Source organism: Perca flavescens, chromosome 15 (assembly GCF_004354835.1).
Source record: "Perca flavescens isolate YP-PL-M2 chromosome 15, PFLA_1.0, whole genome shotgun sequence".
NCBI classification, from domain to species: Eukaryota; Metazoa; Chordata; class Actinopteri; order Perciformes; family Percidae; genus Perca; species Perca flavescens.
The window spans coordinates 15,915,542-16,037,481 of NC_041345.1; the positions used below are offsets into that span (position 1 = coordinate 15,915,542).

The 121,940-nt window shown below is 39.3% G+C and overlaps 3 protein-coding genes across 4 annotated transcripts; 2 read left to right on the forward strand and 1 right to left on the reverse strand.

The window, feature by feature from the left end:
* Positions 1–26,166: 26,166 nt before the first annotated feature.
* baiap3 (BAI1 associated protein 3) lies at positions 26,167–61,678 on the reverse strand. Of its 2 annotated transcripts, XM_028598769.1 has the most exons (34): positions 61,359–61,678; positions 52,092–52,234; positions 44,684–44,771; positions 43,546–43,629; positions 43,265–43,372; positions 43,013–43,072; positions 41,900–41,966; positions 40,850–41,063; positions 40,575–40,619; positions 39,770–39,847; positions 39,040–39,145; positions 38,798–38,905; positions 38,617–38,709; positions 38,060–38,163; positions 37,851–37,968; positions 37,553–37,677; positions 36,361–36,451; positions 35,616–35,672; positions 35,414–35,511; positions 35,235–35,286; positions 34,948–35,099; positions 34,669–34,792; positions 33,744–33,884; positions 33,482–33,577; positions 32,994–33,209; positions 31,191–31,259; positions 31,011–31,090; positions 30,272–30,380; positions 29,679–29,750; positions 29,504–29,587; positions 29,058–29,178; positions 28,843–28,966; positions 28,563–28,768; positions 26,167–28,374 (listed from the first exon to the last, which is right to left on the reverse strand). In XM_028598769.1, the coding sequence occupies exons 2-34, from the start codon at positions 52,223–52,225 to the stop codon at positions 28,271–28,273; spliced, it is 3,528 nt and encodes a 1,175-aa protein (XP_028454570.1). In that variant the 5' UTR covers positions 52,226–52,234; positions 61,359–61,678; the 3' UTR covers positions 26,167–28,270. The 2 variants fall into 2 exon arrangements, with proteins under 2 accessions (XP_028454570.1, XP_028454571.1); XM_028598770.1 differs by lacking the exon at positions 32,994–33,209.
* Positions 61,679–70,314: 8,636 nt separating this feature from the next.
* On the forward strand, positions 70,315–89,160 carry usp31 (ubiquitin specific peptidase 31). The gene is made up of 16 exons (XM_028598771.1): positions 70,315–70,438; positions 71,003–71,138; positions 72,047–72,141; positions 72,231–72,323; positions 72,897–73,032; positions 73,592–73,739; positions 73,834–74,014; positions 74,243–74,354; positions 74,581–74,675; positions 75,642–75,719; positions 76,513–76,642; positions 77,050–77,169; positions 77,714–77,939; positions 78,052–78,210; positions 79,425–79,577; positions 82,044–89,160. Exons 1-16 carry the CDS (start codon positions 70,317–70,319, stop codon positions 83,525–83,527), a joined length of 3,468 nt encoding a protein of 1,155 aa, XP_028454572.1. The 5' UTR covers positions 70,315–70,316; the 3' UTR covers positions 83,528–89,160.
* Positions 89,161–95,597: 6,437 nt separating this feature from the next.
* LOC114569450 (forkhead box protein N5-like) lies at positions 95,598–108,599 on the forward strand. The gene is made up of 4 exons (XM_028599265.1): positions 95,598–95,625; positions 105,631–105,888; positions 106,120–106,161; positions 108,535–108,599. The coding sequence occupies exons 1-4, from the start codon at positions 95,598–95,600 to the stop codon at positions 108,597–108,599; spliced, it is 393 nt and encodes a 130-aa protein (XP_028455066.1).
* Positions 108,600–121,940: the final 13,341 nt, after the last annotated feature.

Sequence of the window (121,940 nt, forward strand, 5' to 3'; positions counted from 1 at the left end):
GTGTTTTTTGGATCATCTAGAGGGACTTACATTATCCTCATCATTATTTGGAGTGTTGTACTAATCTAAGGATTTCTTTTCACAGTTCTCAGCGGTGATCCAGAGTGAAAATTGAATGAAGAATTTAGCTGAATGTGTTTTGCTTGGGGTAGAGGTGTGTTAACATTCTGAGTTTCATCAGATATATTTTTTATTTGTTCAAAATCTGCAGAAAATCTGCAGAGGTGTCAACGGAATTCCATGTGGGCCTGCTTTTACGCTATTGGTTAGTGGTAACAAAACATCTCTCTGTTGGTGGTTTTTGGTGTCTGTGTGAAAGGCGCATATCAGGAATTGTTTTGCTATTACATATCTGTTTAACTTGCAGAAAGATCATACTGACAAAAAAACCTGTGTCCTACAGACACTGTTTATATATTCTTAAAGAAAACTTAAAGATCCTATTGGTTAGGAACATTTTTAAAACCTTTATGATAACTTGTCAGTAGTCAAATGTGATTTTATAATATGAAGTAATTCCTATTATAGGGGAAAAGAGAATAATTTTATTATTGTGTGCAGATAAAGACAATCCTCAATCTTCAAATTCAGCTATTTGCTTTTAGTTTTTGGAGCTGCCGAGTCTGGGGCAGTCATGCAAATCCTCTTACACCTAATCTAGTTAAGAATGTATTGGTTTTATTGCATAAGAGTCTGGTTGCTTTGTGTTGCCCTTTATTGTTTTCTACTTTTTATAAAAAAATATATACAGTACAGGCCAAAAGTTTGGACACACCTTCTCATTCAATGCGTTTCCTTTTTATTTTCATGACTATTTACATTGTAGATTCTCACTGAAGGCATCAAAACTATGAATGAACACATATAGAATTATGTGCTTAACAAAAAAGTGTAAAATAACTGAAAAAATGTCTTATATTTTAGTTTCTTCAAAGTAGCCACCCTTTGCTTTTTTATTAATAAGGAAAAAAATTCCACTAATTAACCCTGACAAGGCACCTGTGAAGTGAAAACCATTTCAGGTGACTACCTCATAAAGCTCATTGAGAGAACACCAAGGGTTTGCAGAGTTATCAAAAAAAGCAAAGGGTGGCTACTTTGAGGAATCTAAAATATAAGACATGTTTTCAGTTATTTCACACTTTTTTGTTAAATACATAATTCCATATGTGTTCATTCATAGTTTTGATGCCTTCAGTGAGAATCTACAATGTAAATAGTCATGAAAATAAAGAAACACATTGAATGAGAAGGTGTGTCCAAACTTTTGGCCTGTACTGTAAACAAATATAACTTGGACACACAATTATATTAAGGCATCAGTTGACCTCGATGGATATTTCTAATTTGAACATTATCCTCACTTGAATGAAAAAAACAACTTATACACATGTGGTTGAGGTCCATATGTCCTCACAACATTTTCTTCTTTCATATTTTTTTCTCTCTCAGTGGGACAGAGAGGAATGGTAGGGGATCCGGTGAGGGCCCTCAGGACTCCCACCTCATGGGCCCCCTGCTCCATTCTGCTGCGGCTGTAAGGCAAGATTATTCCGCTGTTTAGTTCCACCAGATGCGGCAGCGCCACTGGATGGGCACTGTCTGGCCCTGATGAGCAGATCTAAGAGGGATTAGTGGGCTGTTGTGGTGGATCGACAAGAACAGTGGGAGGCTGTCCACACACAGCTGTGTGTTTGTGTGTTTCATAATGCTCTGGCCTCTGGCCTGTATCTGGCTTTGGCTCCAACCCTGAACCACCTTTCCCTCCCACTGACCTCACAGTTCAGGGAGCTCTCGGACTACAGACAGCAGGAACTCCGAACTTTCTGGAACAGCATGAAAGCTTTTAGAGAAACACGATTCTCCCTCAAGGATTGTGGGAGAGATGTGCTCAGACAGACACACCGTATCATCTGAAAGTGTTTTTTTTTTTTTTTTTTATCATTGGCTGCAATTGTTTGGGATTTCTACAGCTTTACAAACATGTAAAGCATTCATCAACAAATCATTTTAGAAAGTATTTTTTGCCGAAGAAAGACATTTTTGTATCCATACTATATTAAAGGTATATTTCCTGAACAATGAGTCAGTGTAATTCTTGTCTACAAACTAAATAATCCTCTCATATAGAAATATATCCTTGTTTGGACCTGAGAAACTGTGTTTATGTCCTTTCAGTGACATTAGTCAAATTTCAAGTCCCCATAGCAGCCACTGTTAGCTGATGACAGGTTTATTGACGGACAACAATCCCCATAGTCGTAGACAAAGATTTGGTGGAAAATGTCAGGTGATAAATGTCTCATGGAAAGAAAAATCTCAACATTCCAGCATTAAAAAGGCCTGGAGAAGTAGGATAAATATAAAAAACACTGCAACGTTTATAGGCTTTGCAAGTGTTGGAAACCAGCATAATTTAAATAAGTTACATCATCACAGAAAAGTGTTAAAAAACATTATTTTATTTAAATATTTTTGTGGATTTTATAGAGCTTTTGGAAAACCTGACCTAACTTAGACAGCTTTTAAACCTGACCAAACAAGGTTACTTAATAAATGTGAGTATGAATTAAGGCCCTCTGTGGCTCTAATCAGAGAACTACACAAAGCTAATGACCTCCTGCTCTCAGTATGTTTGATTTTACTGAACTATTTCCTATTATGAGACTCACACTAAAATAGGAGCACAAGTACAAAATCCAGGAGCAACATCAGTTCCCTGACTGATCTCATCTCTTTGTTGACCTAGAGTTTTGTTTTTGGCGTGGGCCACATTGTTTTTCTCCTCTCTTTTTCTCAAAACACTTTTCCTCAAAGACTTTCCCAATGAATCGGAAAGTGGAGCGGTCAAGAGAAATTGCTGTCCTTCCAAACTTTGAAGCCCTTTTAGTCTGCACACAACATCGCTAACAACTGTTTGGATTCAGTGTCTCTTTCCTCTCACTAGCTCTCCGTGTGTGTCTGTGTGTTTGATGTAGTGGTTTGGCTGTCCTCTAAAGCGTTCATTTCAGAGTGGTTACTTTGGGCCTCATTTTGACTCTCTGGCTGTCCGCCTACACCCTGTGGGCTACCATCCACTACAGCAACTGCTTGTATGTGCTTGTGTGTGTGTGTGTGTGTGTGTGTGTGTGTGTGTGTGTGTGTGTGTGTGTGTGTGTGTGTGTGTGTGTGTGTGTGTGTGTGTGTGTGTGTGTGTGTGTGTGTGTGTGTGTGTGTGTGTGTGTGTGTGTGTGTGTGTGTGTGTGTGTGTATGTGTGTGTGATTTTTCATTTTGTGCACAAGTCTGCCACAATAAACTGTCTCTGCTATACACTGTATGTTGTTCTCTCTGGAATATAGGCTTGTTTAGTCTGGAATCGGTGGTGAACCATAAAGAAGAGCCCCTGGCTGTCAGTGTAACAACCAACCTCCAGTCAGCTGATGTTTTTCAGCTCCACTCATCATGGAGAAGCATGCAGTATATTGCTGTCAGCTCATAAGCCTATTAATGTAAGGATGAGGAGCGTACATGGAACATGCTCATTATTTTTTAATGATATCCGTCATCTTTAATCACAGTCAGAGCCGCACTCTATGCTGACTGCTCATATACTGTAAGTGCAGAGCTTATCTTGTTAAAAGTGTTCCCCTTTCCCTTTGTCAGATAAAGTAACTTCTGCTACACTTCCCCCGATGCCTTCCAGACACAGAAAAGCCAGAAGCCTCTTTTAAATTCATTGTGCAACAGGAATATGCTACTGTATGAGAAATGACGGCTTTATGTTTCTGGACAGCCATGAGATCACTACTAAATCAGAACTTTGCAGCTTGGGAGATAATTGTGGAAAAGTTAAAATATTACCTACGAATCCTGTTTGTAGGCAGAAGTAGACAGACAGACTGTCCTAAATCTCCATAATTATTAAATCCTCATGTTTTGAGCAGCATTTCTAGCAGCTTGCAGACCTTGCAGGTCTGAGCAATATACCTACATAAGGCAGATCGTGAGCCACTACCCTGCATATCTCTTGCTAGCTGGGTACAAGTACTTCCACTTTTACAGCATCATGTATTAATCAAGTAATTCCTATATGTTAGCTACTCCACGCAAGCTTTTTCACATCCATCTTTCACTATCAGTGTTCAACTCTGCTCTGTTACTGCAGTTATAGTCTCGCTTTGCCAGACCATCCACACGCTGGGGAGCGGAGGAGGGTCTGGCTAGTCCACACAGCATTCCGGGATGGGAGAAAAACGTGCTCTGGTTTAATGGCATTTTTTTAAACCAATCACAATTGTCAAGATCCCCACGGAGCAGCTGTAAAATAGTCATGCGAGAGAAAACTCAGATTTGACAGATATTCTAGCTAGCTGTCTCAATTTAGCATGCCGAGATCTGAGGAGCAGTCAACCATAGTCCTCATAAATCCACCAGAGTTTAAAATTCCAACACAAAGAAAACAGAAGGAAACGGACATCGGCAAAAATACATGCATCTGGCGGAATTTCCTGCGACACCGGAGCAATCCCGGAAGTGGAACGTCAAGGATATAGACTACTGCAGCAATGGAAGTGTAACGTAAATGAGCCTCCAGATTTGTCTATATCAGAATCAGAATCACCTTTATTGGCCAAATAACATACAAGGAAGTTGACCCTGGTTCATATGTTACATGTCATATTTCAAATAGTATTCAACCATACCTTTCCACAGGATTAGCTGAACACTGAACGCGTCATCAACATGACATTATGCCTGATAATGTGTTACATGAACATGCGACAATGAAAAAGCTAGAACACATTTTTGGTTACAAATGTTGTAGTTATTGAAAATGCATACTTTTTCTTCTTCTTTTTTTGTGTTTTTTACTAGAATCCTCTTTGACAGAGACACATTTTGAAAAACAAAACAATGGCGTCTTTTTCTTTTCATGTGTGATGCCTGAAGGAAGTTCAGGCCTATTGCCTCTGAAAACATTTTTAAAATAACTGAACCAGACTGACAGGAACTGCGCGGGGACTGACTGGAAGAGAGAAAGGAAGTGAATCGAGAACAAAGAGCCCATGGACCTCGGCGTTTATGACTCTCGATCTGCGCATGGACTTTGTCTCTGCTGCATGGCTGTTTGAGCTACTCACTGTGAATCAGGCCAGGCTCTCTGAGTGTGGAGAATTGAATTGGTGTGGATGTTTGTACAACTGAACAGAAGACAGCAGGGGAGGAAATGCTAATGATCTTCATGGGCAATAAACAGAACATATATCTTAAGGTTGATAGATGCACATGACCTTTGGGGTGATTTAGTTACACTTAGGAATCTGAGTGAGTGTCTGGGGAAGCCTGACGTCAAAAGGTCTTTTGGAGTTCTAGTGAAGAAGAGTTGACAAAACACAGAAGTGGAGAAGCCCTTGCCTCAGAAAAAAAGATCTAGTCTCGATCTCTTTTCTTCCAGGAACCAGAATGTTTTTTGCTTCACCTCAGTCCAAAAACTACAAAATAGTGTCCCAACTCCCACCTTTATTCAGACTCCCATTTGGAACACATTTGTGGCATTTTGCTGTGTCATAACATTATTTATCAATCTTTCTGCTATTTCCTAGTCTTTGACCTGTGTGTATTTGTGTATGTTTAAACATTTAAAGCTGTCTTTGTTGTACTTTGTGATCAAAGCTGAGGAGTTTTACAGGCAAAAGACTGTTGGAGGCAGCCTTCACGGTGGATATATATACCTCCCTCTGCAGCTCTTAATGGAGCAGAACAACCCCACCTTTCTCGTTTTTCTCCTCCTTAGTTTTGCCTCCTCTGCCACTACCAACTTTGGGGCCCCTTCATCAGATAACACTGCAACTGATAAGGCTCATCTGCTGCCTATAGACTACTCTGCGAGGGGGCCTGCTTGTAATGGCCAACAAATATTTATGTACGAACAACTGCGTAGTAAACTAGTATTTTAAACTAGAAGGGCATTCTAAGAGCATAGACCTCAGCCAAGGCATGCAGTGAGAATTTTCCCAGGCAGGACCTAATTTTTCAGATTATTCTGAAACCACATGAATGCAGCACAAATGCCCTATCTCGCAATGTTAAAGAAAGGAAAACTACATTTCCGCCCCGTGACTTGGATCTGCTCCAAAATCTAAATGGTTCTTGCTTGGCCCATGCTACACCCTAACACCAAGTTTTAGATAGGGCCAGTAGTTTTTTCCGTAATCCTGCTGACAGACAAACAAACTTGCAAAAACAAAAAGCTTTCTTGCTGAGAGTTACATGAGAAGATACCATTCTCATATCTGTATAGTAAATATGATGCTACTGCCAGCTAACCTGGCTCTGTCCAAAGGTAAAAAAGTCTGCCTACCAGCATCTCTAAAGCTCACTTATTAACACATTCGCCTTCAATGGTACAGATTAAACAAAGAGATATAACATGTTAATTTGTGAACTTTAGAGGTGCTGGTAGACAGTGCCAGACTAGATGTTTCCCCCTTTCCAGTTTTTATGCTAAACTTAAGGCCCTGACACACCAAGCCAATGGCCAGGAACTGATGGCGACGAACGCCGACCGTGGCGTTGGCCCACGCCGGCCCACGTTGGCCCACGTCGGCCCACGTCGGCCCACGTCGGCCCACGTTGTCCTTGTCTTGGTCAAAAGTTAGCACTGGAACACACCACACAGACTATGTACCACGTATCATGTATCACTCTCGTTTTCAAGATGAACAGCCAATCAGATGAATTGGCTGTTCGGCTGACAGCAGCCGACAGCAGCCGACGAAGGCCGACGCGTGGCGACGGTGCATCTTCTTATCTAACTCTTGGTAAGTAATTAATAAGTGTATGTCCCACAATGTCAAAATATTTCTTTATCACTGTATGGTAACAGATATGTCGACACTTACACTCTTTGAAAAATGTATGTTTAAAACAACTTCCCCATTTAACTTATTTCATCAAACTGCCAGACAAAATTGTCCATACATGTATTTTCGGTGTTGGAGAATAAATAATATGTCAATTCTAGCCAAGAAAGCTAAGGGATTTAGCTCTTCGTTCTTTTTAACTGCTGCGACAAAAATGTTTCTGACACCTGCTGATGTCAGTTTTTGATAGAGTAGTGGTCTCCTTCCTTTTAATCACTGATGGTGGATTTTTGCAAAAATGTTGTACTGTTGTACTAAATGACATCCAAATGTATTCTAATCAAAATGCTCTATACCTTCTTGTTGTGGTTATGGCTCATGTTGTAGCTTCACCACCAGATCAGGCAAGAACCACAATTTCTAAGAGATTTATCTTTCTCCACCCTTGTGGTGTACCAAATGGCCGCCAGCGGGGGATCTAAATTCAACCAGCCATTTGTAGAAAAAAAAGCCGCAGAATAGGACCACATGTTTCACAGTCACATGAGGTACACGTTGGCTTGAAGTGTTTGTACAGCAACGGCTCAAGTTATAATTTCTAGATGGGCAAAATATACTGTATAATATAAAATACACCAAACAGACCTCATGTGTTAGCAAATGTATGCAAACATGGCCCAAAATTACATATTTATGTCACCTCTTTTGCCTTATCAACCCCTGCCAGCACTGGGACGGATTCAATTTTTTTTAAATGGCCAACCTTTTAGGCATTACTTTTTTTTTCTTGTTGTATGTTGCTATGCTATAAAAGCCACTCTCTCATGTGTGGCAATGTAGAAAGCAATCTTTGCTTCTATCTTGTCTCTTATTGTCCTATATCAGGACACCTATTTTTGCCTACCCATACTTGTATGTGTACTATCTTGTTTATTGGTTTTGGTTTGGTTTTATTGGTTTGCACACATTCATAGAAAACAATACAACATAAATCACAACATATGTCTTTCACATGGAAAGAGAAAGACTGACGGTCAGAAACCTGTGGGCAGCTAATAGTGAAACCTCACCCTGGTCACTAAAAGTTACTTTACAAAAACAAATACATAACATAACTACAATTAAAACTCAATATGGGGAAAATAGAATAACTTTTTTTTACAGTTTACATAGAATACAGGCAATACAACAACTCCAGATATCACAATATACCTGTTAGTGTGTGAGGAGAGAGATGCTTTTGATTGTGAATTAATTTCCTTGAACTCGCTTTCAAATGGTACCAAGCTTTCTTAAGTCAGAAAACATACTGTGGGCTGCATTTTTTGTATAACCAGCTTCAAACACCAATAATCCACATTCCTGCACTAATGTTCCTCCAAAGTTCAAAGAGTACCATTCTCCCTCTGGGGTTATTCTATGTAGTACTGCAGATCTCAGAATATGAAACTACACTCTCATGAAGTCCATTGATCTCGCTCTGATTCAAATGATATGGTTGACTGGCCACCTGAAATCTCTCAGTACAGTGGGAAGGGCTGTGTTAGTACACAAAAAAGTCTGTTGTGTGCGTGATGTACTTCAGCTTGTGAACTTTCATACAGAATTGTTAGTGTTCAAAAATGTATTTAATATTTTTTTTTCTGTGTTTTTCTCAACTTAGTCTTTTTCAAACAGGGGATTGCTGCTTAAAATATCACTTAAAGTAGAGGTAGGAAGACAAATAGATGTGAAAATATGAACAATAACAGTCATAGTGTATTAGGTGGGATTCTGTCTAAATGGTTACAAAAAAGAGCCTCTTTACAAAGTACACAATGCTGCTCTGACTCACATGATGATTAAAAAAGGAGGAAAAACAATATCAGCCTTTCTAGCATAGTTATATGTGCTATTAAATCATCATCTTGGCTGCAGGGATAATCTTTTGTTGCGCACCACCAGCCACAGTGATGGAGGTCTGCACAAAGCAAAAAAAACAGGAAAAGGGCACTGATGCTGTGGGCTTTTGTCATTATTCAAACCTGTCACATGTCTCTATTGTGCAGTAACAAGTTTTTTTATTGTGAAACAAAACTGATTGTCAATGTGCAAACAATAATAGATGACAAATGTGTTAACCAACAGTTTGGTGCATATGTTAGAATCCTTTCTAAAACACACTGCAGCTGTAACACTTTGGCCATTTTGACTTGATGTTGTGCTGGTATTCTGTTAGATAGTTCTCTATAATTTTCTAGACAGTTTTTTTGCTTGTTCCTCCCTTCATATATCACCATTACTGTCATTTCTGATCCCACAGACAAACTTGTGATACAACTTGAGGGAATCATGCACCTCATCACGTTGTTACACGGATCAGCCCAGGAGAATACTGAATTATTTGTTTGTTTGTTTTAATGGGTCACGTGCAATAATAAAGACGTCAGCTGCCGTCAGCTTACGTTGTACGCTTTGACAGTCAGGCTGTCCTATTTCAAAGACTGGATCCTCCGAAGAACGCAGGCAATGAAGGTAGATCATTCAGAACCATTGAACCTGTACACCCTCCACAAATGAGACAGCGTAGCCCCCAAAACTGACAGTCCATTAGGTTGGTCAACTTGTAAAGTAAAAAAACGTTTATCACTAAAAAGATCCTCAAAAGGCTGACAAAGTATAGCAGTGGGGTTAGCTTAAACGAGGGCATTTGCTTTATGATGACCCATGATGGTGGTAGCCTGTGTAGCCTCCATCCAAATGCAGGCCCACCATCCAAAGGTACATGGTATTGAATTTACTGTATGAATTATTTCATGGAAGGTGTTGGAGTTTTTGTGTCAGATAGCGCTAACATATTTGAAATCTGATTTCATTCATTGTTCAAAAAGCATTGCCCCTCCAAGAATTTGATGGTACAATTTCTAGATTTTATCTGAATAACAAAACGTAGCAGCTGATCTTTGAACTGGTGAAAGATGATGGCAAAACACATTTGCTGTGCTATTTTCAGAGTGGTGCTGTCAGCATGGCGCTGGCTGCCTCCCTCTCTCTCTATCCTGTTACACTGTGGGCCTTTCAGCCGCCCCTCTCTGGGGCCCCATCCCTTCCAAAGCCCTGCTACTCTCTATTGTTCTTGTGTTTGGTGCTTTGTTTGAGGCCTTCCCTTATCAGATGTGCAGGCTCCAGCTCTCCTATTTATAAACATCTCAAATATCTCCCCCTTCTGACTTTCTCCTCCCTGGTCCCTAAAAAAAAGCAATATTGAATATAACATTAAACAGAGCTAATTGTCTGACAAATCTACGGGCTGTGTCTGTCTGCTTCCATCACATATCACCATCCTCTCTCTACTCCCTGGACATTCCCCACTCTTTGCCTGCCAGCAGCCCTGTTTATTGGCCTTTTTAATGCATTGTGGGAGGTTTGTGTGGAGGTAGAGCTGAGGTGGCCACCCTTGTCTGGAAGCCTTGTTTTATGGGAGGTCTACATTCACCACACAAGATTTTTAAGAGACATGCAGACTTTAGCAGACGGCAGAGCATTGGGACATACCCACCTCCTTTTCCCACACAGAGCTAGAATCAAGACATTGTTAGAGCATAATCCATTGTCCTTATGTTCCTCATGTGTACAATATTTATGTATTCAAGGTGGTAGAAGGATGAGTTGTGTGAGCATAGTGAGGTCATGTGAGGGACTCTATGGTTATAGCCAACACATGGAGGACCTTGGGTAGGATCAGTGAACCACAAGGGTGTCATTACACAGTTTTTCTTACATCAGCCACATTTCCTTCACACCCAAAAATACACATGACTGTAGTGAAAACAAAGCGCATGCCTCTGCTCTGTCCAGAAACACAAAGACATATGGACTGCTAGAAAACCGTCACCACAAAGTTTTCCTGGGTTTGTCCGGGTGATATCTTGAACTTGAGTCACTCTGCTGCAGCTGTGTAGGAGATTTAACCTCAGGCTTAACCAGCTTGTATTAGAAAGCCTAAATAAACGCATGGGCCTCTGTGTGCTTTCAATCAGATAAAAGTATGTCCATGGAGCAGGCATGGAGCATTCCTCTGCTCCTACACACTAGGTAGTGTTTGTCTGGCCTCCATATCTGTGGCCACTATTCCAATGACAATGCAGGATGTATGCTGCTTATTAGATGTAGAAGCCTTTAGTCACTTGCACCGAACTAGATCCCACAGAAAGATGTTGTGATCAGAGCCTAAATCTACTGTACCTGATGGGCCAGCCAGCCAGCCAGTATGTGGAATTACATGAAATGGAGATAGCAGAGAGTCAATCACTGCCTCTACATACAGTACAGGCCAAAGGTTTGGACACACCTTCTCATTCAATGCGTTTCTTTTTTATTTTCATGACTATTTACATTGTAGATTCTCACTGAAGGCATCAAAACTATTTGGAATTATGTACTTAACAAAAAAGTGTGAAATAACTGAAAACATGTCTTATATTATAGATTTTTCAAAGTAGCCACCCTTTGCTTTTTTATTAATAAGGGAAAAAATTTCACTAATTAACCCTGACAAAGCACACCTGTGAAGTGAAAACCATTTCAGGTGACTACCTCATGAAGCTCATTGAGAGAACACCAAGGTTATCAAATAAAGCAAAGCGTGGCTACTTTGAAGAATCTAAAATATAAGACATGTTTTCAGTTATTTCACACTCTTTTTGTTAAGTACATAATTCCACATGTGTTCATTCATAGTTTTGATGCCTTCAGTGAGAATCTACAATGTAAATAGTCATGAAAATAAAGAAACACATTGAATGAGAAGGTGTGTCCAAAATTTTGGCCTGTACTGTATTATGTTATTATTATGTAGCCTACGCTTTGTTTACACCATTGCATTTATTAAGTTTTTGGTGTTTACTTTGCTGCACTTACTGCTTGCAGTACAACTGACCCCTATTTTCGACCAGGTGCGTCGGCGCTACGTTCCAGAGGCGTCGCGATCCGGAGGCGCCGCGATCCCTGTGAGCAATTGCGGCCATTCAAGTCAATGCTTGATATTCCACCATATTCCATATTCGCGCCGCGGAGCGTGCATGAATCGGCTATCCGCTCCTCTCCGCTAAAGATACGTGCCAGCCAGGTTTATTTTCACGCGAGCCGTGGGCTGTTCAGACAGCCGAAACAGTGAGAGCATCCTGCCAATTTACCAAAATACACCCCCCAATATTGTATATGTCTCCTTTCCAACACCGTGGACAACAACAGATTCATCTTGGAGACGGAAAAACATAATAAACTCCACAGGACAACGCCAGAAAAGAGAAGGCATGGAGTTTAATTGCAGGAGTGCTTGGAGTGGAAGGTAGATACTATCTTAATAAACACGTGATGGTTCTGTAAAGTATATGTAGAGACAATGTATTCTGTGAGTCGGGCAACAAGATGCTCCGCTTCTGAGACGCTCCAGGTGTGGAATGGCGCGTGGCGGGGGACGGAACAAAACCACGGCGCAGCCGGAACGCAGCACAGACGCGTTTAGTGGAAAATAGGAGTGAGAAGGTCCATCTGTCTGTATGTTACACCACAATAAATCTTGAGGTGCTGATGTATTGCAACATATGATTTAACTGAAGTTGTATGAGGTTAATGGTCTCTACTGGGACACACAGGGAGAAAAGGTATCATTATATTTGGAATGCTCTGAGGCATGTCTGACTTTCTACACCTGGATGCATTAAATTCAAAGCAAGTATGCTGCAGAAGTAAAACACTGACAGAAAAAAAGATGATTTACATTGTGGTGGTGAATAGAGTGTCATCTAAACTGCCTGCAACAGCTATTTATGACTTATATGTCTCTTAAGCACAAACAAAAGGGCAAAATATGAGCTGGGTCACATTGAAGTTAATGTGTCACATTTTTAATAAAGATTTTAATATGAATACAAAATATGACTTTACCATGAAAATTAAACAATGCGTTTTGTGCTTTGAACATTGAACGGCAATTTAATCAATTAACAATCTGTATAGATGACCTGAAAATATCTCCAATAATCCATTGCTTTATTCTCAAGTGATGTTGGAATAACACTGCTTGCAGAAACAAAATACTTTCAGCTTCTTAATTTGACTTGAAGACGCTAATTTCCATATGTTTAAATATATAGAAATCTTTACGCTGCTTAAAAACTGACAGTCACAAGTTTGTTGTTGCGTTGCATTCATCACAAATTGTCCCAAACTTTTTTTTTTTCACGTTGTTGCACTTCTGAGGTTTGGCTGATGGATTAAATTGTCATGAAGTATTTCCATACCAAATTTAATTAATATCTGATGTCATTATGTTGACATTTCTCCTTTTCAGAATTAGACCAACCATAAATAATACCTCATTATGTCTAATGGCTTGTTTACTGGTTTTGGCTTGGTTCAGAGTTTGATGTATGGTTCTTTAAACTGTGTACACTACACTGTAATTCAGCCACTGCGCCACATGGCCAGAGATTTATGACACCAATTATTTTATAAATAGCCGGTGATGCAAAAAGGCTGGTGTACTTTTGTAAACTGCTGTCTCTTTATATTGTAACTAAGAGTAAGTGATACATTTGTTATCTGCTTGCTCCTGCTAAAACCACATATAAATGATGGAGGAGAGAAGTTTGGGATAGATAGAAAGATAAACAGATGGACAGAAAAACAGATAGCATGGTTTTACAGCATGAGTTCTTTACCGAGATGAACCCATCATTCCTCACTTCAAAGAGAGCAGTGCACTCTGGGGCAAACTGCAGGATTTTGCTGTTGTGTAACAACCAAGGGGTGTTTCTAGGATCTGAGTGAAAGGGAGGCTGTGTGTGTGTGTGTGTGTGTGTGCGTGTGTGTGTGTGTGTGTCTGTGTGTGTGTGTGGGCTGGTATATGTGAGTGTGTGTGGCTCAGTGAATGCATTTGATCTTATAAAGTATAGTCTGCTCATGCACTGATTATATGCGTGGTATTTTCCATAGAAGGTTTGATATGCATGCACATGCAATTGGTTAATCTCATACTACATTATATTGTGTGTAAAAGGGGCCGTTCCTGTATTCAGAACATTAATATAGCAGGAAACAACTATTGTCTATGTAAAGATATGGTGGAGTAATGGCGTCCTGAGCAGAGAATAAGGTCACAATCCCTCAGTGTGTTGTAATCCAAGCTTCTTTGTTCTTTGTTTTGATAGTCGGTCCGACTACGCATGTATGTGAGTGCCTTGTGCGTTGTATCAGACACCGATGGGAGGGCCGTGACAAAGCATCGGTATTTCACGAGTTGGGAAACTGTCTGTGAGAGCTGTATGGAGGCAATCCCATTTTCAGAATTTCAAGTACAGCCTTTAACTTTGGAGCAAGAGAAGCGACAGAAGGGATCTTTATCCTAAGTTTAAGTGGAATCTAAAAGTTGTGAATGTTTACCTTTAAATTAATCCAACCTTCACCATGGAAAAAACCTCTCCACACTGCATTTACGCAACACATTCTTGAGAGTTCCCTTTAGACCATGAGCCAGATTTCTCACAGCTCTCTCTATTTCTGGACCCATGCTGCGACTTTTTGTTAGATTCTTTTCAAATTTCAAAAAGACCATCTGATCATTTCAATAAACTTCCACCAAAGTCAAGACGTGTACATGACGGAGTGCTCTACTGCCATTGGGGGCGTCCACCATGTTGTTGATGGAAGCCAGTGAGGAGTATAGGATGAGACAGTGCTGGTGTTGCCAAATAGCAGGCATCTGGATTGAGTTTCACCCCGTTTGGGGTACAGATGGTGCTCACCAAAAACAAGCAACACAACTCTGATTAGAACCAGAGGGGCGGTTCTTGCACTTACGTGCACTCATTTTACTGCATGCTAGTCAAAAGGCCAATTTTAATAACATGTAGAAGAGTGCTTCCACACTGTTCTGTGGTAGGGCCAGGGAAAGCTTCATCCAATGTAAAAGCTAGTGCCGATAGATCAGCATGTGTTTCTTTCTGCTTCTGTTAACCTCAAGGAGAACCTTCAAGTGCTTAGTCTGAATATGTAATTTAGGTTCAAATTAATTTCATCGTGGGCAGCATTTTTGCTCAGACTAGAGGAAACCAATTTGTTTGCATGTAAGCAAAAGGAATTTGGGACAGATGGTGTTGTGTAAACAGTTCAATTGAAGCAGCTCTGCAGTAAAACATCTTCATCAAGCTTGCCAGTGAAAACAAACAAGCACAAGGCGACATAAGAGTGAGATGTCACCTCGCTGCAAGCCGGCACACAGACTCACAATGTTCCCTTCTTTTCATCCAGACTGAGTGTACCCTCGAATTACCAAGCATTAGCTCCTGGATGAAAGGTGTGGGGGGGGCATTGAGCTACTGTTCTGCTGGAATCCAGGATGGCAGGTTCTTTTGAAAAGCTCACCACATGATGTCCACATGCTACAAAAACGCACTGCAGCGCTAACCCACAATGGCCACAGAGTTTACTAGCTGTGTGGGAGCTGAGGAGAGCAGACTGTTGGCAGCTGCCATGGTGGTCCCAGCGACTCAACGACGACATCCATCAGGCTTTGAGCAGACTAAAGAGGCTGATGTGAGATTTTGGCTAAAGAAAGCCTACGTGTAGAGGATTTTGTCATTTTTGGCATTTTGAAGGCCATATGGTTTGCCTTGCGGTAAACTGTCACCTTCAATTTGTTTGCACCTCCCTGCAGTGATGTCTTTGGTCTTCTGACACACTTGGGTACAACAGTGTTAAAGACAAGATCCACCACTACAGAGACTGTAGTGACTGAAGAGGGAGTTTACTTTTTATTTTTAAGTTGCTACTATATTCAGGTGTCTAAGTGGTCATATATGTTTAGGCGAGAATGTGCATTTAGAGAGAGAAGGAATGTGCTGGAAACAACAGGACTATTTAAAGGAATACTTTTGATGGCCCTCAATTTGCTTTTGGCTGATCTGGAATAATTGTTTATTTCAAAACAAGTAAGGAAAGTTAGAGCTAGTGGCCAATACAAAGCAAAATGTACAAGAAATGTGTTGGTTTATATGCCAGAATACACTGTATAACCTATACTAGAATATATTCATATACAATAGTCTACAGTCGTTTTGTATCCCACAATCAGCAACATTTAAATAGGTTGTCAAGGGGGAGGAAAATTTCTTTGCAGAGACTCAGTTATCACCTACTCTAATGATGTGTCATGTTCATTTCTGAAAGCGTAAATGGGCTCTCAAAGTTAAAGTCAAGATTACAGGTGACAGTGAAACAAAACATGGGACAGCTGAGCCAGTTGTGAAACATCATGTGTTTGGACAGAATGGTAGGATAACATTTTAACAGCTGCTCCTGTCCTGAAAAAAACACAACTTGAAAGTGCCAACACCCCATCACTGATCCCCCCCCTACTACCAGTGTTTGCTGTGCACAGCACTGCTGATGTACTGCAAGAGGGAGGAGTGGTGGTGTTTTGGCCGGACGGAGGCTTTGTCGGGGAAAGCTGATGTGACTTATGTGAAGGTCTGGGGGCATGAAAGCAAGGACGAGAATCATACACTGTTCCTTTGACTCACATACTGTACCCACAGGCCCCGTGACCACAGAGGCTCTGTTTAGATTTGTGTTTCTCACCCTTATTCCCTTTGGGAAGGATTCCATCGGTCCTTTCCCACAGCCTTCATGTGAGGGTCTAGTTAGGAGAAAGACAGAGAGCGCTACATACAGTTGTACCTCCCAGCCAGTGAACTTTGACTGTGGAGACTTTTAATAAACCACCACAAAAAAATAATGATATTTACATCCTTTGTACAATGCCTCACATTCAATGAATGCATGGAATGAAATGTGGCAGGATATCTTTCAGTAGAGTGAAAATATTCCAAGGAAACTGAATAGTTGGCACTGGAAGACTCTGTACAACACTGCAATACATTTTATGAAATATTTGAAGCCAATACAAAAGCATGGAAAGAGCAAGCGAGGAAGCACATTGTGTCTAAGTTGGCTTCAGGCCCAAGTGTGAATCATAACATCGGTTTCCAAAGGTGCTGCAGTGTTCTGGTACAAAATGTGTTTCTTGTCCAACAAAGTTTGGGAAGTGTGAAAAGTCTGCTGACCTTGAAATGAACCGGGAGATTTTATCTGTGGCAACTGGTTACATTCTCCCCCTTTCACCACTGGTGGCCATGGATACAGTCGCCTTTGTTGGTTAGTGGCCATCAAAGACTTCAAAGACAAAGCAGTGGACACTTTGGCTTTGCGACTGACCACTTGACCCTCGGACGCCCTGCTTGTGGAGAGCTGTAATAGGAAATGAACTAAAGATTACTCCGAACACAGTCAGTCAGGGGATGAAAAAGGGCTTTGCACCAGGGGATATTAGCCTTTGCAGCACAAAAAGAGAAGAATACACAGGCCATTCAGAGATAAATGCTAAGGTGGTGGTCCTTCAGATTCAATTAATACTGACTTTGGGTGGCATGGCTGCTACTTTGAAAAGTTCAGACTTTGGCTCTGTTATTTTGTGCCTTTGAAAAAGACAACAGTGAAGGAATAAATGACCATAGGATTAAACAGCTCTGGTTCTAAATGTCATCTTTACTGTCACCATTGACGCAATGGTGAACGTGCTTTGATCAGCAGTGGATACAAGTCTTTTCCCTCCTCTAAATGTTCAACTTTTGTGACCTTTATGCCCTCTCTGTGTAATTAAAGTGGATACAGTTTGTGTATTTCTCTTACAACGAGAAGAAAGTTTTATTATATCCATCACTGCAGTCAACATTTGTTCGAAACAGAAAAGGTTTACATTTGCTTGTGAATTGGTAGTAAAAGTAAAACTGTGTCACACTGTATAACTAATGTGATGAAAAGTACTGTGAGGAAAATGATTCTGTTTGAACTGTTTCATCAAGGCCAGATTACTGGCATGATCCCTAAATACAGTTTTCCTTAAAGTCTGCCATTGTGCTCTCACAGTGCCAAAGCAAACTGTTGGAGTGCATAAAAGCACAGCACATTTAGTAATACACAAAAATGTCCTCATGAAGAGAGACAGAATTATATCTATTTACAACCTTAAAGGTCCAGTGTGTAACGGTATCGTAGCTTCCCGGCCCCGGCAAGTTTGGAGAAGGAAACATATTCAAAATCCAAATTTCAGGATCAGGAGTCTTCTTCTTCGCCCAGAAAAAGAAAAATGATATTGAAAAGAGCAAGAGACCGGCTTTTTGAAGGCTATCGTAGCTGTAATAAGTACTTTTGAACTGCGTGGTGCGAGAGAGTTGATTGCGATATATGATCTCAACGCTAGATGGGAGAAATTCCTACACATTGGACCTTTAAATCATCCTTCCTGAATGTTATTGTGATATTATGAAATTGAAACAGTAGCTTTGTTTCTTCCAGTATCATATTCAACATTGAGATTCGCATCAGTATACAGTTATGCACATTCTCACGCTAAATTTTTTTTTAATCTCAAACTTTCTCGGAAAGTTATCAACAATTGTACAGCTCATATTTGGACCAAGTGTTGTCTGCTGCACATTAAACGTTAATGACAATTTCCTGTTTAATTAAGGAAATCGTGCATGTGAAGAAGGATCTCACCATATGGCAACAAGTGTGTAGGCCGATGTTTCTAGGCAAGGTATCATTTTCACACCAGTTAACAGTTAGTCTCCCCTTACCCACATAAAACAAACTGCCAAGAGTGCATAAATGCATACACACTTTCCATAGACAAAGGAGAATACCAGGAGAGCTGATGAAGGCCGTCTAATGCCCTCTTCCAATCCTGTAATCACTGTAAACAAAGGCATACAATGAAAAATGTCCAATGAAGGCACCCTGCAGTCATCAGAACCAAACAAAGCAAACATGAACTCGAGCCAAAATTCTAGTACTCAAATTTTTCCACCATTGTGATTTGTTTATGAGTTTTGAGGGAGTACACACTGCTAAGAAATAAGTCTTTGGTGCTGTTGCAGAAATAGCCAGGGATGGATGTGCGTGCTTGGGACCAACCGAGGGAACCACAGTTAGTGTGCTTGCCGAACTGAGTGGATAAACAGAGGATTCATGACGACATGCCCTGCCACAATAATGACTTCTTCACAGAGCCCTCTGTAAAGAAAGAAAACAGTTCTGTTTTCATTTAAATCCCAAAATGAACATTCTTCTCAGAGATCAAAATATGATGTTGGCCAGCTTCCAATGTATGCTCTTCTCTCTACTTGTCACGCTGTTTTTTGTAGAACCTCCTTCTCTGCAATGACTCAGCCATTCATCATCCACCAGCAAGAGAGCTACAAATGTAGCTTTTAAAGTGCTTTTAAAGGAATCAAAGACTCTGGGGGCTATATCAAAGGCCGTAAGGAAATCAGATGCTGTTCATGTGATAACCACTTGGGCTACAGCATATACTTCTTATTTATGTACTGAGCCTTTGCATATGTTTGCAAAGGCTCAGTACAAATCTACTTTGTGCAGCTGTCATAACTAATTATATTGAGCTCTTCACAGTTTACAGCACAATTAACTGTGTGGACGCTGGACTCCCTGAATATTTTTGACCAAGAGTATACATAGAAAGTTGGGGTTAAGGCTGGAAGCCAAACTTTGCAGGTGCACCAGCAGGGGAGGAGCTAAACAGTGGGGTATCTACTTGATTAGTTTGTTCATGAAACAAACTGTCACCCTCTCCAGGAAAGAATGGGGAAGAAGTTAGTTATTACTGCAGTTTCCAGGGGCTATTTTATATGATGTAATAGTGGACAAAGACTGAGAACACATAAAAAGAACAAAAGAGAAGAATTGTGTTGTAGCACTGAACCCTCATAGATTTTAACTAACGTCAGCTCAAAGTCATTTCTGTGGTGGCTCATAGTTTTTCATGCAGTTAAATATGAGTTTGTTACTCAATCTAAGTGTATTAGCAAAATCATATTGTTGTTGGCTCAAATCATGAAAACATTTGAAAATTGTTATTATTGGAAGCACAACTCACAATGATTGCTCCTGAGCTATGTACATGTCGGTCTGAACTTGTTCTTGGCAACGTTTTTTTCAACAGAGGTCTGGATTTTCCCTTATTTAAAATGCAACTATGCTATGAATTGTGGGTAATTCTGTTAAGCGAGGTTGGCTGAATTGTAGGAAGGAGCCCTCAAGCACTTACTGGTTTTACAGTGGGGTAAACCTAATCAGAGCGCGTCAAAGCCTGTGTGTGTATGGCGTGGGATTGGACCACTCACTGTATTGACATCAGTTGACTGTGCTCTCTGTGAAGCTGAAAGGATGATTCTGTGATGGGTTCTGTTAAAAGGCTCAGTGGAGTCTCTGTCTTTGGCCCAGGCACTGTCCCAATTGCATTCCTCAGGGGCAAGCTGTCCAATATTATTTCTGCTCACTCCGACAGCGGCCCCTGAAGCCACAAAGGACTTGCTGTGTTGGCCTCTCCTCACCCAGGGCTCATCACATTTGGTTAGGAGGAAAGTCAACATTAAGTGCCTAATTATGTGGCTGCCAGCAAAGAATACACCTGCAGACAACAGGTGTTTATGTCCTTTAAATCTGCTGAAACCTTCCAATATTCTAAAGGAAACCTATCATGCCTTGGTAGTAGCAGACATTTATTATTTGGCACATCTGATGTAATCTCATTTCACTTCAACTTCCAAAGGAGGGAATTTTTGTTAGTGCATCAGTATTCCTTCCTTCCATTCTTTGAAGACACTTAAAATAACGTAATGCATGCAAGCAAGCACATGCAGATATGCAGGCATACTGTACACACTATAGCTTGGATAGGTTAAATTAATGATCTTCCTTGGCAGATGTAAATTCATCAGGGGGAGTGTCATGACTAAACCTGTGCTGTCAGTCTTCAAAGGAAAGGCACACAGTGCCACGTCAGGGAATCTGCAGGTGTGTGATCTAAATTCTTTAATAGAAAAAAAAGTGGAAGGAGTGTCTGTGTGGGGGCTCCAGGTCGAACTGTTCCAGTGGAAGGGGACAGGCTCTGCAGTGTAACATTTCTGTGGAGGATTAGGGTTGTTTGAGGGTAGATAAGACACCGCAGGATCACAGCGCTGCTAAATGTATCTGCCAGAGCCAGCAGAGGAGCAGCAGCAACGCAGAGTCTCTGCCAACATTCCTGGGGATCAACACTAGCTGAAGGCTCCGAACCTCTCTCCCCTGTGGCCAAAACTTAGAAAACACCTGACAAGGGAGGCTCACTGCAGCCTCCCACATCACAAGTACTTTTGAGTACTTTTTTAAATTTATTTTTGTAGCAGTTAGATAAGGACCTCAAAAGTGCATTAATGCAGTTTGTCCATATGACAAGATTAGTCATAGTTGCCCTTCTATTTTCAACTATATAAGCTGTAGTATGGTGCCACAATATGTTGGATATAGTATGTGAGGCATGCTGATTCATTTTCATGTAGCTTAAATAATTAAACTAGCAGCAGTTACTTGGAAAACCCCCAGTGTAAAGAGTTAAGGTTCTGCAATCAAAAGTAAAAGCACAAAAGTTTTAGCATCAAAATATACTTAAAGGGGCTATACTCGATATTTAGAACATTAATATAGCAGCAAACAGATATTTGCTTTGTAAACATATAGTGGAGTAATGGCTTATCTTAACCTATAAAATACATTAATTTATTGATAATTGGCTGTATTTTATATTAAATACTCAAGTACAATATAAGTACCTTCAGAGAATGTCTAATAAGGGGAGAACTTCCACTCTCGGGAAAACTTCCGGCTTCTGAACTGTTTGCAGTTCCACTCTGGTTCCATATGAGTGCGCTCACGGGCGAGTGCAGAATGAATGGAGGTCTATGGAGCTATACCCCTCAAAATCCATTTGATCCATCCAATTTTTTGTCTAGTAATTTGAATGTTGCATTCAAAAGGGAGGCAAAGAAAATACACACTGCTGGTCGCTTTTTTGTTCTAAAAAGCCTTTAAATTGCCACTTCTGTTTTTCTCTCGAGGCATCGACAACACAGCTAACAGGTTAGGCTCTCCCTGTCAATACACGTGCTAGAAAGAGTTTTGGTTTGCTAATGTTTTATAGATCACACCCATAGATGGGCTCTGACATTCTAGTTCCGCTTTGGATGCCATCAAGTGGGATCTCAGGTCGTAATCAGTCCTTCACTGACCAATCAGCATTCATTAGCAGAATGCTAGCGGGTTATGGGCAACGACTCAACCTGTAAGAAATTGAAAGGACATAAATACTTGTTCATTCAACTTTCGACCTATAATCCATGTTGAACTTTCAAAAACTACAATCAAATCTGAGATTTCTCAACGACAATCAGGCGAAAGAGACAAATTTAACCGTCTAGCTCCATAGACTCCCATTCATTTTTCACTCGCCCGCAATCACTCCTAGTGGAACTCTGGTGGAACTGCAACCAAATTCGGTACAATCGGACTTAAAGCAACACTAGGTAACTTTTCCTGCTTCGGTCCCCCTACAGGTTGGAAGCGGAATTGTCCATTGCATTACATTGTCCAGTTTATTCGAACTACAGATCTGCTACCCGATCTGGCAAACTTGCATAATGTAGTGTAATGGACAATTCCGCTTCCAACCTGTAGGGGGACCGAAGCGAGACAAGTTACCTAGTGTTGCTTTAATACAGAGTGAACAGGCTCTCCGTAGACAGGCTCTGGTACCTCAAAAGTGTACTTAAGTACAGTACTTGAGTGAATGTTCTTAGTCTCTTTCTACCACTGCAAACATTTAAAATCAGAGACGTCATCCCCTTGATGGATGAGGATGATGACCATGAGCCTTAAGAGGCTATCTGGGGATAGAGTCTTTTTTTACTGCTCTGTGCTGCCATGACTGATGGCAATGTCGTAAGGAATCAGAGAACTATCAGCATGACTCACTCTCAAGAAAGTATTTGTAAAATTATGAGGACATCTAGTGGTTAAACTCAGATGTCCCTAATGAAAATGTCTGTCTCTTGATCCTCTCACTCACATCGCATTTTATCTGACGCACTAATGTGCAGCTGGTATTTTACGATCCAGAATGGATGAGAGGGAACCAGTGAGAGCATTATTAACCTATATGAAGCTCCCAGCTGCACAGAGACATTTAAGCAGCAGAGAGCTGTCAGGTGCACCGATGGATGTAGTGTGTGCAGGCGCTGACCAGAGGGCACGATGTCTGGACTAGATGAAAAGGTCCTCTCCACACCTGAGCCAGCACACCAGTCAAAACCCTTTTGAATTAAAATGTATCGACCAGCATTCAGAGTACCAGCGCTCATAGACACTCATGTCCTCCAGCTATGAGAAACCCTTGTCTAATCTACTATGATAGGAGCTCTTTGAGAAATGTGGACAGTAAAATGGTTGTGTCAGGGTGAGTCCTCTGGCCCTATGATCTCTGGACATAATAACACTCCTGTTTCTCACTATTTGTATGTGTGTGGTCTTTCTCTATGGTTGCTTTGGTGTGACAGGATGTTTGATCTGCAGGTATATCTGCTGCAGAGGGGAGGTAATTTTAAAGGTCGAGGAGAGACGGAGAGACAGAAGGAAGGAACATGGGAGATTGAACGGGCAGATGATGACATTGTAGGAAAGATGAAGTGTTGAGAAACAGGTCAGTGTCAGACAGTGACATGTCTTTACACTGAAGCCTATAGAAACAACAGGTGCATGAATTACTCCACTTGTTCATTTAGATATATTAAAACTATTATTCATATATCCATGCTACTATTCAAATGCTTTATGCTCATGTCAGTGAAGGCAGGAAGTTCAAATTTAAATACAATCTTTATTTAAGGTGATAGACATCTCCCAAAGGTATAATCCAGTAAACAGCAACACAGGCATTTACAATTCAAGGACAAATAATTCACTTTTACGGTAACAAATTGAAGGTGTTTTGCTTCTCATAGATACATTTCAACAGCTGTTGCCTTTAAATTTGGACAGCAGGCGACAAAACCAAATACTCAATTCAATAAATATTTCTATATTATTACCTTAAATAAAATATGTCCATGTCAGTGCTGACGTTCATGACGTTACATTGTGATGATATTCTGTTAATTCACAGTCTGATATCCTTTGCCTTTTTTAAATTATAGCCAGAAAAACTAGTCTTTTAAGAAATCCACTTATTAGGAAATGAATATGATAATACGACTGACTTCACTGAACATTTAAAGACTAGAATACTTTCTTTGAATTTTTTAAAATCACTTTACTCAAGTAATACTGACCATATTGCCTGTTTAAAGGCAGCAAGGACATCTACAACACTGTGACTGAACATAGACAAGTGTATTTAATAGGAAAAGACTCTTGCTTTCCTCACAAAGACTCTGGAAAACGATTTTCCATTTAAAACTGTCCCTGTTAGAAATGTGTAAATTACCTCTGAAAGTTTTCTTGTGACCCTAGTATAAATTTTGGTATACAATATTAGCTAAATTTTTTATTATATAATGGTTTAGATTCAGAGTGAGGTTGAATTTATTTTTGTAAACATCTGGCCAGAATATCTGGTTTTAAAGTAATTTAGAGAAAATATCACTGCCACTCCATTAACCATTCAAATATACTGATGTACTTCTGTTCTTGTTTAGGACAGAATTGTTAACAACAAAGATGGCAGCGGATATTAATATACTAACAATGAAAGAGTTCAGTAACAATTGTTAAGACAAATTCTGCCTGCGATATCTTAAAAACAAAACGTAAAAGCAAGTGCTGTTCAGATGGACTGAAAGGATTCCTCGCTCCTGTTAAGTAAGGCAAGCTTCTTGATCAACTGAACAGTCCCTGCAATGCAGCACACTCTTCAGGCATAGATATGTTTTTTTGCGTACTTCATCCTCACAACTTCACAGAGTAACAACAAAGCACTACACAAGCAGCTACTGTTAAGTTACATCACTGACAAAATGTTGTCGGTGTAAAATCTCAGGTGCTAAGCTCTTGGTACTTGCTACAGTGTTTTTCCAGTGTTTCTTTACTACACATCTGTTGCTATTTGTCTACTTGTCATTAAGGTACAATAAAAGTGCCACATTTAAACTGGCAACATTCATTAACAACTCCTAAAGGCCTGATTTGGGTATATTACTAAAATCTTTTTAAGGTGCAAACAGAAACTCAACATCATGATACCCGTTTTTTCTTATTGTTGGGTGGTTTTAAGTAATAATAATAATAAATAGAATTTATATAGCGCTTTTCACAAACTCAAAGTCGCTTGTAAGTAGGGTAGAGGAGTGTTCCTCTTCTGCATTTTTCCAGATGCATATAACTGCCTTGTCTTTTACCAGTTGTAAACTTTAAGCTACATTTGTGACAGTAAGGGCCAGTTTCCAGGACAGCGATTAATCTTAAATATACTAGAGATTAATTGAAAATAGTCCTACATTTAAGTCAGTTTTGCACTGGAACGATTTCCTGAAAGGAAGATTAAAGTTTCTCTAGGACTACAGGGGCTTAAATTAAACCTCTAGTTTGGAAGGTCCAATACATTTTCAGTCTGTCGAGACTTTTATTGTTTTGTCTGTTTTTTGTTTGTTTTCGATACCACTTTATTATGGGGTTTTTGGAACCAGTTTCAGCTCTCATGAGCAGCTTCAGCCCAACGACACAGGTGATTGATATTAACCTCGTTAGTGAGAGCTGAGTACACGCTCGCGCTAGAAGACGAACACAGCTGTCTGAAATTAAGCTCGTTAGTCCAGGACTTTGTATGAAGAAAAATTGTTTTTTCTTTTTTAAACATGATTAGCTATTTTAGATGTAAACCTAATTCTGCTATAATTAAAAGCCTCTACAGGAAACTTGGCCTTTAAACTTGCTACGATAGAATTATTTATTATTTTTGTGCAAAAATATGAATCCTTACCCTTTAGTCACAGACGAGACACACAGCTTTGGAGGACTGGTGAGAGCATGGTGTTGAATTATACCTGGCAGGCCAATGAGAGCTGGTGCAGGCAGCAAGGTCTTACCTTACACCTTAAGTATAATTATGCCACTGCAAAGGTTCATTATGCTTTTCCTTTCTCTTTACCTCAAGAGATTGATGCTGTGTTCCAGGCAACCCGTAACCCGTGTTTTCACAACCTTCTACCTATCAAAGTGCCCTGGAATGGCAGTCAAAACCGTAACTTACTACCCGTGAACTCGTACTACATCGTTGTACTCCCAGTTACAGTTTTTGACGTCACACACACATAAACAAAAATGGCGACCCCTATTGATGCTGTACAGACGCCGGTGAGAAATAGAAATGAATAGACATAAATAGGCAACGTAAAGTAATTCCGCACATTGTAATCAAAACAATACACATACGATTGTGTACTACTACAGGTTATTTTTATTAAATGAAGACCAAAATATGTCGCCGACTAGAAATTGCTACTATGAGCTAGCGCTAGCTAACGTCAACGTTAGGTAGCCGCAGAAGGGTTTGTCGTGACTTTGCCTGGAACGCTACCAAGTCGTGAGTCGTGACTCGAAGTCGTAACTTACGGGCAAAGAATTGTGTCTGGAACGGAGCATAAGCCCCACACAGAGACTGAAACTCAAATTTAAGGCCTATGATGGGCCTGCACTGATTTAAAGTTGGGATAAAAAATGGGTTTGCCATGTTTCCAGAACTTTCTGAACGCTACATGAGCTCATTAGCGGCAATTATCTACCATCTGGCCACACACTGTGCAACACACTGTGTAATCTTTGGGGACGCCAGGATGTATTTTCTCCCTTTCAATTATCAGGAACAGGGTGTATCCCCATAACCATGAAAGTATGAATGGTTCTGAATAAAGCTTCTGCTCCCCAAGGAGGAGAAGCAAGGTGCCAAAATGATGAATTATTTCACAAATGAATTACTTGTTTAGTTGGACTGTGTTCTTGTTTACACAATAGTTAAAGTTGACAAAATAGTATTTTTTCAAAATTAAGCAACTAAAACTTGAAATAGTATGTAAATATATTGTTATATAAATATAACATTAAAAAGCAAAATAACCTTGTTGGTAATGACGTTAATGCTGGTTGGCAACATTTTTGGAAATACACTTCTTGCCGAGAGTTTAAGCTTAAGTTTCCCATCTGGGATAATAAAGTGACTGAACTGAACTGAGAGTTTGAGCTGTACAGAAGCTGAAGTGTAAAAACAACACATTGTTCTTTTACGGGGGTTATGTGCAGGACTGGATGCAGTCACTTCTAGTTCGTTGGCTAGCTATCGACATTTCACTTTTCGGTACCACTCAGGGTGGCAAAATCTAGTTAACATTTTTGAATATTTGTATTGAATATTTGTCTATGTGTTATAATTGAATAATTCAGGGGTCTTGTCATGACCAGATTCAGATCAAATGAAGCTGTAGAAAAGTCAGTTCTCTAAATTAACCTGTTCATTATTCAATACATTCTTAGCATATGACAGATGGATTTGTTTCTGTCAATGCGTTGATTTTGTAGAACTTATTTGCGCACTGCTGCCAAAAAAAAAAAAAATAAGTGTGAAAACTGTCACATACATTTCTGCACAGATGTTGGCTCACTGGTGTCAGACAGCAAGAAGCAACGGAGTTAAAATAATTGGTCCTCCCTCCACAAGGTTTTGGGCCTTTTCAATAACCCATCATGAGCTTTGTGAAGAGCAATCTGAAAAGTCAAATGAAGCAGAGCTGTGGCGTGTGCCTCAGGGGAGTATTAGGCCTCCCTGCTGCTGAACTGTCTGACTGGCCTTAAAACACTAAGTCTCAGAAAGTGCAATCCCCCAAAGCTGTATGTGTCTTCATGATTTCCTTCATGACAGGTATTTTTACAGATAGCTGTTTGTTCATAAGCCACTGTATGATCAGGAAATGCAATGTGGGTTCAAGCTTTCACATCTTAAATAGGCTTTCATGCAATGTATCTCCACAATGTCCATGGAGAAGGAAAAGTCTCGATGCCTATTACACTCCCCTGCAACTAATGAGCATATCTGAGGTATAGATTTAGACTTTGACTGAATACTTTTGAATACATAAGCTACTTCCACAAAATAGTTCTGAAATGTTAAATATATCATATCAAAGATCATACAACAAAGATAACAATTACCTCATTACAAAAAAATATAGACTAGTAACATTTAGGATCAACTATCCATTAAATTCTAAAATATAGTTTAACTGAGACAGCATAAGGTTGCACAGTGACAGGATGTTCATTTCCCAGATAGAAAACAGTGATAAGCTTTGCTGTTTTCCTTTTTTCTCTTTTCATTTTGGTATAATTACTGAACAAACAATAACATTGGAAAAAATTCAAATATTGTAAACATGATACCAGTACAAAAGCACATATGTCGCAAGACGTGGTCAGATAACACCAACACAGGCAGCGCTGACAGCTTTTACTCCTCCTCCATTGATTTCTCAATCTCCTTCAGCCTGCGGACAAACTCCTGAGCCTCCCTGTCACCGATGCGAGCATCCAGCATCCTCATGATTGGCTTTTCTGGAGGGAAGAACAAACAGATGAGAGTGGTTACGACACCTGACACAAATATCTCTAGATTGAATGGCTTTTCATGTTGTATTGGAGAAGTAATTGGAAACTCAGTCCAACACCCTCTGGTCTCCCAAGAAGCCAAAATTATGTTTGTGTGAAACAAAGAAGTTGATACAGCCTAGAGCTATATGTACCGCTGGGTTTACTGCGAGACAGGTGGAGGATGAAAGGCTGGACGCTCTTTCCGGCGGCTGAGGCGTTCGGTCTCCCTGGCCAGCAGAAGTCGCTGAGAGGAGCCACGGCTTCACCAGCGAAGTCGTTGGTGGAAAGCCAGTCATAGTCCATCACAGTGAATGTCAAACAGGCAAACCTGTGTCTGTACTGTTCGGGACTGACGTGGCTGGAAGACACAACAACAAATTAGGCTCAGGGTATGCACAAACAGGAATAGGAAGAGAGGAAAACAGTACTCACAAGTAAAAGAGTTCATCAAATACTGGGTGCAGGGTCTTAAGTTTTACTTGCGTGCGTTGACTCTTGGCCATAGGGAACAGGTGGTGAGGACAGAGCTCCACTATGACAAATGGGTCACTCAGACCTGAAGAGGACCAGAAACAGTGAATAAAAAATAAAAAAAAATCAACTTTAAAACAACAACCTGCATTTTATTTTGCCTGTTACAGTTTTACCATTAGCATCCAGTGCAAGGATATCTGCAGCATGCAGAATCTCCACCGTCAGTCTTTGCTCCGGAGCCTCATAGTAGCACTTCACACTGATCCGACCATAACAGGTATGTTTGAGTGTTTTCTGAAACAAGTTTTTATCACAGAGGATTATTATAATCAGGATGCAAAAGAGAAGTAACATTGAAATGATGTTAAAATATGATGTGAAAGTACAACTCATTTTGAGTTTCCCCCAGCAGAAAAAAGGTGAAGGAGTTATTCAAAGCATATATCAGTCTGCATGTTGCTTCACCTGGCAGAATCATGTTTTTCAAGAGTCCAGAAGAAGGCAGACTTTCAATCAGAGGAAAAACAACAGAAGACAGGGTGTTGTGCTGTCCAATCAATACACCTCTGTGCACCTTAGGGCTAATATGAAAGTGTCAGCCTGGTAAGTGGAAACACACCTGTTGGGAAATCTTCTCCAGATAGTACTGTTCAATCAGCTCAAAGGAGGAACATTTATTCAGCCTAAGCTCTTCATCCAGAACCTAAAGCAGCACGGTCAGAAAGGGAAAAAGATAAACAACACCTTAGTAAGGAGGATTTTAAATCCTGAAAACAAATTGCAAGAAGTCCCACCTTGTAGTCTCCACTCTTCATGTCTTCCAAGGAAAGGCCCTCTCCCTTGACATGCAAGAACTGCAACAGGGTCTAAAGCAAGCCAGTAAAAAAAAAAACAAAAAAAAACTTGTGAGCTAGGACTCATCACATTCATCCCTCTAATTCTGATAGAATGAAGTCTCAGCATAGTAGTGAGACATGTTGTTCACACAAACAGCATGAAACCTCTGCCAGGCAAACACCAGATCTGACTGCCAAACTCCAAACTCAGCCCTCTTGTGTAGCATGACTTGACATGCAAATCTGTCATTTCCACTGCCAGTTGGCTAAATTGGCATTAGAATATATACAATAGCTCCCACATTTAATCTGAGAGAACTCACTTTGGTGCTGAACTGCTACTGAACGACTTCATAAATATCTAATATATGTTAATGATTGCACAAGAGCAAGCATAGAGAGCTAATTAAAGGCTGATGGTAACAGTAGCGATGATTATCTGTACAGAGTTGACACATCTTTTAAAGCAGACTATTCCTCTTAGTCAAACTATGCCAGACTGGAAATAGCTATAAAACTGTATTGTGTGATAAAATGCAGTTCCCACTGACCTCCACTGTGTACTGGAAGCGGTTGTAGAACTCCACCTGAACACCCCTGTTTTCTGCAACCGCATCTAGGATCATCCGCAGGAGCAGCTCCCACATGCTTTGGAGAACTCTACAAGGCAGCAGACACAATGAGACACCCACACGTTTGTGTTTACTGGCTCTTCTAATAACACCCCAGTACCCTCACTTAGCCTCGTATATGTTTTCACAGATGGTAGTTTGATAATGGTAAGTTGTCTGAGGGGTATTATTATTATAGCAAAGATTACACAATTACAGAATCTTATTTGCTGAGCTGTCACAGTTTTCACCTGGTACTATCACAAAATGTAATCTTATTTAGAGAAAAGGAAACAGTGAGTATGGTTATGTAACTTGACATAAGGATATGTCTGTTATAAAGTTCCACAACAATCAATTTCTGGTGTGCTGGCATTCTTCCTGGTTTACAAGTCAAATGTATGCTGATGATGCAGTGTTATATTTGTCTGCTAAAAATAGGCAAACGACTTGACAGGAGTCTTATTCTCTTGTTTGTGTTTCATAATTTTGTACTAAATGTTTTATTTAAACTTTTATCATCAGCTGCACAGGCACACTAAATGAAAAGGAGCAATTAGGCAGAATGTGGAATTTATAATTTAGACAAGTTATTCAAATTAATTTGCACTGTCCCTGTCAAACAGAAAATAAATAAATGCATATTTATAGTGAGGAGAGAGGAGGAGAAAGTAATTACCTAGTCAGATTCTCCTTCACAAGGTTTTCACTGATGATGACCATAGTATCTTGTAAGTATTTCATAAGAGGCGACACAGCCTGGAAGAATGTCAGATTAACATACATTACATACGTACTGGGGCTGCAAACACCACCGATACAGGAATGAATGCTGTAGAGAACCACTACAAGGCCTTACTTCATCATTGTTAATGGAGTCTGGGGACAAGCTGATGTGCTGGATGTACCTCCGCAGCTCAGGCAGCATCTGCAAAGAAATATCCTCTCATACATGTGCATGCAGGTGCATATGCATACAACTATGTACATAATGGATATACATGAATTCATTAATGAAACCTTTATTGCTCCTAGGGGAATTTGCTTTGCACAAAGAGCATATATACATGACAGCACATGACAGTACAACATAAAAACATAAAAAACAGGAACATCGTAAGAACATTCACTAAAAAGCATAAATCGGGAAATCGAGACATCACCATTTCAGACCATGTGGTCATAACGTCTTAAGGCCCTGACACATCAACCCGATTATCAGCCGTCGGACAGCCTGGCGAGGTCAGTGACTTGAGTCTGTTCGGTGTGTTCTGTGCCGTCGTCAGTCGGAGGAGCCGTCGGCCTTCATTTGGGCCACATTGACATGTTGAATCGGAAAGTCGGGCAGTCGGACTCAATGGCCAATCTGATCGGTGGAGCGCTAACCCGGAAATGACGAGCGGGACGAGCGGGACTAATGCCTCTCAAAATCTGACAAAAATCTTTTAAATTGACCTTTGTCGATCTGAAATGAAGACAGATTCAGCAACTGCATGGCCTATTTCTCGCTTAAAACTATCTTCATAAAATATGAGATCGTATTCCGAACGAAGCCGCCATTATGCTCGGTCGTAAAATCCGGGAGCAGTCAGACCCACGTGACGCGTCCGTCCAATCAGCTGCCGGTTTTCATTTTTTGGGCGACAATACAGATTAGCGCTGCTTGCTGTTATGGAGAGGCATTAAGTCTCGCGCACGCGCTGAACATACGCTAAGGTCGGCGTCGCTTCGGTGTGTTCCGAGGCACTTTTTTGACCAACTCGGGGAGGCAGTCAGTCCGACTGCCTTTTCTGCCGAAGGTCAGCCGTCTGCTTGGTGTGTCAGAGCCTTTAAGCAGCTGAATGCTGCGTGGTTCAAAGGATGTGATGCCTCTTTAAGTCTGCATCATGGGCATGCTATACCTTCACCCTGAGGGTAAATGTGCATATTCAGGCCTTAGAAGATGCAGTGGATCTGCTATGATCTTGTGTGCTAACTTCATGGTGTACCGGTCTATCATGTAAGTAATACTGCACATTTGTTCCCCAGCTATCTTGCTATCCAGCATAACAACCCTGTCCTGTTTGTTTTTGTTTTGTACAGACAATGTTCCTCCCAACACTGAATACAAAAGGTCGATATACTCTGAATGAAGGTCTTGCAAAACAATGTCAACATTGTTCTGTCCTCTTCTAAGTTTCCTTAAAAAGTAGAGACATACAGACACAAAAAGCTTACATATACAAAATGGTACAGTGTATTATCCCCCATGCAAAACACCCAAGCACATAGTATGTCCTCTGCACTCCACAACAGCAGCAATGGATCACCGAAAGAGACGACTAAAATTACTGGAAGCTTGACTCCCATCATGGCCAAATTAGATGCAAACTTCATAAAAAAAAAAAAAAAAAAAAAAAAAAAACATTTTCATAATGTAAATTCTTCAAAACTAAAAAAGAAAAAAAACCGTATGGCATTCAGAGACTGAAATGCATTTTTTGTCCAATTTTTACAGTGTTTTTTGAACATATTTCATTAAGTCACTGATTGTAGAAACCTCACATTGTCGAGTGGAGTACCGAGGTTTTCACTGGCCGTGAGAAATTGCTATATATGTGTACCATGTATAATGCTATCAAGAACAATTGATCTGCAGGTATTCATGCTTTGAGCACCGCACCTTGTCGGTGAGCAGTGTGATGAGACGTTTGGCTTCTCTCTGCAGGTCCAGGTCCATGTTGAACAGCTGCCCATTGAGAGCCTTGTAAACCTGCTCCTTCCCCTCCACCCCACAGGACTCCTCCATGGCCCGCTCCACACCTTGCCAGTCCAGGTCACAGGGCAGGTGACCCAGGAAAACGCGCACAAGCTCTGTGTTGTTCAGGGCGATGCAGAGCTAGCAGAAAGCGAGGAGGAGCAGAAGAGGAGAAACAGAGGGTGGAGGTGGAGAAACAAAGAAGGAAAAGAAGCAGGGCTACAAAGAAGTGGAAGGACGGGGTAGCGAGTGTAAATGATTGAGGACGACAAGAGGCGACTGCTTTTTTTTGTTGTGTGAACATATCTGATCGCCTGCTGAGCCCTTTGTGTTGCCAGGGAGAACACTTGCTGACATTTACTTCCCAGGTCATTGCGTACCCTCCCCCACTTCTGTCTTGCTACAGGCGTTACCTGCACTGTGAAGCTCTTTTGGTCTCGGCCCAGCTGGTTCCTCTCAATCTTGCGTGTTATCATCTCAGAGTAGCACACAGCCTCGCTGCAGAAATTCTGTGAAAGATTAAAATAGCAGCCATTTTATTACAGTGAAATTCTTGGTTTCCGATAACATCTTTTTTTAACCCTGCGTGTATGTATGTGCGTCTGTTCAGAGTCATGTTTTGATGTGTCCAGGATGTGCGTACTTGAGTTTGGCAACACTAGAAGCAGCACTCACGTCTGTCAAACGAGTGACAAAGATGAAGGCCCCCGCAGAGTCTGGCCAGGCCAACTGGAGCCAGATCTCGCGTACCTGGCTGAAGCATGTTGTCACCTCCACTGCTGAGGAGCTGTGTTTGGCCTGCTGCACAGGCTCGAGCTGCTCACAAAACACATGCACTTGTGAATAAAACAGGGGACATGTTTTTCAGGACTATACTATTTTTTTTTTTTTTAAAGTTCAACAATACTTTATTTCAACCCCCTATTTAGCATTTCTAAGGATTATGTAAACAGTTAATACATGATTAATAACTAATTATAACGCACTAATATGTAGCTGTGTCCAGCTATAAAGAAATTCTTTTGAGTGTTTATAAATGTATTTGCCAACAACTCTAACTACTTCTACCGTATGACGCATCTATAACTGATGTACTGTATAAAGAGTTAATGAAAGCTTAATAACACAGTTTAACACAGTTCTAATTACATATATATTTCTTTGGTAGTTTTTAACCCATTTACAGTACATAATAGTTTAAACCTGCTTGAGGATGATTTGCACATATGTATAAACTGTTAATACGTACTTTATAACATGCTGAGGAGTTGTTATGAATCATTTATTACCAAATAAATACTTTCCAACCCACTAGTAGTTATAAGCTAATCAATAAACATCTTTATAACAGGTTATCTAAAAATGTCTTAAAAAAAACAAACATTGGGATATTACAAAGAATTTTACATTCTACCTACAATGTGTAGGTATGGGAGTTAATGAATGTATTAATAAATGCTTTATAACACTATAACTGTAGTAATATAACTTTATATTAGATATATTAAAAAAAAAAAAAATTAAATACAAAGTTTAAAAAGTGCCCTCCTATCTGCTAACAACTACATTATAGTACATTTGAATAGCAGAAGACTCTCACATTGTCTGTTTCCACTGCTTTACGAATTCTGTCACAGGATCTGTCATGAACGATCTGCAGCCACTTATGAATCGAGGACTTGAACCAGTTATGAAAGCTTGTCAGGGCCAAGATTTTAGCATCCCTGTTAGAGAAGAACACACATCATTTTTAATAAATGTAAAGAAGACGAAAAGGTTGAATTTTCATCTCCTGGCTGACATTTCAAACAAATAACCACCAGTCAGAGCCTTTTACGCTGCTATATAAATTGTCATGAGAGTCAAACTGATAACCAACTTGAGAGGAAGAAACTCCCGAAAGCCTTTGAGGATTTTCAAGGACATGAAGAGCTCAAAGATGGTTTCTCCCATTGTCTGACTCAGTCTGGAGCTCTCCTGCTCCAGAGTCCCACAAACCCGCTCCATTGCGACGTTTACATCATCGGCTACCTTAAGGATCAAATAAAGTGTGTGTGAGTTCACGTACCTGTGTCAGGTTAGCAACAACAAGACTGTATGACTCACAAAAGGCTTTATTAGACTTGTTTTACGAGGAATTTTTTCATATCATTTTCAATGACATACCTGTTTCTCCAACTGCCTGTAAGATATGCTGAAGAAATCTACTTTCACTGCACTGTGAGGTCAAACAAACAAAGGATGAAATATCATCAGTCCAACAACAGCCAAATCAATGTTTCTGTGTTATAGCACAACATTTCCACAGTCTTTTTCTTGATGAGATATATAGCGTTGATGTTCACCTGTAGAAGAGTTTGTTGTAGATGTTCTGGGCTCTCTGTACGTCTGCACACGTGGCATCAACCACCTGAACCAGCTTCTTCAGCTGCTCCTCCAGAGTCTATGTTGCCAATACAAAATGAACAACATTCTGGATAAACATTCTGGTCGGTAAAATTTTGAAAACTGGATGATTATTTACATAGGACTTATATTAATCAGTACCCCGTCCTGTGGTTTATATCTTGCAATTAGGCTCTCGTACCACTCCACAGTCCCTTTCTGTTGAAATAATTACACAAATTAAATCTGTCCTGTAGTTGATATACATGTGTTTCCTTCATGTTGCTTTCATACAATACAGGCATATACATGGACCTGCTAATCAAGCCATTCATCTACAGCAGAGGTCTTCAACATCTTTTAAGCCAAGGACCGCTTAACTGAGAAAGACAAATTAGGGATCCCCTACTACATATATTGTATAAAAGTTTGTTGCATATTAAAGTGGGCCTACAATAAAGTGTGGGCTGCCTAAAGCCTTTATACATACCGTTTTAGTGTATAGAATTATAAGCTATTAAAATAATAATTGTTGGCATGATTTTATAAATCATGTTTTAATGTTAATGTTTAGGATTAACTGTATCTGTGACTACCTTACTTATAGGCAAGCAAGCCAATCATCAATGTTTTTTTCACAACATTTTTTTTTTATATTTGCTAATAATTTGTTGAATTTATGTTAAGACATTTCAAATTTTGAAAAAAAAAACGGTCAAAAGATTTACAATAATTTGCTGGTACCCCCTGCAGTAACTCTGAGGGTCCCGGACCCCCCTGTTGAAGATCTCTGATCTACAGCACACAATACCTCTAGTGGTCAAAAACTCCACTGGTGTACCCTTATGTGAAACAACTGTAAAACAAATGTTTGGTTTTTAATTGTTGTTTTAATTGTCATGGTTACCTTGACAGCAGTAGTGATGTCCAAATGCAGTTCATTTCGAAGAGGACACACAGACTTAAATGCTCGCATGTTCTGCATGTAGCCAATCCCCCTGGCATTCACAGACAATACAAAACTAGTTTCAGGTCACATTTCACATCATATTGTTCTTAGAATATAAAATATTAAATAAGCACAAAAGCTTCAATCTCACTAATTTTTTTTCCACTTCAATTGTATGCAGGCTTCTGCACTGTCTCTGCAGTAGAGGAGAGATGCAATTTCAACTGTTAGGTGAGTCACTGCGTGTGAGTGTGTTTCTGAGAAGTGTAGAAAAGATCTCCCATGAGGTGTTGATCACTGGGCAGAACTGGACTTTTTGGTCATCAATGAACTTCAATAATAAGCTGATTTTACTCGCTGGCATTTATAGAATCTTTAATTTGGGGCATTTCCCTGCTCCAACTTCCTTATTTTGTGCGATGGTAAGTCAAAGCTAAGTTGGTCTGTCCAAGACTTCTGAATATCGCCGCAGTACGGACCAGATTGCCAAGTACATACAGTATAGCCATGGTTGTTATGGACACCTGGTCACAATTTCTCGATAGTCAACACATTGGATGGTACAATGTGTCTAAAAATGTATGCCTGGAATTCCATAAACCTCACCGTGGATAAGCATTCATCAAAGAATGAATGCTTATGATTTGGGGATTTTCTCAAGCTAAAAGTTCCACAAGCACTATCAAAAAATATATCTAAATATACTTATAATCTGCTGAGCACATTAATGCTTTAAAATGGTAATCCTTTCAGATTTTCATGACTTTATGGCCCTCATACCAGTGTGTATGACAGGATTTGGTCACTGATTTTACCAGTGGAATGGAAGCATAAGATCATATAGGAAATAATACATGTTACGTCAGGTAAAACTATCTAAGTTGTTGCTTGAGACCACAATATGTTGCAGCAATAACAATAATAATTTTTAAGGTTTTATTATACAAAATATGTGGTCAGGAACAAATGTTTAACATTTTGAAATGAGTAATGAGCAATGATCAGGATATTTGCGTTTGAGTTGGGAGCTCAGAACTGCTTCCTCCACACAGTATGACTGATTGAAGTCTCTCTGTGTCTGTTGGGGTGAGAGGTTGAGCCTGTACCCGGTATGGCTGTTTGATGTGATGTGATGGCAGTGTGACTTTACCTTAGCATGAGCTCGTAGCGTGTAATGGCAGCGACACTGGTGCAGGGGAAAACCTGACGCATGTTCTTCATCAGGCACAGGCAGTGCTCTGTGTACAGCCTGAAGCTGTCTGAAAGCTGCCTCTCCTGGACACAGGAAGGGCCCTCAGTTATAGCTTCAAGTACACTGGCTGTGAGACATTTTTGGCTGGACCAAAAACCTTGATGCATGTCAGTGAAGAGCTGAGCTAATGAGGTGACTGTTTCCAGATAATGAAAGGTTTTTGTTCCTACTGAGAGGCTGATGGCTGACAACCTACCAGGTCTCCCCTCACAGCGACGGGGTCCCACTCTGCATCGATGGTCCTCAGGAGGCGCAGCAGCAGGGAGTAGCACACCCTCTGGGTCCGATGGTGGCTGCTGTAGCACTGCCAGCGACTGCGTTTAAAAACAAAACATGCACCTTTTGACTTGATGCTTAAGTTTTCATATTTGATTTAATCAATTTTATTCCTCCATTAACACTCACATAATGGCCTGTTGGAGAGGTGAGAGATCAGTTTGCACAGCATGGTGAGTCAGTACAGTCCATGCTGGAGGACACACTTGCCCATTCCAGTTGTACGGCTCTCTCTAGAATTATATGTGGTAGATAACCACGTCAGTTCAAGAAGAATCTGCTTGTACTCATCAAAACTTTTAGTTTGTTTAACAAAATGGCATATATCCATAAACGAATAATGCAAATTATAAACATAACTATATATATATATATATATATATATATATATATATATATATATATATATATATATATATATATATATATATATACACACACACACACACACACACACACACAAATAAATATATATATATACACACATATATATGTATAGTTCATCAGTTTATAGTTATGTTTATAATTTGCATTATTCGTTTATGGATATATGCCATTTTGTAAAACAAACTAAAAGTTTTGAGATATATATATATATATATATATATATATACACATATTTGAGATATATATACTGTATATACACATATACATATATAAACTACAAATATCTGCATGAAACTCACTTTAACATGAGCGTGCTCATACTCCACAATCTGACTCAGCAGTTTCTTGTGAATGGAGACATTTGAGTCTTTCTTAGACAAAGCTGTGTCCCTCTGAAAGAAGAAATCAAGTATTAAATCGTAATTCTTTGTATCCTATACATGCAAAAAGAAGAGGATACTGTAATCTGACTACACTAACCTGGCTGGTGAAGAGCTTCAGTATCAGGTGACATTCTCCCTGAACTTTGGACGTACTCGATCGAGGCTCCAGCTTAAACCAGGTGTCATAGCCGACAACTGGGATCTCCTGCGAAAAGGAAACCAACCAGATTAACAACACTGACATACTTCCAGGGAAACCCTACACATTGTGTCCTTCAAAGAATCTATTTGTGGGCCTGTTTAATTTGTCGCTGTAGCTCTGACTAGTGAAACGCTCACATTCAAAGGGATGTTGATGCATCCGAGGAAGTCATCAGCGTTCTCCTCGGAGCCGGATGATGCAGATCCATTGGAACGCACTGACTTTGCTATTTGCTTAAAATACCTGACAAGAAAGGGCAGCGTGCAAGGAAAAAAGGAATCTCGTTTGTCACAGGTTGAATTCACATGATGTAAATGTACTGTAAGAGCTATAATCTAACAATTAAGATGTATTTATTAGGCATTTACAGTAGCTTATGCTTTCATCCACCTAACTATTAGAGCATCAGCAGAATGAGTTTCATTTGCTAATGGAAGTTGGCTATTTCTCAGATTTTTTGTTCAAATAGAAATTTCACATTTCCCACCATTAGGTTTATGATCCTTTTGTCCTTGGTTATTATTGACATTCTCAGGTTTAAATTATACACTGCTATATATTAGTCTCTCTATGGCCCCGGCTGAACTCTTTGTGTTCTTTATTGGCACTGGGCTTTCCTGTATTTTCTTGTTTAAGGTTAAATGTAAAATACCAAATGATCCCCTAAAATTAATAAGCACGTTGGGGTCAGTATTTTTCAACACATGTAGTTAACAACTTCATTCTTTAACTGCAACTTTTGGCTTGATTCAAATGGAAATGACCCTTTGATTGACAAGATTGAATAAGATGCGTCTAAGACAGTTGCATCATTGCACTTGATTACATTCATGGTAATACAGAATTACACAACATTGTTTCTTCTACCTGCCCATTCCTCGAAGTCCACTGACTTCATTGAGCTTTTTGCAGGCCTCGGCAACAGACACGTCATCGTCATGATCCCTTAAGAAAAGAGGAGGATTCAAAGATTACAACCTCTCGTTTCCTGCAAGGACATGCTTCAATAACTTTGCACAACAATGGACGGAACTGAGAAGTGAAGGAGATCTACAGTCTAGCCCCATTCAAGAAAAACATTAGCCTACTCAACTTTTATTGGCGTCAGGAGTGAGCTCTTGATCTCTTTTACCGGAGCTGAGAAAAGCCTCTATAACAGCTAAATAATGACTGTTCATTTTGTAAAGCAACATGGCTCCCAGTACAATTTTACAGTTTAGAGCCGAGGTACAGTAAAAAGGCAACGTCATTGTCACAGTAGAAACAAAATCAGTCTTTTTTTTTTTTCATCCTACTTTTGGATGAATGGACCTTTTCTGTTTGCTAGGCAATTGAAAAAGTGTGACTGCAAAGTGAGTGTGTTCAAAAAATTTTATTAAGATTTGGGGGAAATAAATTATTGATTTCAAATGATTTTGCCAGGTGATTGTAAAATAAGTATCACGGCTAAAAACATTTGTTGGACTAGTTTTTCTATTTGCGTATACAGTATTCTGTATGATTTTCTTTTGTCATCTGTGATGCAAGAAAAATAAATAATAATCTGATATTAAAGCAAATTAAACCTAATCTAATATACAGTGCTATAAAGAAAATAATTAAAAATCCTTCTTTGTCCCTCTGGCATGGTGACATTCAAGCGATTCAAGGTGTTGCTGCGTACTAATCTTACCATATGTCAAGATGTAAGAGGTCATTGTGGACATCATCTATGTCACTGGGGAAGAAAACAATAAAAAAACAGGAAAATCATTAATTTAATTATCATTATAAACACTGATAATAAACACATCAATCATTTAGTTATCCTTCCACAGAGATGACACTATGCTGCACTGGTCACATAACCTAACAACTTTGGTGTGAAACAAATGGAACTGTGAATCCTGCATGTCACACATATCACAATGTTCAGCACTGTGCTAAAGGTTAAACTGCTGTACTCACAACACAAAGTGCTCGTCCCACACTGGGTTGAGAGTCTCTGGTTTGACCTCAGTCACCTGGATACACCTGGCAGGTAACACCTCCTTGATGCTGGAGCGTTTCTCCAGCTTCTCCTTTCTCTTCCTGAAGCTGAACTTCCTCTCCTTCTTCTCCTCCATCTCCCGCGGGCTCTGGCCCAGCAGGATTCCCAGCATGCAGTAGGGATCGCTGTACCCTGGCAGGCCGCGGGTTGACACATTGAAAGGGTTATCACACACACACACACACACACACACACACACACACACACACACACACACACACACACACACACACACACACACACACACACACACACAAAACTGTTTATATCACCCTAATGATGCTGTTACAGCGGTGAGAAGAGTGAAGCCTTTGGGCGCATTTGTGATTTCAACAAGTCTTGAGTTTTGGTGCTCATCAGCAAAAGGGGTGTGACTGGTTGACAATGGGCTGAAATGAATATCACCTTGAATGGACGTGACAAAAACTTGCAGCCATTTTGGACAGACGGAAATAATACAGGAAGTTCAATACTTGCGAGGCCTTTTTAATCAGTCTTTTATATATTTAATCAGGTACAAGTTATTCAAATGTCATTGACTTGGTTGATGTGATTATGTATGTCTGGCTTTTTGACGCGCTGGGATTGAGAATGTGTTAATAGGACACATACATACCTGTGTATTGTGTATTATATACTGTACATAGTGGATATGCATGTAATTGTTTTTATAGAAAGGTCATGTAAGTATCATGGCCACCCAAACCTTATTGCCGTCTGACATTAAAATACTATTCAAATACCACCCCCCATTATGCAGTTGTCAAATAATTACATGCATACTGTACATACATTGAGAGATGAAATTAAGAAGGTATGCAAGATATTCACACCAATGATGTTGGATGTTAGACTCAATTAGAATTTGGGACTCAACATTTATACAGATTTTATTTTATCTGTATCTGAAATGTTACGCTGTAGAGAAAGCATACATGTAGAGGTATCTAATGCTTGAGATGTCTCACCATTTGCATCCTTGGCCATGAGACTCTTTGCTTTCATGACAGAAACTCTCAAGGAAAAACTGGCCCGCTGTGAAAAAAAGGAAATTTACTGCCTGTAAGAAACTGTAAATGTGACAAATGCAGGGCATGCATTGAATAAGTTACAATGCTCCTGTATCTCCATTTAAATAAATGTCAGCATGCAATGTAGAGTAAGAACATGAAAAATGAATTCCTGATTGCTTAATGAGGTATTTTATATACTAGCTGTGTGAGTCACAACCTAGAACAACTCAATGTTCCACCAGAGGCAAAATAACTGTCGTGAATATTTAAATGAAAAATATTTTCACTTTGGTCACAACATTTCCAGCAGTCTATCATAATGGCAAACACTTCTTAACAGACATATTTGAAAGGTATCTTGTAGTCAAGTAAACAACATGCAATCATACAGAATGGGACTTTCAGGTGTTACAATTCTTACATCTCTCTACTCTCCAGGGACATATCAGTGGGCTCCAACTGTTTCTCTCCCAGCCATGCTTTAAGCTCATTACTTTCGAACTGTGCAAACTATGAGTATGAGAAAATACCAGGAAATACACTAAAATACCAACTGTGACTGCACAACTGAGGAGTTAGTGATGCCTTTAAATCTGCCACTGATTTCACATAAGTGCATTCTATTATCTATTTTATTAACTTAACAAGGTAATGACTTAAATAACTGTAACAGAGGTTTTACATGTTTTAGCACATTTACCACACATCAAATACTGATACTGTTGCAAACCATGTTGTATGTTACATTTTTTTTCTATGTCCCAATTGGTTTCAATTTACTTCTGTATTACACAATATGACAATATATTAGGATATTCTTTACGTTTTTAGATTTTCATCCCAAAATCACTGTAATGGAACCAAAGTCTGCCTGGAACATGACAGGAAAAATAGATAAAACTCTAAAATTGTACAGCATTCATTAAATAATTAAATTAAATAGAAACTACTGCAGTGTAAACTCTTCCCTAAGACAACTGATGTCAGCTGTCACTGCTACAGTGTGTCTGAATAATATTGTTATGGCAACATTTGAATGGACTGTGGCTCATGAACAAATGGTCTCACCTTGGATTCTTGAACTTTTTGGAGAATTATGTCATGTTCCTCTTCGCCCATATCAAATGCCTTGGATGGTCAGAGAGTAAGAAATAAAGATGAATAAATATTCTAGAAACACTTGATTTCTTGTATATAGGATAGATAGATAAATACAAGAATAGATAGATAGATAGATAGATGGATAGATATATGGATAAATAGATAGATACTGTAGATAGATAGATAGATAGGTCGATAGATAGATAGATTAATAAACACCTTTAGCAGGTAAGCAAACAGCTCTTCGTCACTTGTCACATGTTCAGATGAAGGCACTCCCACCCGGTTGACCACCGTGTACACAGCTTCCTCATAAAGCAGGTCCAGCTACATAAAAACACACTCCACTTAATAACAACCCTTCCAAAATAAAAGCTCATGTTCCTTTGCTTTCATGCTTTCTGCTCTGCTGCACATCGAAACCAGGGAGAGTTCTGTTATTGTGACTTTTAAAATGTAATCCCTGCTGAAATACGATGAAAACAGAGAAGCTGACGCACCTCTGTCCTTCTGCGTCTGTCAGGGATAAAGGCCTGGTCCACATGCTCTTGGGGCGGCGGCACTGTGCAGGCCCCTCTTTGGCACTGTTAGGGGTCAGAAACAGTTCAGCCAAAACAAAACCTGCCTTTCTAATGAGAACTGGAGAGAGGGGAAGCTGAGGTCGCAGTTAAGATATTATTGACAGTAGACTCTCAATCATCTCTTGGAAGTGTGGTAGTTTAGTCCAGCGGTTCCTTATTTAAGGTCGGGCCCCCTCCAAAGAGCCACAAGCTAAATCTGGGTGGTCGTGAGATGATTAATGGGGTAGGAAAGAATAATAAATAACAAATGTGTATTCATTTTTTGGAGAAAAGAAATTCTAATCTTTGCTTTTGTGAAATATTGGAATTCTTTCTTTACCACATTGGGTCTCAAATACGTATTTGGTTTTAAGCTTTTGCAATATATTGTATTGTATAAGCTTACATTTTATTTTTTTGTGGCATTTAATGCCTTTATTTCATAATGATAGTGGAGGGAGACAGGAAATGTGAGGAAATAAACTAATGGAATGCATCCTAACCTTTTGGCTATTAGGTTGCCCTATCATGTGGTTATTATGTGAAATATTAATCTGAAAATTAATTGGTCACTGTAGCTGTCAAATAAATGTAGTGGAGTAAAAACTTCAGGAAATATTTTTCCTGAATGAACCATGTAGAGTATCTTTCCACCACTACTGCACCAAACAAAATCAGAAGACTGACTTCAAATTTACACATCCACAAAAATTATATTATGTTTTACCAATTCTAACATGTATAGTGGATGTTCCTTATCTTTTGATGATGACTATTCATGTGTTGCCTCTTTTTTTTAACTCTTGTGTAACAGAAATTTGGAAATGAAGACATCAATTGTTCTCAGCAAAGATCTTAATACAGCATCATTGCCTTATTAGCATTGGCAGCAGGAGGAGCTGGACATAGCCATCGACAGCAGCTTGTCATGGCTGAGCTTCCAGTCTTCCGAGCACCCAACTCAACCCGGCCCTTCTGTCTATACAAGTCATACTGGTGCTGAGGCTTACTCGCTACAGTACATGAACGCGTTTCAAGGATGTAACAGATGGAAAGGTGAAAGTTGGGTGGGGGTTACCTCAGCCTGGGCAGCCCGCAGCATGTTCTCCTGCTTCTGAAGGATGGCATTCACACGCTCAAAGAACTCCAAGCTCTCCTCGGAAATCCTGCCAAGAAGAGGAAGCAGATTGACAAATCATCTCTAAAAAAAAAAAAAAAAAAAAAAAGATGAAATACTTGGAAAATATACTTTCATTTATGAGAAAAAAAATACGTGACATGCATGTTGTGTCATGGTAAACAGATGCATCATCTCATCAGTCTAATAGAATATTTCTGGATCGCAATTAAAAAACAAAGTGGGGTTCAGTGACACTGATGGGATTGCACTGCATCCTGTTTACAGACACTTTGGAGAAATGTCTGTCAATAATGATCTGTTTCCTTTTATATGTCGAACTACTGGACTCCAATGCCCGCAGTTCAGCTCCTTATTAGCTATCAAGCACCTTCTTATCTCGTGCACTGAAAAAAGCAAAGCAGGTCTAGACCAAAGCTCTCAGCAATCCCACATGCCTGCACTCTGTGTGAACCTTGTTAATCTACTATGATGAGCAGGGTTGTGCGCAAAATGCAAATGATGTTTTCTGTTTGCTCCAGGTGTGAGTGAATCCCCGGACTCTCTCCGGCCCCAGTTGTCATGGTGATACAGGCAAATTCAGGGAGGGAGTAGCTGGCTGAACACATTGGGAATCCCCCCCACCACCTTCACCACCACCACCACCACCACCTCTCATCCCTCCCAAATCTCACACTGGGTGTCTTCATCCTGGCCTGTATGGAGATCACCTGGGCAGGCAGCAGCTCGGATGTGAGCTGTAGCACAACCGTCTGGATCAGCCATGCCGTCTGCCTAGAACTCCTCACCCCCACAGCTCCCACACCTCCCAGCTTCTGTCTCCTTCCTCATCTCTTAGCCAACGCCGTCACATTATACAGAGGAGCCGTCCACAGAGGCCCTGTCATGCTCCTTTATTAGCGTCATCACAGCAGGCGTGTGGCAGCCCATCCCAGCCCCCACTGGCTCTTGCCAGGGTGGGGGAGCGGATGGCAAACCCCTGAGGTAATTGATGAGAACTAATGGCAGTCATGCTGACAGAGTTGGTCAGGTTTCCACTGGCATCAAACGCAGCAAAACTTGAAAGGTGGATGTTTTCTGTTAAAGGATGGAGTTTAATGTTTTAATTTGTTAGCATTAAAACTATTTTGCAACAAAGGCATGCATTTATATTTTTGCCTCACTGCTGCGTTTGTTGATTTTTCCAAATACTGATCAAAATCTGAGTTGCTATTCTGATCTGAAACCCCTCAGTCAGTGTTTGAAAGCTTGAAGCCACAAGTTGAGTCTACATCTGTCATATCTGTGAATGCCTCCACAAACAAAGCCTGTTCCGCTTACAAGAGAAGGGAGGCTTTGTTTTTTGGAGCTTACAGTTTTCATTTGCACATATAGTAGAAATAAGCTTCATTTGATTGTAATACTTGTGTTACGAGCCACACAATTCTCTCCACATCAGTTGTCAATCGTCCAGAGCATCCTTCTTATCCAGAAATCTGTCCCATCTTTTATCAGTCAGATTGAGGATTTGTCCAGACAGTCTGGTAGCTTTTGTTTCAAGCTTTGAGACGATGTGCTCATGAGCAGAAATAATGCCCAAATGATGAAAATCCAGTCAATCCTGATTTGATACATGTAAAAAAATATGATGCCGATCTCTTTTAACCTTTACCTCTCATGCACTCATGCACACACACACACACACAAAATAACAAACTGAGTTGATGTTGCTAGGAAACAGGTCCTTTTATTGTCATTTTATGTCATTTGTTTTCAGAATTCATTTAATTATGTTTTCATGATTGGAGAGTAAATCAGAAGGAAAACATGAATACAAACATGAAACTTCTATCTGCGAGAATATGTGTTTAAACGTGACTAATTGTGAGTGTGAAGGTGACAGCAACCCTTCACTTCAAACTTCAGTTGAATATGGCAGTGTACGTAGTAATTCACAGTGCAGACATGTCTGCAGCATGAAAGGCAATGTGACGTCTGTATGCATTCTAATCAAATAAGCAATTATTTAATGTGATTGATCACGGTTGTCGGTGCATAATGTCAGCCTGCAGCTCCTATCATTACATAGGATCTCCATGACAAGGATCCCCTCCTCAATACTATACATTAGACGGTTTGTTTTACTCTAATTACACATTTGTTTAAGCAACAAAACATTACAGGTGAAAAGAACCTAATGTGGAGATACGATTGCAGAATTTCTTCATTCAACAACTTGTGAAACAAACAGCAGTATAGAACTACTGACAGACATAACAGAAGCTTAGTGGGAAAATATTTTCAACATGGGTCTTCTTGGGTTCTTCACAATGGTGATTAATAGTTTTCACTTCCTCAACGTGCAGGAACACGACACATTTATAAACAGGCAAAGGGCAACTCCAACAGGAAGCTCTTACATGATCCCTGACTACAAGAATGGCTGAACAGTGGACTTCTAATATATGTTCCTTGTGTTTTATTTATTAGACAATATTAGGGGTGGGGGAAAAACAATCGATATTTTCCGTGGCAATACTGTATCGATACACAGGTGCCAAGTATCGATCTATTATTATATATGTGTTGGTCAGTTTGTCTGCTTGACCACCCCATTTTGCAGCAATAAAATTGAAGTGAGATGAACAAACAGAGATATGTGCAATATGTTTAAAATTGTAATAATATCAAATCGTGACATAAGTATCGTTATGATATTGTGTCGCGAGGCCTCTGGTGATTCCCACCCCTAGACAATACAGTTCTGTACAGTATAGTTATGCTATAACTTAAAGGGGTGATATAATGATTATATAGAGTATTTCACACTGTTCCTTAAGGTCTCCTAATGGGGTATGTAACATTGGTTGGGCTGAAAATGGCCTGGTTGATATTTTATTGGCCCTTATGAATCCCTGTATTTTGGCCCTATTTGTAACAAGAGCTTTTCTTCTAAATATGGTATGCTCATGAATATTTAGATGAGCTGCGAGGTGATTGGTTGAGCGAAACAGGTCTCATATAGAGCTCAACAGGCCAGCCCACAGCGGGTTCCGGAAGTAAAAATACAATGCAATATCTCCATTGACAAATTGGAGTATAAGCCATAAAATGAACAAGATGAGTGATTATTGTAAATTATGGATAGGCCATTATTTGGCAGGAAGAGGGGAGGGAGAACAGCGAGCTGCAGGCCCTGGAGCTCTGTCAGGGCAGCGGCGTTTGTTAGTCCAGTCACCCAGAAAAGGGTGAGTTTGCGTGGGTATTGAGCACCGTGGGCTGCCCTCCGTGACGGAGCTCAATCAAGCTCACAGCAGGCCGGAGTCTGTGAAGGAGGACAGGCCGGGCGGCGATGTAGCAACCCAGGCAGCAACGGCTGCTGAACTCCGACACACAGTCGGACAAAATTTGCAATTAGCCATCAATTTTCGTAAAACGGCCCATATTTGAGCTTTACATGGTTGATTTCTTGCATAAAAAAGTTTCAGAAGTGAATTTTGTAATGCAATAGCAGAGATCTGCGCAACCTAGATTCAGAAGACTACCTGATATCAGGTCAGTTGTGTAGCCTATGTAAATGTTGGGGCGTGACAAAAAGAGAGACTAGAGCCAAATGAGGAGGTGCTGCCGAGTTGACGTCAACTCGGCGGCTTGTTGAGATTTGCCCGTTTTCAGAGGCAGTTTCAAATTGTGAGATTTGCAGAGGAAAGATTGGGATTTTGAGGTTCTACGTATGTCCTATTTACCCATCGAACTGTCATTTTTCAACTATGACAAGGTAAAATCGGTTTTGCATTCTATCACCCCTTTAAGTATTGCTGAGCTAAAGGAAAATGACTCCTGGATACATCTGACAGTATTAGGTCATATCATAAAAATAGTAGTATTGTATTATTTGAAAAGACCAAAACCAACAATGAACTGATCCCGCTAACAAGTATTGCCTGCGTAGCCTCAGATTTCTTATTCTTCTGTGCCACTGAGCTCCCATTGTTGTCCAAAAACTATTAAAAACACTTCAATGAGCCACACTGTTGAATGTCCCTTCAATACAATGAACACATGCACTATAGTTTATTTAAAGTGAATCACACATACACCATTATTGTGCCTTAAATTCACACTTATAGGCAATGGGTCACTAGATAAATCCAAGGAGGCGAGAGAGGATTAATTGGAAAGGGAAAAACAGAGCAATCTTTTCTTGAACTTTTTTGTGATCGGTGTGTTTTTTGTAAAATATGTTTTACCTCTTCAAGCCTCTAACAATTGTTTAAATGACAGAATCTGAGATATTTATAGGGGAAAAAAAAAAATCACACTTTGGTGGAACCCCTCAAAAGGCATAGACATCTGAAACCTGTGATGATGGGTGTAGTAGACTGCTTCATTTGAAGGGGTCAAATGCCAAAAAAGGTTTGGAGCCTCTGCACAAGAGCACCAAAGGCCTATTAATCCTCGGCTAAAAATAGTCCCTAACAAATACACTGTTTACTCCGGTTTGATTAACTACAGTGCACAGCAGTTTTAGGATATCGCTGAGCCTTTAGAAAATTTAAATTATAGTATTGGTTTTAAAGATTTGTATATATAGAAACAAATGGGTTTGGGGCTGATTGCCACACACAAGCTGGGGAGGATCAGGAAAATATTGAGTTGGTCTTGGTGTTTTAATGAGATTAAGGGACAATAAAAACACAGACTAACACCAGCCTTATCCTTTAAATTTATAATATATCTGTCATTAATAATTACTGTAATTGCCTGCACATTAGGGTTTTCTGTTTAATGTCATTCTAAATTGATTGTGTTATTCTGCATCAATTAAAAAATGAGAATGACACTGTAGCAAGCTCACAATTCAAAACAGAGTGAAGGCAAGTGTGAAATATGAAGTCCACCGCTGTTGACAGATGGAAAAGAACAGTGAAATACTCAAACAATAATAAACCAAAATATACATTTTAAATATAAATCCCTGTGTGCTATAGAACGCCTGGTGATCTCCGACAGTGTCTCATGCATTTCCACAGACTGAACAACTGGCTCTCATAGAGGCAAAAAAATAATTTGCTCAACTGAATTAAAAAGTTCAACTCCAACGTGCGGGTCTCTGCTATGAGAGCTCAGCTCTGACAGCAGACTGTACTACTGGGTCAACAACTGTGGACCTTGCCGCACAAAACTACCCAGCCTCATTTGCAAATTCTCAATCAATGTGAGAGAGCAGGCAGGCCAGCAGCAGTCTGAATGGATAACAAAGATCAACAGCCTGCCTCTAATGACGAGCGCTCAGGGTATGTGCACAGCTGAGACTCAGTGGGAAGGATGTAGCACCAGGGAGCTGGCATGGGAAATGAGAAAAAAGGTGAGATACTGACAGTTCGAAGTCTTTAATGAAGAACACAAATAGGGTCCTATTGGAGCAGATTTAGATTAAATTGCATTAAGAATATAATTAAAAATTCTAAAAATCAATAAAACTACTATACTGGGACAGGACCAAGAATGTGCATTACGTAACCAACATTCATGAAAAATGGTCAATCATTAGTCCTTCAAATTCAAGATTGATCATAGAAATCCAACAAAGCATCTGAGGTTATCTTCCATGTTAAAAATAGACATCGTCGTCAGTACAAGTATTAAGTTCACACAGCAGCAGCCTGTTTTTTGGTTGCTATAGAAACCTCATGTTACTTTTGGCTTCAGATTAAGCTTCAAAACAAGACTGAAAAAAACCAGATGAATGATATTAACTGTGCTACTTTATTTGTTGCTACGAGGCGGACAACTCCACAAGAAAACCTTTAAAAAAAAAAAAAAAAAAACTAATAAACCTTGACAGAGATCAAATCCACTAATCCTGTTTATTCTCCCCCAAGATCTCAGCTCTGTCAAGCTAATGGTAACACATGACATTAATCAATACATTACAAGGGAAACCTAAAAAGCCTACAGACAATAACAAAAGAATAAAAAAAAAAAAAATACATATAAATATACAAATAACATATCCACATATACATACACACATATAGTACATGCATACAGTATTTACATAAAAACACATAATAAATAATAAAAACACATAAATCATGGGCCGTGGTCAAACAGTGAGCAGATCCTGAAGAAGTGGTGTTGAATTTTACATTAATGACAAAAAACAAAACCTACAATGAAATAAGAGAAGTGACGTCTGCTAAGAGTAACATCTGGACTAAATCAAACGCTGTACATTTATTATAATAAAATACTAATATAGTAGTAATAATTGTGTTTTATACAGTTTATCTAACATCTTTATATTCCTGAGATCTATTTTAATATCTGGATGGCATGTTTGAAAGATGAAAAGTACATTTGTCTAGTGTTTCTTGGTTAACTGATTAATAGTTACGTCTTTCAAATAAATAGCCATTTTCCAATGCCTAATGATTCTTTTGTCCAACCAACAGTGCAAAACCCAAAAAATATTTAATTTACTAGAACTTAGGACAAGGATAGACACAGATATCTTTATGACCCAAGCAAAAGCAGTGGTGTGCCGTACTATGGCGCACTCACATGTTGAAGGAGACTAATGGACATCAGAACCATGTGGTGTAAACTGATACACAATAAAACAGTAGCATTTGTGATGCCCTCCGAGCCTGACTGTGCATGTAATAGTGTGGTTGATGTGTCCTTGGGGGAGAGACAGCTTGTGCGTTTCCTGCTCACAGCGAGTTACAACTCTGGAATAAATGTCAAATGCATTAAAACATTCTGTTGACAAGAAATAATGACCTGTGGCTTCAGCTGGACAGCCAGGCAAAAAAAAAAATAGAATGACAATGAGCTTGTGCCGCCGTCTTTGAAAGGCTGTCATCTTCCTGAGCTACACTGAATGCAATTTAATTTTCTCTTATAGACTCTTATTTTGGGAGCTTTTATTTGTCCTAAGCGCCACCAATCAAGAAAATAATAACTTTAGCTAGAAACAGTAATATATTCACAAGCAGCCTGGCTCCTGCTGCTTAAAATCAAGCGGATGCTTAATTTGTGTCTGACAGCAATGCAAAGAAAAGCAGAGAGTGCATCACAACTTTACTTTTAATATCATAAGTTCAGGCAGAGCTTCAGCCACTCAACATGCCTGGAAGGATTTCATTACATCTCTACATTTTCATTAGTTAAACTCTGAATGACAAGTAAAAAAAAAAATCATGAAAATGAATTCTGAAATCCCAGTAAAATTATTAGTAACATGTTAAAGAAAACACCAACAAAATTCTACCAAAGCCATATCCATGACAAACAATCATAATAACCGGAATCCAGCTACACTGCTTGCAGTAGCGTGTGTGTTTGCACACCAGGGACTCACCTGCGAGGTAAGGGCTCAGGACTGTGCGTGAGGGGGCTGCTGGCGGTGGGTGGCGGCTCCCTTCGGCTCCTCAGCGACTGGCTCCTCTGCACCTGCCTCAGCATACTACTCTTCAGGTCCAGCAGCGTCGTCATGATCTTTCACTGCCAGAGCACACACAAAGAGCAAACATCAAGACGCTGTCACTCTGGCAAAACCCATGATTGGCAGCATTTGTGTAATGCAGAAGTGAGTCAAAATACATTTAATTTCAGCTGTGGGATCATATTTATCAAACCGGTTGTTTCTGGAAATACAGTTGGCCCAGGGGATTCTTTTAGTCTAATCAGCTGCATAATCACCCCCCTTTTGCTCTTTTAACATAATTACACTCTTCCTCAGTAGAAGGTGTGTTCTATTTCTGTCTGAGCCTGACTGATGCTGCGGGTGTGCAATTTATCTTCCACCTTTTGGTCTGGTCAGTTCAGAGTCAATCAACCTTTATTTTTGGGATCACACTTTGTGCAAGATATGCAAATCAAGAAGCCTCGCAGAGCTGAGAGCCACAGGAACCCCATCACAGCAATGTCATAAAAGCTGTCGTATCACTCAAATTAAAAAGGCTACAGAAATAGAGCTAAGTAAAGGCTATGTTTAGAAATTATTCCCTTGAATGTCTTAATCATAGACCTGTAGCATCTGCATGGCAAAACCTAAGAGGATCTAATAACTAGACCTAGAATATGTTGCAAAAACAGCTCAGTCAAAGCCAGATGATGTGAAAACAGAGAATATTAAGATTGTACTGAGGGTCAACAAAATAGGAGCTTGTAGGGTGTGAACTGTGTGCTCGATGGTGTTTTAAGCCCCCACCGTTGACGTCAAGGCAGCGCTGCGACGTCAACTTCAAGGCACCTAACCCTAACCTTAACCCTAACCCTAAGGCCGGCTACACACTGGTTGCGTGGCGTGAGCGTGGCGTTTCTGTTGCGTGTCAGCTGCGTGGCGTCTGTGTGGATTTTTCTATGTCTTTACACACCAGAAACGTGTCTGACGTGGCGCTCCTGCTGCTAGCCTTGTCTGTACACATGTATGTTTCCCATTGATAAAATGAAATACCATGTTAAACATAAATATATACTGATTTGATTACAGCAAAGACAATGTCGGCAGTATCGACGGCAAAATAGGCTACAGAATATTTCGTCTGTAGCGACGGGTGCAATATTAGAAAATCTATTTTTTTTTTTAAATTACATTTATATCTGCATTTATATCAAAAACTAGAGACTTTCAAACATCAACATGTCATTTATGAATATGTATTTGTGTCAAAATGACATATAAACATCTTTTCCTATTCTATTTTGCCTGGAAACGCTTCCAACACGCTTGCGTCTCGCGTGAAAAATAGGCGTTGGTTCTATTTCTAGCATGTATGCGTTTTCGGCACGGCTCGAGCCGTGAGTGTCACGCAGGCAGCGTGTAAGCTCTAACCTGTTAACATGGGAGCCGAAATATAAATGGACACGCCACGCAGCTGACACGCTCGCGCGATGCATCAGGCGTGTAACCGGCCTAACCCTTGTGCCTTCCATGCAGCGCTGCCTGGAAGATGACATTGGGGGCTTAAAACACCAAACACCGTAATGTGGGCTTTACAGAGAAGTAGTCTAATAATAAAGCACATTCAGTAATAATTCCTGTACCTACCAGTAGAGCAAAAGTATTATAATCTATAATAAAATTGAATTAACCAGTTATTGTATAATTTACTCTTTAATCATCTTGGTAAAAACATGGTAGCTTTGCAATCAGTGGCAGTTAAATGTTGATTGTGTGCACTAAGTAAGTAATATAATTAACTTTCACAACAGGAACCTTCTGTCAGGGGTTGCTAGCATTTAAGCTTAGCTTAGCATAAAGACAGGACAGAACCAGTTCAGTGTCCAATACTGAACTGGTTGTTTTTAGTAACCACATTACTTGTTCATTAGTGAGCATTATAGGTGCTGAAGCAGGAGGTGGATTTCCTTAGGAGAGAGCAGAGTTAGCTGTTTCCAGTCTTAATTAGAGATTTTTGCTTCCCGATACCGATTCCGATACCTGAACTTGCGTATCGGCCGATACAGAGTACCGATCCGATACCAGTGTGTCATATATTTTATTATGTTTTAACAGCTGTATACTACTATCTCTGTATGGATGTGATATGATTTCTATCTCGGTTGTCGGTCTGGCTCAGGTTAAACTCTTTGTGAAACATGAACAAACACAAACAATGAATGCCGTAGAACTAGAGTCAGTTATAACGGAAAAAGAACATAAATAAACTACTTTAATGTAGATTTTCTTTAGGGCGTTATTACGTGGTATCGGATTGGTGCATAAACTCCAGTACTTCCCGATACCGATACCAGCGTTTTAGGCAGTATCGGAGCCGATACCGATACTGGTATCGGTATCGGAACATCTCTAGTCTTAATGCTAAGCTAAGTTAGCCGGCTGCTGGCTGTAGCTTCATATTTATCAATATACTATACAAGTATATACGATCTTCTCATGTAACTCAAAGCATACAAGTGTATATCACAAAAGTAAATATCTCGTGCCCTTTGACCAATCATTGCATTATGTGGACAAACAATATATCAAAGGAAACCACTGCTAATAAAAAACAAAGACAATTTTAACGTTTTAAAAAATGTATTAATTAATCCACCTGGGTCTAAAATTCGGCATAATGAATGTCGACTACCAAATGATCGATTCCTAATAGCATTAACCAGAATTATTAAAATAGAAAGCAATTTTGGATAATATTGGACCACAGGCATTCTATTTAATAAACAAATACGATATAAAATCAGGTTGTTTTTTTTTTTACAAATGGCAGCTTTTCACTTTGATAAGGTTCAATAGACACAAGAATGTTATCCAAGCATTTATAGAAAAAGGAATATGAATTTAGAAAAATTGATTCTATCTGGAGACCTCAGTGAGATTGGCACTGTGTTGCTAAGCAATTTGTTGAGAAAGAGTGGGTCTTTCTCGGAGCCATTTGCTATAAAGTGAACTCTCATTTTGGCTTCATGGCGTCTTTAAAGTATAACTGCATTATTTGACTTCATAATAATATTGTGCACCGTCAGTGACCCCCGCAGTAGAAAAGCTAAAGAATAAAATCAATTGTTCTGTTTAGGGATATTTAATGAAACTCTGCACATCTTTATTTTCCCTAAGTAAAAAGGCAAGACATTTTTTTTTTTTATTAAAAGCAGACTTTACAGTTTATTTGCAATAGCAACAGCAAATTGCTTTTATATCAGCTCGATTTATCCTCTTAACAATGACCAAAGCGGAGTCTGAAGGCACAGGAATTCAAAATATATACGGTCTGTAAATAAGGTATTCTATGTGATTAACTCAACCCCATACGTAATTGGCATTCATATTATTAAGTGTAAGCCCCTTTCAGACATTTTTGGTCAAAAGTCCGAAACTAAACTTCACCACGTTCCTTCAGTATATCTACCCACTATTATTAGGAGTTAATCCTTTCAATCTCAAGAGAAGGTTGGGCGTCTATAAATACCCGGTTCAATGTTGAAGTCGGTCACTAAACCCTCACATTCAGAATACATGCATTAGCTGCCATATTCTTAAAGTAAAACTTAACATTTGCATTACAACAAAACTGTTTACAGTGCAGGCAATATTTAATTTCACTATCCATTTCAAGTCAAAAAAGCATGAAGTTTATCTGATTGCACGATCATTAATTGCATAAAATGTCAAGAGTTCCTACAGCAAAACACTCAGGGATGCTCACACATCTGCCTAGCAACTGAGGTAGAGAATGAAGCTTATTGTCAAATCAAAGAGTCACTTTAACAGCATCCAATCGCTGTTGTCCCTGCTAGACCAATTTACTGTTGCATGTTAACGGCGATGGAGCTTTGGTGACGCTGGCTCCACCTGGAGTCTTTTGAGAGCTTCCTACAGTCAGCTTGCTGATGAGCAACAGCGAAGAAAGAAGAGATTCAAATAAAGGAATGACAAGGACACAAGAGAGAGGCTTTGATTGATGGAAAAGTAGTTTCAGAAGACACAGACAGTCAGACATTCTTTTCAATAGTTGACAGCTGATGTCTGTACATCTGTGTGAAAAAGAATCAATTAACCACAGTTGCTGTGAGCTTGTTCTGATTTTTCTACCAACAAAAAAAAACACACAACAGTCACCGTTATTAACAAATAGAGGACAATTAGCTCAGTGTGCCTGTAAAAATGAGAATTTGAGATGATACTGCACTATTTACAACCAAGGTTGATTTTTTTTCTTTTTGGGATGGCACTGTTGAAGGTTGCCTGTTTTGAATTGCAGCCTTACACCAAATGGATCTAGAAAATAAAACATATTTGCACATACGACTGCTGTCATGCGGTGCTCCAGGACAATTGCACAGAGAGCAGCGTGTAGTCAGCTTTCCAGCTCGGAGTAAGCCAGAAATTTGTGATACAAGTTGCACCATAGGCTGAGCCAAAGGACAGTATGCTATCGATCCAGGAGGCTGACACCGGTTATCCACTTGGAGCATCCACATTTTACTGCATTAGACTGAAGTGTCTGCTTCTTCTCTGTCAGACATCATCAATGTGTCATTTCCAAGTGAGAAACCGTTGGAATTTCCTCTTGTTCTACTTTACATAGTCATTTCATATATTTTCTAAACTGTGCGATGAATAAAAAAGGTGTAAACTTACTTTTTTCAATCAAAAGGTGGTGGATGTATAAACAAACATTCAGCTTGCCAACTACTTGCCAACATGGCAACATATCTTGAGGTATTGATTCAGGATGTATTTAAGCGGCTGTAGCTGCCTCATGCATGATGGATTTATTCCTGTGTGCTTTTTGAATGTCAGTGCTAAATGTCTTGAGAAAGCTCTTGCTGTTGGAGTCTGACTGAATCTCAGAGTTGTTGATACTTTCTGCTATCACTCTCCATTGCAGCTGTACTGGAAATATGTCATAAATAAGAAGGTATAATGGCTATGTTTAGAAATTTATATTTATCAACAGGAATGAGAAACAGTTGTTTGAACTGTTTTTACCTCTCACAAAAGGAATATTATATTTGTTAATGCATGGTGCATAATAATAATAATGGTGCATATATATATATATATATATATATAAATAAAAATAGTTGCTTTGTCGTCAGTTTTTTATTTTGTCAGGTTCGTTACCACTTCAATACTTACGCTACTTATTAGATTTTAGTTAGGTCAAAGGAAATAATAAAAAAAATGTTTAAAAAAGGAAAATATTCTGATAATTATTTATAACAGACAAACAACAGTGCACTAATGCTAAATGTCAAGGAATCACAAAGGGTTACCAAATTTTGGTGATGATTTGAATCAGGCAGTTTTATTTTTTTGTGCAATATTACAATACAGGAAAGTCAAAATTTCTCAGGCCTTAAGGTGCATTTTTGTACGTTTTCTGACCGTCAGAGGCTTTGTAAGGTGAGAAAGTGTTCACTGTTTTATGCTCTTCTTACTGGGTGTCTTCTATTTATAAATGCTATGCTCTCTTCATGACATCTTTAAAAGGCTGTGCAGCTGAAATACCTGAGGCATGTTTTCTCGCTGTGGTAAACAGGTAAAATATTTCAAACAAACCAGCTCAGAAAACACACATATCCAATACATGCAGGCTGGCAAGCACCAACTGTTGACAGCTAACAGGCACCACAGAGCAGCTGTCTCCCAGGTGAACTCATTTCAATTATGGGAGTGGATCTCTCCCAACTGGATAACACTCTGTCACAGCAGTCAACCCATAGTGACAAAACGGGTCGACGTACCATCGCCGGTGGGGCGCCGGCTGCCAAGGAAACACCATCAAAGCCAAGGAAATGCCTTTCTCGCTACACTGGTGCTGAGCTCCATACCAGGGAAACACTTCCTCTCTCCTGTGAGAGCCAATGAGCCCGGCAGCCAAAGGCGCCTTGCTGATAGGGATGGAGTGTCTCTATGGTAACAGCAGAGGAAAGGGAGCTGGTAAATACAGGTAAATGGAATACTACAAAGTCTGAAAATAAGCCCCTTGGTGTGTTCACCTTAACGCAGTAAAACATAAAGGCCATTATATATACAAAATCACAATCTTCGTCCCCTAACACAACTGTGATGGAGATGATTGTACACTGTTCAACCCAACATAGTCAATAAGTCCAGAATCATGGATAATATTTCAATGTGACTCATGCCTTTGCACATCTCATCTTAACTGTTGTTAACATTGGTTTCCTGTGTGATGTTTTCAAGTCAGACAGCAAGAGAAACTTGGCATGTCAATACAGAAACAAGATTGGCAACGTGTTCGGCACCAGTCGGTTCTTAGCAGCTTCAAACAAACGCCTCAAGATTAATCTTTGCACGGTTTTCAGTAATGCACCATCGAAGACATTAGTCTTTTGTTGTTGAACAATTCTTCAAGTGTCTGTCTGAGCGTGAAAACATCATCCTTTAGTGTTATTGAGTGTTTCAAATGAGGGGGAGACAAAGAGAGCGAGAGCGAGAGCGAGAGAGAGAGAGATTATGATTTTCTACATGTCTTTGTCTTACAATCATTGTAATTAGGAGCATGTATTTAATTCATTACATTCCTCCTGAGCCGCCTAAATGAAAAGGAAATATTAACCGTCTTCCTTTACGATGACATTGACAGTGTGTGTAATTAAATGAAAGATGCAGAGCACATTTTAAACTTAATTTAACCACAACAGCCTGAGGGGGATGCACAATTCAAATCCCAATTGAAAGTAGATTATCCTGTAGCACTGATGTTAAAAAAGCATGACTATCATAACCTTTATGACAAAAGCAAGATCCTCATCATTGGCCATCAATGTTACGGCCCTTGGGGACATGGGCTAAATGGATCCAGCTGCCAGTTATTTGTCAAATCTTTAACAAGCTTTTCAGTTGAATAGAAATGGAAAAGTGTGGAAATCACGGTGATCTATACTGTATACACCTGTAGATAACACAATCTATAATCCAGCAGAGCCGAAGAAACACACAGGCTGGATGCTGCTATTCCCAAAAGATCCCAGCATCTAGGTTGTCAAGGCACAAGATGACAGGCACTTTGGCTTGGAAATTGATTGCAAGAGAAAATCCAAGGAATTGATGGTTGTGAACTATTGTAAAGGGCATCTGCACCACAGCCAGAAATCACTGACAGCCACGCACAAAATATAAAACCTAAACAATAGCACAAATCCTTGCTTATTGTACCACATATAATACATCCTTTGTCACCCCGAAAAACACTCAATCCAGCAATTAACACTGCTGTCAAAAATAGCAGCCGCTGAGTCTTTATGCAGAAGAAATAATGCCACTTCCATAGTTTACGCAAAAACATCAATCTGCATTTACAAGACGCTGTGCTGCAAACAAGTGTCATGTAACTTCAGCTCACACACTATCATTAATGCAGTAAAATTGACTACTATATTTCTGCAGCATTACCATAACCTTTTCTGTGACGTCTCTTTAAATGTGTGGCATAGGGGAATCATTGGGAAAGCTTTTTAATTGACAGTTTTGACCACTGCTTTACTCTATATTAGGAGGAAATGATTAATTACTGACTAATGGAGTCATAATGATTCATCTAAAGTGGAGTTATGACCTGCACCAGCCAGCTTCTTAAGAAGAGAGGAGAAGCCACACATATAAAGATGTTCACATTGATTTTGTTCTGCACATGCCAACCACAGCTCCTGTTCTATGAGACTGCAGTTTCACGCAGTTGATGAACAATGAAATGTAATGTAATTGTATTACCCTTGTAATCTGCTGCACTGTGAATATTAAAAGCAAAAAGGTAAATTACAGGCTCATAATTGCTGTTGCTGTCACTGGGGGAAAAGATAATTCTAGCTGAGAGACGTTTTTGTGTGTGTGTGTGTGTGTGTGTGTGTGTGTGTGTGTGTGTGTGTGTGTGTGTGTGTGTGTGTGTGTGTGTGTGAGTGAGTGAGTGAGTGAGTGAGTGAGTGAGTGAGTGAGATCACTCCATGAGCGTCTCCAAAGCGCAACATTGATTTATACACAGTATGAAGCTAAGCAACCATAATCTGTCAGCTGGCTTTATTTTCACGACACTTGTTATTTTATTTTCTGGAGACTATAGTAAAGCACATCTTCCAAAATGTTGTGAATAATGTTACATTCCATTCTGTGAGAAGTCTGAAGAAAGTCGTTCTCATCCGTTTTATTTGTATTCTAAATTGCAACACTGTTTTCCTATCTGTGTGAACAGACCTTGACATAATCCTTCTGCCTATCCTGACTCTTTTATCTTACTACACGTCATCTAAATGAATGGAGATGATTGTTAGAAAATGTGTATATCCTTGTGTGTCTCATTAAACCTGTAGAACATTGTTAACCCTGTTTCGTGTCGCTTTGTTCTTCGAGATCTCGCCACTGCTTTCAGAATCAACTCGCAGGGGTCAAGCCAGTAGATGACAGGATTCGAACCACAAAACAATCCTGATCAGACCGTTTCACAACACAACGCAAGCCTACAAATGTTTCAAAAAGTGCATTTAGAGTAAAATAACATGTTTATCTGTATCTGATGCTGCTCTGTTACACCTGTCTGTCTGAGTGAGTGAGTGAGTGAGTGAGTGCGTTTATGCTTGATGGGTGTTGGGCGTTTCTATCTTTTGAAATGTGCAGAGTTATAGATTACATACAGGAAAAGCATTTTCATGAACACACAAAAATGGTAACAATACAACCTTATCCACCTGTCAGGTTTTGGTGAAGCCGCCGTAATGTTAACATAACATTTTAGTGAAATGAACTTCCAGAATGTGTGTCTGGCTAAATCTGGTTCTTAATAGTGGAGAGAAGGGGAACTTTTGGCCATATGGCGCACAAAGTGTAGCATTTGATCTTTCTTCTCACAAAAAAAGTGAAACAGCTGATCTGAGCTCACCAGCATCATATATGTGAATCAATACTGCACTGATATTATCTGGGTATCAACAGAACTTTATCCTCCGTCAAAAAGGCTCATTTTTATTTATTTTTCAACTAACATTACAAGGAATGCAGATCAACAGGTGCCAATGAACCAACCTCCCTAACAATGACATTACGAGTCAGTAAAGCTGATGCATGTTTTTGTTTTAAGTAATCTAAACCAAAGAGGTCATCTTCATGCTGTTAAATGATAAAAAAAAAAATCCAGCTCACCTGTGTCTCCTGACAGTTTTCCAATGTGAAATGTTTTTGCGTCTGCGTGTGTCAGAGTTCCTGTGAATCAAAGCTCTGAGCACTGCAGCAGCAGAAAGGACGTTGTTTTCTTCTGTGAACGAGGCGCAGTCAACTTCGGTGAAAAAAACGTTGGGATATTTTTTCTTGCGATAGACGACAGACACAAGCTCATTTTGTAGTCCTTCGAAATGCTTCCTGAGCTCACGCTCCACCGATGCTCACCCAAATATGGCCATAGGAAGTGCAGCGACACTTTACTGCCCTCGACTACTGTCGGAAATATCGCAATTACGAGTTGACCAAACGACACAAAAAAGGTTGAGGCTAAAGGTGAAATGGGATTTTTTTTTTTTATAAAGAAAAAATCTGACGTGAAGGGGCGGAGCTGTGTGCACAAATTATTGTTAAAGTCATATTTTAAGATCTAAGTGTATTTTTGTGTGTAGCCTACTGATTTTATTAAATAGCCGAGCCTTGTTGTAGGCTATAACATAGTTGCCACATAATGAAACTTGACCTAATGTGATTCATTTTCCATAGTTTGATATTCAATGTAAAAAAGTGGTAGCCTAACATGTTGACTATATGACAACTAGACTTTACAAAAAGTGAAAAAGAAATACAAAGCAAATGGAATTTGTGTAAAGATTCTGTTGTCTTTTTTCTACAAACATAAAATAAAAGAATACAAAATACAGCCTAATACATTTTTCACGTCTATTACATGCTATTACAAATCTGTTTTATGATTTCAGAGTTATTTTTTCAGAGTTTGACTATTTTCTTTCTTGAAGTGAAGCAATTTTTCATAAACTGCATTTCTTATAGAGTTGAGATTATTTTGTCCATAAACTGAACAATAATAATTAGATCAGCTGGCTAATAGAAGATGAAACCAATCTTGGCTTTGCTTGTTTTATATTTTTTAATGTTAATATTTATTCATTTGTTGTTTGACATCAGACCATCTTCCATATTGTAATTGTTTTTATTTTTTATTTTATTTTGGAGAAACTGCATTGAAATTTCACTTATTTCATCAAAATCACAGTAAAGGTAGGCTATTTTTCCTCTCTCCAATCCAGGTTTGCTCAGTGGAGATGATTATTACTTCTGACCAAAGGTGCTTAAATGAAATGAAAAGAAGGAGGTTATGATGTGCACATGAAGGCATCAGTTGTCTGTTGCTGAGGGATGTCACTGAGAAAAATCCCCTCAGCGACAGAGGGAGCAGGTTTCAGCTGTCAGTCAAACTGAGATTCGCCTACTTTAACTTTGTTTTGCCTAATGAGCTCATCAAGTGCTTTAATATAACACTTTGATAGGATCTAAATGTAAATGGGCTACTCCGGAGACAAGGACGCTATCACAGACTTTACATAGTGCACATTAGGCCCCATGTACAAAAAAACTAAAAATATTTCCCAGTTTTCACAATCTGTCAATGAAATTGAACATCCTTACTTCATTTGTCTTATTAACAATGAGTAAAAGCAGGAGTGTCACAATGGAAGACTGGAGAGGAGGCTTTTCAAGTTCTTAATTTTTGTATTTATTAAAAAACCAAAATACAAAAACAAAATATTAAACTGAGGCTAAACTGAGGCTAAACTGAGGCTAAACTACAGCAAACAAAACAGCAAACTCAAAGCAAGCCGCCAAGTTTCTTTCACCTTCTTCTCCTGAAGCCCTTTTTAACTCAGCCTCCCCTAACTGGAACCTACCACCTGCACAGGTAATTATAGGGTGAGCTAACCTGAGCAAGCAACAGTAACATTTAAGTTTCTCAAAACATCATTACAATTGGGTAGATCAGTTACTGCTGACATTACTATTTATACATATATGTGCACCCACTACAATAGGCACCCCAAATATTATAAAAATGTAATTTACTGCAGAACTATCTTACCTATCGTTCTTCACTTTAGGATTGCCCAGCCCTTCTCCACAGAAAGGACCTAATGAGGCAAACCTGCATCCACTCTCCCTGATTAAGCTGGTGAGCAGCTGAGCTTACCCCCCCCATCACAGGCAGAACCATAGCAAAACACTATGAACCCATAAACTTGCCAAACAGGTTGTCAAATAATAAAGTAACAAAACTAAAACAATAACCTACAACATTACACTGAAATGAATTAAGCAGACACCAAACAGTATTCATTTTGGGAACAGGGCCTAGTGAAAAGGGAGAAAGGCAGCCTTTTCACAAGGAGTAGCTTAAATATTACCCATTTTTTGTTTTACTGTGCTTAATGTTTATTTTATTTATGTATAACAGAACATTAAAACGACACAACTATATTCTATTTACATTTTAATATTTCCTCCTAGAGGATTAAGCATTGGGTTAATATGTAAATAAAGAAAATAAAACATAATTTCCTTTATATTACCTGTGTTAAATTGACTCCAATATGTTCTGTGTCAGTGCTTCGCTGTTTGACATGCTTACAGTAATATTTACGGCACATGCAAATAAGATTGAGCAGATGATAAACAGCACTTCGGAGGCCTTGCATCATAGGACTCGGCAGGCTTCTTCTTCTTTAAATAGACAAAGGGACATTCATTATATGCTTGTAGGGTAGAGGTGCCTCTCTTCAAACATAGAAATTATTTCACACATGGCCATCATAACAGAAGCTGCAGTCAGGCGTGTAGGACTGACAGTTCACAAATGGAACCCTTCATTTGCATCAACAAAGTCAAAGCACACCGACATCCTGCGATTACGGAGTTTCCTTATCACTGTTTACCAACGATAATCTACATTGAATACAATTATGAAGCTTTGATTGTGTCATGTGGAACAATGTATCCAATACTGAGAGTGAAGTTTGTTTATAATGCCCATGGTGACATAAAATCAAATCAGATCTGTTATTTGGAAATAATGCGTGGTATTGCAAATCCCAGCTGCAAACATCAGACTGCTCAAAAGGTTTAAAAGCCATATTCGAGCCACTTAACATTCCTGTCAAAAACAATAGCACAATTCAGCTGTATGCATTGGGCAAACACAGGCATTTGAGGAGATAATAGCTGAAGTTCAGTGTTCAAAATTAATCCTACATCCATTGCTTTTCAGCTCAAAGTCAATGATAATTAATGCTTGGCTCATGACTGGATAATTGTCATATTGAGTCACTTGAATTGTTTACTTTTTAACTTTGTTTGCATTTTAAGAGAGGGGCCTTTCTTTTTAATTGTGAGTGCCTCCTGAGCTGTGAACGAGGATGAAATAACAGAAAGAACAGACAGAAGAGGAGACTCAAGCTTGGGCTTGGAGAATTACATCAGACACCGTCTCTAATTCACTAATGAGGAAAAGCAAAAGCTAGATTTCTCTCTGATTTTGATATGTTTTGACATCATTTTAAAATCTCAGCAAAATTGAACAGGCTTGTTTCTGTGTTGAGTGATAAGACACATGTGACCCTTTGCCTTGTTTCCATGGACACATCATTAGAGAACTTCCTCAGCTGGCCCCAACTGTTTGTGTTGACGACAAATAAAAAGTGAAGGATTGAATTACTACCAAGAAAAAAACATAACCTGACTTTTTGATTAAAGTCCTAAAGCTGTGACATAATGGAACAATTACAGAAGATATATTGGAAATCATGCTTTACAATTATATGTTTACTTATGTTTTTTTTATCTTTTGTAGTTGTGTTATTTCTTAAAATTTTCATTAATCTATAATAATTATTTATTAATACTTTGATGCAATTCAATGCAGTACCAATCAATGTCCAGTCACTGCATTTTCTAACCTTCAAATCACACATTTAAAGGTCATGTATTCATTTCAATCAGTAGAGACTTTGTTGAAAGGTGCAAATAAAATGTTTTCATCACTATGCACAATATTGAAATGTACAGTCTTTCCCAATTAGACTCCATCGCTATGTAAATAATTTTATATAGGGTTGAGAAGCCATGAGTAGGCATATCTCCCCCAATGGAGGAGTGGGGCCCAGGGTGCCGTGGATGACGACGACCGGAGGTGGATGGGGTGGAGGAGGGTTGCGTGATTTGCCTGAATTGACAACTGACAGCAGTAGAGAGAAGAACAGATTTAAAGCAGGGATGCAATGATGTGATTGGCTCATGGAATTCACGGCCAATTCTGGTTGGTTTAAATGAAGAGTGAACGTCCCGAATCAGCTGATCAGTTTAGGAAAGAGAGAGAGGTGAATGAAAGCTTAGAAGTCTTCCTGAAATAACTCACTCTGAGCTTCAGTAGTCTTACTATTGGAGAAGCAAGTGAGTCTTTCTTCATTTCTTTTTGCTTCTCTCTAGTACATTTGAGATGTTTGACACCAGTGCAGAGAAGAGAGGTGTAATTGTCGATCGTTATTTGCTCTCAACCTATCGGGTTGTCTCATTGCCTTATAGGTGGAAGTGGCAGAATGACCATGTGCACACTGAATGCTTCCCGATGGCATGTTCACCAGCATTTCAGATTACATGATCAGATTACAGATCAATACAGAGCAAGTGCTGATCCTGCCATTCGATATAAGAGCTCAGCCCCAAGCTTGCAAATTGCACAATAGAAGCAGCCACATGTTTCCAGTGCTACCACTCAGATTTGACCCACTTTGTTCGGAGATGAGCAGTTCAAAGCTGTTTCCAAATATCACTTAGATCTAATCTGGATGTGTTTTGGGGCACAGAAATCACTTGTATTGATCTCTGACTGTTGGGAGCACTTCCACTATATGACATCAGACAGATGTTCATCTCTACACAATAAAACTGTGGGCCAATCAGCGTTACCAAAAAAGACGAGTAGAGTCAAAGAGTGTAGTTTGAACCCCTTCCCACCGGCAGGAGGCTGCGGTCCATCAGGGCCAAAACCTCACGCCACAAAAACAGTTTTTTCCCCTCAGCAGTAAGCCTCACCAACAAGGCCCCGGACCCCCCACAGACACTGACTCTTAATCATTCTAGCTATACTGTATACAGGATGAGGGAAAAAAACTATAATTAGTCACCACACATAATATTTGAATATTACAGTGTTAATGGGATGCTCTATCTTGAGAAGGTTATAAAAGACAAGTGCAAAGTCTATTTTTTCCCCATATTAGCTTAATTTGGCATCAATAATTAAATCCTTATGATATTTGTGGGTGTTTTTCCTCTTCTTCTTTCTATTTTTATTCATATTATCCACGCACTTACCTGAAATGTAAAACATGTATTATCTGTCCAAATGGTTGATTCCAACCTGGTCTCATGGGATAGATGATTCATATTGATTAAAATACTTATAATGTGTTAACCACTGACTCAGTGTTTCCGCTCTCATACTCTCTTATACACTAATCATACATACCCTGCCAATAAGGCAGCAATGTTCCGAATATGTTGTTTCACAATTAAGATGTGCAAAGAAACACACAAACACACACACACACACACACACACACACACACACACACACACACACACACACACACACACACACACACACACACACACACACACCTTTAATAACTGCAATGAGGTAGGCCTACTCAATATTTAAACTCACCGTGCCTCCCTCAGGCAGAAGAGTGAACTGACAAAGAGCAGTGACACAATTAGGCTACTTACATTTTGACTCAGGGTAGATCACAGCTGCTTTTGTCATTACATGTGCTGTAATGTGTAGCCTACCTATGAAAAGCAGAAATAAAAGTCCTAAAAAGTTGAATAGGGGTTATTGATAATTTGTAGTGGTGCATTTAAATAATCTGTTTCTGCAATACAGGTTGAAATGTGAGAAAATGCACAAATGACAAGATGAGTCAGACTAACGTTTGTGTACTAGGTTAACCTTCAGGGACACTAGGCTACAGCATATATCCCACAAAGGCAATTAGTTTTGAATTATTGTCGTTAAAACGGTTGGCTAGCTCTAAATTTAAAGGGGTGATAGAATGCAAAACCGATTTTACCTTGTCATAGTTGAATAATGACAGTTTAGTGGGTAACTAGGACATACATAGAACCTCCAAATCCCATTGACACCTCTTTCCTCTGCAAATCTCACAATTTGAAACTGCCTATGAAAACGGGCAAATCTCAACAAGCTGCCTAGTTGACGTCAACTCGGCAGTTCCTCCTCATTTGGCTCTAGTCTCTCTTTTTGTCACGCCCCAACATTTACATAGGCTACACAACTGACCTGAGATCAGTTAATCTTCTGAATCTAGGTTGGGCAGATCTCGGAAATTGTATACATTGTTCATCTGCTATTTTACCATTAAATTCACTTCTGAAACTTTTTTTATGCGAGAAATCAACTATGTAAAGGTCAAATATGGGCCATTTTACGAAAATTGATGTCCAATTGCAATTTTTGTCCGACTGTGTGTCGGAGTTCAGCGGCCGGTGCTGCCTGTGTAGCTGCCTCGCCGCCTGGCCTGCCTTCCTTCACAGACCCCGGCCTGCTGTGAGCTCGATTGAGCACCATCAGGCTGGCAGCCCACGGCACTCCATACCCGCGCAAAGTCACCGTTTTGTGGGTTAATGGACTACCAAACGCCGTTGCCTGGACAGAGCTCCAGGGCCTGCAACTCCCCTCTTCCTGCTAAATTCCCCGTGTACGTGAGTGAGAGCGCGGCCAGCGAGCTTGTTACACCAGCAATCTGTTACCACAGGTTCCAGTTAATCTTATAATGTGTGTATTCATAATGTGTTGAGTTATTTAAACAAACGATTGGGGAAATAAACACTTGTTGTCCGTGAGTCTCATTGATAGAGCCCGCGGTGAGCTGGAGTCCATCAATGAGAGCTAGCTAGCCTCCTCCTAACGAGACCTCTGAAATGCATTAAAATTGAAATCGGACAAGTGTAAGCTAAGCTTTATAAGACATTGGGGTAGATGTTATATAAGTGGCGTGACAAAATTCACACTGTAAACTATAGTTATGCCGAAAGTGTAGCTAGCTAGCTGCAATCGTTTCCGATTGTATTGAATGGGACATATAGCTAGCTAGCTGCTCGTCCTAACAAGACGCCTTGCGTTCATAAAAATGCCTTAAAATCAAATCGGACACAACGGTTAGCTTTATAAGACATTGGGGTAGATGTTATATAAGTGGTGTGACGAAATTCAAACTGTAAACTATAGTTATGCCGAAAGTGTAGCTAGCCAGCTGCAATCGTTTCCCATTGTATTGAATGGGACATATAGCTAGCTAGCTGCTCGTCCTAACAAGACACCTCACGTTCATAAAAATGCCTTAAAATTAAATCGGACACAACGGTTAGCTTTATAAGACATTGAGGTAGATGTTATATAAGTGGCGTGACGAAATTCAAACTGTAAATAGACATAGAGTGAATAGAAGTGAATTTGGTAACGAAACATTGCAGTGTCTGGAATATGAGATTCTGTTGCTTCTCTAATATGTGTGTATTGGGGATTCGCTCAACCAATCAGCGCACGTCTCTAATGTGTGTGTATGGCGATTCGCTCTACCAATCAGCGCGTGTCTCTAATGTGTGTGTATGGCGATTCGCTCAACCAATCAGCGCACAGCTCATCTAAATATTCATGAGCATACCATATTTGGAAGAAAAGCTCTTGTTACAAATAGGGCCAAAATACAGGGATGCATAAGGGGCCCATACAATATCTATTAGGCCATTTTCAGACCAACCTATGTTACATTCCCCATTAGGAGACCATAAGGAACAGTGTGAAATACCCTATATAATCATTCTATCACCCCTTTAAAGAAATGGTTACTGTCAGGCTGCTGCTGCTGCTCTTACTCCATCCCAGTAGGTGGCGGTAATGTAGTTGTAAACCACCTCACCAGCTGCTAACACCAACAACAACAACAAGAAGAGGAAGAAGAAGAAGAAGAAGTATAACGATTCTGCTATTTGGTAGCTTAGCCCGAATGTGCCTCCAAATATGTGACACATGTGAGGTTAACCAAATTGCGGACACACTCTACTTGACTGCCATGACATGCAAACCATGGCGGAATATTATTTTCTGTTGAACATGGGCATCTCGGCTGAAAAGGACTATTGCTGTTTCTGCTGCTCTTGTTGTTATTGCAGCTAGCGCTAGAGTTAGCTAATTAGCTAACACTGCTGTCTTCGCTCTCAGCATAACCGATGTTGATTCATTGCTGCGGGTCAGTAAACCGCAAAAACAAGGTAACTCTGGAGCAAGTTGCCGGCATCAACAACTGACCTTAGCAATGTTTATGTTACGCTTCGGAAATCATTAGGTAATTGGCCTTGGTCAATATTTTAGGCAGGGTTGTATTGCACGATATGAAAGCGTTATTTGACAAGTGGAATTAAACACCGAAGTTGCAGCTGCATGCTTTAGAAGAGCACCTCATTTAAAATGATATTTCTAGCTAAGGTCAGCTAACACCAACCTAACGCTGCCAGCAGTTATTGCTGTCTGCAAGTTTTGAGATGGAGCAGAAGATAGCAGTAAGTGAGATGGCTCTCGTTCTTCACAGCACATCTGTCTGAGTTGTAACGCCCGTGAAAGAGAAATCATGTCTTGCAAAGCCGCAACCAAGGACAAGAAGTCGAGCTTCAGCAAGAAGCTGTTCAGGCGAGGCTCTGTGCGCTCTGCTGGCAGCTTCATGAGCAGAGTCCTGAGGACACTGACAGCGTTATCACACTTTGGATCTGAAGTGCAAACAGAAGATGACAAAGATGATGGGGGATTTTCCACTTTTAAATCTGGCTGTAAAGATGTGCCCATGGATGATGGGGACTTCGCCGGTCTTCTGTCCGGAGAGAGAGTTCCTGGAGTGTCAGGTCTCAAAAACCACGGGAATACCTGCTTCATGAATGCAATTCTGCAGTGTCTCAGTAACACTGAACTCTTTGCTGAGTACCTCGTTTTGGAGCACTACAAAGGCGAGGAGCTGGATGAGGACAAACCAAAGACCAATGGTGTACTTCTGCAGAAGAAGGGTCCTCTGGCCAAAGGAGAAGTCACAGAGCAGCTGTCAGGACTTGTGCGGGCTTTATGGACGTTTGAGTATACCCCGCAGCATAGCAGGGAGTTTAAGGTAAATTTATTGTCCGTATGGAATAGGGCTGCACGATATGAGGAACATATCAAATTGCGATTATTTTGACTGATATTGCGATTGCGATATGTTTCATGATATTGGAGGGAATGATCATTTTTGTATCATTATTTTCATTTTCATTGAAAAATATTAAAATTAGAAAATGAGAATGTTTTTTTCTTTTTTTGCAAGGATCTGTACCAAACAAAGATTTTTCTTGAGTCTGTAGGATAAGATTTGTAGGCTGGGACGTCTCTGCAGCACCACAATTCTTAATTAAAATGGTTTGACACATATTTTTGCCTTTTTAACAAATATTACGCCCCCCTTGCAATTTGAATATTGCATGAGTCCATATTGCGATTTTGATATAATTGCGATAAATTGTGCAGCCCTAGTATGGAACCACCGCCTGTGAAAGAAATGCTTTGCCAATGCATGCTGAAATTATGTTTGGGATCTGCATTTAATAAAACTTCATGACCATCATATTTAAGTTCACATTCAAGAGATTTTGTCGTTGCATGCATTGTAACCTTGGGACCATGCTGTTTGTTGCAGAATACTGTGTCAAAAAAATGCCACCCAGTTCAAAGGGAATGCTCAGCATGATGCTCAGGAGTTTCTGCTGTGGCTGCTGGACAGAGTACACGAGGACCTCAACACCGTCAACCCCAACATCCGGCCTGCTATAAAGGTGTGTTTTGAAGACTTGGGCTTGTTACGTAACCTGACTCCGCCAGATGGATTGCTTCACATTTGCTCGGCATATCCATCTGGGAACTTTCCGTTGGAGAACTTTTGGGAAGGGACGAAAATACTGGTTAGCTGATTGGATAAACCATCTGTCTATCGCCACCTATGTTGGTAATAGACGGGCAAAATCAACCAATCAGATCAAACTCTTGCCGAAACCAGTCGGGAGAAGAGCAAAAACATCTTTTCCTCCGAGAAAAGCCTCCAGTGCCGTTTTTATTCTAATTCAGATAAAACTTGCGAGATAGCTACGCTCATCTCATCCGTGGAAGCTGCATTGTTGTTTAGACTAACAGTCGCTTCTCATTGCGTCACACCTAAACCCGCCTCAAAACCAACGCTGATTGGTTGGCCGTTTGGCGAACGGCTCCAAATTTCTCAACTCCAAAAATCTCAAGATGCCAGACTGATCTGCGAGTAGTAAACTGGAGCTTGTGAGATCAGGACGGTCTTGCGAGGCTACTTGTTACGGGCATTGTTTTGTTTGTTTGTTTTTTTAAATGCTAATGCTTGTGTCACATTTCCCCCCTCATCGCTCAACCATACATTCATTGTTGTCTGAGAGGCTGAAAATAGATATTCCAGTTTTTATTGCAGGGCTATTTTGTTAGATTACAGGTGTTTAAATAAGTTTGGTCACTCAGTATATCTTACCAATGAGCTGCATTCACAGTCCTGCTAAGATAAGCTAGGCTTGCCTGGTATTGTTTCCTCTTGATTCCCTGTAGCTAGTTTATAACAACAAAATATATGAAGGCAGTATTGCTTTCTTATGAACCCCGATAGGCTGGTATTATTTAGCCCATGACTTATAAATCTGACTAGTAAAACTCATTTGTGTTTGTTCAGCCACCTATTGAAGAAGACGATCAAAGCATAGAGGGTCCATCTCCTCCCCTCTCCGCTGGCTCGTTTGTACAAGAACTGTTTCAGGCTCAGTACAGGTAGGCTTCATGTCCAGTAAAACATGTTTTTCCAGAATGGCCACATTATCTCTCTGCCATATTAAGGATTTACACTTTTTTCCCACCAGGTCTTCTCTTACGTGCCCACATTGCCAGAAGCAGAGCAATACGTTTGATCCCTTCCTGTGCATCTCCTTACCGATCCCACTGCCACACACACGGTAAGTGTGTGTGTGTCTTGAGCTGTGCTACACAGCATGAAAGCCTGATCAGTTAACAGTGCTCGGTTGACATGTTTTTACATGTTCATGACCAGTTATTACTGGTTTATAAGGTGTATACAGTAATCCCTTGTGCATAACTAAGGTAAACATTTACAGGTACAACAATATTTTTCTAAGGTTTTCAAAAAGGTTTGTTTGTTCTATCATTTTTTCTACCATCTAACAATGCGCAATGTATTTAAGTTCGTCAAAGGGGTGACACCATTCAAGGTTACGAGAACCTTAAGCCAAAATGTGTTGTTACAGAAGGAATACTGTAACCTGGTGTGTAAGGAGTGTGGGGGGTTGAGGGTGCAGGAAGAGCAGCAAACAGGTGTAGGAGGGGCGTGCACTTTCAAACCAAAACAAAAGTGTGTTCATGTTAGGGGAGTCTTCATTCCAGAGAAATAAATCTCTGACAAAAAATCTTTAATAAAAATATCTTTAAAGCAAGAGAAACTCTGCTAGCATAGTAACGTATTTTAAGAGAGTGTTAGAATTTTTTTGTGTGTTAAATGTGTTTTTTGCTAGGCCCCTGTATGTGACCGTGGTCTATCAGGGGAAGTACTCTCACTGCATGAGGATCGGAGTTGCTGTTCCCCTCAACAGCACTGTCTACCGCCTCAGAGATGCTGTGGCACGTGAGATCAAGATCCCAATGGACCAGGTGCTATTCCTGTCTCTTATCAGCTCAGGGTCTGACACAATGGGACTATATTGTTACTGTCACACAATGTTAGCTCACTGTTCCTAAAGCCAGTTCTACCTCTTAGCAGTAGTTTGTTATGAGCCCAGTTTTACTTTATGAAGTGGACTCAATATACAGGGATAGACAGTTTGAAACACAGTTATCCTTAGGGGATGCAACAGCTGAGTGCTGACATTGATTAAAGCTGGCAGGATGAAAATGCCACAGGAGTAAATGAAGACTAAAGCAGTATAAGGAGTCATATTGTTTTTGGTTGGGTATTTTGTTTGTTTCCTTGTTATTTTATTTTATACGTAGATATTGTATGCGTCATGAACTTTTTTTACATTGTCTGATTTAATGTTGTTTTGGACCCCAGGAAGACTAGCTGGTCGTGTAGGCGTCAGCTAACGGGGATCCTTATAATAAACTAAACTAAACTATATTATGATGACTGTTAGTTTTGTAAAATAATAACTGTAAAAACATTAAAGAAACTGGACACTTCTTTTTAAATGTACTTTTTCTTCTTTTTCAGTTTATTTTGACTGAAATGTACTATGATGGTTTTCATCGTTCATTTTGTGATGATGATGATGATCTTGACATCATTCAAGAGAGTGATTCCATATTTGCCTTCGAGACACCAGAGACCTTCAAACTGGAAAACATACGCACAAAAAGAGGTAAATCATACTTAAGATTTTTGCAAATCTACCGCTTTTTTCACCTTAAATTGATTGAAGGATATCGATCGGGGCTTGTTTGTATGTTTCTCAGGAAGTCTTCTGGCAAACCTGAATCATAACAACTTGAAGTATGCGACAGAAATCAGCAGGACTCCATCTTTCATGCAAGGGGCCATGACTCCTTTAACTGCATCACCTAATAAAAACCTGGGACCAGAAAAGATTATCCTTCTGGTGTGTAACAGGGCTTGTACCGGCCACCAAGGAAAGAGGTACTACAATCCCAATATTCTATGTTCTGTGGTGCTAATTTGTCCTCACATGCCCCTTTCTAATGTTCTTTTCAAAAATAAAGATTGGGGTATCATTACCCCATTAACATATTATCCAGTTTTTGGTAGTTCCTAAAAATAGTAGCAATGGGTTAATGGGCTACCGGTGTTCAAAGCTTCCAGGAGAAATTGATAGCCGCTAACAAAGCTATGCACATTATGTTTTAGGTTCGGACTGCCTTTTGTACTGTACATGGAGTGCACTGTGACCTGGGATGCTCTACAGAAAGAGATCCTGGAGAAAATGCGTCATCTTTTGAGGCCAGGGGTATACATTCAGGTAGGAAGAGGAACAAGAGGTTAATCTGTATGGTAAATAAGTTGACGCTACACACAGTAAGCCGGTTTAAAAATTGGACAGACGGATAAAAAAATATTTCCAGTCTGAGTGAAATTATTGTGAAATTACTATTATTGAAATTATTAATGGGCATCCCTGTTTCTCGGATTACACCTTTTTAATGTACTAGTCTCACAGAAGTATTAACAGTGGTGTCTCTGTATAGGTTGGACCTTTCAGTCTTCGGGTGGTTGGCGTCGTTGGTATCACCTACCTCCTTCCTCAAGATGAGCGACCACTGTGTCACCCAACTGTGGAAAGGTCAGTTCTTCTGTTTAATACAACATCTGTTTACTGCTTGTTTAGGGCTGAATGTATTGTCCAAAAATGAATATTGTGGTTTATTATGAATGATATGGGATTTTGTGATTTTTAAATCTTGCAGTTACTAATGCAGAATGTATTTGTGCATACAGTATGCTTTCATAAATTTCAGCCTACTGACATAAAAAGGCATTTGCAGCCATTTATGTTGAAAGGTCGAAAAACAGTCACAATCAGATTTGAATGTTATACTAGGCAAGAATACACATACTTTGACTTTGAGCCCATTTTAATTAGCATTTTAATATTGAATCAAATGTCTGTAGGATCTTTTACTTGTTTACTATCTACCTTTTCCAAATAAACACTGTATGTACAAAGGTAAAGACAGGCACGATCTTAGTTAGGTAATGGGGTGAATCGGTCTTGTTAATCTTCTCTTTGCACACATTCCTCATCGGTTCTTTTTCTCTCATAGGCCTGCCTAGATGACATGCCCTAACATGATTTTGACTGTTTGTTAAAATGCCAGTTAAGCACGTTTGGCTCAACATTGTTGCTCAATAGAGGTGCATTAATCAAAGTATAATCAAATAGTTTTTGGCATTACTGTAATTGATCAGTAAGTTCTTTCATGAGAACTAAAATGGCTCTGAATTCTAACCTTGTCTTTATAATTAAAAATAAATATAATTTAAACTTTTATATTATCTTCTCTGCTCTTCGAGAGTAACTAAATTTAATTTACCATATTGTATTAACCCATCCTCTAGAGAAATGTCCTTCACACTGACCCATTTTTAAATTGCTTGTAATTACACATGGAGTACACACACAACTTTGCCCAGAAAAAGCTTTTTTCACACTAGCCTGATGTGACATGAGGGGTATAAAATCCCATTTATTAATGTAAACTGCCTAAATGACTTCATTTGTTTCCCACTATAATTGTTTCCACTGCAGAGCATACAAATCCTGTGGACAAGGGGGGCCACCACATGTGAAGATTGTGGTAGAGTGGGACAAAGAGACCAAGGACTAGTGAGTCAATAAGATTAATATTTGCTAGAGCTCTGTAGTCTGTTTATTTTTATCTACAGTATGTGTTTTTTTTTACACTGAATGAAAATAAGCCAGGTGTTGACATTTGTTTGCTGTAATCTTCATTTGAAACAATATATGGGATTTCAGAAATTGCATACACCAATATGTTGACAGTCAGACATTGTGCAGGGTTTCTGTATGAACTGTCAAGTTAACAAAGGCTATCTACAAGACTAAACCTCTTTTGAGTCCTTGAATGTAGGTGCCTCTGCTATTCATCACAATATTAGCTTTTGAAAAATAAACTTAAAGCTTAATCTATTTACAAATGGGCTTAATTTTAAAGTTGCGGTTTCAAACCACAAGTAAATGCCAGAGTCTGAAGGTCCGCCTAGACAATCAACAACACGTATGCTCTTATTATCTCACTAAAGCTAAATACTATGTGTGGTTCTCACGCACACACACACACACACACACACACACACACACACACACACACACACACACACACACACACACACACACACACACACACACACACACACACACACACACACACACACACACACACACACACACACACTCCACAATCGGTCCCAAGGGACATCCGGCGGAAGATCCAGCAGTGCCAGATCTTCTGCTGATTATCCAGTAAATGTACTGTTGTCGAGCCAACCTACTACATTGCTGATATAGGAATCTGTCTAACCAAAATCTCAAGGCAGATCTTATGATCCTCTTAAGACTTTGCTGCTGAATGAATGAGCTACGCTTCATGTTCCCACAGTCTGTTTGGACACACTGAGGAGGAGTACATTCCTGATGCTGAGAGCGTGTATCTGCACAGGGAACAACATCATCAGCCGCAGGCCTGCACTCTTGCTCAGTGCTTTCAGCTCTACACTAAGGAGGAGCAGGTGACATTTTGACCACACAAATGCACTCAGTTGATTGCTGCACAGTCAGTAGTTTGACATTAGAAAATAAGTCTTAGATTTGTCTTGGCACATGTCAGTGGTAAGTATATTTTGAAGTATAGCCTCACATGTGTGTCCTCCCCACCGGTTTATTATGACTGTGCTAAAGTTCAAAAAGCCTTTCACTCTGGCTTTACTGTGTATGTGACTCCTAATTCTATGTTTGGAATGATCTGAGCATAGTCTTACATATACGTTGTGGGTTGACTTGCCTCTGATTGCTCTGGAGGAGAATAGAGGAAAATGAGAGAAAAACTCAAGGCCTTATCCTGTGTGGGGCCTATTTTATAAGCAGTGTGGTTGGAGCTTGTCCTTGATGGCTGCTGCCTGGGCTGTGTGTGTTTCAGCTGGCCCCAGACGATGCCTGGCGCTGTCCCCACTGCAAGCAGCTGCAGCAGGGCCGCATTAAGCTCAGCCTGTGGACGCTGCCGGATGTGCTCATACTGCATCTCAAAAGGTTCAGACAGGTATTTCAGCTTAATTAAACATTGTTCAAATAGAAATGTGGAACGAGATCTACTTTCTGTGTATCAAGAGCAAGAATCACTCTTAATTGTATTATGCATAAAATTGTTGCTCTTTTTTTTTATCTGTGTTTGTGTTGGACTTAATGTTAGAAATCTGAGCATTCCCTTGTTATGGATAGGCCCTTAGGGTAAGGGCTTGATATCAAACCTCAATACCTTTTTGGTACTGACAAAATGTGTGTGTAACACTGATTATCGAAAACAGATCGCATCAAATCAAATTTGTTTTTTTTCTTATTCTTTGATGAGATTGTTTCTGATTTATATTAAATATCTTTGTCCGTTTTAAACAAATCCATACAAGAACTTGTCACTGAAACTCAGGCATTTGTACTGAAACTCGGATATGATGTCGGTACTAATATCAGAAATATAATGATCCTCCTCAGTAATGGTTGTAGCTACTGTGTACTTTTCATGAAAGCACACACAAAATGACACTAAAATAAGATATTGTTCCGTTTTACCTTGGCCTCTGTTTTAGGAGGGAGACCGGAGGGTGAAGATGCAAAACATGGTGAGGTTCCCGCTGATGGGCATGGACATGGCCCCTCATGTGGTTAAGAGAAGCCAGAGCAGCTGGAGTTTACCTTCTCATTGGTCGCCATGGAGACGTCCATACGGCCTGGGAAGAAACCCAGATGACTACCTGTATGATCTGTATGCTGTGTGCAACCACCATGGAAACATGCATGGAGGCCACTACACAGGTGATGCAAAAACAATTGTAACAGTTGGAAGGTTGTACGTGGGAATTAGACTGTATAGTTATGTGTTCATCATCCTTGTTGACCCATTCTTCCATTTGCTTCGCGCTCACAGCGTACTGTAAGAACTCCATCGATGGTCAGTGGTACTGCTTTGATGACAGCGAGGTTTCACCAGTAGCTGACGATGATGTGTGTCAGCAGTCGGCCTATATACTGTTCTACCAGCGGAGGACAGTTATTCCCTCCTGGTCGGCCAACAGCTCTGTTGCTGGTCAGTATTTATTTCCTACCGTCTGTGTAATATCTGCTGTATTTAGAATTCCAGTCGGATTGTAATAAAGGTAAACTAAAGTTTAGTTTTATTGCAATATTTGCATGAACATAGCCACAAACCTATACCACATACCATTAACCATAAGGGTTTTAAAGTTGAATACTGAAGAGAACCTAACAAACAAGATGTAAACATCTTAATTAGAGGAAAGCCTTACTCTGATTTTTATGATTATGATTTCAATATGCATGCAGTGTTATCCCTACCATTGTTTTGAGGGGATATAAGACATACAGTACAGGCGATTTGCTTCTTGTTCCTCGCCTTAAAAGTTCAACTCATTTTAACTTACGGGCTGGCAACATTGCACGCGTAACGTATGCGGAGCAGACACTACACTTCCACTATAATCAATGAAACTGGCTACACCGGGCACTGGAGCAGCGTGCAGTGGTGCGTATGCTCCGTGGAGATCTGCTCTACAAGCGTAAAAACAGGACGGTCTTCTATTTTTTTATGTGATGCGTGTATTTACACAGAAATGGATCATAAAGTGTCATTATTGCTTTTAAATTAAACTACCGATATACAGGAAACGACTTAATGACTGTGAATGAATGTATTGGCAGTTTCATTTTGAAAGTTTCTGTTTCTATTTCTTGTTTCCCTCACCTGCGTCCTCTGATAACAGGTGACAGTAAATTGATGTTTTCACAGCGCTGTGCCAGCTCCAAAAAACTGAAGAACAACAATCCCAAAAGCAATCCAATCCAATCCAATCCACTTTATTTCTATAGCACATTTTACGAACACAAAGTTTCCAAAGTGCTGCACAGAAGACTCAGAACATACAAAACAATTAATATAAAATTATTTAAACAAAATAAAAACATTAGGTTTAAAAATATATAAAATATAGAAATAATAAAAGAAAGAATAAACACCACAAAGCAAAAGCTCTCCATCTCGCCTGTCACTCACACAATCCTACGCTGTGTGTGTGTGCTGCTGGTATAGCCAGTTAAAACATAAATTCCGCTGTCGTGCAACCTTCCCCCACGCTTAACAAAATCCTAGGGGAAACACTGTGCATGTACCTACAACACATGCCAAATTGCCATATTATTTGAGGAAAATAACTAGATAATATGACTCATGATGGCTCTGAACCTTGAAACTAAACTCTAGTTTTTTATTGTTTTTTTACGCAGGTTCCACTAGTTCGTCCCTCTGTGACCACTGGATCAACAGGTTACCCGGCAGTAGGCCTGCTAGCTTAGCCTCTGGAGCCTCATCCAGACGCACCTCTCTGGCATCACTGGCTGAGTCAGTAGAGTTTCCAGTAGAACGTAATGAAGATGATGGTGAGACAATGCTTATATTTTTTTTTATATATATATATATATATATATATATATATATATATATATATATATATATATATATATATATATATATATATATATATATATATATATGAGAAACAGAACTGACACTTCGCTGCAACACAAACAAATATATTTATTCACCTCTATTCACACACACAATGAAGCATATTTTCATTTGGGATTGAATTGTATTTTTTGAGTTACTATATAGGCCAACTTTGATCTTGATATATAGGCTAAGCATTCTGTAGCAAATAACAATAAACACACTATTAATTACATTATCAGTGTATTATGCAGTGTAACTACTTCAGCATGTAAATAATGCACCTAAAATACAAGCGTTCTCCGACATGCACTCTAACAATGCAGCCCTATTTCTGATACCGTGGGGGGCAGAAATGTTGCCGTGGGGGGCATATATATATATATATATATATATATATATATATATATATATATATATATATATATATATATATATATATATATATATATATATATATATATAATGTCAGATTGGTGTCAGATTGTAATTCTTTGTGGTGCTGCCTTTTTATTACATGCACATGCTGCTGTCTTCTGACTCATATTTAAAATGTCATAGTCATAGTTCCAACAGAAGCACAAAGCTCTGAGTTAGCTTTTGATCTTTATAGAAGCAAAACTATGCCCATCCACCCACAAGATGAGACTGGATTTTTTTTAAATTCAGAAGGCCAAAACCCCAACCCCTAAACTAATCTGCCTTGCCTGTGATTGGCACGCCCAGGCCCCTGACCCCGCCTGCCGCTCACAATGCACCCGACCCAGATGACCATCTCTGTGGGTGGTGGGTCCCCAGGGTGGTGGAGGTGTAAGCGCCATGTAGTTTCTTCGGGCAGTGTCCGACCGGGCCCCAAGAGCATGGCTCGGCCACCAGACACTCGCCGGCGAACTCCCCTCCCAGGTCTGGCTCCTAGGGGGCCCCAGACCCTTGTGGTGAAGAGAGAGTTGAAAAGGTGAAACTTTCGATTTACCAGTCGGTCTAGGTTCCAACCCTCACCTATGGTCATGTTCTTTGAGTAGTGACCAAAAGAACCAGCTGCTAAAATTAGTTTTCTCTGTAGGGTGATTGGGCTCAGCCTAAGAAATAGGGTAAGGAGCTCGGACATCCGGGGGGAGCTCGGAATAGAGCTGCTGCTACTTCGCTTTGAAAGGAGCCAGCTGAGGTGGTTCAGGCATCTGGTAAGGATGCCTCCTATGTCGCTCCCATTGGAGGTCTTCCAGGCACGTCCAGCTGGGAGGAAACCCCGGGGTAGACCCAGAACATGCTGGAGGGATTTTATTTCTCATCTGGCCTGGGAACGCCTTGGGATCTCCCAGAAGGAGCTGGAAACCGTAGCTGGGGAGAGGGACATCTGGGCTACCTTACTTGACCTGTCCGATCTGGATTAAGCGGATGAGAATGGATGGATGGATGGATGGATGGATGGATGGATGGATGGATGGATGGATGGATGGATGTAGACCAAAACCAATATAAAACAGAACACATTAAACCATCAGTTGTAGACCAAAACGAACAAAGGAAATGGCTATAAAGAGACAGCTTTGCCTTAATTGTGTCTCAAAACAAACCTTTGTACAAAGTGCATTACTCCTTCCACTGGCAATATTTCAAAAGACACCCCCAATGTTTACCAAAGCTCTTTATAGGCAGGAACTCTCCCACCTGAATTTACAAATCCCAACTCCAAAATTCCATTAGTTATTTTTAAAGAAGGAGAATAATGCAAGAACAAGGCAGAAAGTGACGCGACATCTGTCAGAACTGGCTGGGACTAGCATGAAAACATGCTGTACAGAGCTCTGTACTGTGGGAAACCTTGCATACCGAGTAAATCCAAACTGAGACAGATGTTGGCTTGGGCTGCAGTTTGTGGTTAAATGTAGGCTCTGTTTAACCCTCCAGAATACAGGGTCAGCATATTCCCCAAAAATTTTGGCCAGGCAAACTGGTATTTAACATTCACAGATCTCACTATGGATAATGCTTTCAAATTATGTAATGTATTTTGCTATCATGCTACCAGTTTTGTTACTTATAATACACATTTACTTTAATTGTGGCATCAACACTGTTCATAATAGTAGTTATTATTTCATTACTTGAAGTTCTTATTTACTAATTTATTAAATGTATAATTACAAAATTTCACACTTTAGTTAGCTAAAGCTATTAAAATATATTTTGGCACAAATTACAAAATGTAGTTGGTAAATTTACTTTTCAGTTCTTATAGTCAGTGAGAGTACATCAACACTTTTGCACAATGCAATTGTTGTTGTATTTGTAATGTGGATTAATTGGGGGTTTCCAACAGCACTTTCAACATTCGGTTGAGCGTCTTTAACAAAAAATACATAGATAAATACATAAAATGTTTTTTTGTTTTTTAGGAGGATTCTCTGTCCGCCCTTTTGTGAGGAGCATTCAGCGTCAAAGCTTGTCCTCCAGGTCGTCCATGGCTAGCCCTTTAGCCTTCAGCGACAGCGGGATAAAGCCTTCTTGGTCTCTCTCTGCCAATCTGCACATGAGATCTAACTCGCCCTCACGTTTCTCCTTCGACTCTCGATGTTCTCCTCCTCTAGAGAGGATAGGCGAGGCCTGTGATGACAAAGTTTCCACGTCCTGTTTTGGCAGCTACAGTAGACATGAACGCTACTTTGGCAGCAGAACTCCCCTGTCTATGATGGAGAGCAACGTCAGTGACCAGGACAACAATAAAAGGTTCCTAGACATGATCTACTGCAGGGCTCCCACTCCAGTGGAAAAGAAGAGCACCAAAAATGAGGCAACTGAAAACAACAACCAGATTACAGCTATAGACCAAAACATTCTACCCGCCCAAGCTACCCCCTCCAAAGAACAGAAACGTAAGAGTAGTATCGGAGGATTCGCTTTAAAGGCAGAAAGCACAGGCTCCGCAAAGAGTTCCGGCAAAGTGGAGCAAGAGAAAACGTCCAAAAAACGTTTGTGCTCAACCCATAAGACCTGCACTGCTGAGACGTCTTCCAGTACACCTGTGAAAGGCAAAAAGGCGAGCAATACTAAAGAAAAGAGTGTAAATGCCAAGAAAAGCACCTCAACACCCGGTGTAACTTCCTCCAAAACAAAGGAGGCAAGTCAACCCCTAGATGCGACGCTGCAACGTAAGCCATTCGTCCACTCCACACCTCAGTCCTCAGCTTCTCCCTCGCCAACTACAAAGAAGAATTCCAGTGTCACTGAGAAAAGCACCACGAGTAGTCGGAAAAGGCTGGTAGAAAGGAGCTACAGCAGAGATTCTATGCACACTAGTCCCCTGGTTGACAGTCTCCGCGGCAGCTTGGTAGCGCGCTCTTCGCTGTCTAAGAGTGGGGAAAGCAGCCGGCCTGTGAGGAGCTCCAGCAGCAGCTCTTCTGTCACTAGCCTGCGCTCACCCAGCGTATCCACCAGAGACCTGCAGCGCAGCAGCAAATCTGAGGAAAAAGGGTTGTCTTTCTTCAAGAGTGCCCTCCGACAAAGGGAAAGCCGCCGGTCGGCTGATTTAGGAAAAAGCTCCCTGCTTGCCAAAAAGGCCTCAGAGAGGACATGCAAGCAGAATGGACAAGCCAAGGACATCGGTGGTGATACTGGAAAGGCAGGAGAAGCTGTGTCTTCAAAGACTGAATCTGTAGAGACTCGTGGAGGTGAGACAAAGTCCGAGACAAAGGAGTCTTCCAAGCCCCCCAGCTCTCTCAGTCGCACTCTATTAAACGTTGGCAAGTCCAAGTCTTCCACTTCTGAAGTAAGTCTCAAGTCTCCCTCTAACGGGAAGAAGCCTCTTGAAAGGATGGCATCTTCCCGAAAGCTTTCCTCAAGCATGCAATCTCCTGCACGTACAACAAAGAGGCCTCAATGATATATCCATAGCAGTAACATTGAATTTACATAATGCAGCTATTTTCTTTGTGCCTAATCTTCAGCGAGCACCAGACGTATTTGCAAAGAGACACATTTTTGATGTTATGGTTTTGCACACTGACATCAGATACATACTGTATTCTGGCTTTGAGGTTTGAATATTGGCAGCCAGCCTTGAGTATTTTTTGCTGTACTGGATAAAAAGTAAAGTACTGTACATCATCTGCATATTTGTGTGCCAAACAGTCGCTTGGTATGCCGGCAGTTCTAAATTTTAAAGCGGTGTGTATTGTTACCAGTTACACCTATTGAGCATTAGGTATGGTCTTGATGCGAGCGTGACAATCGCTTGACACATGAGATGTTTTCTGGCATGGAAGGTACATGAGCAGCATGCCATACACATTCAGCTGTGCAGCATAACCTGCTTGATTGTGTATACTGAAGGCTTATATGACAGCTGACAGAATTCCCTGTTGCAATCTTGAAATCCAATTAACTCTCCTTCAGACAAGAAGCTTGTTATATCTTTGAAGCGCTGCAAACATTACATTTAGTTTGCTTGTAAAATATCCTGCTGATGAAACCATATTTAAAATGCAGCAGCTTGTGCATTAGAAGAAAGTAATCGCGTGTGAAGCATTTTCACCTTGTATGCACCTACGATGCATAATCTGTATTGTAGAATAACATTATTTAGATTAAGATGGAAATAAGATGACTTTTGATGCATTAACCTCACTGCTGTTGTATAAGCATTTAATTCTCAACAGTAGGGAGAACAGAACCGTAACATCAAAAAAAGTCTCTGGACAAACACTGAAACGGAGTTGATACTCTCACCTATACGCACACACATACAAAAGAGTTTCATTCGGAAATAATAGTGGCTAAGTGTTCGCCGTAGTTCTCCTTGATTGTTTTTAGCCGATCAATCAGATCAGATGATTTTAAACCCCCCTTGATTATGAACATTAAAATCATAGACCTACAGAGGTGATGGCAGGCCCTGGACCAAAACGGAGAAGGATTTGAGATGAGAAGGAATTAGAATCGGTACACACATTGAGACAAGTTGTCAAATATTTTAAAAGTTTATTTTTGTTTAATACTAGTACTTTTTTGATAGAAATATATTTTATCAAATGCATATGGAAGTTGTGTTTTGGAATGAAACCCTTTTAAAATGAAAGAATACAAATACACACACAGAGTCCGTAGAGATATTGAAAAAGTATATAGTATATAACCCATTTTTTTTCCCTTTCCATGAGAAAATGATCTAAAGCGCCTTTCAATAGTGTACATGGAAACAAATAATTGCCTTTGGCAACATAGTAGTCAACTACTGTATGCATCACTGAGTAGGAATGTTGTATTGTTCGCACTTTGTATAGATAAGTAGTTTTCTTTTACCCAGAACAGTCATATCTACACACACACACACACACACACACACACACACACACACACACACACACACACACAATGTAATTATCTCATTTTTAATATGTTGTCATGATTTTAAGATATATCATAAAGTAGTGTCAACAGGCCTTAGACTTCAAATGGTAAAAGGGTACATTCATTTCAATGTTTCAGGGTTCATTTTAAAGAAATCACCTCTTTACTACACCTGGTGCTGAAACAGACCGATGGTCTTCTGACACTGATATTTCTTAAATGAGCATATTTTCAATTTCCGATGTTCAGGACTGTGACCACACACTTCAGTGAGCCAGAAACCTGTTTGCAGCAGTTATCATGACTGCGGTACCTCATTGCAGAAGACAATGTAATTTTTCTGTCTTCATCAGGCTGAAACAGAGTATTGATTAGTGAACCAATTAATAAATAATAGAACTCCATTTATACCGTCTCAGAGCAGTTGTGCAAATAGGCTGAGTTTTCTCAACTATCAGACACTGCCTGGTATATTTCTTTTGCAGTACAATGAGGCAGAGGCAGGATATTGGTACTGCAGCTGTCATGTTTTCTCGGCCTCTCTTTGAACAGTCAGCATTATCCGTGAATTACCCCACATGCTGTTGCAATACTCATAAATTAGATACCAGCGTTAGTGTGTTTTTAATGATTGAATGTGTTTATGCCATTAAACTCCAACCATTAGTAAGTTTATACTTTAAACATAATCTGACTTATAGATCTATAGTATTTCACTTAACTGTTTCTCTGTAGCATCTACCAAGTTTACATTGGTTCTCAGATGGTTTCATAAGAAATACCACTCAATTTAAACATGCATGTATGTTATTTAAATGGCCTGTGCATGGTTTGAGCAAATGAGCAGCCTTAATGGGCTTGGCTTAGAATTTGTGGAAGTTGTTTTGGGTCAGAGAGGCTTTGTTTTTGGAGTAAACAGTCCAAACTCATTTTCACAACAAGCTGTTCACGAGGGCACTTTTGGCAGGTAAAAGTGATATTTACAGTGACACTACTTCTACCCATCGATGTTTTATTTTTATTTACCAGCGATTCGTTGAGAATAATAATTGGGCCACAGAAATAACAAAACCCACAGCATGACTGAACATAGTGTGAAGTTGATGTGCTGCAGACCTGTGATATTGCTGTCTCTGTATTTATCACTCTCAATAGCTGGCCAGCAGCCTAGTCTCCCAAAACCTTGTTGGACCCTTTTAATGTCCTACCATTATAAAAATATATACTGTGTTCAAACTGTCATGGACTATAGAAATAACATACTGCTGTTTAAATGTGGTGGTATTCCTGTAGCTGCTCTTTTCTAATTAACGTTAGAATCCATCAGGAACCTGTGCATGGCACTTTGGATCAAAGCAGGACAATTTTCATTTTGGCTTTCACCATCTTGTTTGCCTGTTTTAAAGTCTGTAATTAAGTTGTAATGGCTAGTGTGCGTTTTAGAGCTGGATCATGCCATAACACATACTTGTTTGTCCACTCGCTAAATAAGTAGTTTATTGGATTATGAAGCCATTCATGTAGCCAAGACCCAGTGCATTATAGGACTTTTGACCTTTTATTTTTGTTTTTGGACATTATAAACAAGGATCAGTAGACAATGTCTGGGATACTGTATATTGCTTATAATATTTAAATAGGGTTCCAACCAAACTTTTTATGACGCTATAGAAGAGTAATGTTTCTGTACAGAACTTAAAGCTGAACATAACTCTGAAAGCTGCAGCCTGTTCCCTTGTTTTCCAACCATTTTTCATCCATAAAGATTGTATTTATAGCCACCACATTGCCTACATTTGTGTTTATAACATGTACAATTAGATGAGATATGATGGTTCATGCAGTAAACTCATTCAGTAGCAACTACTGTCTAAATTCGGTAGTATGTTGCAGAGCTGTTATAGAAAATCGTAATGTATGATTTGAATGTCAACCGTATCACCTTGGTCCTGTATTATGTTACAGGAACCTTCTGACAAACATGAAACCTTTTATAAGTTGTTTCCAGTCATAAAAAAACAAACCCAAAATTAGTTTTTTATGCCCTGGTGGTAGAGCAATAATCCAATAATCATCTCATTCACATAAGGAAGCTGAGGTTTAAATGACCAAAAAGGCAACATGTTTGACCTTTAAGAGCTCAAAGTTCAATTAAAGACCAGACAAGAAGTATATATATCTCCAATTAATCCAAATACATAGCTGTTAAAAAAAGATTTCAAAAATCAATGTAAAATGTACGAGAAAATGAATCATCTTTACAGAATGGATTTTCCTCTAGCTTTCTTCACTGCAGTTATTGTCTGTTTTTTTTATTTGTTGTCAATGTACAGAATTGAGAATAATTAAGGAATGCAGTATTGCATGAAAACGCTAATGCATGTATTTCATTAACTATGCAAGAGTCTGCAGCTGTGTAAAATAGAGAGCAGAGCATGGCTGGTATATCCCATTGCTTTATTTGCACACCATTCCAATATTTAGAAATGGTAAATTACAGACTATTTCATCTGTACAGTTATAAGGATTCAACTTAAAAGTATCTGATTTATTTTTAGCATTCTACCATTTAATGTTTATATATTTTAAATATTTTCTCAGTATTTTATTTTGTAATTCTGCTGATCTGTGCTCTCTGGGTGCTCTTACCAAACTGGTAGGTTACGACCTTTTTTTAATTTCTTTTCTTTTCACAAGATGTTTAATATTAACTGTTGTACACCAGCAGAGACAACACTATGGATGCGATAATCTCTGTGATTACTAAATAGCCTCATGTATGTATGTATGTATGTGTTGTGAAAAAGTCTTCCATTGATTCAGTGATAACAGTTTGTGAACCCCTGTTGAAATGTTCTCCGCTGCATCATAGATGTGGCCAGTCTCTAATATAAAGGCAACTCAAATAATTAAATTTAAATATATATAGCTAAATGCAAAAAGAAAGATAGTAAATTTGTAGTTTTATATTACAGTATGAACAAAGACATTAAAATGTAAATTCAGTTAATACTTTTGTAGTATTTATGCAACGTCAATCATTGCAATCATGGATGTGATTTCTATTGTTTTTGTATTCGAAACAGGAACAGGAAGTTTAATAGCAAACAAATGACAACTTCCAAACATGTTTTAAAGCAGCACCACTATTTTTTTGTTCCTGATAACTGGCGGATATGAAACCTAAAGCACTCTAGTTGTTAAAATGCATATAGCAAAAGTTGATTAAGATTAGAGACTCCAGCATTGAGTTATTGTTGTGACACAGCGGTTTCCTTTTTTTAAGATGAAACCATTGATTAATGACATTATCTGCAACATTGTTGTGTGAGCATTTTACCACTGAATCAAAGTTGCAACAACCACTGAAAGTGAAATACCCAAATACTACATTTGAGCCACAGACTTCAGATTCTGCAAATACTGTAGTACTACAGCAATACAGGGCCGTGTGTTGTCCTTAATAATAAAGGACTCAAAATAAGTAACTTACTTTGTGAGTTTGGGGTAAAATTGTTTTTGGATTTTATTTTTGAGCAGATATATGAGGCTTTTTTTCAGATGTAAACACTACAAATATAATACTGAAACTTTTCAGAAGCCTTAAGCAAAACAAATTGTAATGGATAGTTTGTATTTTTTTGGACGAAACCAATGAGCTGTGTAATGAATGAATGTCATGAATCTCATTTTAATGTTTTTAAGCTAACAAAGAACACTATAGTGCTAAATGCATAGCACGTTTCCCCTTGCTTTTTGACTTTTATGATGTCTAATGTATCAATCATAAAGCATTTTGTAAAATACAGTGCATTGCATTTGTGGAGCTTTTTCCACTTAATGTTTTTTTTTTTTTTTACTGTATTCCTTGTTTTACCAAGTTCATGAGGCTCTTTGTTCTGTTTTGAGGGCCTCTGTTCCACCATTTGCTTCTCCACTTTTCCTTATTGTATTTTTTGTAAGAGTTTTAAGTGTTTTGAAATCCAGTAGTTCATTAGACTGTGTCAAAGTCTTCTATGTTAATTTATTTCTCTTTTGTTATCATATATGCACTTTCAATAATTATTATTTTTTTAATTTCTCCAAAAGGACAAATGTGTATATACTTTGTTGGTTTACCCATGCAAGTACAAAATGAAAAATCCTATTAAAAATGATAAAGTTCTAGCGGTGTCTTGTCATTAAGCTTTGTTTGTGTGAGTGTTTTCATTCCTACACTAGAGGGAGCTTTTCTCTAACAAATTGTCCCTCAGCATGACTCCACACAACATGTAGCTCTTGGATTTCATTGGTTTATAGAAACTCACTGATACAGTATTAAAAAAAAAGAAGTTAAATTAAAATTGAAGTTAAAAAAAGCTTTGTGTGTTACTATGTCCCAGCTTCAGATTGACTAATGTCAGAAAAGCCTGTGATCTCACATCGAGCTATTAATGAGTGTAACCACTCAACAGTGGGCTCAGTACTCAGATCTGCGAGACTGTCCACAGTCTGTCTCCTTAAAAGGATTTGTATTCTTGCAGCTGTCACAGTCACATGTTGTACCTTAGCGGCATGAGACATCTTTTGAAGGTGTTTTTATTTTTAATGTACAAAGATCCTCCTTTTATCCCATTATCGCATGTAATAGCAGACAAATCTACTGCTCGTTGTCTAGCTGCTGCAGAGACTGTGTATTATCTGAGACCTCAAGGCTGTGCGATACATGAGCACCTCTACATTTCTGGGAAAAGATCATAATTTGAAGCCTTTACTGGCTGCATAATTTAGAGGGGTGCAGGAGCTGGGATGTGCAGATGCAAGCAAGCCTGAGCTCAGTTTTTACTTAAACAGTCATTGTACTTTTGCACCTATGGCTGCAATGACAGTGAAGAAATATAATTTGGGAAGTTGAAAACTGAATGTTAAGTAATATTTTTAATAAGCAATCATATAAGATGGATACATTTATTTTAACCAGGCAAGGTTTTAAAAAGTGATGAGGCACACATCACAGTGCTCTGTAAAAAGCACATTCCTGGACTTTCTAACAACCAGCTTTAAGCCACTATGATTCATCAACTAATTATTTAATTGATTGATCATTATGTTTTAACATGTCAAAAAGACAAGTGCCAGTGCTGAACGTCTTTCAATTACTTAATTTGAAGCTGCAGCCAGCACATTTTTGCGAACTATGATTTCAGTATTTATCAGCAGTGTTGGAAGAAGCCCTCACATCAGAATCAGAATCAGAAAAGCTTTATTGCCAAGTATGTTTTTTACAGATACAAGGAATTTGTTTTGGTGCTGTAGTTGTGCGTCACACAATTTCTAAATACCAGAGGGCTAAGAGAATCAAGCACCAGAATATAACAATATAAGTAGAAACATATATACACAGTATGTATTAATTAAAAATTAAAATAAAATAAAAAGAGCAGCACAGCAGAGTAAGTACAGTAATCATTTACTTAAGAAATAAGCAAGTATCAAAGCATGTATAAAAAGTAAAAGTACTGCAGAGTTCATTAATATCAGAGATTTATATTATCATACATATATGAGTGGATCTTTATTTTGAACAGTAACTAACTAACTACATCTGTCAGATAAATGTTAGCATTTTCCCACTGAAGAGTAAAATTGGAATAGTAAAAGTCAAGTACCTCAAAATTGAACTGAAGTACAGTGCTTGAGTAACTACTTAACTGTTACTTTCCACCACTTATAATAAGTCTTCAGAAAATCATCATTATGTTTCTTCTGATCAACTAATTGGTTATTCAGCTAGTTATTAAAGTATAGGATAAATTCCACTAAAATACCTTTTAGAGGCCAGAATAACTTCTTATTCATTCCACATAGAGACAACTGTCTGGCTTTTACAGTTCAGTCTAATACAGGAGTTATTGTTGTTGTCTCTCTGTCTGTATCACAATGTTGGTTCATGCCATAAAACTGGACAGCCAGTCAGGCACGGATTTAGAATGCAGAGGCCCCTGGGCACAAAATCTTGGAGGCCCCCCCTCCACCCTCTCAGAACTCGCGGCCCAAACTCACACAGCATCTACATTTTTAGAAACAGTAAAAGTAAGCTGTGGGTTTTTCTTTAGTTTAAAACAAAACCACTTTCTCCAACTCCATTTCTTGTGATGTTAATTGTGACTATAAATATCTATAAAACAAAGGACAAAATTGAAACTATCACAGAACAAAATCAACAGAATTTATTGCAATAAAGCAGATTAAAATCTATGAAAATACAGCCTAAAGAGCTGACTTTGGAAAAACAGCTGATTGTTGAGCACCTCTTTTACTCTCACTCAATGTCTCTGAAAATAGGTTGCATATAACTTATATATACGTATGAGCCAGTCAGCTCCTGGCTGAGATCCACTTCATGAATCATTTGAAATTTCCTGGTAAGCAGAGGATGTCATTTACTCTCATTCTCCGGTGCTTTTAAATGGAGTTGAACCAGCATCTGACTTCTCTCTCATGATAATATCAGTGGAGTTACTTCAGCAATTCGCCTGTGGTTTTTATCTCCTTTGTCCCCTCTTTTGACTCCACCCCAGAGAGTGCAGCAAAATCAATATTAATTGATTTTAGAAGGCAGGAAAAAGCGGTTGGAATTCAAGGGAAGAACCAGGGGAAGACAGAGACAGAGAGGTACTACCAGAGAAAAGTGCAAGACCCTAAGCATAATATGCATGTGCTGGCACAGCTAAAGGTCACCAACATGAACCTGTCTGTAAAAACAGATTATGGAGTGTCTAGGCCTCACAGCTATAGGGTCTCACGTAAGATAAGAATAATGGCAGCTGTGAACCTTTTCGCTGTAAGTCATTTTAATCCATAAAGTGGAATGTGGGTTGTGTTCAAGTGCAGCCAACTGTACAGATTTGAAACATGTTTAAAACTCTGTCAACCTATAGAAGGGCAATTGTTGATGATTAAGCTCATTTAGTTTAAGTTGCTTTTGACCTTCATTGTAAAGTGGGAAATCTGTTTTAAAATCTGCTGCCACACTATTAACATTCATTTGCAATGTTCCTCCTTGTAGCAGCCAGTTAGTTGCCTGTTTTCATTTGCTTCATTTCACATTCACATTGCTAGTTTGTTATCCCTTTTTCCCCTAGACCACTCAATCAACCTTCACAGGGTAATGTTCAAAGCAGGACAAGACAGAACAGACTTTCACTACAGAGAGAAAAGGGCTGTTTGATTTCTATTGCAGGATTTGTCCGGGGTCCGATGGGTCAGTGTGGCTGACAGCTTGGAGATTGATAGTTGAGATCTTTCCCAGGCGGAACAGTGTTGGACAACATAAGCAGTGATCCAAGGCACCAGTGGAGTGGGTGAAGGTGGGGGGGCTGCAGATGTGAAGTGTGTGTGTGTGTGTGTGTGTGTGTGTGTGTGTGTGTGTGTGTGTGTGTGTGTGTGTGTGTGGTCTTTTGGCTGAAGGCCATGTCCCCCCTGTCATCAGGACTGCTGAATGGTACTCAGTACCTGCAGACTTAGATCTAAGCACCTGTGGACCCATCTATGGTTCAGGACTATTAAAAGTTATTTTCTTCTTTGTTTGTTTCTTGTTTTCTTTATTGAATTTTCATTATTCCCTGCTGTCATTTCCTTTCTTCTTTATCTAGTGTTTCAGACAAAGCAAATACACCAAGATTAGCAATGGGAGAAATCGTCACTCTTCCTGATTTTGATCAGAGCCATCCGAACGGTGAGTTGATTTTAATATAGATGCGCACACATGGACAACCAATCACAATGCTGTTACGGTGTGGCACTGTTTTTTTTTCTCTTATGAAAACAGGCTTATAATATTTTTCATGTTCATGCTCCCCTTTAGAGTGTGTGTGTGTGTGTGTGTGTGTGTGGGGGGGTATCTACACATTTTTTCACAGTCATTTCATAGTTTTTCATGCTCATGGCCGAACTAAGAGGGGTGAGGTGCATCTGTTAAAAGAAATGTTAACAGAAACTATATGTTAAATATTTAATCACATATATATCAAAATATGAATGTCCAAATATTCAACTGTCATTATATGACAATATCTTAAATGCTTCATAAGTCGCAACAGAATACAAACTAAGTATTGTGGTCCAAGTGTTTGTAGTGTTGACGAACTGACCGAAGAGCCGGTTAATTAACCCGACTCGTGTCACTGAACCGGGATAATCGAGTGCCATACGTCAATGAACCGACTCACTCCTGTTTTTTTCTTTTACCTCATTCGTGCTGTGTTGATGGCAATTCACACATTATCGATGGGGAATTACATCTCATACAAATACATAGTGATTATACCAGGTTATCTTAGTAGTTATGTTAAGTTAAATGTTTGTTACATGGTAGGTAGGCTGTCACCAGGAGAACGCACACAAAGCTACTCAAACGGGTGTCTAGGTTCTCGGCAAGTTTGAGTTATCAACCGATCCCAGAAGCCTTTATTTCTCGTGCATCTTAGATGATTGTGTACATACAAATTCATAGACTACATTATCGATGGATATCACATACAAATACACGTCATGTTATCTTAGTAGTTATGTTAAGTTAAATGTTTGTTACATGGTAGGTAGGCTGTCACCAGGAGACCGCGCACAAAGCTACTGAATGAGACCGTAACCGTAGCCTAATGCGTTAGTCTATGTAATCAAACGGGTGTCTAGGTTCTCGGCAAGTTTGAGTTATAAACCGATAGCAGAAGCCTTGATGTCTCGTGCATTTTAGAATGTGTTCATGGAAATTAATAGGCTACATTACCAAGGGGAAAGTATTATATTACATTCAAATGCACATAATGTTATCTTGGTAGTTATGTTAAGTTAAATGTTAGAAGTGAATGTTGCTACATGGTAGTTAGACTGTCACGAGGAGACCGCCCACCAGGCTACCGAATGTAACCGTGGCCAGTGCGTGAGTATAGTGTCGGTCAGTATGAGTGTGTAAATAGTATGTCGAGACCGAATGTCACCGCAACCGCTCGAGTCTTCCACGGTGTCTTGGTTCCTGGTGGGGGAAGTAAACGCTTGATCACCCCACCGCCGCCGAGGGCACGCAAACCGGTGACTGAATCTATGAACTTGGTAGGCCAACCAGCAACCGTCACCATCACTAAGTGTTTGGTCTATTTTTTTAAGTTCAATAGTGTGGATCAGTGTGTTGGCATGGCTGTAAATCCAAAGCGTTTTACATGAATAGCATGCAGTGTGGATTAAATATCCCATTATCTGTTGTTACGGTTGTTAAATCAGAATCAAACAGTTTGTAATGACCCTTTGCTCAGCAGATTTCTACTGATGGTACCTTCACTGTGCTTTCAGTTAATACGATGACATGTGATTCTATGTTAAGGCCGCATTCCCATCAAAGTGGGATAAAACGTGCCTGAACCTGTCAGTGACAAGGTCAATACCTGAGTCCTTCCTTTGCCTATATGTAGAGTGTGCATACATTTATGGAATACCAATGGAACATTATGTTTGTTAACCATTTCTTCAGAGCAGGGTACTTGCTTGTTAGCCTTGACAGATGCAGCTGGACTCACTGAAAAGCAGCATTGATACCGAATGGATCATCCAGGTGGAATAAAGCTAACTGAATAATACTAAGGGACCTTGTTTGTGAGATATCTTGCAACAAAACACACTGGACATCTTTTTAGGGCTTTTGGAACATGGAAAATATACTAAAATACAAGTGTATAAGGACATTTTCTGGGGCTAAAAATATAAGTCCCTTCCACACATTCACTGCAAACCTAAATTTATCATGACTTTACCCAGCGGTGCTGTATGTGAGAACAGTCAGAACAGACATTAAACAGACTTTACCCTACCAGCTCCCTAGTACAAAGTCTGTGTAATGTCCGATTGAGCCCATGTTTAAATAGAACAGGTCATCGCTGGAGAATTCACAGCGAGCGAATGGGCGTGTTGATGACATTCTTATCATGCGGCAAGGGCAGGCGTCGAAATCATCAGACAAATTAAAGGAATGGCAACTTGGATGTTTATGACCAAATTATGAATCTGCGTCATGTCCTGCCCGCCATGTCCATGTCCTTTCACAGATACAGCACCCAACAGGAGATTGTCCATATCAGTTGGTTCTCACTTGCTGAATACACTCTGTTTGGTTTAGATTTCTTTTTCATTCTTTGTTTGTTTTCTTCTGGTTTTGCGCCTGACAGAAACACGGCCACTCGCTCGCTGTGAATTCTCCGGACAATGACCTGCTCTATTTACACATTTACACAAAGTCTGTTTAATGTCTGATCCAACAGATTTGGACATTTGCCTTCTCACATACAGCTACTCTGGGTAATGTCAAGTTCAGGTTTGCAGCGCATGTCTGAAAGGGGCGAACAATATACGGATGTGTGCTACATGTAAGAAAGGGCAACTTTGGACAATGTCTAGACCTGATTCGTCAGACATTGTCCGAAGTTCATGTGAGAACACAGCTTTTAAACAGTTAAGAAAACCTCAAGTTGGCCATTTTTTAATGTTGCAAAAGAGTAAAACCACTTCATGGACTGAGAGCGGCCCAGAGATGTCACATCTGAAAGCAACACGTTCTGCTGTATTAAAGAGGCAACATGAAGCTGGAAATGGACCCAGTGGACTGTAAACGGGAATAATGGTCCTACCAGCTCTGCTAGACTGCACCAGAAGTCACCATCTTGCAATTTCCAGCCATTAAAGTTACTTGACCACCTTGTATTATGAGGACGACAGTAGACCCAAAAACTGTCAAGGTAACACAAAAGAACGTAAACTGGCCTGTCAAGTGTGAAATAGTTTTCAAACAGAGAGTAGATGAAACTTTTCCAACATCAGAATATTCTGTTTGCAATTTCTTACCCTGACCTAGGATGTTGTGAATGTAAAAAAATATATATTATCGGATTAACAGGCAATAGAAAAGGAAACATTGCATGACCTTTTATGGTATGCTTTTCTACAGGAACAAAAGGCTTGAAGGAACCATATTTTAAAGAGGCCTCAGTGCTCATGAATCCTCTTTATCATGATTCATGGTTTCATGAGCACAGCAGCTAATACGGATATATAGCCAGATGCAGCCATAAACTGTTTCACCATCATTTATTTATGAATGAATATCCTCCAACTGCACTAATATGTTTCTGGACTTAGGGAAATGGCCTAATGTTTTTGTTAAGCCTGGTCTGGGATTCTTTATTACCTGTCAAATCTCTAAAAGTAACACTTTATCATGTGGTTTTAATTATTTTTCTTTTCACCTCCCTATAATACAGAGAGTCCAAGTGGATGACAGTTGAGCCTGTGGAGGCACCAAGATCCACATCAATGTTTTTTTTATTATTATTACCTGCAGTTACAGTATTATGTAAATTGCTATGAACATTTGATGATAGGCTTCTTGTCAAGGGCACAAATGTTATTTAGGATCAGAAAAAAGCAAGTTCCTTCAATAGTAATGTAGAACTAAAACACAAAATCGTCTGCATTTCTTAATTACCCTGATGTAAATACTGTGTTTCCACTCACACATTTACATCATAAACATAATGTGCTGGAGGGGAGTGAATTGGTACCTTAATAGAGTTTGAAGGGGATTCATCATTACTTTTTGTTTATACTTAGAGCGGAGCGATGTGGCTGGCAGATAGATACATTTAAAACGGCTTTAATTTACATAACAATCACTGGTGAATTCTGTTTCTTGGTTTAATGTGGACACATACAGAAACAAAGAGCCCTCCCATGTACCAAAATGTGCTTATTTATGCTGTTATGAGACTTTCATGGAAACCTCTCAATTAAGAACAACCATCAATACACAGCGGGGAAAACTCTGAGGGACTCAAACATTTGAAGCAGTGACTGCCTCGTTGTCTCTCTTTTTTTTACCTCTTTGGACCATTTCCCCATTGAAAGATAGCTTTTAAAAATGAGAAGTGAACTACATATTGTATTTCAGCCATATCTCAATGAGTCAAATGTCACCTAATAGCTTTGTGTCATGTTCATGCAGAGGTGTCAAAAGTATTCACATTCATTACTCAAGTAGAAGTATAGATACTAGGGTTTGAAAAGACTTTTGTAGAAGTTGAAGTATCAACTCAAGCTTTTTACTTAAGTAAAAGTGTAAAAGTACTGGTTTCAAAACTACTTAAAGTATAAAAGTAAAAGTAATGTAAGGCAGAGATCTTCAACAGGGGGTCCTCAGAGTCATTGCAGGGGGGCCTCCGAATTATTGTACATTTTTGAGTCTTTAAAAAAAATAAAAAATAAAATGCCTTAACATAATTCCAACATATTATTAGCAAATATAAATTCCCACTGATGATAGGCTTACTGGCCTATAGGTAAGGTAGTCACTAAGATATCAGCCCACAGATACAGTTAATCCTAGATTTACTGTGCCACATACAGTATGTCACATACAGTATGTAACATTAAAATATGATTTATAAAATCATGCCAACAATTAATATTTTAATAGCTTATGAAAAAAGGTATGTAAGAAGGCTTTAGGTTACCCTAACAGTTATTGTAGGCCCAGTTTAATATGCAACTTAATTTCATACAATATGTAGTAGGGGGTCCGTGCTACATCTCACTTTAAGTTAAGGGATCCTTGGCTTAAAAAACATTCAAGACCCCTGATCAAGTGGGGAAATACCATTAAGGACAACAGCTTAACTCTAAAACGCGGGGACAAAATCATATGACTATAATAATGTTACAGTATATTAAAATAATACCTGCCATCTCAGAAGGGCTGAAAAATGTGACACGTAGGCTACATCTCTTCTGTGTTTTTCAGACAACGGCAGCTACAGTCTGGTGTCAGACTCCTCTCCAGTGAAATATAGACACACTTTTACACCGTTTAGCTCTCAGCATTTTATCATGTTTACTCCATCTTCTAGCTAACGCTAGGCTAACCTGCTTCCAACTGTAGTGTTGACTAGCGTCCCGTGCGGCGATGTTCAGTTCCCTCTAACGTCCGTTTTCGGAGCATCGCGCGCGAGGCACCTAAAACACCGAAATCCGTGTTGCTATTCGGTCCGGTAGATAACAGTCGATAAGGCACCGGTGGCGTATTAGCACCGGGTCTGTACAGGTGTTATGGATCACGAACAAACCAATAGGGTGTCGGAATAGCTATGTTTATACTTCTCATCCAACCAGAATCAAATTCACTCTCTCCGGATGGAGCGATAGGTTTTTTGTGTGTGTGTTTTTTTGAACGATGACGGACGAGCTGGAATGAAAACAAGCCGAACTGAAATATGAGTAACGAGGCTATTTTTAAAATGTAGGGAGTAGAAAGTACAGATAATTGCGTGAAAATGTAAGGAGTAGAAGTAAAAAGTATGCTGTAAAATAATTACTCCAGTAAAGTATAGATACCCAAAATTTCTACTTAAGTAAGGTAACGAAGTATTTTTACTTCGTTACTTGACACCTCTGTGTTCATGACACGTTAAAAAAAGCCGTCCTCTCTGCTCCGCTAATTAACAGTAAGAAGAGGCCCTATCACATTCCCCAGACTTTCAGCAATGAGAATAACAATGAACCCAGCAGAATGAATTATATATAGATTGTCCAATACTCTGAAGAATATGAACACTTTTAGTACACAGTACAGTTTGGTCACCAGTTTCCATTGCCCACAGAAACTGACTAACAGCACTGTAATGAGTCAGCCAAGCGTTGGCTTTAACCAGAACAACACCCTAAACCAGAGCCCTGCTGCTATAGGCTAAATGTGTGTGTGTGTGTGTGTGTGTGTGTGTGTGTGTGTGTGTGTGTGTGTGTGTGTTTGTATAAAGCTCTGTTCTCCAATTCCCAACAGTCTCTGGCTGGCCTTCCGAACAGCCTTTCTTCAGTGATAAGCACTGCCTTTGCTTTTTAATTCTGGCATTTAAAATTCAAAACAACAGCTGTAATTTCACCTTTGTAATATAGACAATCTTGACACAAACTGTACATCCTAAGAGGAAAATGCATAATTAAATGATACATAGTTCTGTTTAAAACAAACATTTTCAGATACTCAATGGATGACATGCCACAGAATTTCATATTGGAGATCTGCCTTTTTAAAATTATGGATGTGGAACAATTTCATCCCTGGTGATAAGTAATGCAGTGACTCTCATTCTACAGAATGCTGACCACAATATGACAGCTTTTATCTTCTCTATGGAGTGTCCTAAAGAGTTCATTTAGCTGTTGCTGTAAGAGATGAGATAAAGCCCTCAAGAGCTGCACTGCAGTCAGTTTCTCACAAAGTAAGAAATGTCAGCCGTGACTTTGAGGCAAGCTGTTTAAGTCTATCAATAATTATGATGTAAGGAAACACATTAATGAATAAAATATCAAACTGTGCCTTCAGTATGTCAACTTGAAAACCCTGTGGCAACTTATGAGGATCTTAAAACTCTTATTTTCATGCATCTTTAATTGGTGGTAAAATTAAGGGAAGAGTAAAGAAAACATACAAAAAATGAACCCCACTGAAAGTCTTTACATGTATTGCATAGGCAATTTACAGCAATTTAATGTGGCTGGAATCCAGTAGCCTCCTCAGGCGCCTCCTTTATTTTCATAGAGGATCCAGTGACAATAATGAATCATAGTTAGAAACACTGCAGTGTAAGCTTGCAGTTTATTAAACAGTCAGCAGCTCATTGCTTTTGATCCTTCGGAACGTCATTGCAATAGATTACAGCCCACCACATTGATAGTTCTCTGACTGATCCTTCTCCGACATTCGGGAGCTCGGAGGAAAAACAACAACAAACAAACAGATCCGAGGAGCCATCCTTTGCAATGTAAATGCAATGACCTTGGTTCATGTCATCCTCCTGAGTGTTGAGTTTCTGTGGTTGAAGGCAGAAATTTAATCATTGCACTCTTTTGTCTGTGAAACAGGTTTACTCTGACATTCTGGTGAAGGACGAGATATGTTTTGAGAGAGTTATCAGGTCCTGCGCAGAAGCACCGCATTGTTTATCATCAGATGATTGATATTTATATCTGGTGCTGACATGGGGCCATTATTCTTAATTCTACTCAACATTCGCCATTATAACGTCTGAGCAGCGAGCCAGAATGGGGTTATGTTGTTGATTAGTGTGCACCATCAGAATTGGTAAGGTTTGTGACATTGACAGCTCCTGTCGAGTCAGGGAAATATTGATGAAGGACGTAAATGTTTTTGTTATTCTTCCTTAGGAGGTGACAAATTGTGAACGTATATGCTCTAAAATTAAACAATGGTTGTAAATTGTTCTTGGTCGTACTGTGCAAGTGCTTGTTAGAGCATTTGGAGCAACATGGCACTCCATTGGCTTTTTTTGTCTCCTGTGTGCAATTTAACCTAAACTTTAGGCTTGTTCTGAGATGTTTCTTGCAAAGTAAGCTCTTTCTGCAGAAAGAGGTAAGCTTTCTTTCTTTATTCGAAACTATACTTCATGAGCTCTAATCTTAAACTTGTTGTGGCTGTGTTAGTTAACTAATCCCCTGTAATACTGATCTTCTTATCATGTCTATCATAAAGTACTGTTATAATCCTGCAGACCTAAAGAAGTTCTCACGTTGGGCTTGATCTAACAGTTCTGCTTAACAAATATCACAAAAAAAGTATACATATCCAAAGAAGTGAAAGCTAGAAGCACAATGTTGAGAAATCTGGAAGAAAACTACTGTGAATCAGCAGGTTATTGATCATATCTGTAGGGCACTTGGTTGTCTGCACTGATTGTCAGCGTCTATTATGAATCTCTCGTAAGATATTGGTAGATAGATGTTAAAACTTAGCAATAGTTGCTTCTTCACAGAATAAAAATCACAAAAGTCAGGTGGGTCAAAAAACAACATTATTTATAAAAACAACATTGCCTAAATAATTTGAATGTAACGTTAATCTGATGTATTTCTAATAAATATAATCTGATTCTTTTGTGATTTCTGGGGAAGATATCTCAAACAATTCACCACCTTATACTATACTCAAGTAGTTGGTTGCAGTGCTACCACTTCTGATACAAATGTATTGTAAATGTAGTGTAATATTCCATCAAGTAACTAAGCTGAAATCTTCCTATTTTTTAAGTTATCTGGCCATATTAAGGTGCAAACCAATAATAACATAACTAGCCATGAACTCAAGCATTAAAAGAATAAAACTAAACTTTGGGTCTCTAGACCTTCATCAGGGCAGATTTTTGACAAAGGGAATCCAACACCTTTTAATGTGACCAAATTGAGCACACCTGTTTTATGTCATGCACGTGGGACACACATGGGAAATGCAGCAGACATTTTGACTTGTCATAGGAAAAGCACAGCTGAAATTGATAACCTTAATGATGGCTCAATTCCATCAAGTGTCCCAGTAAGCTGTTTCAGTGAGTCAGCATGAACAATACCAGGGCCTCTCCTAAGTGGAATGCAGCCATCATTAATGGTTTTGAATACACCTGTGCTTTTCCTACTATGACATGTCAACATGTCTGCCATGAAAAAGGTCTATTCAGTTTTAGTTCCCAAGATCTTTGATCACATCTTGGAAAGAAGAACTGCATTTCCCATGTGCACAGCACAGCAGAGGCATCATTTAATAGGTCCCATTATGAGGTTTTGGATTCTAATTTGTCAAACATTTGCACTGTTAAAGTTCTGAAAACAGCATACTTATTTCTAAATGGTTGCATTGTTCACAAGTGTGCAGAGCCTTCTTTATTTTATTACTGAATGAATTAAAATTGTGTCAGATTCTGGCATGTGTGAAATAGTTTAGACGCATGTTGCAGCCACCAGCTGCCCATCCATCCTTGAACACAGTAGGACATAATGCTTCACAGATTGCAGAGCACAACACAGAGCTTCATGTTGAACAATGAGGTCCATACATTACATAATATACCGAATACACATAACATAACAAGTGCTACTCCTTCCCCTGCTCTCCCTCGGCTCTCCCAGCATGAATTTTTCCTCTGGTGATGTTCACAGTGGGGCATCGTGTGGCTGAGCCGGTCCACGCTGGTCAAAGATTTTCTTTTAATACAGTGAGGGCCTTTGATGCCGATACTGCAATGGCTACAAAGACAAAGACAAGTCTGCAGCCAGTTGTTGTTGGTGATATATATAGAATGTGTGCAGCTGTGAGGGCACATAAAACACAGACATATTATACTTGTATTCCTATTTTAGTGTGAATGTTTCAGTGCTGCCACTTGTCAAAAGTAGTAGACTTCCAGATATGCATCACATCACACAGAGGGGTGTGATGTATTGTCTCAGTGTGCGTAACGACTGATTAAAAGGATAAGAAGAATTCAACCCCATCTGACATGCAATAAAAGTGGCTTTAATCAGTGTCCTCACATCCTGAGACCCCTCTGCCAGGTATTATCAAGCCCACAGAATACAGTGAGACAGTCCCACGCCTGCTGTGCTCAGCATAAGGATATGTGAGCGCAATCTAAAAGCTGTTCCACTAACTGAGACAGAGCATCTACAGAGTCCTGTTCCTGGGAGCATATAATTTCCCATTTCAGCATATTGGCCTGTTGTGTAATTAATCTTAATTTAGGGGCAGGAGGTGGCAGGGGAGGGTGTTATATGGAGGCTTCAGAGATTGGTGCTGCTGTTGGACCTGTACTCTGGTATTTTAATAAAGAAGGAAAGGGGGAATTGAACACAATCGGTTGTTGTCAAGGAAAACCAAGGAGGAATGATTCAGGGTATCTTTCGGGATCCTGATGTAGCCTATACAAAAGTGGAAATAAGTTAGTTCAATATATATATATACACAAAATAAGAGCAAAATAAATGAATGTAGCATGAAATATGGCTTACAGCTTTGGGGACTGAAGTCGAAATGTTGTTTATTTTAATTGCAGCAATTTATTTATTTAAATCTGTAAAGAACACGATGTGCTATAGAATTTACCGTCAGGTATTTAAATGACCCACAGCTTAAGGAGTGCAAAAGAATGCTAATGACGACAGGATAGTAAATACACTGAAAATCACTGAGCAGTTTTCAAAACAGTTTTCATACATTAGGAACCACTGCAAGGAGCTTTTTTTATTTGAAATGGGAGTCACTTACCCAGCATGATTTAGGCCACATCCTCCTGCTCCACTACACAGGATAACAAATGCCTTTTTAATATTTACAAAGATTATCAGGCTGATCCTTTCACAAGACAGCAGTTGGTTATTCTCTGACTTCTACCACAGTCTCAGGTTCAAGCTGAAAATCCCTGTGACATGTTTAAAATATCAAGCAGTTCAACACTTGCAGTAATTGTGCATATTTGAATTGATGGGCTTGCTGTTCTTTCACTTGGATGATATTCAGGATATGTCGTGTGGGGGATATTAACTTCTCACCTTACTCTATCTCTTTCTGTCTCTCCTCCAGTCCTCCCTCTTCATCACTCCCTCCTTCTTTCATCTCTCATCTGCAGCTCTCGGCTGATCTGCCACCATCTTTAAAGTCACTCTGGATCTGGAGAATATTCCTCGCTCAGCAGCCATGGATGAACTGATCCTCACACCCTGCTGCTGTATAGAGGACAGGTGAACATGTGAGATACCCACCGTTTTACCCACACTCTCTATCTTGATATATGACCAAAAAAAGGCTCACTAAATAATAAAAAATACCATTTCCCATATGAGCGAGTAGGTTTAGATGAGAAAACCTTTGTTCAGCAAAAGCAGAGAGACTTCATTCCACTAACTGAGAGTCAACATGTCTGATTTTATTTGTCCAAACATTGGTAACTCACAGGCCTGACTACTCGCAAAGATCTGATGTAAGGCAATCCAAACAAGATAGGCCCTTTCGTCTAATCGGAGTCTTGATTGTTATTGATCGTCTCTCCTTTCTGCAAACAGAGGTTCAGGAGTATTTTTATCATTTCACAGTGAAGCAGATTCTATCTTCTGACTGGTTTAGTTCAGTAGAAGCTACTTGAATAATTTCTGAAAGCAGTAATTTTCCCTCTTTCTGGTTTGTATGTAGTAAAAACAGCAATACCTACAAGTTAGCTGCGGGTTCATTTAAGTGATGGGCATCATCATACTCAACAATGACTAAAGTGAATGTCCAGTTGGGATGAGGGTGTGATGTGAGTTAAAAGCTGCTTGAAAAATGATCAAAGTGGATTTTATACTCAAGCACAGGTTTGAACCCTTTGGAGGAGAAACTGGAATTAAAACACCTTGGTGCCCACCAGCCTCGGGATATTGTCATCTGCTGTCAAACTGCTGGTAAAAGTATAACAGTGGTTTAACATAGAGTGGTTAGCTTACAAAATAAGTCAAGTTTGGAAGGACCGCAGCGTCGCCTTTCTCTTTAGTGAGCCCTCAGCCTTGGTGAGGGACCTTTTTCTGGCTAAACTCTAACGTTACTACCATGGCCCCTAAAAGCACCGTCATCTGGCGGTGCCTGTAGCTGGGCTTGCAGTCACCTAAACAACTGCCACTGGTAGCGGCGGTGTTCACATTACAACAGTGTCTGTTTTGTGGAGCCATGTGGTTTAGTGACATGTTAACAGAGTGAGATATAGAGTATTCTAGTTTTACTGATATGTAGCCCATCTTTTGAAATTGTTCCCCACCAATTTTTTTTGATATAAAAACTCCACTGCTAATGTTCCTATTTTTGTAAAAATAATAATCATTAGAGGTAATGATCGCGAATCTATCATTTACCAGCTACTGTACGTAGCAGACTGTATTGCATCCTTGCATACACTATAGTCAGCAATTAGTCAATCTTGCAGTGTTTCACAAGAACATATAGCGTCCCTCTGGACGCTATTCTGAACATCAAACAAGCCGGTTTATACCTCTAATAAATTACATAAGACATGATGCAGCTCTCTTGGACATGTCAGCACAAATAAATCTTCTGTACAATATCCTGCTCTTATCCCTTAATAAGACATGAACTCAATGAAAAATCAATGAAAAGGCAACCTACCTAAAATACTTAAATATATATATATATATATATATATATATATATAAATATATAAATATATATATATATAAATACATATATATTGTTTTCCACAGTGTCTTCATTCATGTTTGTTTTCAGTTTCAATCTGACAGGGCTGAGGTGACGATACGTTTGAGTTTTTCTGAGGGCAGTGGCCCATCGGCCTTTGCTCCACGTCCCGCCAACATACGCATGTCACTTGGACATGTTATTTACCAGACTGTTGCCATTCTTTAACGCTACACTAGACCTAGACGTCCCATGAAAGAAGGGCTGCTTTCTCATCATCTGCACTCCCTCAAAAAAGACATAATGCCTGTCAAGCATTGGATCAAGCTTTTGCAAAAATAATAATGACACAGAATACATATCTTCTGCTCTTGTTCCTGCTGAGGCCTTTCATTTTTAGATAATGAGGTTGTATTGTAAAACCATTCACTGTCTGCAGCCACACAGGTTAATCTGTAATAATTACTGTAACTGGATACCAAAGCAATACATTACAATTGGAATTGGAATAACAAATTTTACTGCCTCTGACTACCATAGTGTGTAAGTAGAAGGGGTCTGCTCCTCATGCATCTTGCATCCTCATTGCCTCAAAGTCCAGCAGATTTACAACTTCACCAGAGAGCTCTTCCCCTTCTTTCAGACGGCGCCAGACGGCTGGAAGAACACCATCCGCCACAACCTGTGCTTCAACAACAGCTTCCGCAAAACCTGCCACCAGGTGTTCAGAGATGGCAAGAGGAAGTCGTGCTTCTGGCACCTAACTCTGGATGGCCACCGCCGGCTAAAGGACGAGATCCGCACATTGACGGGAGAATCCCTCAAGCAGCTGGAGAGGAGCATGTCGCGCCCAGGTGAACGTGATAAAACATTAATCCGAGGGAATGCATTTGAGGACATCTCAAATTACCTAATTTGACATATCAACAACTCAAACAACCTGTAAATTATGCTCTTACTGCTATAATTAATGCTATTAATTTGAGGGAATTATTGATAATATGGTAACGGAAACAAATAACAAATTACTAGTGAATACCTTTTGACAGAAGATGTGTTACAAATGACTTTTTGTTTTGTTTCAGATGTAATTCAGAGTTTGTTTGCACTGACTGCAGGTGTAGAAGGTATCAACTAGTTTAAGTCAGTGCATAATACAACTTAATATACAGAATGTTTCTTCTGTTATGCTGAATATTATTCATGAATGTATTTTGTTTAATTCTTGTAAATGCTTAATTTAGAAAAACAGAGTGCAGACATCAGTTAAAAAAAAGAAGGGGTCTGCTCACATATGCCTGAAGCAGCAGTCAAAGAACTTCACTTTCAGTAGTTTCCATGACGTTTCATGGCTCATTTTGTATTACTGTTTTAGTGCTTCTGCACTAAGAAACACTGGAGGAAAGGGATCGCTCGATACATTCATTACCAAGTTGAATTCTTTTGCATGCTCCTGTTGATGTGTTTTACCACTTATCCAGTTATTATTTTAGTAACATTCTTCTTATTTTGCATTTGTTAGCGCTATTATAAACATTTGATAAATGGTCTTTAAGCTATCCTATCAATTAAAGGCCATACAATAAATGCTTGTATCTGCTTATAGCTACATTAAATTCATTTCTGAGACTGTTTTATGCGAGAAATTAACTGTGTACAGTTTGAATATGGGCAGTTTTATAAAAATGTATGGCCAATTGCACATTTTCTCCGATATGTTGTCGGACTTGGAAGCTCCAGTCTTAGGTGACAGCCAGCTGGCGGTGGCCGGGATCGCTTGCTTACCGGCGGCCAGTAATACTCACAGCAACCGCTGTCAGCTGGAAGTGGTTTCAGACCCTCCCACCAGCCGTTGGGCCACGCCTCCTCATTTAAATTGACACCTGTCACTTCTAAATAAAAAGCTTAATGTTAAATCGAAATCTAAAAGGTGAACCTTAAAATGTCAATGTCAAATGTAAAACATAAAATTCAAAAGATAAAATGTCAAATTGAAAATTGAAAATTATAAAGGGGAAAGGCTAAAATAAAAAAAAAAATTCTATTTGAGATTTTAATTTAAGTATTTCCATTTAAGCTTTTACATTTCACATTTAATTATGGCATGATTGTTCCTGGTAGTGTAGTAAAATAATACTATTTTTAATTAAAATAATACTATTTTTAATTTGATCTTGCTTCGTTTTCTCATTGGACTTTCAATTTGAATTATGAATAAATATTCCCTCCATAATTCACACCCTGTGACGTAACAACAAAAACACGTTGCTCGCGTGTACCAAAATCATGGTGGGCGTTCATCTTCCTTGACAGCAGAAACTGGCATATTAAGAAAGTTTTGTCTCTAAAGTTTATAACAATTGAATTTCTAGTGGAAAATGGATACTACAGTTGCGCTTTCTGTCTTCAGTGAAAGCATACAACCGTTAGTTTGTTAGTTAGTACCTGCTTTTTTGTATACAGTATGGTTACCTAGCAACTGAGGCTTGACGACATCAAGTGGTAAACAGTTGTCCAAGATTCCATAAAAACTGCTAGGTGAGTGGTTAGAACACTGAACTATGGTCTGGGACTCTGGAGTTTGATTCCCTGGTGAAGTGATCTTATTTTTTGGATTGGATAATTTGCATGCCATTGCGCAAGTCAGGGCCCGCGAACGCGAAAATGTTTTTGCAGGGTGGTAGGGGAAGACTCTATATGAATATTCATTAGGGGACTCATCCCTGAATGGCTAGTACTCGTTGCCTGCTCTGGTTGGGTTGGTTAAGTTTAGGCAAGAGGAGTGGGATTGGTTATGGTTAGGGTCAGAATGTCAGGGCGAGCCAATCAGTGATGAGTTCCCTAATGAATATTCATGAATCTTCCCCTACCACCCTGTAAAAAAAAAAAAATCGTGGCCCACGCAAGTAGATGTTTTAGGGTCTCTCTGAAGTGTGCGAAATATTGGACACTGCAACGATAATATTCCAAAAAGGTGTAATACATGAGTAGTATAGATAAATGTGTGTAAATATATGCCAAGGTACTGTAAATGCATAGGGGTGCAGATAGCATACATTGATATTTGTACCAGACGGAGTATTAATAGAACACATTGCTGTGTGCACCGGCAGGGTACGAATAGCATTCATTTCTAATTGCACCAGGGCACGAATAGCACTTCTAATTGTACCAGAGTACGAATATATGATAGAGTGATAGATGATTGATGGGGATGATTATTTTCTCCACTCATGTATTCCCAATCAGTGAAATGTTTTTCAATCGACAGGTGTTCAATCAGAGCAACAAAAGAATCCCCCTCCTCTCCTGGTTGCAGCTCACAAGCTTTTATAAAATGTCTGCCCACTATTCTCAGTATATGGAGATTAGTATGGGGGCTGGAGGGTAAGTATCAGGAATTGTCAGTCAGTATTACAGCCATTTTATGTGCTCTCCAACCCATGTTGGGCCACACGGTGCATAACAAAGTGTCCCTGTGTACTTCACTCACATCTCAGCTTCTGGATTCCTCTCCGTGGGAGTCGGCAGAACTTCCTACTCTGAGCAGGAAGGATGCCAGTGATGGTGAGGATACACTGGTTGAAAAAACAACAACATAACACATAAATTCATCATGCACACTGCAAGTCACACACACTTGCAATCAGACGTGTGAAGCGAGTGCAAATGAGCAGCTTGTGTGTGGCTGGTGCGCAGTCAGAGTGCTGCTATCTGATTCCTACAGCAGAGCCTTCTGATTGTTCCTCCAGGCCAGTTTGTGTGACACATAAATATTCAATTTCTCTCAGATTAGCATTGTTTTCACCGGATCTGCATCTGCCAGATATTTATTCTAAACCAAAGATCAGTCCACTCTCTGTTTCTTTGTGTTCATAAAGTATAAGTGTTTTTGTGTGTATCCAGGTGTCCAAAATCCAAAACCATCTCTCCATTAATTAATATATCAGTAAACTTCGTCATTGAGCTACATTGATAGTCAGTGTCTTTGGTTTCTGAGTGGTTTGGTGGTTCAAACTCCCAGTCAACTTGAGACATTTTCATTCACACCAACTGGAGCGAGGGTTTGGTGCACAGACTGTGGAGTGGATTTAAAAATCCTCCAGCCTGTCCCATTTACTCAACATGTTGAATAGTGATGATAAAACTGTCAGGGAGGTTGCCAGAGGCTCTATGTTTCTGGACATGAGACGACTCGAGGTTCTGGCACAACAGAGCCAGCCAGGTTTCCTTAGCCTCCAAACAAAATCCAAAGCAATGGCAGAAAGGACACAGACTCTGCTGGCTGTGTGGGGTTCAGTCAGACTGATCTGACCTCAGTGACATCTGCGGAGCAACTAAAGTTCTTCCCTGGACTTGAGTGAGGTCTGACCCTGACTTGAAACCCTTTTCTGAAGATACTATAACTGACTTACTGACCCCAGTCATTGTTACATTAGATGATGCTGATCTACCACCAGCGAGTGCACAGAGGTTACTAATGCGAGACAAGTTAAATTAATTACATGTTACCTTTACATTCTCAAATTTGACTACATGCCAACACATCCTTATACCTGTGCGGCCAATATCAGACACAGTCAGTGTTAGATTTCGGGAATGGACTACGTTACACTTGGAAAAACTTTCCTCTTACAAAGTACACTGAAATAACTTACACACCAACCTGCAATCACTTTCATATAGTTTCGTGTGACAGTTGATTTTCAGAATTAATTCTCTCACTTTCTGTCGTATACACACTGTTGTATGTTGGGACATTCTTCTGACAATAATACAACAATATAAAGGATGCCTTTGCTGTCTCTCTGCAGCAACAAATTAGGATTTTTAACTGCAGGTTTTAAAAAGAAGGAGGAGGTGTGCTACACCTGTAAGATGTTGCTAAAATAGAGACAAAGCAGCCAGTCCATGAGCGCTGTGTATGAGAGCAGTTATACAGATTTTAAAATTTAATTTTACACAAACTTATCAGTATTAAGTAGGGTATTATCACCCAGATCTTTAGTCGGTCAGGAACACCAGTGTATATTGCTGAATTGCCTGAGCAAAGATCAGTCTGTTCATAGTGTATGTAAGAGGATCTTAAAAACACAAAATGTTCCAAAAGCTTGACCTTATTACAAATGCATTAATTTCCGCAGAATCGTATCCTTATACATACAAGTAAATCTGTCACTTTTACTGCCTTATAGTACTAACTGTCCATCCACTGATTGAATCCACACAGAAGTGTCTGGGACTGAATGCTACTGTACAGGAAATGGCTTGGTAATAGGAAAACAGTAACTGTACTGTACTATCAGGGAGTGGATTGCCTAGTTGCATCTTACTTTGCATTGATATTACAATCACACACTTAATGACAGTTGGTTTGAAATGTCTTAGGAAAGCCTGAAGCATAAATATTCCTTGAACACAAAAGATCAATTGTTTCCGATGATCAAAAACTGTGCTGATTACCTTTGAAGTACACAGCCTCTGCTGAGGGCTCCTGATTTCAAACATGGCTGATTCAGTGGAATTTCATAACCCCTGCAGTGAATAATCACGCTCTGATCCATTTTGAATAATGCAAAGAATCACAAGGATCTTTCAAACGTCACAGTTTTAATTCTTGAATGCCAGTGATATAATATAATCTATATGGACAGCTTTTAATAGATTCTTCCACATTTTTGTTCCAAATTTAATCAATCCATGGACAAGTTTCAGTTTATCCCCTGCAGTCTAACGTCTCTGGTAAAAAGTGAATGTGGAATGGATTAGTGAATGTGCATAATATAGATTCCTACTTGCTTAATGTATAACATGGGAATGGGCCTGGTTAAAAGCTTGTTTCACACTGCCTTGTTTATAAATTACACTAGTGTTAGTCTTTTCATTTCAAATGCCAGGTAAACACCAGCATGATTAGACACTGTAGCATTCTAGATAACTATATGCAAAATATATTTGTTTTATATTCTGCCTTTAATTTGACAGGACAGCTGGGTGAGAAAGGGGGAAGACAAGCAGAAAATAATCACAGGTCAGATTTGAACCCTGGACCTCTGCGTCGAGGTATAAACCTCCGTATGTGTGCGCCTGCTCTACCCACTGATCCAATCAGACACGCAAAACCTATTTTTTGTTTTTTGGGTGAACACAAGGGAAGCTTCTGATGTAGACTTTCATATTTTGAGTGTCTGCTGCGAGCTGAAAATGTCGGCATTTCAGTTTGTAACATTTTATTATGCTCAGTTTAACCAATGCATGCCTGCTCAAGGTCACCAAATTACAAGAAAGTTGTTTGTTCAAGCAGCAATTACAGCACATATTTACGTTTATAGTGGCAAAGCAATAAGTTAGGTAAGGAAGTATAAGAGTGCAGAATTCTGCATTAGGAGGTAGGTCAAACAAACACAGGACCCCCAGGCAGCGTTGGGGAGTAGCGGAATACATGTAGCGGCGTTACATATTCAGAATACAAATTATGAGTAACTGTATTCTGTTACAGTTACAATTTAAATAGTTGGTATTTAGATTAATTTCAGTAACATTGTTAAAATCAATGGATTACATGATGATACTTCTCTGTTTCACAAGTTTATTCACTCTCAGAATAAATTAAGGCAACTCCATGCATTTCCCAGAAGCCCTGATATGAAAACGAAAAAATTAGCTATTTGCGTGATCAGTCACAACAGAGTTGGAACCGGCACAACAGAGCCCGGGCAGGAATGTGTTTCTATCTTGGAAATTCAAACAGCATTTCACATTAAAGAAAGAACAGGGAGAACGAAATATAACTGTGCAGTGCAACCTCTGCTTGCCAGCAACCAACCTGCTTTTAGCATCCAGATTACTCCACCTCCAACTAGAAGAAGGATCTTAAAGTACGTTTTTTTTTTTAATTAGCCAAGGGTAGTCGTCTGCTGTAGTTTTACTGGTCACCTTGCTATTTTATAGTTGACTTTACATTCTCCTATGTGCTGATTTACTAGCTCTAGAGCCATTGAAAGACTGACTATACAACAATCTATCTACTTGTTTAGGTACACATTCAGTACATTCAGTTGGAATAGCAGAACACACCAGAATAGGCCTGTAACGGAATATGTTACAAATTACATTTGTGGGCATGTATTCTGTATTCTGTAACGAAATACGTTTTGAAAGTATCCTTCCCAACACTGCCCCCAGGAGACCGGGTGCGTGTCCCAACGGTATTTTTTTTTTTTTACTTTATGGAACAAACAGAACTAAGGAAATGAAGTAACATAACATAACAAATGTACTGATTTTTACAGGACCACAATGTTTTTTCTAAATGGGGCAGATAGCGGTTGCAGGTGATGCACAATTCATGGTGCTATCAGCAATCTATTCTTTGTAAATGTACCATGAGTCCGTTAAATTGTGGCTCCTGTCGTATTAACATGGTCTCTCTCTTTGGATGCTCATCAGGCCCTCCATGCAGCAATATGTGTGACCTTTACATGATGAACCATGTGGGGCCACAGTTCTGACATGTCGTTTTGTCTTGGGAGTCTTTGGCAAAGAGGCTCAACTCTCCTCAGTGCAAGGATGCATGGCAGAGTTCAGTTTTTTTTTTAAAGGCCACTATCCATTTTCGGAACATTTAACAAGCAGCTAGGACATACTGTATTTGCTTGGCCCCATGGATCTGTTCACCCACATCATCCCCCTTTATTTGCTCTAATGTAGTCTTGGCTTGAAAAAAAGAGAGCTTTTACCTTTAACTTCACCTTTGCTTACGTTTCTTAATTGCTTATAATGCTGGTGATGTAAAGAATTGAGCCTTATTTTGCTGTTGCACTTTACACTGGGGGCTGTGGCTAGGAGAATTAGATACATGTCTAAAATTCAAATAGAACTATAAAAGTGAAAGTAAAAAAATTATCATAGTTTCTCTTTCTAAGCAGCCATGGCCATCTGGTTGTGTTCACACCATGTAAAAATCAAGAACAAGACAAGAACTGTGATATTAGACCATTAAAGGAGAATTCCGGTCGATTTCAACACGTACCTCTCTTGTTTGTAAATTTGGAGTGCTGTCAGTAGCGAGAAAAATTAAAACAATCGGTGTTGCCTACACCGTGTTATCCTCCTGCTAGCGTTAGCACCCAGGAGGCTGAAACCGGGCAAGTTTTAAATGTGCTTTTAGCCTCTTAACATGTTCCAAATGTCATTAAAAGTGCCTACCCCTGTGAAGTGATTCCTTCCGAGTGAAAACAGTGAATCTGATTGCAGTAGATGTGAAAGAAATGCATAAAAGTTGTGCTAATTCAGTTCTGTTTAGTTGCGGTGTTGATACGGCAAGACGAGTCACAAGTGCTACCGTCTACAAAGTACAACATCGAAAAGAGATACAACATACAACAGATGACAACAATCTTTTAATGTTTAATTATTTTCCAAAATATCAGCACATGCAAATAAGATATGGTCAAAGGTATAGTGCGAGATATTATGTCAATTATGTTTCGTAGGAAACATTTTTTTTTTGACGTATTTGTTCAAATTCCACGTAGGGAGAAGGGATGAGTGAAATAAACACAGGACTTTCAGAAATCTATTATCAGGCTTTCTGACAAGAGTAGAATTTTTAACGAGTTTTCAAGCATCCCAAGCATTTAAAAAATCTGTTCAAAGAGGCAAAATAAAAATATTGGAGTGCCATCGGAACATTCGTCTGTTCTGATTCTTGCAGAACACAAGCCATTTATTTTGAGTGAGAGAAAAACACATTCGGAAACCTTGAAGAAGTGGGGAAGCGTTGGAGTGTCTAAAAGAAAAAGACATTCACTTAAAAGTCGAGCGATGATCTCAGTCTGTGTCAAACCACCAGCATCACTTTGAGAAACAGGAAAAAAAAACAGCAACAAACAGAGTTGCACATACTTGTTCTTGACACTTTTGTGGCAAGTCATCACTCGACACATACAGATGACAGAGATTGGAAATTATACAAAGTGCAACAGTAACAAAAAAAAACACTTTCTCAGTCTCACGACAGAAATACAGTGCAAAACTGCAGAAGGTCTACTCTAGGAGGTTTTTTTCTGTCTCTTCCTTTACAATATTTATTTACTATGGAGTTCAGGAAGGTCTGTAATTGCTCGGCTATTCACTGGAACTGAACATCCAAAATGAAAATGTCCAAAATGAACGACCACAGTTTTGCTCAGAATCATTTGATCCCCTCCTCTGAAGAAAATGTACCAGTGTCCGAACATACATATGGCCCTTCATATATTACCTTGTTTTCTATTAACTGAACTCCTCGTCTCAGATTAATCCTTGTGTTCTGGAAAACTTAAGTCCGATGAAAGAAGACACAGGAATTAATAAATTGGAGTCAGATTTGACAGGCCAAAGGGCCTTATTTTAGACATAATTCCTTGCAGTTTCCAGTATAAATCAAGGTTGCTAAACTGAATGTATTCAGACAGAATATTGTTGATAGACTAGTTTTAATAATTCAGTAGTCAAAGAACTTTGATGCTGTAAAACACAAAGGGTGACAATTCCAGTGTAGCTCACTGTAAGTCCCAGTTATGTCGGCAAACATTAATAATCCTCTTACATTTTGAAACTGTGTAGTGCAACTTGTCGTGCATTTCAGATTGATTCTTTTGTTGCCTTCATATAGCTTTAGAGAATCTCTGCCAACCACAAGCCATTAAGCTGTGCCCATTTTACAGGCGATAGAACAGACGAGCCTTGTTACGATTTTTACCTTTTTCCTTAGATTTCGAGGCTGCGTCTGAAGTCATTCAGATGTAAATTACTGTGCTCCTACAAGACGAGAACAGTTAAACTCTGGGGTAAATGTTCAGTAAGTGATTTTCTCAAATTCACCAAGAAGATAAGGCTGGCAGGGTGATGTTTTAAAGGTGCATTAACACAACATGTTCAGGTGTTGTCTCTCTAAGCACAGCGTGTGTCCATGATGACAGATATCCCATCTTTTCTTTGCGGTGGTATACCAATGTCTTAATTGTCAGGATGGAAATTTATATAATTTCCTGGCAACTAAGACATTTGATATTGCGTGAAATGCCTCCTATAAAATCGATACTTGTGTTGTAACCAGAGATGTTACACATTGGAAATGTTATAATACTGTTTATTTTTCTCTCCTTTGCTAAAACTGTATTATAAGTATGTATTTGTGTACATGTATTATTCTTTTGTATTTTCTTGTTATATTTTGTAAGTGACTTATAAGTTTCACAGTTTGTGGACATTTTGTGTTTCAAAAATGTGTTTAATTTGTTGAGTGCTTTTTAAAGGAACAGTTAAATATTTTGGGAAATGCTGAGAGATGAGAAGATCAATACCATAGTATCTGTTGGTTAAATATGAAGCTGTTTTCAGCAGCTGGTTTGCTTGGCTTAGCATAAATAATGGAAACAGGGGAAAACAGCTAGCTTGGGTCTGTATAATGACTGTCTGGATCAACAGAAGTACATTTCTAAGATAAAGCCTGACATCCAGCGCGCTGCTCACATGCAAGATGTCAAGATGTGTGTGTTGCCGTTCTCAAAAACCCTTTGCTACAGGAAACAATGACAACCTTCAAGCAAGCTCAACGCTGGAAATTACTAATTTGGGTCATGCAACAAGGCAGGCCTCATTGGTTCTTTTGGTGACTGATTGTGAAGATTTATGAGGAATATATTTACGGCATTTAATATCTAATATAACATTTCGGGACCGATTGGCAGGATTGCTATGGATGAAGTACAGACACACTTGTAAGAGCAAATTACATTTAACCATGTATCCAGCTAATTTAAATAGCTCACATTACTGTATTGTGTGAACACTTATGCATTTAATTTAATAATTCATGTGATGTTTTCTTTTGCATTCCTTACACAGTTTTCCACCAAATAAAGGTCCTTCCCAAGAGTATTTTGCAGAGCCACCGCCACTGCGTCGGAAACTTAGTGTTGGCCAAGACAATTGGGATTGGTTTAAAGATATGCAAGCTATTTCTGCTATCCTAGAATGTACCTGTCGTGTAGCCAGAGCTTACTCTACAGCGCTGTGGAGATAGGTTTGGCAATGCAAGACTAATCCAAAGGTCCACGGCAAATTCCACCAACTAGCACCACTAAAGCTCACAAATTAACATGTGATATGTAATTTATTTAATCTGTACAAAAACTGTGTAAAAACAACTACAAGCATTAGGACATGTGACTTACAGACTATTTATAGAGTCTCTGCTGGCCAAAATAATAATAATCCTCTGTAAAACAGCAAGTTGTCATTTTAAACTTTTTGTACAGATTAAAGAAACTAGACATAACATGTAAATTAGTGGGCTTTAGAAATGGTGGGATTCTGCTTCTTCTCTGTCCACCAGAAAGAATATAAGGGATTGCCTAAAATGTCAAACTATTCCTTGAACATGTTGTCACTTTGATTTTACAGCAATGGCTCAAAGGGATGGAGCAGAGGTTGTAGGATAAATTAAAATTTAGATTGTCTTTCTGTTTAATTTCAGTCTCAAAAAGTGGAGAAACATAGATGCAGATTCTCCTTCAAGACATATGGACTCAAACAGTAAAACCCTGGCTTTAGTGAGCAGCAAGTATCTTAAAATATTAAATAAGTGGGTTGGGGGTTGAGAGCTACTGTAAGGGGAGATGGTAAAAGACAAGAGAAAGGAGTTAAACTAGACTGATGCAGACTGAATGAGCCCATTTTCTCTGAAAGCATGAAAGTAATGACACAATGGAAATGCTTTGATGAGTCACATTACACTAAACCAGAGCCAGTGTGATTGCAAAGAGCTTTGCTACAATCTATGATAATTTCCCTCTCAGAATCTATCCCAAGAAGGCAGAAGCAATCTCAGTGGCTTTGCATTTTACTCTGATTATTGTCTCCTGTTCTCCAAAGTAAGGCCATTAGTTCCACAATTACAGAGAGTTATATTCAGGAATGATTTACCATTTTTTTTCCAGAATGCCTACACATTAAGGGTCAATGAGGCATTATGTCAACAGAGCACGTCCTCCATCTATGTTTACGGCGCTGATGGCATTTTATTCACACCCCGAAAACAATCGTGACAGCTTTATGGCTCCCTTTCATTAGAGATGCCTTCATAAATCTTAACCTCACGTTAATAATTACATCTGAATAAGCAACACAAATGTGCGGATCAATCAAAAAGCCAAACAGAAGCATTAGTCTGGTAATACATAGCTGTAACACATAGACTGTGAGGGTTAAAATACTGTAAGGCTCTGCAAACCGTTTAACTTATTATGTATGTGTATGTATGTATATGTGGAACATGTGTCTGACAGCTCAGTGACTCTTGGTAATGGCATTCAGATTAACTGCTTATTTTTCCTTTTTTCCCCATTAGTAGTTAAGTAAACTCTCCGTGTCGTTCACAGTGAAGTTTCAGGCTCTTTTTGCTTGAGCTGCTTTTAGCTGAGGCCAGCAGGCACTGGGATTTTGCAAGAATGACAAAAGTGGTGAAAGTTTGGCTAAGTGGCGGTCATTTGGCATCGCTCCTTATTGTGTTCCACTCTTCTGAACACGCCATCGGGCACATTCCCTCAGTTGAATAAGGACTTAATTATCTAAGTTACAGACTCAGACTGACTGCATTTATCAGGCTTCCTGGCGAGGATGTCTGTTATCACTGTGGACCCCTTCTTTTCCTCTAGCAGTCCCCTGGGCGCAGTCCTGTACACTGAATTGACATCCTCTCTGATCCCACATTTAAATGGAAGGCAGCGGGCAGAGCCTCTGCCAACACTGAATAACTCTGTGACTTGCAAAGATGCAGCCTCCATAACAGTTTGTTTGTAATTTGTCTTCCAGTTTGATGTTCCAACAAAATAGCATTTAAATATAATGCTGTTTAGCAGATGTCTTGGAAATTCCAGATATTACAGAACTGGGAAGCTGTTATGGTAACAAAAAAGCATCTATTGGCATAAATTACAGCTCATTATTACACTGCTTTGTTGAATACTTGATCCATGGTAAATCATGGCATTTCTAAGGTCTTGTTTTTCTGTATAGCAGACCATGGCTGTATAACAGACTGTTGCTACATATAGCAGACTGTAGGCAATAGTGCTCCCACTGCCTAGCTAATTGCTGCCGCTCTGCACTGCACACAAACCGGGTCGGGCTTCCTTGAGAGATTGGTGCTTATAGGGAGCTCATACATACATAAATCAGCAGATCACAAAAGTAGAGAGAGGTTGGAGGAAACAGGGAGCACTAACAGCGATAACGGCTACAGTTGTGCAAGCATTAGTTAGCTTCATGCTTAGCTCACACTCACCCGGGCGAACTGGCTTACTTTTTCAGTAAGTAGCCCCTTCAGGCTGATTTACCCTGTCAGGATGGGAATTAGCAAAAATGACTCCCTTACCAAAAATAAAAGTTAATTCATGGTGGTGTTAAATCTAATCCAGAGTTGATTCTGTTTGACATTTTAAGAAAAAAAATTTCGTTTTCTTGCAGAGAAACTCTTTGTATAATGTTTACACTGGCTGGCTGGCTGGTTTACACTGGCTGACATTGAATAAAGAGGACGCAAAACCGGGGCAAATAATTGATTGAACTTCCATTCTAATTTTTGATCCAAAAAAATTCAAACTTGAGGATTGCATTGCCACTTTGCATGTTGAATTGCCAGTTGCAAAATGCATTTACAAAATGCATGACCAAATTGTACATTGAAATGCCAATTGCAAAATGCATTGTCATTTGAATAAAGAGGCCACAAAACTTCCATAGAAATACAATGTATTTCCATTAATACGTTTTAAAGTGATTTGTGTTTCATAGAGGAATACTAAGTAGAAACACTAAGACATTAGTTCCTTTTTTATTATACAGCTGCTGTCTTTCCTGCCATAGTATAGTTATTTTATATTTTGCATGAAAACAATGTAATGCAAATACCTCTCTTGCATGTAAAACAATATGTTCTTTAACCCTGAGGGTGGCTACCGACCGCTGCGGTATCCCAGGAGCTGGTATGCATCTTCCACCACTACTGCTTAATTAGTTGACTGTGTGCCTGGAGACCTGTTCTGCACTTGACCTTTTTAAAGGTAAGGCAAGCAGCACATGTTCAACAAACCAGAGGAAATGAGGTGAGGGGAATGGTTTTCAAAGTGGTTATTAGAGTAGTACATACGGTAGGTTTGTGTGGCTGTGTTATTCCTTTTTTTTCCCCCAAGAATGCATGGCTTCTTTAATGGGAATCTTTTAATTAGTGTGACACTGAGCTCGTCAGTTGTATTACATGAAGCATGAAACAACATTGCAGAGACAAATCCTGAGGAAATAGCAACATGCATCTGCAGAGGAAATAAAACCATTTTTTTGGTACATCTTTTAATTTAGAGGAACAGCTTTACGTATGATACACAGTTATGTTTATAGAAGAACCTTAGGAAATGATGACATATTCAAAAGGTGCATTGATGCAGGTAGAGGTTTGCTTAATGAGATTTCATCTGGAGGGGTGTCTGGCTGCCAAGTTTTAAATCATCTAAAGGGAAGTCTGCTCTTCTCATTGTCCATTGGAGAAAGGGAACATCCTCATTATCCTCCATAGCTTTGGCTCATTATGGGGGTATAAATATTTCAACACTCTTTCCCAAATGGAAGAAGTCATCTTGGAAAAAGTACACATTCCAGTAAGAAATAAGTGATATATCTGCTTGCATTACATCTGGAACTTTCAAGTGACATCAGTAAACAAAAAGCAGCAAACCTCTTACATAACCAATAAATATTACAAGATATTCTCTGCTTTTTCCTATCATTGTATTTGAGCATTTTATTATGTTATTGATGCATTTTTTCTATAGTTTTGTGCTTTCTGGGACACTGCACATTTGCAGCTGTTTTTCCTTAGATGTCATCCCCACAATATAGAGATTACAGAGACGAGCTTGTAAAGTGTGTGAAGTTTCAGGGTTGGAGCCTGAGTAGAATTTCAAAAGGCAGGAGTTATAAAAGACCTCGACAGCTTTGGAGTCCGTAAGAGGCAACTGCAAAACTCATATTTGAATGTTGCACCATTATTTCTTTTCATTAAATAAGCAGGGAAATAAATGGTCTCTGAGGTAATTGATTTTCTTGTGTACTGTGAGACATTTCTGATGAGTGGCAGAGGTGTGTTTCACCTCAGAGTCTTTCAAAGTTCATGACATTTACAATCACTTCTTTGGTATTTACTTTGAAGGTTAGAATGGTCAGACAGCGTTTATCTACACAGAGAACACTTTTCTTCTTTCATAATGAGGAGTTCATACATTATATACATCAAGGAGCAGTTTGTTTTCATTGTCACAACTGCATGTGTGACATTGCATGTGTAGGATGCCTACGATACTGCAAGAAAGCATACCAATAAAATTAGCACAAACGTCCAAGAAAAAGGTGTTCACAACTTTGAAAGCAGACATTTTTTTCTCTCTGCAACATGTCTTGCATCCATGAATATTTCCCAAAAGTTCACCTAATATTCTTCAACAGAAGTCACATGGAAAGTAGCCATATGCAGGACTGATAACACATCAAAGTATTCATTGGGTATCATAGGGTGGCAGCCGTGAGGGAGTTTTTCTTTCAGTGCCATGTCATCAAGCCCAAAGCATTCTTGGGGAAAAGTTTATAATTAACTGAGCTGAGATAAAGTAGAGCTTATTGCTAAACTGGCATGTCTGCTGATGGCTCACTAAGTAGCAGGCAGCTGTAGACGACATTGGCAGGTAAATCAAAAATATGGAGAATAAATACTTATACTGCTGTTGGCCAATGGACAGGTACTGGAAGAGGACAGTTAGAATGAAAGTGAATATCTAATTTCCTTCATATGGAAGGTCACATTGTCACCTTTGCACATTAGTCTAAGTTCGACTAGATAAGACTGCTCAATTCACAGCCCTGCAGCGGGGGATTAAACAATGAAAGTGTGACACCTATTTGGAAGATGTTGCACACTTTTTTTCATACCCCAATTACTATTTCATCATTACCATAGCAAATTAACTTGGCTGTTTCAGCCAGGGTGCTTTGCTTAGATTACCATATTATCTGATCTCAAATTTACCTCAAATAACCTCCAAGAATAATTAATTGCAAATGAATGCATTTGAAAATTTTATTGTATTGTGTTTGCAATACATTTGAATAAGAACATCATATGAAGCATATAGTTATTCAGATTTTTCATTAATTGTTTAATTTTTGTTAGTAAATGCCCAGATTCAGACTATTTTTCCATATCAAGAAAAAGAGTAAAACCTCACATTTTCCTGCTGCTGTGTGTCATAAGTGAGTAAGAAGTAAGTACCACCAAAACAGGGACTCATATAAGGAGGATACCTCAGACCAATTAGGCTTGGTAATCTAATGTTAAACCTAGAAACAACATGCCAGCACTGTCTACAGGGTTGGAAGGTCATATTGTAGTCAGTCAAGTCGAGTTAAATCTAAAGCTGTTATTCATGCGGGACACAACAATTACCCGGAGACTTTGTTTGAAATAATTGCAGAGGTTGCCTGTGTTCTTAATCCTGTGCTAATCCGACATCTGTAATCTGTATTTGATGCCATATTTCACAGAACACAGATACATCCAGCACACATTTACATATCATTCATTTGGAGCTTTATTGTATTATTATTACTTTTTGCACAGCTTCTTTGATTTTCTGCGCTTTTCTTCCCTTTTGTGTGTTGTGAATTTCAGGGGCTTCAGTGGAAATTATTAATGACAACTCTGATTGGCTTCAGGGTGCAAATTCAGGAGGTTAATCTAGCTGCTTAGCATGGGAACCCATTCAGAAAAAGCACGATCAAGTCTATCAAAAGAGGAATCTTGCAAGTTAAT

Bases quoted from the DNA above. Each gene is read 5' to 3' on its own strand.
- usp31 (XM_028598771.1), top strand. From the start codon at position 70,317: ATGGTGTACTTCTGCAGAAGAAGGGTCCTCTGGCCAAAGGAGAAGTCA. The intron at 71,139-72,046 runs GTGTGTTTTGAA...GTGTTTGTTCAG, and splicing joins ACATCCGGCCTGCTATAAAG to CCACCTATTGAAGAAGACGA. The intron at 73,740-73,833 runs GTAAATCATACT...TATGTTTCTCAG, and splicing joins AAACATACGCACAAAAAGAG to GAAGTCTTCTGGCAAACCTG.
- baiap3 (XM_028598769.1), bottom strand. From the start codon at position 52,225: ATGACGACGCTGCTGGACCTGAAGAGTAGTATGCTGAGGCAGGTGCAG. The intron at 38,164-38,616 runs GTGAGTTTCATG...ATATAATTCTAG, and splicing joins ATGAGCACGCTCATGTTAAA to AGAGAGCCGTACAACTGGAA. The intron at 33,885-34,668 runs GTGAGAGTCTTC...TTTTGTGAGCAG, and splicing joins AAGCAGTGGAAACAGACAAT to CTCGAGCCTGTGCAGCAGGC.
- LOC114569450 (XM_028599265.1), top strand. From the start codon at position 95,598: ATGAAGCTGGAAATGGACCCAGTGGACT. The intron at 105,889-106,119 runs GTGAACGTGATA...GTTTTGTTTCAG, and splicing joins GAGGAGCATGTCGCGCCCAG to ATGTAATTCAGAGTTTGTTT. The intron at 106,162-108,534 runs GTATCAACTAGT...CTCACATCTCAG, and splicing joins ACTGACTGCAGGTGTAGAAG to CTTCTGGATTCCTCTCCGTG.